Genomic DNA, 144179 nt, shown 5'->3' with positions numbered 1-144179 from the left:
GTTTTTTTTTCTTTAAGAACAAGGAACTACGTTTCTTTGGAAAGCTAGAATGTTAATGAAAAAAAGTTAACATTACGAGTTCCAGACACTGCAATATTGGGAATCTGACTTCAAAACAAACAAAATCTGATAATTCTGGTTGCGGAAGACTGACCAAAGGATCGGTTCTGAAAATTTGCAAGAAGAAGGCAGTAGTAGTGAAGTGGTGAGTTTCGTTGTGATTATTCGTTGCTTAAGTCATGAAAAATTTAACAAATGGAAAATTACACGGCTATGGCTTGAGTGTATAGTCATGAAGTTATAATAATAATAACCCTTGGCCTATCTCCCGACTGCCAATCTCCCTGCCACAGCCCTACCTAGAGGTGTGGAGTTCTTCAACCGGTAATGGGATGACGTGGGGTCAGCAAGTCGAACCCCCTTCCATTATAGGATATTTTTATGAGATACTCACTAGTAGCTCCCCAACTTACTCATGATGGTGGGTTGCCACTGGTCCTATACACAGGCTGAGAACCCAGACACTGAAGCCAGGCTGACTCGAAACCATGCCATCCCGCAGTCAGCGCCTTAGACCACATGGCCACGGAGAAGGACCATTGATTAAGTTACACATACATAATCTTTCAACATCACTAAATTAAAACACATGGGGCGAGTTGTAATGTGGTATTTTTTACGTAGATATTTAGTGAAAAATGCAGGTTCAACCAGGACTTGCAACAGAATCTCTGGCATACCATTTCATTGCTCTAGCACTGAGCTACCGAGCTGGCCTGGTTTTGCCTATGTGGAATCATTTGGCACCGTGGTGGAGTGGTTAGCATAGCATGCAACAAAGCCAGGGGTCCCGGGTTCGAATTGCAGCTAGGACTTGGATGTGTGTGTGTTGTCCGTAAAAAAGAGAAAAAAAAGAATAAAGAGAAAAACTGATATGTACGAATGTTGAGAAAAAGTGCGAATGATGGGGATACCAGCAAATAGGGGTATTCCTTAAAAACAAAGTGTTAGAACAATGGCACGGTATGCTAGAGACCCAGGTTCGAGTCCTGGCCGAGCCTGTATTTTTTGCTGAAAATCTACATAATACATCTCCTGTGTGTGCCTAATTTAATGGAGTGGTATTTTTTGTTGGAAATATGTCTTGGTTTCAGAATGCATTGTCAAGTCAGAGTAATTTTGCAGCAAACTTAACACATTTGTAAAATATCGTGACAAAAAATACTGAAGTATCAATATTGAATTCATTCTCTTGATACGATCCACAAAAATTGATTATGAGATTACATACACAACATGGGGTCTTAGGTTCATTGTAGTGGCACTCGCTACTGTCTTGTATTCAAGGGGTCCTAATCTACACTTGCCCCTGTGCCCCCGCTCCTCCCAAATATCAGATTTTAAACAATTAACTAGCTAATGGTACTTGTGTTAAGCTCCAGGGACTTGAGGAGCAAGATAATGAGTAATATTTATGATTTCGTACATATAACAGTCATTTAGCACAGTAGTCTTGGATGCTATTTTTTATGGGGTAGAAAACTTTTTGATTGTGCCCACCCAAAGTTATGCCCAAATTCAATTCTGATCCACAAAAGATAGGTCCCAAGGTACGCCTGTGCTGGACTACATTTCTGGTGGGGGGGGGGTCAAACCTCAAAACTGTAGGTCCAGTCTGATTAGCTGTGATGATTGAGAAGTGGTCTTGATCTTTTTCTGTCAAGATCTAATTTTAATCGGCAATTTTTCAGAAATTATTAAAAATATGATTTTGTGAAAAATTAAGTGTTGTCTGACCTAAATTCCTATTTACAATTGTTGAGGTACCCCCATGCAACTCCTATAGCAGAGGCAAAGGTGCACATATATATGAAGGTGTGTGTGGTAGGGGAGGGGGGTGAGAGAGAGAGAGGGAGAAACTGATATGTTAGGTGGAGAAAAATCATTATCTTATGCTGTTTCTTGACACTCAGTAACATTTCCCCCCACTGGAAATTTCTTAAATACCACACTGGATATGTGCACAGAGTTAAGAGATTTCTATTTAGAAATCAATTTAGAAACACTGATGCTATGATTTCTAAACATTCAAAATAGACTACTATTTGCAATACATCCGTAATGACTTCTGTTTGGTGCGTAATCTTCTCACATGCATAATAACTTTATGTTTGCAGATAAAATATTTGACTCAAATTAAACAATTAATAGATTTCTGTTTCATGTGTGTGTCCCCATATGTACTCTGAAGTTATCTTTACAGGAAAATCTTGTTAAAAATTCAGTTTCTCTTTGAGATGAAACATTCTCAAATGTCTAATAAACTAATCTTTCCAGACACAACAATTGTTACAAAATGAACAATTGAAAGGCTTCTCTTCAGCATGAATGCACATCCAAAACCTTTGTTGCAAATGAACATTTAAAATATTACTCTTCACTGTCAAGCTTCATGTGAGTATTAAGTGTACATCTCCAGACAAAACATCTTAGCAAATTCAACAATGGAAAAGCTTCTCCTTAGTGTGAATGCTCACATGCGCATTAAGTTTTAGGAGCAAAGCCTTTGGTGTAAATTGAACAATTAAAAGGCTTCTCTTTTGAGTGAACATTCATATGTACACTAAGATTTCTCTTGTGGCGAAAATATTTATTGCAAATTGAACAATTGATAGGCTTCTCTCCATTGTGAACCACTGCATGTGCATTAAAATCGACTTTACGGGCAAAATCTTTGTTGCAAATTGAACAATTGAAAGGGTTCTCTTTTGAGTGAATATTCAAATGTACACTAAGATCCCATTTACGGGAAAAATATTTATTGCAAATTGAACAATTGAAAGGCTTCTCTCCATTGTGAACCACTGCATGTGCATTAAGGTTAACTTTACGAGCAAAATCTTTGTTGCAAATTGAACAATTGAAAGGCTTCTCTTTAGTGTGAACCCTCATATGTTCATTAAGATGAACTTTACGGGCAAAATCTTTGTTGCAAATTGAACAATTGAAAGACTTCTCTTTGGTGTGGACCCTCATATGCTCATTAAGATTAACTTTACGGGCAAAATCTTTGTTGCAAATTGAACAATTGAAAGGCTTCTCTTTTGAGTGAACATTCATATGTACACTAAGATCCCCTTTACGGGCAAAATATTTATTGCAAATTGAACAATTAAAGGCTTCTCTTTAGTGTGAACTCTCATATGTAGACTAAGATGAACTTTACAGGCAAAATATTTATTGAAAATTGAACAATTGAAAGGTTTCTCTCCAGTGTGACCCCTCTAATGCTCATTAAGATGATGTTTACGGGCAAAATCTTTGTTGCAAATTGAACAATTAAAAGGGTTCTCTTTTGAGTGAACATTCATATGTACACTAAGATCTCCTTTACGGGCAAAATATTTATTGCAAATTGAACAATTAAAAGGCCTCTCTCTTGAGTGAACTCTCATATGTAGACTAAGATCTCTTTTAAGGGAAAATATTTATTGCAAATTGAACAATGGAAAGGTTTCTCTCCAGTGTGACCCCTCATATGCTCATTAAGATGATGTTTACGGGCAAAATCTTTGTTGCAAATTGAACAATTAAAAGGCTTCTCTTTTGAGTGAACTCTCATACGTAGACTAAGTTCTCCTTTACGGGCAAAATATTTATTGCAAATTGAACAATTGAAAGGTTTCTCTCCAGTGTGACCCCTCACAAGATAATTAGCTAGATAATGAGTAATTTTTATGATTTCGTACATATAACAGTCATTTGGCACAGTAGTCTTGGATGCTATTTTTTATGGGGTAGAAAACGTTTTGATTGTGCCCACCCAAAGTTATGCCCAAATTCAATTCTGATCCACAAAAGATAGGTCCCAAGGTAGACCTGTGCTGGACTACATTTCTGGTGGGAGGGGGGGGGTGTCAAACCCCTAAACTGCAGGTCCAGTCTGATTAACTGTGATGATTGGAAAGTGGTCTTGATCTTTTTCTGTCAAGATCTAATTTTAATCGGCAATTTTTCAGAAATTATTAAAAATATGATTTTGTGAAAAATTAAGTTTTGTCTGACCTAAATTCCTATTTACAATTGTTGAGGTACCCCCATGCAACCGCTATAGCAGAGGCAAAGTTGCACATATATATGTACGTGTGTGTGGTAGGGGAGGGAGGTGAGAGAGAGGGGGAGAAACTGATATGTTAGGTGGAGTAAAATCATTATCTTATGCTGTTTCTTGACACTCAGTAACATTTCCCCCCACTGGAAATTTCTTAAATACCACACTGGATATGTGCACAGAGTTAAGAGATTTCTATTTAGAAATCAATTTAGAAACACTGATGCTATGATTTCTAAACATTCAAAACAGACTACTATTTGCAATACATCCGTAATGACTTCTGTTTGGTGCGTAATCTTCTCACATGCATAATAACTTTATGTTTGCAGACAAAATATTTGACTCAAATTAAACAATTAATAGATTTCTGTTTCATGCGTGTGTCCCCATATGTACTCTGAAGTTATCTTTACAGGAAAATCTTGTTAAAAATTCAGTTTCTCTTTGAGATGAAACATTCTCAAATGTCTAATAAACTAATCTTTCCAGACACAACAATTGTTACAAAATGAACAATTGAAAGGCTTCTCTTCAGCATGAATGCACATCCAAAACCTTTGTTGCAAATGAACATTTAAAATATTACTCTTCACTGTCAAGCTTCATGTGAGTATTAAGTGTACATCTCCAGACAAAACATCTTAGCAAATTCAACAATGGAAAAGCTTCTCCTTAGTGTGAATGCTCACATGCGCATTAAGTTTTAGGAGCAAAGCCTTTGGTGTAAATTGAACAATTAAAAGGCTTCTCTTTTGAGTGAACATTCATATGTACACTAAGATTTCTCTTGTGGCGAAAATATTTATTGCAAATTGAACAATTGATAGGCTTCTCTCCATTGTGAACCACTGCATGTGCATTAAGATCGACTTTACGGGCAAAATCTTTGTTGCAAATTGAACAATTGAAAGGGTTCTCTCTTGAGTGGATATTCAAATGTACACTAAGATCCCATTTACGGGAAAAATATTTATTGCAAATTGAACAATTGAAAGGCTTCTCTCCATTGTGAACCACTGCATGTGCATTAAGGTTAACTTTACGAGCAAAATCTTTGTTGCAAATTGAACAATTGAAAGGCTTCTCTTTAGTGTGAACTCTCATATGTTCATTAAGATGAACTTTACGGGCAAAATCTTTGTTGCAAATTGAACAATTGAAAGGCTTCTCTTTTAAGTGAACATTTATATGTACACTAAGATCTCTTTTACGGGCAAAATATTTATTGCAAATTGAACAATTGAAAGGTTTCTCTCCAGTGTGACCCCTCACATGCTCATTAAGATGATGTTTACGGGCAAAATCTTTGTTGCAATATGAACAACTAAAAGGTTTCTCTTTTGTATGAACACTCATGAATGTATTATGCTCAGCTTCATCGACAAATGTTTTCTTGGAAACTGAACAATTAAAAAGCATCTGTGGTTCGTGTGTTATCAAACCTCCTTTGTCAGAGAAAGTGTTGTTGGAGATGGGACCTATACATTGCTTTCTCCTATTATCAGTCTTGGAACCATCAACATATGTCTTGCTTGCAAAGGATTTTGGTGAAGGTAAAGCCTCAAAATTTTCTTCTCTCCTGATACATTCTGTAATTTCTTTTGGCTGCCCTTGTTCTCTTAACTTTCCTGCAGACACAGGCAAATGTGGAACTGATCTTGGGACATCTTGTATCTGTTCTTCCACATAGTTCTTGATCAGGTAGCTGAAAAGAATAAAAATACAAATGTAGTTTCACTTTCTGAGTAAATAATGAGAATGACTGACATATGAAAATCAATGAAAAGAAAGGATATTAGACTAGACTGTTTATGGGGACATACTTATGAAAAGGTAAATACATGTATATTATTATGTAGAACTTTCAGGCTCGACCAAGATTCGAACCCAGGTCTCTGGCATTCCATGCCATTGCTGTACCACTCAGCAATGATTTTTCGCTTCCGCTGTTTTACCTGTGTGGAATGGAATGCATTTTTAGCTTAAAGTTCTAGGTAGTACATCTCCTGTGTGTAACTAATTTAATGTATATTATTCATAATATACATAATATTTTTTTTACCATTTAGTGAAAAAATATTCATATTTTTTATGTAATTTTCATTAGGTTGGCCATAAAGCTTTGTGCATATCAATAGTGTGACAATATGTTGTCATTGCCTCGCATATTTACATTAATTCAATCTTCTCTTTCTTCTTCTTTCTGCTGCAGGGTAAATACGAGTTACTACAACCATATCTACTTGTGACCAGAAATGTCCATTTGACGTAGGGCTGCCACTGCAGTGTCAATGTTCATGTAAGAACACTGGCCTTACATGAACTCACACTTGTAAGTCTCTTGCAGGCTGGGGACCCGTCTCTTAAGGCTGAACATTTGCAAGAGTAATTCATTCACAGTAGTTAGAATTGGGGGATGCCTCAAATAATTCAGAAAATGATTTAGGTGTTGTATTCGCCTGACATTTCCAGTTCCACACTATGTCCACTCCAATAAAATATATTAGGCACAAATACATGTTACCGTTCACCCATCCCTTTCCTTATAATGCTTTAACTAACTAACTAACTCCCTATCTTTCTTAAACCCGAAGGTTCATGGCTGCAGCAACACAGGCCTTCCATCTTTCCCTATTTTGAGCAAGTTCTATATACTCTTTTCCATCCCTACCGATTTCCCTTAGGTCCATCTCAACATTGTCCCTCCATCTTCGTCTTGGCCTTCCTACAGGTCTCTTACCATCAGGTTTCCCAACAAGAATCCTGTAAACTCCTCTTTCCTCTCCCATTCGTGCCACATGGCCTGCCCACCTAAGTCTTCTTGATTTAATTATTCTAATAATATCTCGACATGAATACAAATTATGTAGTTCTAAATTATGTAACCTTCTCCACTCACCTGTTTCCTCATCCCTTTTAGGTCCAAATATTTTCCTAAGGATCTTACTTTCAAATACTCTCAATTTATGTTCCTCTTTCAATTTAAGGGACCAAGTTTCACATCCATATAATCCTACAGGCAAAATTACTGTTTTGTATATTTTAACTTTTAGTTTCTTAGATATTAAACGAGAAGACAAAAGTTTATGAAGAGAGAAGTAACATGCATTTCCTGAATTAAGCCTACTTTTTATTTCCTCTTTAATAGAATTTTCATTTGTTAATATTACTCCTAAGTATTTGAATTTGGAAACTGTTTCAAACGAGTTGTTATCAATAATTAGATTTTGATTATTACCTAACACTTGTTTTCGGCCTGTAAGCATATATTTAGTTTTCTCTTCGTTAACTTCCAAACCTATCTCTTTAGCAGTTTTGAAAAATATTTTAGCATTATTCTTAATTGTAATCACATCATCCCCTAGTAAGTCTACATCATCTGCATATGCTAACAACTGAGTCACACCATTTAATTTTAGTCCTTCTTTAGTTTCTTTTACCTTCCTAACAGCATATTCTAAGGCAAAATTAAAGAGCAATGGACATAATGCATCTCCTTGTTTTAACCCATCATGAATTGTAAATTTGTAGACATATTAATACCTACACGAATTTTACTTTCTCTTTCACTGGTGCATATTTTTATCATACTAACAATCTTCTTAGGTATTCCAAACTCTACTAATATATTATATAATTTATCTCTTTTGACCGAATCATATGCTTTTTTGAAATCAATGAATAGCTGATGGACATTTTGATTATATTCCCACTTTTTTTCAAGTGTCTGTCTAATGTGAAAAATTTGATCTGTAGTTGACCTGTTACGTTTAAATCCACATTGATAATCACCTATAATTTCATTAGCATATGGGGTTAGTCTTGTTAAAAGAATGTTAGATAATATTTTGTATGTTGTTGAGAGTAGAGAAATTCCACGGTAATTATTGCAGTTCATTTTATCACCTTTTTTAAACACAGGAACAATTATGGATTCTTTCCACTGTTGAGGGATTTCTTCTTTATTCCATATTAAACAAATTAATTTATGAATTTGACATATTAATGAATTTCCACCATATTTAATTAACTCAGCTGGTATTAAATCAATGCCAGGTGCTTTGTTATTCTTTAGCCTTTTAATAGCATCCTTAACTTCAGTCAAGTTAGGTTCTGGAACTAAAGGTTCTGCTGTGTGGACTTCATTTACTTCTGATTTATCTCCTACATGGACATTTAAAAGGTCATTAAAGTAGTTCTTCCATCTATTTAGAATATCGCTTGGGTCAGCTAGGAAATCACCGTCTTTATCTTTTATCAAGTTTACTTTAGGTTGCCACCCCTTTCTAAACTCATTCACACCTTTATATAGATCTCTGATATTTTTATTTTTGCTGTTTGTTTCAATTTCGTTAATTTTGCTTTTCAAGTAATCTCTTTTTTTACTTCCTAAACGTGCGATTAACTTCTAGCTTTATTCTATTATAATTGTTTAAATTTGTATCATCAGAGTTATTTAACCACCTAAGTCTAGCCTGATTTCTTATTTCTATTAGATTATGACATTCATTATCAAACCATGGCTTACTTTTTCTTGGTTTATGGTATCCTATACTTTCTTTAGCTGCTGATTCTATTGCATTACGTATGTGCTCCCAATTCTTATTTACGTCTGTTTCATTTATATTTTCATCATCATTTAAATCCTGCAAAACATCAAATCTATTTGACAGTTTAATTTGGTAATCTTTCTTAATTCTTTCATCAGTAAACTTTCCTGTATCAAATTTTAGAACTTTTAGATTTTGTTGCTTCTGATTTATCACTGAAAGTTTTTCTCTTAATTTAGCAATTACTAAATAATGGTCACTGGCACAGTCAGCACCTCTATGTGTACGAACGTCAATTATACTAGTATGCCTTCTCTTATCAATGAGAATATGATCTATCTGATTATGAGTTTTACCATCTGGAGAAGACCAGGTATATTTATGGATATCTTTATGTTTAAAAGTGGTACTTTTCACAATTAAATTCTTTGAGGTTGCAAAAGTAATCTGATACCATTATCATTACTTAATTCATGAAGACTTTCTTTACCAATCGTGGGTTTAAATGTCTCTTCTTTGCCAATCTGTGCATTACAGTCACCTAACAGAATTTTCATATCATACTGAGAAAATTTATCCAAGACCTGTTCTAACTCTGTATAAAAATCATCTTTAGTATTATCATCTTTATCTTCCGTTGGTGCATGTATGTTTATTAAAATAATTTTACACCACCTACACTGTAAAACTGCATATGATATCCTATCATTAATAAATTCTACTGTTTTAAGAGCCCAGAAATTCTATTATTTATGAAAAAGCCTGTTCCAAAATTATGATTTTCAGTACCACCATAGAAAAAAGTATAATTTTTAGTTTTACAATTCCCTTCTCCTGGCCACCTAACTTCCTGGACAGCTACTACATCTAATTTATACCTAACTATCTCATTAACTGTACACTGAAATGCCCCAGGCCGGTAAAGGCTGAGAACATTCCAGGTGCCTAAGTTAATATCCTTATTCCTAATGTAGATCTTATCCTTAGTCCTGGGTAAGTGTAACAACGTTTCTCATGAGATTTCAGTCAGTGCTTGGGACCATGGCCACCCACCACCATTAGAAAATTGGGGAGCTATGAATGAGTAGCATAACCCAGTCATGGAGACCTACAACAACGACTGGGGGTTTGTTGTGCTGACCACACAACATTCCGTAACTGGCTGGATGATCGCCCACCTCTGCTGAGGCATGTGGGAGTGAGGCAGGCAGTCATTAGGTATGCCCTGAACCTTACGGGCTGTTACACTACAGGTTGAAAAAAAAAGGCAACTGTATTCACAGCAATTTTTTGTATATAAAAGCCAAAGTAAATAATGTTTGAAGTTATTATCAATTATATTACAATCAAGTAGATTAATATTTCTATTTGGTGTCTGTTGACATTGAGAGTCTCATGTTAATAATAATGGAACCTATTATCTAGTAAGTACAGGTGCTAAGCGATTATTTTGGATATCCATATGGTTGATTTATTTCTGATGCAAAAGTAGTAAAGTGGCCAGCCAGTATCACATAGAACAAAGTATCTTATTGGTAATTGTATTAGCTGCAAATAAGCTACATTTTTGGAAGATTGGCTGTAGAGAAGCTACTTTTAAAGAGTAGCCTCCTAATTACTACTAATATATTTGCTCATTACTGGTGAAAAACCATAGCAAAAATAGTGACAAGATAAAATTAAATGCTGTATACTTGACTGTCAACATGTGAGCAGCAAATGGCCAGAGGGATTCTTTTCTAATAAGTTGTAACATAGGGGTTTTAATTGATTTTATTAGTAGGGATATTTTACATAGTGATTTTTAAAAAAATGCAGGTTAGTTGTGATGGAATCCCAATATTTTATCCTATCCATGTAAACCTAATCCTTGCCATCAATGCAGCTTCGTGGGCAACCGTGAAGCCGATAAACAGACCTAAAGAAGGGGCCAGTGGTTCCTGAAACGTTGTCAATTACTCAATACATACTCACTGAAAGTAAGTAAAAATAAGTTATATTTTATTTTATTTATAGTACATAAAGAGAGTAAGTCACACGTAACCTGAAAAATTAATACGTGTAGGAAGGATCTCCGAAAGTTCTTAGGTCTTGCTAATTTGAGAAGAACATTTTTTTTCTGGATTAGCACAGGATGTAGAGCCCTTAAGTCACCTCCTAAGGAAGGATGTTAAGTGGAGCTGGGGTGAAGAGGAAGAACAGGCATTCCAGAAAATTAAGATTACGTTAGTTACTACTGATGCATTGTCTCAGCCAGACTTTAATTTAAGCTTTTGTCTACAGTGCGACACTTCTGCTAAAGGATTAGGCTGCATATTATTCCAATAACAAGAAGGTGGAGAGAAAACAGTAAATGTTTTCCAATATGCAAGTCGAAAACTGAGGAACAATGAGAGACACTATTCCATCCATAAACTGGAGTGTCTGAGTATCATTTTTGGAGTGGAGAAATTTTCAGTTTATCTAAAAGGCCAGTCACTTTCAACACAGACCACAAGGGACTTGTCTGGTTGAAAAACTCTCAGGATCTTAATAGTAGGTTAACTAGATGGGCTTTGAAACTACAGGCTTACCAATTCCAGATTATTTACGTCAGTGGAAAGGAAAGGATAATGAGATAGCTGACACTCTTTCCCAGTATCCTGTGTCTGATTCGCCAGAAGGAGAGATCAAGAAGACACTTTTTTAAGGTGAACTATATTTGGCAAGAACGGGAAGAGACTGAGGAACTGGAGAAGTGGATTGAAACCCAGAAAGAGGACTTGTTTTGTCAAAGCATCTTGAAGATGTTGGAAGCTTCAGAAGATACCGATACCATCACTCAAGGTAGAACCAGGAATAATTATTGTGTATATTGAGGTTTATTCTTTAGAAGAGTTCAGGGTGAATCTATTATTTGGAAGCTTTGAGTGCCGGCAATATTTGTTCCCCAGATACTTAGGGAAAATCATGATAACCTAGGACACTTTGGCATTACAAAAACCAAAGCTAGAAGGAAATATATATATTTTTGGTCCAAACTATCTGGTAATGTTACTCTGTATATTAAGGATTGTGAGATGTGTGCCAAGACAAAAGAGAATAAGATAGGAATCCTGAAAGAGAAGCTTCACATTTTACCCAAGGGTACTCATGAGATGCTGTCCATTGATATTATAGGCCAACTACCAACTTCCCATGGGTTCTCCTACATTTTTACCGCTGTTGACATTGGCACAAAATTTGTTTCGGCCTACCCTCTGAGGAGAGCTACAGCTCAGGAGATTGTGAACTTATTGGAGAAAACTTATTTTGCTCACTACCCTCCAGTCATCCTCTCAGACTGGGGAACCCAGTTCACTTCGACAACCTGGAGCGAGTATATGAAAAGGAAGGGCATTACTCATGTCTGAACATGTCGTTCGGGAACATGTTTTGCAATCGTGTTTACGAAAATTCCAAAATTCCTCCCCCCACCCCCTTCTCGGAATATGTCAAGTGTTTTGGCTCCTCAGTTGACAGACAATAAATGCTTGGTATTTACGATGCTGTTTTCCTCCAAGCTTCCAACGCTGTGATTTAGCACTGATAAGGCACACATTCTTCTTTGTGCTTGGACCTGGTGATCCAGCTGAAGTGGTGGCGGGTGGGTCAAGGAGAGGGAGGATTGGATGACGTTTGGCGGTGTCAGCTTTCTGTCGCCTCTATGTTAGACATGCAATGAAGCTTGACGATAGCCAGAGGCCAGAAGTGTGAGTCTATCCAGAAGTATAGACAAAACAAACGATTGCAAAGGCTCCCTCCCCTCCTCTGTTAGGAAAGGCCTCGCCATAATCGTTCTGAGCAGTGGCTGTGAAAGACCGTTTTTTGTGCTTTCTCATTGTGTGCTCCCTGGGCTGTGTTGAACTTGTGTTGTGTAATTTTTTTGTGATATGTGCTTCTGATTTTTTTCGTTCGCACTTGCATCTTGTGTAGCTACTGTGAATCTATTTCTTCCTTGTTGACTCGGCTCTTTGTGGAAATATGTCCAGAAAGAAACAATTGTGCATTAGGGAGATCGATGAGTTGTTATATGATAGGGACAATGAATGTGAGAGCATGGGATCAGATGTTGATCAAGATGATGACTTTGATGACGATGTTGATTTGGGGGGGATATCTGATTCTTCTTCGGATGAAAATGACGCTCCTCTCTCAACAGCATCATCATCGACGTCATCAAGTTCGTCAACGATGGTTCAGCAATAATGGTGACTGTTTCGTGTCCGGTGTTTATATGGTATTTAAGTGATTCTAGTGTCATCTGTGAGTTTATATCATGCTTGTGAAGAACAGTAAGTACGAATGAGCACTTATTTATAAAAATAATTACAAATATTTGACTTATATACAACAGTAGATGTATTTTCTAGTTGGTGAATGATAATGTAAACAAACGGGGATGGACTCAGAATTGCCAACTCAATTTGGATTTTGTTGGCTCTAACCGCAGTGTTGCTAGGTCACCAAGTGTGATGAATTACTTTCTAACCGGACACTGACTCAACACCGATAAGATGGGGGTTTGTGGAAAATGTTCCAAAACGGTGGTACGACAAGATATGTTTCAAAAGATTCCGTGTAAGACCTGCAATAATATTTATCACAGCGCCTGTGTGAATTTAAAAGAGGATGACATTAAATTTATTCGCTCTATGGAACAATCATGGATCTGCGATGTATGTGTAAAATCTCGCCGAGGTAGTATTGGTGATGGAACACCCGTGGTTTCTGATGATCATCATCCTATCCATGATGAGATGTATCGTCTTTTGTTAGATATAAAGGAGGAAATAAATGTAATAAGGAGAAGTAATAAAACGGTGGAGGATGAGATTGGGAAATCACTGAACTTAGCTCATGAAAAATTAGACAAGAACGCCAATCTATTAAAGTGTCAAAGTGTTGAATTGAAGAAATGTATGGAGGTAATAGATGATTTAAGAAGCGAGAATGCCAGATTACAGAAGAAAATAGGAACTTTAGAATTACAGTTGGATGAACTGGACCAGTATGGTAGAAGGAACACTTTGGAAATACATGGGGTCCCAACTAGTGAAAACGAAAATGTAGTAAATATTGTTAAGAATGTAGGTCAGGCTTTGGATGTAAAATTTGAAGACAACATGATTGATTGTTGTCATAGATTGAAATCATCAAACCAAAATGTACCTGGTATAATAATTAAATTTGTAAAGAGGGACGTCAGGGATGAAGTTCTTCGCTGACGTAAAGTAAAAAGGACGTTACACTGTAGGGACCTCGGTCTGAATCAGGGGGGGGGGCTGTATATATTAATTGTAATTTAACACCGCTAAGGAGGAGTGTATTCAATGAGGCTAGAAAACTTAAAAATGAAAGAAATTATGCTTTTCTTTGGATTGACTGGGCAGGCAATACAAAACTTAGAAAGGCAGCTAATGACTCTCGGGTACACTTCACAACATCTTATTTGACTGCCCCGAAAGAATTCTAAGTCCCGATATCGTAAACTTAGCAACATTGCACTTCGGCTCCAGGTGAGAGTAGCCAACTTTGAGTAGGTCCTTCCACTAGACGAAAAACGCTGCGGTGAGAGGTTTTCAATTTAACACTTTCCATGAACTTAGAAACTATAAACCGCTATTATAATACACAATCAAACAGAAATAATAAATTGGAAAAAGAACCTTGAGGGATATTTACGATTCTGCATGCTCGACTTGAAATTTGGTGGGTTTGAAACACTGAATAGAGTTTTTCTCCACCTGGAGGAAATTGACATCAAGTTTGTGCAGAAAGAAGCAAATTTGTAAGTAGTTTATGCGACATTTTATTTACAATACCTTGCATAATATCGAACAGTTCTCAAAAACATATATTTTACACGATTTGTCGAGAAAATGTGCTTGAAACACAGGAAGGTGGGAGTCTTCATAAACGTCAACATGTTTTTAAGGGTATAACGTCATTAAGTTAACGTAGAGTAGTTGGTTAGGCGCTGGTATCCATATTTTTCGTCAAGCGTGAAAGGTCGTGGGTTCAAATCACACCCTCTCCTCTTTATTTTTTTTTATTTCTTGTTGTTGAAAAGATACTGTTGATATTAGAATATTTAAAAAAATGAATCCGATGCGCATATTTCCACTTAGAAGTTGGAGATTTACAGGATTTAAAGTTAAAACTTTTCTTTTCAGTTATTGTTCATATGTTGTGTTAACGCACACATCATGATTAATTCACAAATCACATATATGTATTTAGGATGCAAAATGTAATGTTATTTAAGTTATGTATTGTTTGTTCTTCACTCACACCTAAAATATTGATTATTTGATTTCGATATACTAAAAAAAGATATACAGTTATGTTGAATAGTAATGTAGTGCATTACCGTAACGAAGGAGAGCGTTTAATGAGTTCAAATTGCTAAGATTGGTAATTTTATGTCCGTTCCTTCGTAATGACTGTTGTCAATCCCCTCACCACCATCTTACCAAGTGTCTGAAACTAATAGTAAATCGCTTATTAACATAAATAAATTGTTATTGCGACGAAGGCCGATACGATAAGAAACTACTAATAAGTATTTATATGGTGAGTGACAAACAAAAGAAATTCAAAACCTCATAATGATCATTAATTCCTCACTGCTTTGTATCTAAAATGTTTGTCTTCTTTGAACAAAAAGTACGAGTATCAGATGTAACAAACTTTCCGCACTAACTTTGCAATATTCGAAACCACCATTACAGACTTAGCTCTATGTAACTTGATTCTGCCCATTCCACGTGGCATGTGACTTCCTCCTATCATCGAAATAACTTCCTCCAACTATTTATTTTCCTCTCGTGAAATACAGAGACCAATGTTAACTTCTTAGCACGGTGGATAAACTTTACATCCAATGATAAACTCCTGAAAAAATCGCAGCTGCCTAGGTGAAGAATCGAACCTACGACCTCCCTCATGAAAATCAAGCATGCTACCTCTTCTCCAGATAGCTCATGTTAAAATTTGCTACCAGTTTGAAGAAACCAATTCACACATAATGTCATATCTATAATTTCCTCATGGCAATTTTCACGAGGAAACGAATTCAGATAAAATCGAGAAACGCTGTAAGGGAAAAACGATGAACATGTCTATTGGAGTCTTGTCATATTTTGTAAATTGTGTAAAAATTCCGTGTTTTGAACAAGCAATCGTTTAGTTACGAAGTATTTTGTTGTTTGTTTAAAGTAGGAACAGGAGAGCGAAAAGGAGTCATTTGAACCAGACCCCGTTTGACAAGAAACTTCAGCTTTTTTCCAAAGACTGTATGAAAAGAGAGAGGAAAGGGATATTCAATGTATGAAACATAAAATATGTGTGAAATTAAAACAATGGAAAACTTTAAAGATAATACTAACGAACTTCAAACTATGAAAAACATATTTCCGTGGTGGAAAACTCCAAGTCATTTTCAAAATTTGAACTTCATTTTTTTCTGTATTATAAAGTGGAGATATGGCACAATACGATCCCTCAGCAAGAAAATTATAAGTAAGCTATGTCCAACTTTTTCAATTGTCATAATTACTAATTAGGATCCGGAAGTTGATGAAAAATCAACTCTTTTTCTGACCCTTAAAAACAATGCTAAACCAACCTGATATTATGTCCGTTTCCCTTCAGTTAGAGCTGGAAAACACTTTCTATTTTACATTTTTTTTTTGCATTTTTCGGCCTTTTTTGGCTTTTAGTTTATTTGTCAGTATTTTTAACAGTTTTTGTTGCATTTTTACTTATTTTTGAGGTTTATTTTTCTCCTCCCCTGTTGTTTCGTGCATTTTGAATGCATTTACTAGTAAAACTTACATATTTAGATTTCTTGACATTGTCCTTTTATCAAATTCATCATGAATCGAAAATACGTTCAATGGAAAAGCATAATATTATTCTTAACTGAAATGTTTAGCAATGGATTAAAATACTTTGTGTGGAGATCTACTTTGAGGTTCTTTTTCTGGACACTATTATCGCTTTAATCTGTAGTTTTAAAGTAAAATTAGTCACAATATTAAATGCAATTACACTCTGGTATACGCGAAGCAGAACTGTATTTTCGGATGCTGGCCGACTACAGTATCATAGAAGGCCCACTCTGAAAGGAGATGAATTGGTTGATTTGGTGTTTTAAGTTCACTTTATGCCCAGTAAGGCTAATCGGGGCTGGATTCGCCAAGAACGAAGGAAAATATACACTTTGCAGAATCGTTTGGTGTTGTGCAAGGTATCTTTACTAAACATTTCGCATAAAATCATCATAAATTTGCCTTCTTGCATTCAAATGTGACCGCAATTCTTTCCAGGTGGATGAGAACCTGTTCAGTGTTTCACAATGCACATACATTTTCCTATTTTGAAATTCAGAACGAAGAATCTTGAAATATTTTCAACATTCGTATTTCTACTTAACATTTTTTTGTCTACTCATATATTTTATTACTGCTTTAGGGTATCTTCACTTTATGGAATGTGAAAGAATGAAAAAAAAATCACGATCATTTTCATTCAGGAAGAATAAATGTTGCAAAGTTGGCTACTCTTAGTTGGCTCTGAAGCGCTATGCTGCCAAATTTACGAATACCGGACTTTGAAATTTTTCAGGGCGGTCAAATAAGATGTTGCGAAGTGTACATATACTTAAGTCAGTGCATGATGTTCGTGCTCTTGTTTAGAATGGCGAGTCATACAAATTTGTCATTTTATTATCAAAATGTTTGTGGCTTAAATCCTATACTAACGGATATGTATCTGAGTGTGTTAGCGATTAATTATGACATAATTGCCATAACTGAAACTTGGCTTACAGCTAATGTAACGGACTCTGAATTTAGCGATAATAGGTATGTAATTTTTCGTCAGGATAGAATGGATAAAAGGGGTGGAGGTGCTTTAATAGCTGTAAAAAGTAATTATTATGTTAGAAACATAGATGTTAATATTGAAAATGTTGAGATTGTATGCATTAAGATTGGGCTTGAAATTTACTCTTTAATTGTAATTTGTGTATACTTCCCACCAAAGTCAAATATTATAGCTTATCAAACATTTTATGCATTTATAGAAGATATGTTTAATATATGTAGCTGTAAAATTATAGCTAATAATTGGTGACTTTAATATTTCGTCTATTGTTGGGTCGACTCATGATTTGACACAGGGGAATCAAATTGAAATGGAATTGCATAATTTTGTGTCTCTGACTGGTCTTGTTAGCATAAATAATATTAAAAATATCAATAATAGAACGCTTGATCTAGTATTAACGAACATAGATAATTTGCCGGAAGTTCGAATGTGTACGGATCCTCTTGTGAAGATTGATAGACATCATCCACCGTTAGAATTACATGTCAACACTGGTAATGCAAAAAGTAATATTAAAAACAGAACTACTAACATTCTTAATTTTCGGAAGGTGGACTTTTATAATATGTATAAAGACATTAAGGAAGTGAACTGGGATGCATTAGGTAACTTTGATGATCCAGATAAAGCTGTATCGTATTTTTACAAAATATTAAATGAAGTCATCACGAGACGAGCACCTAAAAAGAAACATAAGAAACGGTCTTATCCATGCTGGTTCACTCAAGAAATTATAAATGTGTTAAAGTCAAAGGAAAATTATAGGAAGAAAAAAAAAACATTCAGCTAATAATCTATTAAGATTTAAGGAGCTTCATAAAGAATCAAAGAAGCTGATTAATGCTGCATATAGAGCATATATTAGTAACTCTGAAGAAGCTATTAAAACTAATCCGAAGTGCTTTTGGGATTCTATTAACAATAAGAAGAAAGGGAATACTCGAGTGAATACAATGACATACAAAGCTACGGTTCTTGATTCTTATTAATCTATCGCAGACACGTTTGCTGAATATTTTAGTAGTGTCTATGAAAAAGAGGATACAGAGCAGTTGGATATTGTTAATTTAACCATGGATGTGAGTCACTGTTTAATTGTAATGAAGATCAAGGAGGATGAATGTAAACAGTCTATTCGGAAATTAAAATCAAGCAAGTCTTGTGGGCCAGATGGAATACCCACGTATGTATTTAAAGGTTGTTCTGAGTGGTTATGTTACCCTTTATGTAAAATTTATAATCTGATTTTAAAATTGGGTAAGTTTCCTACTTTATGGAAGATAAGTAAAGTTTGTCCCATATTAAAATCTTGTAACCCTAGTGACATCACAAATTATAGACCGATTTCATTAATATCTGTACCTGCTAAAATATTCGAACAACTACTCTACAATAAAATATTTTTCCATGTTAAACCCTATTTATCTTCTTGCCAACATGGATTTATACCGAGAAGATCTACTGTAACTAATCTCGTTACCTTTACTCAGTATATCGCTGAGGCAGTTAATCAAAATCAAGCAGTAGACGTAATTTACACTGACTTTGCAAAAGCGTTTGGTAAGCTAAATCACCGCATCCTTTTACAAAAATTGGTACAGTTCAGTTTCTCGGATGATTTAGTTGCTTTTTTTCAGTCTTACATATTGAATAAAGAGCAGTATGTTCTTTATAATGCTTGTTCATCGAGTACATATATTAGTCATTCGGGTGTTCCACAGGGATCCAATCTTGGTCCCTTATTGTTCTTATTATATATTAATGACTTACCTTCTGTTGTTAATTACTCAAAGTCTCTCTTATACGCAGATGATTTAAAACTCTACAAGAATATTGTAAAATTTAAGGATCTTACAGAATTACAGTCCGATTTGAGTGAATGCCATCAATGGTGTATAAGAAATAAGCTCTATTTTAATGTTGCTAAATGCTTTTCCATGACATTTACAAGAATTTCATCTCCATTTTTATTTAATTTTACTATTGGTAATGTGGGTCTTCAGAGAGTCAATATAATTAAAGATTTAGGAATAATTCTGGATTCTAAACTCACTTACAATAACCATGTTGATAAACTAGTAGTTAATGGTTTCAAAACTCTGGGATTTATATTTAGAAACACAAAGGAAATGCAGTGTAGTAAAGCCTTAACAGTTGTGTATAATGTTCTGGTGAGGAGTAAATTGGAATATGCTAATGTAATCTGGAGTCCTTACTTCCAATTATATATTGATAAACTCGAACGAATCCAGAATAAATTTTTAAGATATCTGTTCTTTAAAAAATATAAAAAATCGTCTTATGTGTTAAGAATACCTTATAATATGCTACTAACTGAGTTTGAATTTTCCTCTTTGAAAACTAGATCTGATATTGCAAAGCACATTTTATTATATAAAGTTGTTAATGGTCTAACCGAAACAGAAGTAGTTTTACAAAGATTAAACTTCTGTACTAAACCTCAATCATTAAAATTGTGTCAACCGTTTATATGCACTTTTTCCAAAAATTTGGTCCATCAGAATTCTGTGGTCATTAGTATGTGTAGACTACATAATAGTATTGTTAAGGATAAAATTGATGTAGATTTTGCATTCCCTTATGCAAAGTACATACCAGTGAAAAAGGGCTACTATTCAAGACAAAGTTAAGATGTAACGATAAATGGTATTTAATTTTCTTATTTTTATGTTGTGTATTGTATGTATTGAATTGTAGTTAACGTTATGGATTTGTATATTATCTTTTATGTTTATATGTTCGATAATCTGAAAAATATTAAAATGAGAGTTGGGTGTTTATCTCCTTTGTTTAGTGCAGGTTTTAATATGGAGTTTCGTTATACTGTTTGAAGTCTGAAGCTTTAGCTTCATGTATATTGGTACTATAGTATTATTCTAGTTTTATAATTTTTCTTTTGTTGTATTAGTTGTATTATGTTTGTCGGTGGGTATATTGTATTGTATTTTGTATTGTATTTTTTATCTTTTTATTTTCTTTTTTTGTGTTACATAATGTGAGTATTGTTGTAATATCCCATTGTAATTGGAGCATTGCTCTGTTATGGGATTGCTTATAAATAAAATAAACCTGGGGCCCGTGCACCTCTCATGTTCAGGGTCCTTTACCTTTTACTGGCCGGCCCGGACCCCAAGACTTCAGATTTCACACCTGATTCTTCACCTTTTGATTCTTTCTGCCTATTCTGGACGGATGCGCTTCTCGGCGTTCTTCTGGTAGAATCTAACTGATACTACCAGCAGTTTGTCGATAAGAATAATCCATCCAGGGTAGAACACCCCCCCCCCCCATCACCTTTGGAGAATTATTCCTTTTCTTTGCCCTCTGGATATATTTTGGACATAACAAGCACAACTATATTGACTCTTATTGGCAGACAAATTCCTTCCACACATTGGGTCTGGCATCTTATGTCACGCAACAGTTTCCGACACATCCTAGCTTTTCTGTACTTTGCCGACAAATCTTCCCCTCCTCAAGACAACACCGATCGACTTTGGAAACTGCGACAGGTTCTAGAACATCTGAGACAACGTTACTTCGACTTGTATCACCCGACGGAACACGTAGCCATTGACGAGGCTATTGTTCTTTAAAAGGGAAATGTGCTTTTCAAGCAATATATCCCAAAGAAGCACAAGCGATTTGGCATAAAGCTGTACTTGCTTTGTGATGCTTTGGGATATACTGTTGATATGTTAGTTTACCTTGGAAAGGACAGTGCCAGACAGACTCGAACTGTGACAGCCACCCATGCCCTGGTCATGGAACTAAGTAAGAGAGTACAAGGAATTGGTCATAAACTTTTTATGGACAATTACTTTACCTCTCCCGAACTTTTTGATGATCTCGCAACAAAGGGCACCCAATGTTGCAGAACTGTCAATAAGAATCGGCGTTCCATGCCCACTGACTTGAAAACGGGGAAGACCAAACGTGGTGACCTGGACGTGTATACAAAGGGGACCTGACAGCTATACGTTGGAAGGACAAACGTGAAGTCCTTGTGTTGACAAATTTTTACAAACCCACCCCCGCACAAGGAAACTTCACTGACGACCACGGCAACCCTTTGAAGCCCCACATCATACTAGACTACAATAGGAATATGGGTTACGTGGATAAGGCAGACAGAATGGCATGTACATACCTGACTGACAGAAGGATGATAAAGTGGACCAACAAACTGTTTTCCTACCTCCTAAACCAAAGCATCCTCAATGCACACATCCTCCTCAGCCAGGTCTCCCGAACTCGCAGACATCGAGACTTCCGGATAGCTTTGTACGAAGAGCTGGTTCGGCGGGGATCTATGGAGCAGGCTGGTCCATCTAGACCTTTGCTTGTTGATCATCCACCTCCACCTGAGATGGTAAGATTGGAAGTTTCTGCTAGCAAGCATTGGCCTAGAAAGACCAGTAAGCGCATGAGATGCAAAGTGTGCAACGAGAAAAAGTTTACCACCTGTCGTCCTTTCACTGCAAGAAGTGTCTCGTTTATCTGTGCATTGATCCCTGTTTCGAGGAGTATCACACAGTACAATAGATGGTGAGTACCTCTTTATATAACCCTAATTATTTTGCTGTGTTATATATAACTAACTATCCCTCGATCATGTCCCTTTTTGGAATGGTTTGCCAAATATTGTAAACCAACATATTATTTTAGTCATTGCATTGTTCCACATATTGCGACTTATTTCACTTTGTATAGCAGCTAGGAACATGAAACAAGTTTCATTATGTTGCGAAAGGTACATTCTTTGAAAAAAAAAGCAAAAGTTCGTGTTTTCTCCCCAAAGTAGCTGGAGAAGAGGGGGCAAACTCCACATTTTTATTTTTTCATTGAAATTCGGAGGATGCAGACCCCGCCCATAACCCCCCCCCCCCCCCCCCCACGGTTGGGGCAGGCATCCAAATTTTACATGGTTGCATGCCCTGATGTTCTACCTGCAAAACAAAAGTTATCTGAAGTAGACTGGTCCCATAGTGTCCGAGTTAACAATTTTATGAATAATATGCAAATTCAAATTGGATAAAATTTGCTGTTTTCAGTAAAAAAAAACAGAGTTTTACATCTTGCCTTATTATTCAAATTGTATTGCACCCACAAACATGAATCAAGTTTAATTCTGTTGCGGAAGGTCCATTCTTTGAAGAAAGAAAAAAAAAAAAAAAAAGCAAAAGTTCCAGTTTTCTCCCCAAAGTAGCTGGAGAAGAGGGGGCAATGTTTTTTCATTGAAATTCGAGGGATGCAGCCCCCGCCCATAACCTCCCCATGGTTGGGGCATCCAAATTTTACATGGTTGCATGCACTGATGTTCTACCTGCAAAACAAAAGTTATCCGAAGTAGATTGGTCCTATAGTGCCAGAGTTATTACGATTATTCTCCATTATGTATACAAATTCAAATTTCGCGCTCAAAGCCTCGGCGACACTGGGCTTACTTTCGTCACACCGCACGGCATACTAAGGGTTAAATTATATGAAGCTCAAGGGAGAGAAAAGGCCCAACAGAAGTGGAGGAGAGTGAAGAATCAAGGACAAGCTTTGACCCTGAACGAAGGGGATCTGGTCCTAGTGAAAAACCGTAAGCTGAGCTCCAGTCGTCACCAAACCATTTCCAAACTCTACGAGGTGTACGTCGGTCCATTCATTGCTACCCAGATGAGGGACAACTCCACACTTCTCCTGCAGCTGTCTACAAAGGAGACTGTAGATCGTGTTAACTACCAGAACCTAAAAAAGTTCACCTGCTCCCAGGATTGACAGAGGGAAATCCTTGGAGAAACTTCTTGTGATTAGTGTGGAACCTAAGAGTTGTCAGTGAAATATTTATGAACATTAAGATTTGAAAATTTTCACAATTTTCTGTGAAGGAGAAAATTGATCAAATTTTCTCAATGGAAGTGGGGCAATTGTAACGTGTAGCAGTGTCAACATTACAAAATTATATAAACTTAACATTTTTTTTAATGTATCTATACTTCTATATGTTAATGGTTGATTACCTAGTAATGTGGAACACACCTCATATATGAACTATACATTCTGGTGTTAGTTATAAGTTTCAAGAGTTTGTTTCTTTCTACCCGCAAGCTGAGCTGAAAGTTTGTTATCAGTGACAACAATGCAGGAAAGCTATCGCTATTGTATAAAAGCCAGGCAGACACGATCTTATGAAAACTTTGTCACAGGGAAAAGGACGAAAGATTAGGCTGTCTTTCCCACTCTATATCTGTTGTGTTCCTTGGCGGACAATAATTAGACTTATATCATAATAATCCCTGATTCTTTAGCTGCAAAACAGTATTCTCAGAATTTAGCTATATGGACGCAAAAGAAAGTTATGCCCGTGCGAAACAAAACCTGTAAAATTTCTTTTATTTAACATTTTTCACGTTGCATATTTTTGTCTCCTTTGTTAGCATATGTTCAAAATTAAACAATTATAAGTATTCTCCTTGATGTGAAACATAATATGCAAATAATATGTTGAACTTTAAAGTTGGGATTTAAAAGGGTTCTCATTGTGATGACTACTTAAAACTGTGTTTCGACACCAATCTTTCCAAGCATTCACAATAAAATAAATATACAATCATATATAGTGTTTTATTATAAAAATACAGGATATTCCATACAGAGTGCAAAATAAGAAACAAAACATATTTTTAAGGTTCTGCCTGTTCACATGAACCAGTGAAATTATATGGTGATTTCTCAAGAATGGAAATTTTTGAAATATATTACATGTTATAACTTACAGAATTCTTCAACATGCACAAAACAATATATTCATTCTCATTCACTCAGAGTAACTCCAAAACAAACCCAAACTTGTTCACACATTCAGTGTGATTTGAAAGTGTGACCATATAATTTCTTCAGATATCACTGTACATGAATGGAACCATATGGAGTAACTGGAAGACCAATTGCTTCATCCGAGAGATATGTTGCAAACCCAATCCAACATTTTGAATTCAACTTAATTAATAGGGTGCAAGTGAAAGAATTGGGAAATCCATTGAACAATGTCTTTAATCATTTTCAACTTATTCAATGTTAAGGATAAAGACTGCCATTGTTATGTGCATGTTATTCATCAATGTTTGTTCCTTGTTATGCACTGAACCAAGATGCCATTGATCAAAGAGAACATTGACACTAGCTTACATTTTGGTGGACAGAGTGCAAGGAAAGTTGCAGATCTCTTCACGTAGCACAGTGGTGAAACTCGTCTAGAAATTGATGCAAAGGGAAAGTGTGTGTTGTGTGGTCACTATGAAGCAGCAACTATGGTTTTGGCAATGCTGGTATTGTTGATATTTAGAAGCATATCTGGGAAAAAGTCAAAAGACTAAAAATTAAATTCATCAATTTTAAGTTTAAATTAAATTTTACAATATTCATTTTTCTCAGTGAGAGAAACATCTTCATACGAGCTACATCAGTGATTCTAAAATACTATTTTAACATGTATTATATAATCTAATGACATATGATCATGTGTGCATAGGTGGCAATGTCCACAGCTCAGACTAATAAAATCCCTATCCTCAATGTACAGGGGAAAGTACCTGCTAAAACATCTTCCCTCTATTTTGTATCTTGAATAAAGAGCACGCATAAGATATGGTTTGCTCTGTTACAAATCAAGGATCGGTATTATCTTTCAACTACTGGTGACATGTTTGAAAGCATGGTTGAGATCCCTGCTGGATATAGACGTTCCTCCTGATGTGCAGACAATTCATTCTGATAATGCAGTGAGATGTGCACAGAGTCAAGAGATTTCAATTTAGAAATCCATTTAGAAGCACTGATGGTATGATTTCTAAACATTCAATACTGATCATTGTTTGCAATACTTCCTTAATGTCTTTCGTTTGGTGTGTAATCTCCTCACATGCATAATAACTTTATGTTTGCAGACCAAACAATTGATTCGAATTACACAATTAATAGATTTCTGTTTCATGTGTGTGTCCGCATATGTACTGTGAAGTTATCTTCACAGGAAAATCTTGTCACAAATTTAGTTTTTCTTTGAGATGAAACATTCTCATATGTATATTAAACTTATCTTACCCGCCAAAACATTTGTTACAAATTGAACAATTGAAAGGCTTCTCATTAGTGTGAACCCTCATATGCTCATTAAGATAAACTTTACGGGCAAAATCTTTGTTGCAAATTGAACAATTGAAAGGCTTCTTGTTAGTGTGAACCCTCATATGTTCATTAAGATGAACTTTACGGGCAAAATTTTTGTTGCAAATTGTACAATTGAAAGGCTTCTCTTTAGTGTGAACACTCATATGCTCATTAAGACGAACTTTACGGGCAAAATCTTTGTTGCAAATTGAACAATTGAAAGGCTTCTCTTTTGAGTGAACATTCATATGTACACTAAGATTTCCTTTATGGGCAAAACATTTATTGCAAATTGAACAATTGAAATTCTTATCTCCATTGTGAACCGTTGCATGCGCATTAAGATGACCTTCACGGGTCACTCATATTACGGGCAACATATTCATTGCAAATTGAACAAATAAAAGGATTCTCTTTTGAGTGAATCTTCATATGTACTCTAAGATCTCCTTTACGGGCAAAATCTTTGTTGCAAATTCAACAATTGAAAGGCTTCTTTTTAGTGTGGACCCTGATATGCTCATTAAGATGAAAATTACGGGAAAAACCTTTGTTGCAAATTGAACAATTGAAAGGCTTCTCATTAGTGTGAACCCTCATATGCTCATTAAGATAAACTTTACGGGCAAAATCTTTGTTGCAAATTGAACAATTGAAAGGCTTCTCTTTAGTGTGAACACTCATATGCTCATAAAGATAAACTTTACGGGCAAAATCTTTGTTGCAAATTGAACAATTGAAAGACTTCTCGTTAGTGTGAACCCTCATATGTTCATTAAGATGAACTTTACGGACAAAATGTTTGTTGCAAATTGTACAATTGAAAGGCTTCTCTTTAGTGTGAACACTCATATGCTCATTAAGATAAACTTTACGGGCAAAATCTTTGTTGCAAATTGAACAATTGAAAGGCTTCTTTTTTGAGTGAACATTCATATGTACACTAAGATCCCCTTTTCGAGCAAAATATTTATTGCAAATTGAGCATTTGAAAGGCTTCTCTCCATTGTGAACCACTGCATGTGCATTAAGATTAACTTTACGGGCAAAATCTTTGTTGCAAATTGAACAATTGAAAGGCTTCTCTTTAGAGTGAACATTCATATGTGCACTAAGATTTCCTTTACGGGCAAAATATTTATTGCAAATTGAACAATTGAAATTCTTATCTCCATTGTGAACCGTTGCATGCGCATTAAGATGAACTTCACGAGCAAAATATTTATTGCAAATTGAACAAATAAAAGCCTTCTCTTTTGAGTGAACCTTCATATGTACCCTAAGATCTCCTTTACGGGCAAAATCTTTTTTGCAAATTGAACAATTGAAAGGCTTCTCTTTAGTGTGAACCCTCATATGCTCATCACGATAAACTTTACGGACAAAACCTTTGTTGCAAATTGAACAATTGAAAGGCTTCTCTTTTGAGTGAACATTCATATGTACACTAAGATCTCCTTTACGGGCAAAATATTTACTGCAAATTGAACAATTGAAAGGTTTCTCTCCAGTGTGAACCCACATATGCTCATTAAGATGATGTTTACGGGCAAAATCTTTGTTGCAATATGAACAACTAAAAGGTTTCTCTTTCGTATGAACACTCATGAATGTATTATCATCGACAAAAGTGTTCTTCGAAACTGAACAATTAAAAAGCATCTGTGGTTCATGTGTTATGAAACCTCCTTTGTCAGAGAAAATGTTGTTGGAGATGGGACCTATACATTGCTTTCTCCTATTATCAGTCTTGGAACCATCAACATATGTCTTGCTTGCAAAGGATTTTGGTGAAGGTAAAGCCTCAAAATTTTCTTCTCTCCTGATACATTCTGTAATTTCTTTTGGCTGCCCTTGTTCTCTTAACTTTCCTGCAGACACAGGCAAATGTGGAACTGATCTTGGGACATCTTGTATCTGTTCTTCCACATAGTTCTTGATCAGGTAGCTGAAAAGAAGAAAAATACAAATGTAGTTCCACTTTCTGAGTAAATAATGAGAATGACTGACATATGAAAATCAATGGAAAGAAAGGATATTAGATTAGACTGTTTATGGGGACATACTTATGAAAAGGTAAATACATGTATATTATTATGTAGAACTTTCAGTGAAAATTGCAGGCTCGACCAGGATTCGAACCCAGGTCTCTGGCATTCCATGCCATTGCTGTACCACTGAGCAATGATTTTTCGCTTCTGCTGTTTTACCTGTGTGGAATCCAGTCGAGCCTGCATTTTTAGCTTAAAGTTCTAGGTAGTACATCTCCTGTGTATGCCTAATTTAATGTACAGGGTGGCTCAAAAAGTCACTTAACAACCTCGGTACAAGGCCACTGCAGCGCGCAACATGGAAATGGTGATGATCAATCGTTATCAGGCCAAGGGGGAACCACATTGAAGTCACCCGTGCGGTAGGTGGCCATCTTGATGTCCGCCATCCTGAATTCAACTTCAGAATTTTAAATGGAAAGGGGGTGATATGAATATATCAAATCAGGCTAGAATTTCACGAGAAATGCAATGGTGAAGGTTTTTTCAATGTATCTTTAACCAGTAAAAAGTTATGACTGAATTCTTGTACCAATTTGTTCCTTTTCGAGGTGTTAGAAAAATGCATTAAAATATGTTTAGCATATTGGTAATGCATCGAGATCAAAGTGATGTCTAGGGAGAGAAGTTCGCATGCCATTGCCCAAGATTTTAATTGGATACATCCATGAAGAGCTGCACATTATGAATGGTTGTCGCGAACAATTTACAGTGTGACGCTTCCATTGAATTAAAAGTCCTTCACAGTGACAAGGCTAATGTTTATGTTCATAAGGAAGTTTATAAACAGAACATGCGACCTTGTTATCTCATAACTAACTTTGGACAGAAACTGCTTCACAACGTTCCCATAGTGTTCTGGTGTTCCTCCCTATTGAAAAAAACTCTGTAAAAAGTACCTTCTTCCATAAGCAAGGATGAAAAAACATGTTTATTTAACAAATTCAAGTAGCCCTAAGCATTTGAGGTTCAGTTTATGGAAAATTGACTAACCAATCGTGTTCCACACAGCACGCCACACCATTAACTTACCAGCACTAATCACTCAGCTTTGATCTGTCGAAAATGGGTTATCAGATAAAAAGCATTGAATATTCTGTTTATGAACTTCCTTATGAACATAAACATTAGCCTTGTCACTGTGAAGGACTTTTAATTCAATGGAAGCGTCACACTGGTAATTGTTCGCGACAACCATTCATAATGTGCAGCTCTTCATGGATGCATCCAATTAAAATCTTGTGCAATGGCATGCAAACTTATCTCCCTAGATGGCACTTTGATCTCGATGCATTACCGATGCGCTAAACAAATTTTAAGGCATTTTTCTAACACCTCGAAAAGGAGCAAATTGGTACAACAATTCAGTCCTAACTTCTTACTGGTTAAAGATACATAAAAAAACCTTCACCATTGCGTTTCACGTGAAATTCTAGCCTGATTTGATATATCATATCACCCCCTTCTCACTTAAAATTCTGAAGTTGAATTCAAGATGGCGGACATCAAGATGGCCGCCGACCACACGGGTGGCGTCAATGTGGTTCTCTCTTGGCCTGGCAACGATTGATCATCACCATTTTCACATTGCGTGCTGCAGTGGCCTTGTACAGAGAGTGTTAAGTGACTTTTTGAGCCACCCTGTATATTATTCATAATATACATAATATTTTTTTACCGCTTAGTGAAAAAATATTCATATTTTTTATGTAATTTTCAATAGGTTGGCCATAAAGCTTTGTGCATATCAATAGTGTGACAATATGTTGTCATTGCCTCGCATATTTACATTAATTCAATCTTCTTTCTGCTGCAGGTTAAATACAAGTTACTACTTGTGACCAAATATGTCCATTTGACTTACGGCTGCCACTGCAGTGTCAAAGTTCAAAGTCAACATGAAGCCTCACATGCTCTCAGCCTCTGAACTCCATCTAGGTCTCGTCCTCTCTCTCAGTGCTCAAGGTAGACCACTGGCCTTACATGAACTCACACTTGTAACTCTCTTGCAGGTTGGGGACCCATCTCTTAAGGCTGAACATTTGCAAGAGTAATTCATTCACAGTAGTTAGAATTGGGGGATGCCTCAAATAATTCAGAAAATGATTTAGGTGTTGTATTCGCCTGACATTTTCAGCTATACACTATGTCCACTCCAATAAAATATATTAGGCACAAATACATGTTACCGTTCACCCCTCCCTTTCCTTACAATGCTTTGGAGATTGAAATTCCTTGTTAACATGAATGCCATATAAGTTACAAAATTGCTTCTATAAACATTCTCTACATATTTAGAGATAAAATTAAGGGCAAAATTATTTTATTATTCCTATACATAAAAAAGGAAGTACCCTCGATTGCTCAAACTATAGAGCAATATGCTTAGCGCCAGTGGCCCAGAAACTACATTCACACATTATAGAAAAAAAGATTAAGGCAACAAGTGGAAGATAAATTGAAAGAAGAGCGAGTAGGTTTCAGGCCTCATCGTCAAACTCAAAATCTAATCTTCTCCCTGAGGAACGCAATAGAGAAGATACTAAGCAGAGGAGGGGAAATATTTACAGCTTTTATTGACTTAAAGTCTGCCTTCGACAGAGTACCAAGAGGACAAATATGGAAGGCCCTTCATCAGTTCCAAGTAACGTCAAAACTGACTAGAATAATTCAAAGTATATATAAGAACGTTAAAGGAACGGTTAGAATAAATGGACAATCCTCCAAGGAATTTAACATGGGAAAAGGTGTAAAACAAGGTGATGGACTTAGTCCTCTTCTTTTCATATTATTCATGGATCAAATTATAAAGCAATGCAAAAGAAGAACAAGAAAATGTAAAATTGGAAATTATAAGATGAAACCGGTATGGGTACAAACATTAGTATACACTGATGATATTGTTCTCCTAGCAAAAGATAGCAACAGCCTACAAAATGCTGTCCTAGAGTGGGGCCGAGCATTCAAAGAACGAAAGATGGAAATCAATGTTAGCAAGACGAAAGTCATGCACTTCACTAAACAAGAACCAGCAAGGATGCGCATTCATTGGAATAATAAGACCTTAGAACAAGTAGAACAGTTTGAATATTTAGGAACCATACTAACTGCGGACGGGAAAATGGACTCTGAAATTAATCACAGAATTCAGAAAGCAAATAATCTGTACTATAATATCAGTAACACCATTATAGGTAAAAAGGAGATTAGTAAAGAAACAAAAATGAAAATATATAAAACAGTCTATCTCCCCACGCTATTATATGGATTAGAAAGCTGGATAATACAAACTAAATTGGAGAGCAGACTTACTGCTACTGAAATGAAATTCTTAAGAAAAAGACACTTAGGAGAGATATGATACGAAACACAACAATAAGAAGAGAATGCCTGAATCAGGAACCTCTGATTGAAATCATCGAGAAGAGGGAATTAGGCTGGCTGGGACATCTTATTAGGATGGAGGAAGAGCGTAAACCGAAACAAATATTTGAGGCCCGACCAGAAGGAAAGAGAGGAAGGGGACGACCCAGGTTGAACTGGAACCAGTACATTTATGGACAGGCACAGAAGAGAGGGAAGACACCGGACGAAGTGAAAAGACTGGCACAGGATAGAACTTCTTTTAAGAAGTGGCTGAAAGGACCCGACGCCTAAGTGGGCATAAGGGAGAAGAAGAAGAATTATTTTTAAAAATTCGCCAATTGGAAAATGGAGCTTCACATATTTCAGGGTTTCAGAGTTTTCAACATGCCTGTACATCCTCGTTTATTTCGGCTTCCACCTCCACGAGTTCAAAATTCTGGATAAAGTATTCTGATATTTAAAATATTAGTGCAACATATCCTTTTTTTTAAAAAAGTTCTCAGTTTAGTGAAATGATTATCAATCCATAAGTATCACACATTTTTCTGGGCAATCTTAAAAATGGCCATCTCCATAAGCTTCAGGATATTCTTTTGTTATTACCTACTAGCAAATGCATTTGTCCTGCACTGTGGTCGTGTGGTCTAAGACATCAGGCTTTGGGCTCAGGGTTTGGAAAGCATGGTGGTTTAAGTTTCCTGGGTAAGTGTAACCACTTTTTTAATGAGATTTCAGTCAGTGCATGGGACCATGGCCACCCACCACCATGAGAAAATTGGGGAGCTATGAATGAGTAGCATAACCCATTCATGGAGACCTACAACAAGGACTGGGGGCTTGTTGTGCTGACCACACAACATTCTGTAACTCGTTGGATGATCGCCCACCTCTACTGAGGCATGTGGGAGTGAGGCAGGCAGTCATTAAGTATGCCCTGACTCTTACGGGCTGTTTCACCACAGGTTGAGAAAAAAGGCAACTGTATTCACACCAATTTTTTGTATATAAAAGTCAAAGTAAATAATCTTTGAAGTTACTATCAATTGTATTACAATCAAGTAGATTAATATTTCTATTTGGTGTCTGTTGTCATTGAGTCTCTCATGTTAATAATAATGGAACCTATTATCTAGTAAATACAAGTGCTAAGCGATTATTTTGGATATCCATATGGTTGGTTTATTTCTGATGCAAAAGTAGTAAAGCGGCCAGCCAGTATCACATAGAACAAAGTGTCTTATTGGTAAATGTAGATGTAGCTGCAAATAAGCTACATTTTTGGAAGATTAACTGTAGAGAAGCTACTTTTAAAGAGTAGCCTCCTAATTACTACTAATACATTTGCTCAATACTAGTGCAGAACCATAGCAAAAATAGTGACAGGATAAAATTAAATGCTGTCTACTCTAAGTTTTATATTAATTACATACCAATAAATTTTATAAAAAATCATAAAAATGAAAAGTGTGCTGTATTTGATGAAAGGATATACCTAGATTTATAGCCCAGTGTAGGTGCGAGAACATAGAGCTTTAGCTCTGACAGTCAAAATTAGACAGGCCAGACTCCAGACTTATTACTAAACATTAATGCTTAAACTAAAATCCCTTGTAATCTTGCCACCTTTTGGTGAGGGGATACTCAACTTTGGACTAGGAAAAAGTAAAGGAGTCACTTGGTGGGGTTTATTGCCTGTGTTCTGTATATATTGTTTTTAATATGCTAAACAGTAACAAATGGTAAAAATTGCTCAGGCAACGCAGAGAAAGAAATGATGACAAATATAAACTGTGAAATTTTATTCAAACCACAATTTTATGTTAATAAGTCTTCATTGATTAAGTCAAGAAAAAAAAAAAGATTCAGAAAACAACAAAGTATTTAGAATGCTTCAAACAGACAAGTACGGATCATCTTCCAGAAGAAACTCCACTAAAACAAATGTTCCCTTTTGGTTCATGCCCTCAATCAAATAACTAGTGTGTCCATGAAATCACTCTCCTTTGTAGACAGGCTGTCAGTCAGTGACTGTGAAAACATGATGAACTTTTGAACACTCTATTGCAATGTCAAAAACACAACTCATCCCTCCTCGCCTTCCATTGCAAAAGCTCCTTTCTTCTTTGAAAAGGAAACACACTGCATTTCCTTGCATACAAGAACAGAATGCTTTACCTTTGCAAAACTCATGTTTAGGCTACAAAATTAAAGAACACCAGAAATACATTAAAGAAAGTAGCATGCATTTAATACAGAACTCCTCCATTCACAATATAGGTAGAATTAAATTACCATTCATTAATACTAATGATTTGCCTCAAAGCTCAAGTAGTGATAAGAACATTTATCTATGAACAATATCTGAGTAAAAGAAAATTCCAAAAGGTAAAGTGGCCACGGTGGCTCAGTCGGTAACGTGTCTGACTACCATGTTAAAGGTCCCGGGTTTGATCCCTGGCCGGTTCAAATCCGGGAACTTTTCTAATGATGGAAGCGGCCCCGGTGCCCACCCAGCGTCGAATAACATGGGTACCTGGGGGAAACCCTGGGGGGTAAAGGCAGTCAGGGGCGTGATCCTGATCACATCACCCCCACTCACGACAGGATCAAGAAAGTGTGGGGTGTTACCCCCACACCCCCTATACGCCTTCATGGCGTGGTGCTATACACAGGGGAGCACTTTACTTTTTTTTTTACAGTGCAGATGGGTATTGGTAAAAAATCTCCTGGTATAGTTATGGATACAAAAGAGACAAAGTGGAACACTACTACATTGATAAAGTATAATTAAAAAGAAAACAAATATGTATTTCAGTATTTATAAATATTCTGAATGAGTATAATTGTTACTGTGCTATAGTATCAAGATAAACAAGAGGCGTTTTGGGGTCAGTAAGGTTGTTAAAGCAGTCTCAAGTTTTTCCTAATTATGATATTCAATAAATCAGAGGTTCAAGTACAATATTCATTCATTTTGTTAAAACATCTATACAGAAACTACACATGAATACTACAGGAAGATAAAATTGGTCATTTTGGTATCATACTGTCCTCTCTTCTTGTAACAGGTCACACTTTTTCACTTGAATTGTCCTGTGTTAATGAATTCTCATATGTGTATTAAGTTTCTTCATGGGTAAAATCTATGCTTAAAATTAAACATTGCACATATAAACAATCTCATATGCACATAATACAATCCTCACAAAAATTTCCAATATTATTATATTAGAAACAAGTTTGGAATATTGTTATATCCGGAAATAGATGATAGGCACAGTGGTATATGTTGGTGAAAACACAAGAAGTGTAACGTGTAGCAGTGTCCATATTACAAAATTATATAAACTTAACATTTTTTTATGTATCTATACTTCTATATGTTAATGGTTGATTACCTAGTAATGTGGAACACACCTCGTATATAAACTATACATCCTGGTGTTAGTTATAAGTTTCAAGAGTTTGTTTCTTTCTGCCCGCAAGCTGAGCTGGAAGTTTGTTATCGGTGACAACAATGCAGGAAAGCTATCGCTATTGTGTTAAAGCCAGGCAGATACGATCTGATGAAAACTTTGTCACAGGGAAAAGGACGAAAGATTAGGCTGTCTTTCCCACTCTATATCTGTTGTGTTCCTTGGCGGACAATAATTAGACTTATATCATAATAATCCCTGATTCCTTAGCTGCAAGACAGTATTTTCAGAATTTAGCTTTGTGGACGTAAAAGAAAGCTATGCCCGCGCGAAACAAAACCTGTAAAATTTCTTTAATTTAACATTTTTCAAGTTGCATTTTTTTTTCTTTGTTAGAATATCGCATGGCCGTTGCGGGGAGAGAGGAGAGTTGAAAGAAGCCATACTCCCTGGTCAAATTAAATACTGAATATAACATTTAAAATTCCATTGTATGTTTATTAATCACAAAAGGGTAAAAGTAATAATTTATACATGTAATTAATTATGTTTCTCATTGATACTTTGTTGACTTGCATTTTATTGTGATATAATATTTGCGTAAAGATAAAAGTTTGTAAATCCATCATGGCACCGAGAAATCAGATATAAGCAGCAGAGCTATTCGAACCTCTGATAAATAGGATCTTGGTCAAGATCTATAAGTGGATTGAGAACCTTTGACCCAGGATTACGATGGACCTTCCATCTAGAACTGAAGTAGCCAGATTACCCAAACCTTGGGACGAGGAATTTCAAGCCCCAAAGGGATACTGAGTGTGAAGCTGAGGCTCAATAGCCATCAACCAAGTAACCGCCAGGGGCGGACCTTACAAGTGGCACCACAATGTTTTGGGCTCGAAGTATATATCCGGTGGTTATTCTGAAATTATGAAACATTGAGATGGTAACAAGGAAGTCTAAATGCAATTCATTGCCGACTATTGTAGAGGAACACGGATTATTGCACTTTGATTGTTACTCCGATCGAGATGAAGAAAAGAGGGCATTTTAGTGCATTTCCTGCAGCCAGTGGAAAAATTTTGTTTCTGAATTTGAGGCTGAATCCATCAAAGGGCAAAATTTAGATGCCGTTCGGTGTAAAGGTTGCCAGGGCGATGAAGATGAGAATAAAGAACCTGCTACTGAACTTCCTCTGTGGTTGACAGTTTGGTTCAAAATGGAAGAAAAGAGAAGGAAAAAAGAGAAAGCAGAAGAAGAAAGAAAGTGATGAGAAGAGAAAGCAGAAGAAGAAAGAAAGTGACAAGAAGAGAAAGAAGAAGAAAGAAAGCAACAAGAAGAGAAAGCAGAAGAAGAAAGAAAGCAACAAGAAGAGAAAGCAGAAGAAGAAAGAAAGCAACAAGAAGAAAGCAAACGTCAAATCGAAAAGACTACAGAGGTGAAAGCTCGGAAGGCGGAAGAGAAAGCTAGGAAAATTGCTTAAGAGAACAGGTGGCAACAGTTGTGGAGTATTTTAAGAGAAGCGAAAGCAGAAGAAGAAAGAAATCGATAGAAGAGAAAACAGGATAAGAAAGAAAGTGACAAGAAGAGAAAGCAGAAGAAAGAAAGCGACAAGAAGAGAAAGAAGAAGAAGAGAGACAGCGACATGCTAATAGAGCAGAAAATGAAGAACGTTGGAAATGGCTGCATGAAACTCTAAGCAAGGAGCAGTCCTAAAATAATGAGAAGTGGAAGGTACTCCACACAACGCTTAGAGCTGAACGGGAGCGTGAAATGGAAGGAATTACTCGTTCCATGGACACTCTGGGGGTGAGTGTAACCGAGATTAAGGAACAGATGACGGCTTATCTAGGTAAAAATGAGGAAGTAAGTTCTAAGGTTGCTGAGTTCTTTGAGAGGTTAGAGCATTTTGGTAAAGAACTACGTCAAGGAGAGAGTAAGGTTTCCTATTTTTGAGCAGAGATAAATACTAGTATTTCCAGCTTTCATGAAGAAGTAACCAACAATATAACCAGCGTTCGTGAAGAAGTTAGAAGGGAACAAAAGAATAAACTAGATAACATTGAAAAGAATAACACTTGTGTGGTCATCGAGTTACGTCAGCTGAAATTAAATGTGGAATATAACATAAGCTCCCTGAAAGACAAACTTCAAGTACTCATTGTAGATCCATCTCAACAACAAACCACTGTTAAGTCACCTTATGGCTTTGATAATCATCAGTCAGCTGGAGAGACGTCAGATAACGTCGAGTGTGAGAGTGCACGTGGACCTCAGAGTAAGAGAAAGATCTCAAGGAAGGATAATATTAGGCCCACAGTGAAAGATCCAAATGTTCGTGGTTGGGAAGAAAGAATTAATCATAGTAAAGTTGTGACCTCCATTGGTAACTCTGATGCTGGTAGGTTTAGAAAAATGCCTACGAGAGAAAAAAATCGGAAGAGACCATCTTGTGATTCCTCCTCCAAGGACGAAAGACCCAGAAGGAACTCAACTCTATCTTCAGATTCGGAATTGGATGAAAGAATTGAAGGATGATATGTAAAATTACCTCGAATATCTGACTTAAATCAACTCTCTAAGTTCAGTGGTAACATTGAAGCTCAAAGTGCACAGAAGTACTTGAAGGAACTAAATGTTAACTTTGAGCTTATGCAATTCCAGAGAAATATCGTCTCCAGTTACTATCCAGATTGTTTACCGGACAAGACGAGCATTGGTTCCAGGGCCATTACGAAGAGTTTAGGGACTACAATGAGTTTTGTACAAAGTTTACTGCTACATTTTCTTCAGAGGAAGCAAAACAAAGACAACTGGACCTCTTAAGAAATAGAAAGTACCTTAAAGGCTCGAATAAAACCATGGAAGAGTATGAGTGGGGAATCTATGCTGGATTTAAGAATCTTTCTCCTGTACTCATAGAAAGTGAAGTCTTGAATTTGATAATTGGACAGATGTCTTATAAAATCAGACAACTTTGCCTTGTTAACTCCCCGAAGACAATGGAAGAGTTAGCCGCATTCCTGAAAAGATATGAAGTGAATGAGGAGGCTGAAAGCTGGAGAGCAGATTACTTCGAGATATGAAGCTGGGAACAGTAATAATGGAAAGTTTAGAAACCAGCAACCAATGCAGAGAAATACAGCAGTAAGACAAGTCATCCAAGAAAACCATGGACCTGTGGTAAGAAACTTTAACAACAACGTCCGTAACCACGAGGAACCAAGGACCGGTAATAATGGTTACCATCAAATTATGGAATTTAGAGGAAGGACGTGGTATAGAAGTCAGCCTAAAAGACCAGAACATGATCTGATTCCAAACCGAGAGCACCAGAAGGAGGTTACGTCGAGAGAAGAAGAAACTCAGCACCTCCTCCTCGAAGAAGAGCCTATGATTCTCCTAACCGGCACCCTAACTTCAGGGTCTCAGACATATGAGCCAGAGTTCCCGAGGACCTTTTATGATGTATGTGGTCATAGGAGTTTTTCTTTTCTTTCCTATGTAATCATTCGGTCCAACATGTTCATTCATGTTTACAATGAGTAAATGTTATTTTAACTGCCACGCCACACTCGTTATAGATATTTGTGGGCTATTCAGATCAATGTTTGTACACCTGGTGACAGCAGTGTACAGGACGGATGAATCAGTTAATCCTTTGAACAGTTCACAAACAATACGTGTTCTCAGCCGACCTGGTGTTTGCATACAGAACAATGACTGTTTTCTCTTTAATTTATGTAAATGATTTATCATGAAAGCAATGAAATGGTCTAATAATCTGTTTTGTGAAGAAGACACAACTTAAATTGGGTTATGGATGCAACTGTGCAAGAAAGATTGAACCTCATCAAGGAACCGAAGAACGGATTCGTTTTCTGATGAGCACGTAAAAAGAGCGATTCAGGGACTGGTTCGAGAGGAAGGAAACATGAAGGTCGATTGAGTTTTTCGCTGATCATCCCAACACACAAAGGATTGCAATGGAATTTGATTGGATCCAATGAAACACAAAGGACTGCGTAACATGTGCCAAGAATTTATGCGTGCAATATATAGTGTGGACAGATAATTGAGATTTTATTTGGCTATTATGAGCTTCGTTATGAGGTAGCCGGATGGTCGTAAGTACAGTATCTTTACTTATCTAAGTGTCATCGGAAGTCTGGAGGATATTTCGTGGTAAGGCGGAATCTATTTGCATCTAATTATAAAAGCTAGCTTTCGTGTGCATCGAATTCTGGCCATTTTTATTGAAAGATAAACTCTTGATAATACAAGTCACCTACAAACTGCCTGTTTTAGGGATGTTTACATTGTAATTTCACAAGTGAACACCAGTAATTCGTCGAATAGATTCTTACAGGGGATGACGTCACGTCATGTTAGCGTGAACAGCTGAGTTCTATAAATAACTGCACTGTTTGTTTATCGGGGTCAACAGATACAAAATGCTACCTGGATAATGTGGCATGTAACTTTGTCGTTAATAATTGAGTATAGAAAGAATGCTTGATCAGCTGGATTTATCTTTGTCTGTGTTCAGCAAAATAAATATATATCAATTGTACTTCGTTGCGTTAACATTTCACCACAAAGAAATCCCAGTGTTAAATATATTGCTATGTATGTATTAATGACAGTGTTCCTTTTCAGAGGCGGAAGGTACAATTTGCACTAGTCGCTCTGGGATGATAAATGTCAATTAATTCATAAATAATTGTTAAGTCATTATTGCAGTAAAGGGATTGAGTAATGTTCCCTTGATTTGGGTTTTATATTGTTAAATCCGTATGTCCACAGACATTCTCAGGCATTAATACTTAGGAATCCAGGTTTCAAACATGTCAGCTTTTGTTGTTTTCATGCATGTGATTCGGTGAATGAAGGGTAATTGACATCTTGAAAAGAATTCACGTTCATCTCAGTCATAATAAGAAATAATTGATAATCAGCTTACTGGCTATCCAGTTTTCGTACAGGGTGTGCTGATGAATAGTTGTAAAGTGTTTAACAGTTGAAATTAACAATTGAAGTGAAACATTTACTTTTAGTGGGAATAATAATATAAATTTATCTAATAAACCAGGTTGAATTTTGGTCCCTATGTTTGATCTGCCTGGTCTTAGATGGTTATTGTAGTTCTAACGTCATAGCTACCAGCACTACCAATCAGTTAGGTGACTCCGAAAATCAGCGAATAATTGGATGCGGTTTCAGCGTTTAAATTAAATTGGTATTGTTTGTGAATGTACTTGCTCCAATTTAATATACCCATCTTACGAGGCAAAACACTTAGTCTTTAGGGATTCCTGTCATATACAGGGCTTCCCCTGGAGTTGTGGATTTAATTTGGAGTTCACAGCACCCACCGAGCGTTACACTTTGAACAACAACAAGCGATTGATCAGACTCGTCAGTTCTATTGGAGTGCTCCAGTAGTTCCCATTAACCAAGGTTTAAATGGGAAACTTGCTTAAGTTCCATTCCGCTTGGGCAAGGAAGTAGTAAGGAACGATTAGTATCCAATGACGAAACTTTTAACAGGGCTTCGAAATCCATTACAGTTACTCCTTGACTAAAATAGAAGAGAAAGCTGTGGAAGAAGGGATCAAGAGGTCTTTTGAATTAACTACTTTCCATAGTACACCTAAAGTTAAAGCTCAGACATTGCAGACATTGCTGTTGTTTGCTTATTAGATACTGGAAGCGAGGCTTCGTTGTTAAATTTCGACATTTGGATGGAACTACTTGAGAAGTACAAGGGAATGAAACTACAGAAGGATCCACAAATTCGAATAGTTGAAGTAACTGATTCGAATCGAATAAGGATTTGTGGAAGGAGGAATATTAGCATCAAACTTAGAGACCAGGAGTTGAACACTGAAGTATTTGTGATAAAGAAGTTAGGTGTTGATGTTTTACTGGGCATGTTGTTTCTAAAGAACTATGGAGCCAATATCTGTTTGCTGGAGAACGAGTTGACATAACAAAGCACCTGCACTCCGCTCACTGTTAATATAGATTACGACGGAGGCAAGGAAGCGAGAGTAAACGTCGGTGTGTTGGATAAGTGGAGTGCCAGTGAAGATAAAATTATGGAAAAGGTTGAAGAAAGTCAATTCTTGTCCAAGAGTGAACAGGATAGTTTGATCCATTTGCTTATGAAATATCACCATGTATTTTCAGAAAGACCTGGACGTGCTAAAGACGTTCAGTGTGAGATATGGTTGAAGGATTTAGAACCAGTGTTTAGGAAGCCTTATCCTTTAGAAAAGGAGCTAAATCTATGGAAGGGATGGGGAGTCATTCAACCTTCGAATTCTGCCTATTTGAATCCTTTAATTGTAGTGGATAAACCTCAAGAACAAATACGCCCATGTATTGATTTTCGCCAGCTCAACAACAAAATGATAGTTCCAAGGAGTTCCGGGGAACCCATCCATGAGTCTTTGCAATGTTTTAGAGGATCCAGATACTTTTCCAGCTTGGATCTCGCGTCCAGTTATCTTCAGGTAAAAATACACCCTGATCATAGAAAATACACCGCTTTTTCTTATCGAGGCCACTTATATGAATTTACTCGGATGCCTTTTGGACTTTCAAATGTGGTTAGCACTTTTGTCTCAGTCATGCACAAATATTTTGGTCCAGAAAGTGAGGAGTATCTGACTGTGTATCTGGATGATTTACTTGTTCACTCCAAGATGCTTCTAGAGCATTTACAATTGGTCATAGAATGATTGAGAGAATGTGGAATGACCATTAAATTAAGGAAATGTGAATCTCAAAAAAGAGATTTGCTTTTTAGGACACATAATATCAGTGAAGGACAATAAAACCTAACCCCGCTGGTAATGAAGCCATTTTGAGATTTCCTCGACCTACCTGTAGGAATAAATAAAATAAAATAAAACTTATTTTTACTTACGTTCAGTGAGTATGTGCTGAGTAATTGACAACGTTTCAGGGACCACTGTCCCCTTCTTCAGGTCAATTATCGGCTTCACGGCTGCCTACAAAGCTTCGTCGATGGCAAGGATTAGGTTTACATGGATAGGATAAAATATTGGGATTCCATCACAACTGACCTGTATTTTTAAAAAAAATTACTATGTAAAATTTCACAGTCAACATGTGAGCGGCAAATGGCCGGAGGGATTCTTTTTTAATAAGTTGTAACAGACGGGTTTTAATTGATTTTAATAGTAGGGAAATTTTACATAGTGATTTTTTTAAAAAAGAACAGGTCAGTTGTGATGAAATCCCAATATTTTATCCTATCCATGTAAACCTAATCCTTGCCATCAATGAAGCTTCGTGGGCAACCGTGAAGCTGATAAACTGACCTGAAGAAGGGGACAGTGGTCCCTGAAACGTTCTCAATTACTCAACACATTACCGACTGAAAGTAAGTAAAAATAAGTTATATTTTATTTTATTTATAGTACATAGAGAGTAAGTCACACATAACCTGAAAAATGAATACCTGTAGGAAGGATTTCCGAAAGTTCTTAGGTCTTGCTAATTGGAGACGAAAATTTTACCAGGGATTAGCACAGGATGTAGAGCCCTTAAGTCACCTCCTAAGGAAGGATGTTAAGTGGAGCTGGGGTGAAGAGGAAGAACAGGCGTTCCTGAAAATTAAGATTACGTTAGTTACTACTGATGCATTGTCTCAGCCAGACTTTAATTTAAGCTTTTGTCTACAGTGCGACACTTCTGCTAAAGGATCAGGATGCATACAAGGACGTATCAAAAAGTTTCGAGACTAGTTCTGTAACATGCCAACAGATGGCAGCGCAAGGCTGCACGCACAGGCACAGGGAGCACCAACCTTCATAAGTCAATGTGCCAAGAGACATCATCCTGTGTACATCGTGAGCTGTGCAGCTGGTGCTCTTCTGACCACGTGCGTTACCACGTCTGCGTCTCTTCAGCTGCAGACACACTGAAAGGTGGGCGGCCAATTGTTTGTAGCACAGTGGTGAAACTCGTTCAGAAATTGATGCAAAGGGAAAGTGTGTGTTGTGTGGTCACTACGAAGAAGCAACCATGGTTTTGGCAATGCTTGTGAAAAGAGTTCTGTAGGAATGATGATATTGTTGATATTTAGAAGCACATCTGGGAAAAAGTCAAAAGACTAAAATTAAATTCATCAATTTTAAGTTTAAATTAAATGTTACAATATTATTTTTTCTCACTGAGAGAAACATCTTCTTACGAGCTACATCAGTGGTTTTTAAATACCATTTTAACATGTATTATGTAATCTAATGAAATATGATCATGTGTGCATAGGTGGCAATGTGCACGGCTCAGGTCAATAAAATACCTATCCACAATGTACAGGGGAAAGTGCCTGATAAGACAGCTTCCCTCTGTTTTGTATATTGGATAAAGAGTACGCATAACAAATGGTTTGCTCAAGTATCGGTATTATCTTTCAACTACTGGTGACATGTTTGAAAGCATGGTTGAGATCCCTGCTGGAAATAGAGACGTTCCTCCTGATATGCAGACAATTCATTCTGATAGTGCAGTGAGATGTGCACAGAGAGAAGAGATTTCAATTTAGAAATTCATTTAGAAGCATTGATGGTATGATTTCTAAACATTCAATACAGATCATTGTTTGCAATACTTCCTTAATGTCTTCTGTTTGGTGTGTAATCTCCTCACATGCATAATAACTTTATGTTTGTAGACAAAATATTTGATTCAAATTACACAATTAATAGATTTCTGTTTCATGTGTGTGTCCCCATATGTACTCTGAAGTTATCTTCACAGAAAAATATTGTCATAAATTCAGTTTCTGTTTGAGATGAAACATCCTCATATGTATCTTAAACTTATATTTCCAGTCAAAACATTTGTTACAAATTGAACAATTGAAAGGCTACTCTTTAGTTTGAGCACTCATATGCTCATTAAGATGAAAATTACGGGAAAAACCTTTGTTGCAAATTGAACATTTGAAAGGCTTCTCATTAGTGTGAACCCTCATATGCTCATTAAGATAAACTTTACGGGCAAAATCTTTGTTGCAAATTAAACAATTGAAAGGCTTCTCTTTGGTGTGGACCCTCATATGCTCATTAAGATGAACTTTACGTGCAAAATCTTTGTTGTAATTGAACAATTGAAAGGCTTCTCTTTTGAGTGAACATTCATATGTACAGTAAGATCCCCTTTACGGGCAAAATATTTATTGCAAATTGAATAATTTAAAGGTTTCTCTCCAGTGTGACCCCTCACATGCTTATTAAGATAAACTTTACGGGCAAAATCTTTGTTGCAAATTGAACAATTGAAAAGCTTCTCATTAGTGTGAACCTTCATATGCTCATTAAGATAAACTTTATGGGCAAAATCTTTGTTGCAAATTGAACAATTGAAAGGCTACTCTTTTGAGTGAACATTCATATGTACACTAAGATCCCCTTTACGGGCAAAATATTTATTGCAAATTGAACAATTGAAAGGCTTCTCTCCATTGTGAACCACTGCATGTGCATTAAGAGTAACTTTACGGGCAAAATCTTTGTTGCAAATTGAACAATTGAAAGGCTTCTCTTTTGAGTGAACATTCATATGTACACTAAGATCCCCTTTACGGGCAAAATATTTATTGCAAATTGAATAATTTAAAGGTTTCTCTCCAGTGTGACCCCTCACATGCTTATTAAGTTAAACTTTACGGGCAAAATCTTTGTTGCAAATTGAACAATTGAAAAGCTTCTCATTAGTGTGAACCCTCATATGCTCATTAAGATAAACTTTATGGGCAAAATCTTTGTTGCAAATTGAACAGTTGAAAGGCTACTCTTTTGAGTGAACATTCATATGTACACTAAGATCCCCTTTACGGGCAAAATATTTATTGCAAATTGAACAATTTAAAGGTTTCTCTCCAGTGTGACCCCTCACATGCTTATTAAGTTAAACTTTACGGGCAAAATCTTTGTTGCAAATTGAACAATTGAAAAGCTTCTCATTAGTGTGAACCCTCATATGCTCATTAAGATAAACTTTATGGGCAAAATCTTTGTTGCAAATTGAACAGTTGAAAGGCTACTCTTTTGAGTGAACATTCATATGTACACTAAGATCCCCTTTACGGGCAAAATATTTATTGCAAATTGAACAATTTAAAGGTTTCTCTCCAGTGTGACCCCTCACATGCTTATTAAGTTAAACTTTACGGGCAAAATCTTTGTTGCAAATTGAACAATTGAAAAGCTTCTCATTAGTGTGAACCCTCATATGCTCATTAAGATAAACTTTATGGGCAAAATCTTTGTTGCAAATTGAACAGTTGAAAGGCTACTCTTTTGAGTGAACATTCATATGTACACTAAGATCCCCTTTACGGGCAAAATATTTATTGCAAATTGAACAATTTAAAGGTTTCTCTCCAGTGTGACCCCTCACATGCTTATTAAGTTAAACTTTACGGGCAAAATCTTTGTTGCAAATTGAACAATTGAAAAGCTTCTCATTAGTGTGAACCCTCATATGCTCATTAAGATAAACTTTATGGGCAAAATCTTTGTTGCAAATTGAACAATTGAAAGGCTTCTCTTTTGAGTGAACATTCATATGTACACTAAGATCCCCTTTACGGGCAAAATATTTATTGCAAATTGAACAATTGAAATGCTTCTCTTTTGAGTGAACATTCATATGTACACTAAGATCCACTTTTCGGGCAAAATATTTATTGCAAATTGAACAATTGAAAGGTTTCTCTCCAGTGTGACCCCTGACATGATGATTAAGATGATGTTTAAGGGCAAAATCTTTGTTGCAAATTGAACAATTGAAAGGCTTCTCTTTAGTGTTGACCCTCATATGCTTATTCAGATAAACTTTACGGGCAAAATCTTTGTTGCAAATTGAACAAATGAAAGGCTTCTCTCCAGTGTGACCCCTCACATGATTATTAAGATGAACTTTACGGGCAAAACCTTTGTTGCAAATTGAACAATTGAAATGCTTCTCTTTAGTGTGTACCCTCACATGCTCATTATGATTAGCTTTACGGGCAAAATCCTTGTTGCAAATTGAACAACTAAAAGGTTTCTCTTTTGTGTGAACACTCATAAATGTATTATGCTCAGCTTCATGGACCAAAGATTTCTTGGAAACTGAACAATTAAAAAGCATCTGTGGTTCATGGGTTATCAAGTCTCCTTTGTCAGAGAAAGTATGTTTGGAGATGAGACCTATACATTGCTTTCTCCTGTTATTATCCTTGGAACCATCAACATATGCCTTGCTTGCAAAGGTTTTTGGTGAAGGTTCAGCCTCAAAATTTTCTTCTCTACTGATACATTCTGTATTTTTTTTTGGCTGCTGTTGTTCACTTAACTTTCCTGCAGACACTGGCAAATGTGGAACTGACCTTGGGATATCTTGTACAGTGTCTCTCAAAAGTTTTAGGACAACGACATTTTATACTAGGCAACCCAATTTACACAAGGCGTTGGTTGGTTGCGTGTAGAGTTATGCTCAATTTCAGGGTTGCCACATGCACAATAGATATTTATACTACCTTCGTTTTCTTTGTTACAAACAAGTATTGTTTGCACATTACATGTAGGAGGAGAGTTGCATCTACATTTCACATTGGTCAGCTCCTTTACTTACTTTCAGGAGCGAAAGCTTGTAGGGTAGTGCTTACCGTTCAGGACTGTCAATTTGATGGTCGTAGGTTCAAATCCTTCCGGTGGCAGAAAATTTCCTAAGTTTTAGACCTATCCCATTGTGTTCATTGTCCACGACGTGTGAAACGGAATGATTCAATTTGGAATTAACGATGGGGGGAGGGGAAATATTAAATTACAAAATCTCCATTTCAACGAACCGAGAAGTGGACAAAAATTGGATAATTCTTATAAATATTCAAATTACATTCATGTTTTTAGTGGTATAATCGCAGGTAAAATCAAAGATCTTACACGGAAGATTATACCTTTCTCTGAACTAAGCCAAAATGCATTTCGAACTGATCTAATACATTCTCCAATACATTTCAAAATGTTATTGAATGTTTCATGTCGATAATTTGACCAATGCATCAATTCTTGATGCTGAGACGATATTTTCTGCAACTACCTCTTCTCTTCAGTCCCTTCTGTTCTTCTCTTCTCCTTCTCCTCTCTCCTCCTTCTGCTCGATCTGCTTTTATCTCATATCGCCTTCCCTACTTTTCTCGCATCTTATCTCCATCCCACTCATCTCCACTCCTTCTATCTCCTCTCCTGTCTTAGATTTCCGACTCCACTGCACTCTTCTCCTCTTCTTTTCGTTCTTCTCTTTTTCTCTCCTTTACTTTACTCTCCACTCCCCTCCTCTCGTCTCCTCTTCTCTCTTCTTTGCTCCATTTCCCTCATCTCTCCTAGAATCTTTTTCCATTCTCCTCACTACATCTCCTCTCCTCGTTTATCCTCTCTTTCTTCTCTCCTCTACTTTTCCTCTTCTCCTTTCGCTTTCTCTTTCTCCTCTCCTTTGTCACCTTTCATTTTCTCTCACCTTTTTTCCTTTCTGTTGACTCATCAGCGATGAAATACTAAGAAACCTTTTTTTTTTTCTTTCAGAAAGAATTTTGTCACTTGCGATATAATAGTGATATTTTTCATAATTTTATACAATATTACTTGTTTTTATTCCTTTCGCGTATTTTATAAATATCTATTGTGCATGTGGCAACCCTGAAATTAAGCCTAACTCTACACGCAACCCACCAACGCCTTGTGTAAATTGGGTTGCCTAGTATAAAATGTCGTTGTCCTAAAACTTTTGAGAGACACTGTAACTGTTCTTCCACATAGTTGTTGGTCAGGTAGCTGAAAAAATATATGATACAAATGTAGTTTCACTTTCTGAGTAAATAATGAGAATGATCGACATGTGCAAATCAATGAAAAGAAAGGAGAGTAGAATAGACTGTTGGTGGGGACGTACTCATGAAAAGGTAAATACCTGTATATTATTCCTTCAAGAATGAATACATAAGAGTTTTTTTTACCATTTTGTCTAAAAAAATCTCATTTTTGCTGTAATTTTCATTATGTTGGCCATAAAGCATTTTGCATATCAATAGTGAGACAATATGTTGTCTTTCCCTCTCACATTTACATTCACTAATTCTTCTTTCTTCTTCTTTCCGTTGCAGGGTAAACAAGAGTTACTACATTCATATTTACTTGTGACCAGAGATGGCCATTTGATTAAGGGCTGCCACTGCACAGTATCAAAGCTCAAGGTAAACCTCCACCCTTACATGGCTTCAGCCTCTGAACTCCATTTAGGCCTCATCTTCAATCTCAATGCTCAAGGTTGACCTATGGTCGTACATAACCTCACACTCATATGTCTCTTGCAGGCAGGGGGCTGAACATTTCTAAGGGTAATTCATTCACAGTAGTCGGAATGGGAGGATGCCTCAAATAATTCTGAAAATGATTTGGGTGTTGTATTCGCCTGACATTTTCAAATACACATTATGTCCACTCCAATAAAATATATTAGGCACAAATACATGTTACGATTCACCCTTCTCTTTCTTTACAATGCTTTCATTATTGTAATTCCTTGTAAACATGAATGCCATATTAATTACAAATTGCATCTATAAATATTCTCTACATATTTACAGGTAAAATTAGAAAAAGTCGTTGTAAAAGGTCAAAATTATTTTTAAAAATTCGACAATTGGAAAATGGAGCTTCACATATTTCAGGATTTCTGAGTTTTCAACATGCCTGTACGTGCTCGTTTATTTTGATCCCCACCTCCCAGAGTTCAAAATTCTGAATAAAGTATACTGATATTTAAAATATTAGTGTGACATATTTTCTAAAAAAAAGTTCTCAGTTTAGTAAAATGATTATCAGTCCATATGCAAGACATGTTTTTTTCTGGGCAATCTTGAAAATGGCCATCTCCATAAGCTTCAGGATACTCTTTTGTTTTTACCTACTAGCAAATGCATTTGTCCAGCACTGTGGTCATGGATTTGGGCTCAGGGTTTGGAAAGCATGGTGGTTCACATTTTCTCACACCACCATGAGAAAATTGGGTAGCTCAGTGGTAGAGCAATGGTACGGTATGCCAGAGACCCGGATTCGAGTTCTGGTTCAGCCTACATTTTTTGCTGAAAATTTCTACGTAGTACATCTCCTGTGTCTGCCTAATCTACAATTATTAACATCTCTATGCTGGGAGGAACCAGGCAACTTCGAAGTCTACTGTGTTTCAAAGGCAACAGATCCTGTTGCAGTAGCACTGACAGAGACGATTCCACGCAGGTAAAACAGCGATAACAAAAAATCAGGCGAGACCAGGCTGGTTCGGTAGCTCAGTGGTTAGAGCAATGGCACAGTATGCCAGAGACCTGGGTTCGATTCCTGGTCGAGCCTCCATTTTTCGCTGAAAATTTCTGCGTAGTACATCTCCTGGGTGTGCATAATCTATAAAGTACATTAATATTTCTATTTAGTGTCTGTTGCCATTGTGAGTCTCATGTTAATAATAAAGAAACCTTTAATCTAGTAACTACAAGTGCTAAGCGATTATTTTGTATATCCATGTGGTTGTAAAGCGGCCAGTATCAAATAGAACAAAGCATCTTTTGGGGAAATGTAGATGTAGCTGTAATCAAAGCTACATTTTTGGAAGATTAGCTGTAGCTGTAGAGAAGCTACTTTTAAAGTGTAGCCTCCTGATTACTTCTAATATATTTGCTCAATACTGGTGCAGTACCAAAGCAAATATAGTGACAGGATAAAATTAAATACTGTCTACTCTAAGTTTTTTATTAATTAGATACAAAAATTTTATAAAAATTTATAAAAAAGAAATGTGCTGTATTTGATGAAAGGATGAACCTAGATTTATAGTCCAGTGTAGGTGCGAGACCATGGAGCTCTAGCTCCGACAGTCAAAATTGGACAGGCCAGACTACAGACTTATTACTGAATGTTGAAACAAAAAAGCCTTGGAATCTTGCCACCTTTTGGTGTGGGGATACTCAACTTTGGGCTAGGAAAAATTAAAGGAGTCACTTGGTGGGTTTTATTGCATGTGTTCTGTATAAATTGTTATTAATATGCTGAACAGTAATATATGGTAAATTGCTCAGGCAAAGCAGAGAAAGAAATGATGACAAATATAAACTGTGAAATTTTTATCAAACCACAATTTTCTGTTAATAAGTCCTCATTGCTTAAGTCAAGAAACAAAAGATTCAGAAAACAACATAATCTTTAGTATGTTGTAAACATCCCGGTTCTCCCCAGCAGTGGATCGACCCCGGGTCTCTCGCATAGTAGTCAGATGCTCTAACGACTGAGCTCCATTATTACTCGCTCGACAAATGCCGATGGTGCGCACTTAGCTTGGTAATTCAAAACATATCTTGTGCGACAAATACGAAGATGTGGCTCTCGTGTGACGGTAGATACGCACTCGATCTCCTGTTAGAACCCTGCCACTTTGCCACGTAAGCCGTGCGAACTATTAGACGATTGAGTAAAAAAGCCTTGATGCAGCACTCTAAACCACGGTTTTGGAAGTGTCTGTGAAAAAACTAATAAAGATCACTTGACACTTGGCACAATAAGGTGACTCCAGATAAATCTCCATGTGTCTATCACAATGCAAATGGCATATCATAAACTGCCAATGATACATGATATGAGTAAGGATGATCCAGAACACAGTCAACTTATTTTGGGTGGGGAGGACAATCCCCGCAACACATAGTACTGGATCAACATTAGACTAAATTAGAAAGGATTCAAGGTGTACCAAAAGTCATAGTGTGATGCAGAATATGGCATACACAGATAATCAGTCAAGATAATTTTAAATAGTAACTTGCTGATGCCAGATATGTCTTCATGTTGAACGTGCCAACAAAGTTAAAGCTTGTGCGAGACTTAGCACCATTATGCTGGGGTTGGCATTGCTGGTAAACAGTGTTCATGTGCCAAAGACACAAATTGTCCAAAAGCAGGGGAAGCTCCTTGTTCCACTGATGTCAGAAAAGAAGAGGAAAATGCTAGAGTGCATTCTTTAGCGAGGCAATTTTGGCATTGGTGGCATTTTAACAAATAATGTAGTTCAAGACCACATATGACAAAGACAAATAAGGAAATTATCAGATGTTAGATATAACAATACTATTAGATATAATAATATTAATGTGTTAAACATTTGCATAAGTGGTGTAAGGGTAAATTTAGTGAAAACAAATAAATTGAACATTTCTAAAAAAAAATTCTAGGAAGCTGTTTTGAAAAAAAATAGGAGGTATGGGGTTGGAAGTTTGGGGATAAATCGCTGACCACGCGTGTCCAAAAATCCAGAAATCAGTACAACAGGCAAAATGATAGGCAAGAGTCTTATCCAAAATTTTCCATCTGATGAGGTAAAAGTTCAAATTTAGGGGGAGGGGTATAATGGTAAATTTAGAGCCAAAATGACCATAAATTAGCCTCCGTAAAAAAAATTAAGGAATGTGTGGATAAATCACTCATGCTGGGCTTACAATGTTGGAAAGGTGGTGCTTCACAATTGGACTTAATGATATGTTAAAAAGTCTAATTTTACTGCACTACATTAGAGCAACCAATGAACATGGACACTATTTGAAAACAAGGAACAAGTATCTACATCAGCTCATTATATTTTATAAACATCCCATTGAAAAAATTGTGTGCATGAACATTTATAATGTCACAAGAAAATTTCCCAAGCATCAGTGTGTGAAACCAAGAATACAAACTTAAAATTATGATTTGTATCTTTCACGACATAAATTGCCTACAAAGTTCTATAGCAATGCTGATTCTGTTGATATTTATAGGCACACTTGAGGAAAAAGTCAAGACGAAATTTAAGATCATCAATTCTAAATTCAAATTAAATTATATAATATTAATTTATCTCGGTGCATCAGTACAGGAAGGAGTTCTTTGTGGTGAGAGAAATATCGTTTCCAAGAGCTACATCAGCGGTTTTCAAAAAACCATTTTAACATGCTGTATTATGTAAGCAGCTCTATGAATCTTGTGTCACATAAGAACTACGACCATGTGCACATAGGAGACAGTGCATGCAGCTCAGGGCCATAATATCCTTGACCACAACAGCTAATATGTACAGGTGAGAGTGCATGATGTGGCAGCATCATTGTTTTTTTTTGGTATCTTGGTTAAAGAATGGGCACAAGAAATGGTTTGCAATGTTAAAAATCAAACATGGCTTCTATCATTCAACTACTGGTGACCTCTTTGAAAGTACAGGTAAGATTACTGCTGGATAATAAAGACATTCCTCCAGATGTGTAGACATCAACAATCGATTTTGATAAAACAGATGTTTAGATCCTAAAGCAAGTGAGATGTGTTGAGGGTCAAAAGATCTCTATTTAGAAATCTACTTAGGAACACAAATGGTATGATTTCTAAAATTCCAAGAAATCACTGTTTGGCAAATCACTACTTCACACATCCATACAGACTTAATGACTTCTGTTTGATGTGTAATCTCCTCATGTGCATAATAATTTATATTTACAGACAAAATATTTTATGCAAATTGAACCATTAAAAAGTTTATTTTTTGTGTGTGTCCTCATATGCCCACTGAAGATACCTTTACAGGAAATTCTTTGTCACAAATTCAACATTTAAGATGTTTCTCTTTGATGGGAAACTTCCTCATATGGGGTGTAAGGGTGATCTTCAACATAGTGCACACAACTGTCAACCTCACTTCCACGTAGTACACCCGGGACTGCCTTTTCCAGACGAACGAGGCTCTGGCGACTTGCCCTATTATGTGTGTTGTCCTTGTGTGTGCTGAGTGCCTTTTACAGCCTCAGCTTTTATCCGGTCAGAATATTTTAATATTTTAGTTCTGGTAAGGGGCTGGACCCCGTATAAAGTGACGGGTGCAAAATAGCCTAAGAGCTGATGCACCCAAAATTTTAAATTCAAATTCAAAACTTCCTCATATGTCTATTCAAGTTATGTTTCCAGCCAAACATTTTCTGCAAATTGTACAATTGAAAGCATCTCTTTATTGTAAATGCATATATGCAAATTAGGAGTCCTTTATTGCAAAACCTTTGTTGCAAATTGAAGACTTCAAAAATTTCTCTTGACTGTGTAGCTTCATATTATATTGAGTATATATCTCCAGACAAAACATTTGTTGCGAATTGAACAATGGAAAGGCTTCTACTTGGTGTGAATGCTCGAATGCACATTAAGTCGAGCCTTACGAGCAAAACTTTTGTTGCAAACTATACAATTAAAAGGCTTCTCCTTGGTGTGAACACTCATATGCTCAATAAGATTACATTTACGGGCAAAATCTTTGTTACAAATTGAACAATTAAAAGGCCTTTCTTGACTGTGAATTATCATGTGTGTATTAAGGATATATTTCCGGGCAAACTTTTTGTTGCATATTAAACAATTAAAAGGCTTCTCCTTGGTGTGAACTCTCATATGCACAGTGACATCTATTTTACGGATAAACTCTTTGTTGCAAATTGAACAACTGAATGGTTTCTCTTTGGCGTGACTCCTCATATGTACTCTAAGATCTCCTTTACGCGAAAAACCTTTGTTGCAAATTGAACATTTGAAAGGTTTTCCTTTTATGTGAACAGTCATAAGTATATTACGATCAGATTCATGGTCAAAAATTTTCTTGGAAACTGAACAATTAGAAAGCATCTTTGGTGCATGGGATATCAAATCTCTTTTGTCAAAGAAAGTGGTGTTGGAGATAGGACTAATATATTGCTTTCTCCTGTTATTGGTCTTGGCATGGTCAATATGTGCCTTCCTTGCAAGGGTTTCTGGTGAATATTCAGCCTCAAATGTTTCATCTCTAATGATACATTCTACAATTTCCTTTGGCTGCTCTTGTTCTTTTAACTTTCCTGCAGACACTGGCAAATGTGGAACTGACATTGGGACATCTTGGTACATCTTCGATCCTTGCGTATAGTCCTTGTTCAGGTAGCTGAAAAAAAATATGAGATACAAATGTAGATTTACTTTCGGAGTAAGTAAGGAGAATGACTAATACTTTGAAATCAAGGAAAGGAAAGGAAAGTAGAATTGACTGTTAATGGAGACGTATGCATGAAAATGTTAATATATTATTCGTTCAGTAATGAATATTAACACTTTTTTTTAATACCACTTAGGCCAAATATATTAGGGCCAGTCAATAAATATCCATATTGTTGCTGTAATTTTCATTAGGTTAGCCATAATGCTTTGTGCATGTGCATGTCAATAGTGTGACAATTTGACATTCATTATTCATTTCCTTTTCTTGCTGTTGCACGGTAAACAAGAGTTATGTTAATATCTACAAGTGACCAGAGATGTCCATTTAACTTAGCCTGGCACTGGCACTGCCCAAGTTCAGCCTCTGGCCGCATGTTGTGTAAGCCTCTGAGATCAAGGTCAGCTTCTTGCTTCACATGACCTATGCCTCAGACTCAGAGCTCAAGGTCGATCTCTGGTCATACATGACCTCACACTCATAAGTAGAGACCGGATGTTAGGCAAATTGCCTATTCTTTCCTGTTAGAGATATGATGAAAACGAATGTTGCGAAGGCCAGGGGGGAGGGATTAGCTTCATTTAAAGGCAATTTAATTTTGCCTATTTCATACGATATTGCCTATATTATTTCATAAATGCCAGATATTGCCTATTTTAGGCATTTTCTTTAAAATTGGGACATGACTGACCTCTATTCATACAATTTCCTGTTCCCAGGATTAGTTTCCGATGCTTCCAAGAAATTTAAAAATAACAATTAGCGAGTTATTGCAGCTAATAAGGACTTGGACAAATTAAGGGCAATACAATAAGTTCTGAGAGGTGAAAATATACAAACTGAGTTAGATCCACATGTTCTCGCGTGCTTTAAGTATGCTGCGGTAACATCTGTGGAGATTGAAAGATCTTTTTCAATTCTAAAAAATGTGTTGTCCTAATGAAGAACTACTTTAATGACCTTTTAAATGTCCATGTAGGAGATAAATCAGAAGAATGAAGTACACACAGCAGAACCTTTAGTTCCAGAACCTAACTTGACTGAAGTTAAAGATGCTATTAAAAGGCTAAAGAATAACAAAGCACCTGGCATTGATTTAATACCAGCTGAGTTAATTAAATATGGTGGAAATTCATTAATATGTCAAATTCATAAATTAATTTGTTTAATATGGAATAAAGAAGAAATCCCTCAACAGTGGAAAGAATCCATAATTGTCCCTGTGTTTAAAAAAGGTGATAAAATGAACTGCAATAATTACCGTGGAATTTCTCTACTCTCAACAACATATAAAATATTATCTAACATTCTTTTAACAAGACTAACCCCATATGCTAATGAAATTATAGGTGATTATCAATGTGGATTTAAACGTAACAGATCAACTACAGATCAAATTTTTCACATCAGACAGACACTTGAAAAAAAGTGGGAATATAATCAAAATGTCCATCAACTATTCATTGATTTCAAAAAAGCATATGATTCGGTCAAAAGAGATAAATTATATAATATATTAGTAGAGTTTGGAATACCTAAGAAGCTTGTTAGTATGATAAAAATATGCACCAGTGAAACAGAAAGTAAAATTCGTGTGGGTATTAATATGTCTGACAAATTTACAATTCATGATGGGTTAAAACAAGGAGATGCATTATCTCCATTGCTCTTTAATTTTGCCTTAGAATATGCTGTTAGGAAGGTAAAAGAAACTAAAGAAGGACTAAAATTAAATGGTGTGACTCAGTTGTTAGCATATGCAGATGATGTAGACTTACTGGGGGATGATATGAATACAATTAAGAATAATGCAAAAATATTTTTCAAAACTGCTAGAGAGATAGGTTTGGAAGTTAACAAAGAGAAAACTAAATATATGCTTACAGGCCGAAACCAAGTGTTAGGTAATAATCAAAATCTAATTATTGATAACAACTCGTTTGAACCAGTTTCCAAATTCAAATACTTAGGAGTAATATTAAGAAATGAATATTATATTAAAGAGGAAATAAAAAGTAGGCTTAATTCAGGAAATGCATGTTACTTCTCTCTTCATAAACTTTTGTCTTTTCGTTTAATATCTAAGAAACTAAAAGTTAAAATATACAAAACAGTAATTTTGCCTGTAGTATTATATGGATTTGAAACTTGGTCCCTTACATTGAAAGAGGAACATAAATTGAGAGTATTTGAGAATAAAATCCTTAGGAAAATCTTTGGACCTAAAAGGGATGAGGAGACAGGTGAGTGGAGAAGGTTACATAATTTAGAACTACATAATTTGTATTAATGTCCAGATATTATTAGAATAATTAAATCAAGAAGACTTAGGTGGGCAGGCCATGTGGCACGAATGGGAGAGGAAAGAGGAGTATACAGGATTCTTGTTGGGAAACCTGATGGTAAGAGACCTGTAGGAAGGCCAAGACGAAGATGGAGGGACAACGTTGAGATGGACCTAAGGGAAATCGGTAGGGATGGAAAAGAGTATATAGATCTTGCTCAAGATAGGGAAAGATGGAAGGCCTGTGTTGCTGCAGCCATGAACCTTCGGGTTTAAGAAGGCTAGAGAGTTAGTTAGTTAGTTAGTGTTGTCCGATTGCAGACATAACTTGTTGATCACCTGAAAAAATATCTTGTTGTGATGTGCAACCACAATTAGTGCTTCTTATTCAGAGACTGCCAAACCGTACAGTAAAAGCTTGAAATGCATTTAAACAGTTTCTTAGTTCAAACTGCGGTGTGGAATATATAGTGTAAATTTTTTAACTGGAAAAAAACCCTGTGTACAGTGATAAAGTGTATATTTAAATAATTTGCTTACTGGTTGGAAGTAGCCAACAATTTCTTTTGTCAGACTATTGTGTGTAGCCATTATATAATGGAAAATTTTGGGCTGACGTGACTCCTGTTTGCAGTGATTTAATAAGTACAATATTGGACTCATGTCGCTAATGATGAGCTTCTGGTTTATTTTAAGCAACTATAAATAAATGTACAGGTATGTTTCTATATTATTTAAACACCTATTTCTTTTTGTATGTCTATCTTCATTATTTTGAGTTAAATTTCATTGCCTTTTTATTGCCTATTTGTATTTTAATGCCTATTTTGAAAATTATAAGTGCTTATTTGCCTGCCTATTTTATATGTTTTTAGTGCCTAAACATCCGGTCTCTACTCATAAGTCTCTTGTAGGCTGAACATTTGTGTGAGAAATTCATTCACAGGAGTCCGAATAGGGAAATGCCTCAAATAATTCCAGAAATGATTCAGGTGTCGTATTTGCATAATACTTTCAGCTACACACTATGTCCGCTCCAATAAAATTTATTAGGCACAAATACATAAGACTGTAATTCCTTGTAAGCATGAATGCTATCGAAATTACAAAATGCTTTTGTAAATATTCTCAAGATATTTACATGTAAAATTACAGAAAGTCGTTCTAAATGGTAACATCGAAGGACAACATTTTTAAAAAAAACATTCGACAATTGGAAAATGGAGCTCCACATTTCAGGGTTTGTGAGTTTTAAATATGCCTATAAGTGATCACTGTAAAGAGCTTCTTAATTTTTGCTTACCACTCTCCACCTGATTAAAGTATACTGATATTTAAAATGTAAGCATGACACTTTTTTCTTATAAAATTCATATTTAATGAAATTGATTTTTCAATCCACAAATAACACATATGTTTCCTTCCAAACTTACAAATGGCCATCTCCATAAACTTCAGGATACTCACTTGATTTTACTTCCTAGCAAAAATATTGATCCCACACATGACTACCTTGTGTAAGGCATCAGGATTTGGGTTCAGGCTATGGGACGTATGCTGGTTCAAGTATCCTGGCGGAAGTGTAACAACCTTCATCATGAGATTTCAACTTGTCCATGGGACCGGTGGCCACCGACAATTGTGAGAATATTTGGAAGCTAGGAATGAGTAGCATAACCCAGTCATGGAGACCTACAACAATGACTCGTTGTGTACTCAACACATCATCCTGTAACTGGTTGAATGATGGCCCTCCTATGCTGAGGGATGTGGAGTGAGGCCAGCAGTGAATAGGTAGGCCCTGGGCTTCACAGGCTGTTGCACTATGGGTTCAAATTAAAAGCAAGTGTATTCACTGCAATTGATTGACAATTTTTTACATAAAACTATGAGTAGCCATTTTTGAAGATTTTGTCAAAGATTTTGTCAATGTACATGAAAATTTGTATTTGGTGTCTGTTGCCATTACACAAACAATGTGTTTGGTTAGGTTTTTTGGTAACCATAAACAATCAAACAAAAAAAAAAATGGTAGAATTTATTAAATTCGGTATTTTTTTACCAACATATTTAGTAACTTTAAACACATGTTTGGCTCTGGTTAACCATCATTTATTTATCGGCATTTCAAAAACTAGTAAAAAACAAGTCACAGATGGTAACACTGCTATCAAAGTATATCAAATGATGAGTTTCGAGCTAATAATTACAGAACCTGTTTACTAGTAAGTATGACTGTTAAGTGAGTCTTTCAAATATCAATATTGTTGGTTAATTTTTTATGCAAAAGTAGCAAAGTAGGGAGTATCACACAGGATGAAGATTCTCTTAGTTAAATGAAGACGTAGCTGTAACAAAGCTACATTTTTCGGAAGAGTAACTGTAGCTGAAGCGAAGCTACTTCTAAAGTGTAGCCTTCTGATTACTGTTAATATACATGCTAAATACTAGTGCAGTAAGAAAGCATCAGCAGTGAAAGGATAACATTACATGCTGCCTACTCTAATTTTTTTATTACATACAAATTAATTATATAGAACTTCACTTAAAAATATGTGCTGTATTTGTTAAAAGAATGAATGTAGTTTCATAGACCAATGAAGATCTAGCGAAGATGTGACCATGGAACTTAGCTCTGAGAGTGAAAATTGGACAAGCCATTCTCCAGACTCATTACTGAATTTGAATGCTCAAATTACAAAGCCTGGGCATCTTGCTACCTTTTGGTGTGGGAATACTCATCTTTGGGCTAGGAAGAAGTACGAGTTGCTAGGTGGGGTTTATTGCCTCAGTATTCTGTAAAAATTGTTCTTAATATGCTGAACAGTGACTCATTGGAAATTGCTCAGTAAAAGCAGGGAAAGAGATGATGACAAATATGAATTGCGAACCTTTTATCAAATGACAATTTTATGTTAATCAGTTAATATTGCTTGATTCAAGAAACAAAAGATTCAGAAAATGACAAAACATTTAGAATGCTTCAAACAGACAAGTAAGGACCACCATCAAACATGAGTCTGTAATCACATATTGCCAATTCTGAAGTGTTCTACACATTTTAGAAGAAACTCCACTGGAACAAGTGTTCCCTTTTAATTCAAGGTCTCACCAAAGAAGAAGAGTGCCCATGTACTCATCACTCTCCTTGGTTGACAGGCCATGAAGCTGTGACTGTGAAAACATGCTGCACTCTTGAACACACTATTGCAAAGTCCAAAACAAAACTTATCCCCCGACCCCCCCCCCCTTTCCATTCCAACAGCATTTTTCTGCTCTGAACAGGAAACTCACTGCATTTATCTGCATACAAGAACAGATTACCTTACTTTTGCAAAACTTATGTTTAGGCTACAGAATTGAAGAACAGAAGTGATGTTCAGAAAATACATTAAAAGAAAAGAAAGCATCTAATTTAGAATCACTGTTTCCCAATACAGCCAGAATGAAATTACTATTCATTAATACTAGTGATACATTTCGAAGTTCATGTAGCAATAAAAAACATTTACCTCTAAGCAATATCTTTCTTAAAGTAAATTCCGAAAGGTAAAAATATGTACCAGATGAGCAATGGAAAAAATTTGGTGTTATAGATCTGGGTACAAAAGAAATAAATTGGAATGCTACTACATCAATATAGTATAGTTGCAACAGAAAACATATATTTCGGTCAGGGTGGATAAAAATCATTTTTTTATTTTTAAAAGATAATTTTTGTTGATTCTTTAAAATTTAAATTGGACTTTGATGATTTTTTTTTTGCAAAACATGCTCAAAATTGATGGTATTATTTTTGGCACCATACATATAGATATGTTTCTTTTAGAAAAGCCTTTCTAGTAAATGGCCCTGTAAAATATTTAAACAAATTGATTAAAGCAAATGAAATATCCGTCAACATACATTTTTCTGTTTCGGATACTGTACCTACTCTGGGAATGCTTGTTGAGTCTGTTAGTGAAACTAATAATAATGTCTGTAACTTTTCTTCCAGTGAAAATATAATATTCTGGATGTACTCTATAATTGTAACTTAAAATATTACCTTAAATATTTTTAATCTTTGCAGTTGAATTTTGGAGATCTTTTTAATGATAGTTTGAAAAATATCAGTTACCATGTTTATTTACAGTTTAATGATAATGAATAACACTATCTATTGTATAACATGTGTATATTTTTCTACACAAAATGTTTACTATTTTTGCCTATAAAAATTATTGAATTTTAAATCATGAAAAATATGTGCTTACATTTCCTTTCGTATGAGCTTTACACAGTCAGTACAGATTTCCTTTATTTTCCTATCTTAGATTCTAATAAACACTTAAATGCTTACAAGATTAATGTACTTTCACGAAAAGAGATTCTGATATTTACAAAATCCGTATGTACATTATTCTTTAAATTATTTATTTAAAGTGATTTAAATCAGTGATTGTTTTTTTTTAAAAAAAAAAAACAAGATTGTTGGAACTCAGTCCTAATTATGATATTCAGTAAATCTGAGGTTCAATTGCAATATTCATTCATTTCGTTAAAACATTTTTACAGAAACTACACATGAATGATACAGGAATATAAAATTGTCCATTTTGGTATCATTCTGTTCTTTCATCTTGTGTTCAGGTCATATCTTTCCATTTTAATTGTCTCTTGTTATGAATTCTCATATGTATATTAAGTTTCTTGATGAGTAAAATCTATGTTCAAAATTAAACAATTAAAAGGCTTCACTTTGATGTGAAACCTCAAATGCACAGAATATATGGAACTTTTAATGTGGGCATTTAAAGGATTTTCCTTGTGATGAATGCTTAGATGTGCGCTTCAACACTATTCTTTTGAAGTATTCATAATAAAATAAATAATACACTTATATACAGGGTGACCTGAAATTAGATGTATTCCCTGAAAGGGGTTAAAGTAGAGGCTTTGCGACTTCTACATTTGGAGCCACAAGAAAGACTTAGTTTACAAGACAACAGTAAACTCGCAAGAAGAGCTCAGGGAGAGGATCTTATCAGCTGGTCAACACATCAAGGACACCATCACATCACGAGTTAAGAGAACAAATGTCACTAAAAACCTGCGTGCCTGCATTCCCAATGGAGGTGCCCACTTTGAGCAAGATGTATAATGTTCTTTAATTGTTTTGTTCATTGATTCCATTCACATGAAGATGAATGAAGTATTATTTCTTGTACACGATGCTTTGTCTCGTACCATTATTGTTATTAATGTGTTGCCAAGTAAACTAAGAGTGCATTTTTTTATCATCTCTTGTAAGTTTAGACCCACCCGTTACTTACATGTGATTGTTATTTGGGACAAACTTTTTTTTTTTCAACAAACCACTTATTTGTTAGCTATCAGAAAATGCTGAAATATGTGCCATACAATGACCGGTTTTTTCTCAATTCGTATTTTTATGTGAAAATTGTAATTTAAAAAAAAAAACAATAGAAATTTGATTATCTCGAAAACTACTAATTTTCGTATGGGGTATCATATGGTCAAATTTATTGCAAATTGCCTCTACTTTAACCTCTTTCAGGGAATACATCTAATTACAGGTTACCCTGTATATTATTTTATTATAAAAAGCCAGGCTATTGCATACAGAGTGCAAAATAAAAGCAAGGTTTTGCCAGTTCACATTAACCAGTGAAATTAAATGCTGATTTCTCAAGAATGGAAATGTATGAAATATATTGTACTTTGTTACCTACAGAATTCTTCAACATGTATAAACCAACATATTCTGACATACAAAAAGTAACTCCACAAAAACCCAATTTTGAACATAAAATACCTAGTGATTCGAAAGTGTGGAAACACCCATATCATTTCTACAGACAACATGGACCCATGAGCAATATCTATGAGACAAATTACTTCATTCCTGATGCATGTTACACAACCAATCCAACATTTTGAATTTAACTTAAACCTTTCAAATGGGAATAGGGGCAAGTGACATCAAAATCATGTGAAATTTTCTGCCAAATAGAATGGTGAAATACATTTTGCAATATCTTGAATCATTTTCAAGTTATTCAATATCAAGGATAAAGATTCCCATTGTTACAATTATGCTTTTCATCAATGTCTGTTTCTTGTTATGAAGTGAAACACGATGCTACTGATCAAAGAAGAGCATATTGACTCTAGCTTACACTGTGATGGACATAGTGCATGGAAAATTACAACTTGAAAGCAACTTGAAAGTGATGCTACCTTTGCATCAATAATTCTGTTCAAAGATGAAGCCAACTTCTTTTGGATGGGGAGGACAATCCCCACAACACATGGTATTGGATCAACATTGGACTAAATTAGAGAGGATTCAAGGTGCAGCAAAAGTTATAATTTAATGCGGAATATGGCATACACCACAGATAATCAATCAAGATTTTGTCAATGGCAATTTGCTGATGCCAGATATGTCCTCATGCTGAACAAACCAACAAAGGTAAAGCTTGTGTGAGATCTGGCACCATTATGCTGGGGTTGGCATTGCTGGCAAACAGTGTTCACGTGCCAGTGATACAAACTGCCCGCAAGCAGGGGTAGCTCCTTGCTTCACTGTTGTCAGAAAACAGGAGGAAAATGCTAGAGTGCATTCTTTAGCGAAGCGATATTGACATTGGTGGCATTGTAACAATGTAGTTCAAGACCACACATGACAAAAACCAATTAATAAATTATCAGACTGGGGATAGCAACCCCCTTCCCTTCCTCACTTAAAGAACTATACGATACAATGAAAATTCTTGCCCAAAGAGTAGAAGATGGCTGACTCTCTGTCAGAACTGCAGCACCTGGGTGAGAATGGAGGTTTGAGCCTAAAATAATAGGATATCAAGTCTGTCCATTCTTTTTGGTTTGAGCCAGTGCTGTTCCCTGGAGGATCTTTTCCAGAAACACAATTTTGAAACCGAAAATACAAAAAGGGAAAAAGATGTAACATCTACAAATGAGCAAGAAACAAGAAAATTAGATGTACTAATTATTGTTAGATACACTAATACTATTAGATATAATAATATTAATGTGCTAAAGATTTGCACATGGGGTGTAAGAGTAAATTTAGTGCAAAAATAAGAATAAATTGTACTTTGTAAAAAAAAAATCTAGGGAAGTGTTCTGAAGAAAAATTGGAGGGGGGAGGGGTTGGAGATGTGGGGGTAAATCACTGACCATACCTGCCGAAAAATCCAGAAATTCAAGGCTACAAGCATATGCTATCTCTATTTGAACCTTACGTATGCTTCTCATAATCTACACGCATACACACGCAATATAAAGGGTTTGTTTATGTAAGAATATAAAGGGTTTGTGTGATTCCAATGTATCCAAAAATTCTACTTCAATTCAATTAAATGGTATATATATGTATTAAAAATATTTAATTTCAGGTGCAGATTTTACACTGGCATTTCACATACTCAGACGCAAAATACATTTAAAAACACAAGTCACAAATGCTACAGGATGTACTAATCTGCGAAAAATTGCTATTGTACAAGAATTTGAAACTCAAATTTACCTAATCAACTTCAAGATATCTTGCAATAATCTGCCATCTGTCAGATAGATTGTTCTGAAAAGTAATTAAATAACTAAGTTAACGGATTGAGAGAATTTTGTTTTATTTTCCATACATCTTTCTCTTCCTTCTTCGATAAAAATAAAAGCTAAACTGTGAAAAATTTGCCTCAGGGCATTTATAAATATGTGTAAATTCAATGGGATTTCGATTAATAAAAGTCGCAACTTTTCACTCTACGAAGAAAAATTCATGCATAATTCCCGGAGCAAATAATCCAATTCCTGGAATTCAAGGAATTCCCGGTGAGTAGCCGGCCTGAATCAATACAATACGGAATAGCCTTCAAAATGCGCTTATCCAAAATTTTCCATCTGATGGGGTATAAGATCGAATTTAGGGGGAGGGGTATAATGGTAAATTATGATACTCTAGTGGATGTTTGGATAAATCACTGATGCTAGGGTTACACTGTAAGAAAGGTTGTGTTCTGCCACTAATCGTAATATTTTGTTAAAAAGTCTAATTTACTGCACTACATTAGAGCACATTATAAATATGGACACTATTTGAAAACAAGGAACAAGTACCTATATCAGGATCTCTGAATTCTCTCAACATTAAAAACTATGTATCAATAACTCACTGACAAAATTGAGTGCATAACAGTTTATAATATCACAAGAAAATTTTCCAAGTATCAGAATCTGATATCAAATATACCAACTTAATTTAATGATTTGCATCTCTTAGAACATAAATTGTCTACAAAGTTCTGTAGCAATGCTGATTTTGTTGACATTTACATGTTGATCTGAGAAAAAAGTAAAAAAAAAAAAAACGGAAACTAAAATTATCAATTTTAAGTTCAAATCAAATCAGCAGAGGAAGGACTACGGCTTGAGTTCTTCTGGTGAGAGAATTATCTTTTGAAGGAGCTACCTCAGTGGTTTTCAAACATAATATTAATATGTTGATTATGTAAGCTGCTGCAGGAATCTTGTATCACATACGAACTACAACCATGTGTACATGGGAGAGAGTATGTGAAACTTAGCGCAACGATATGCCAGACCACAATGGTCAAAATGTAAAGGAGAGAGTGTCTACTGTGGTACCTTCCTTCTCTGCTTGGTATCATGACTGATGGATAGGCATGACAAATGGTTTGCTATGTTAAAAAAGAAAACATCATGACTTTTATCTTTCCACTACTGGTGACCTGTTTGAAAGCAAAGGTGAGATCAATGCTGGATAATAAAGACATTCGTCCAGATGTGCAGACATCAACAACTGATTTTGATAATACAGATGTTGAGATCTTAGAGCAAGTGAGATATGCACAGACTGAAGAGATTTCTATTTAGAAATTTATTTAGAAACACTGCTCGTATGATTTATAAAAATTCAAGAGATCACAGTTTGACAAATCACTACATCCTGTGTTCACATAGAATTAATGAATTCTGTTTGGTAATCTCCTCACGTGCATAATGAATTTATGTTTACAGACAAAATTTTTGATGCAAATTGGAACAATTGAAAGGCTTCTCTTTAGTGTGAATACACACATGTGCATTAAGTTGATAATTATGGACAAAAGCTTTCTTGCAAATTGAACATTTAAAATGCTTCTCTTTTGAGTGAACACTCACATGTGTACTAAGATCTCCTTGACAGGCAAAATATTTGTTGCAAATTGAACAACTGATTGGCGAAAGGCTTTTCTTTGGTGTGAATGAACAAATGCACTTTAAGACCTTCTCTATGAGCTAAACCTTTGTTGCAAATTCAACAATTAAAGGATTTCTCTTGGCTGTGAATTATCATATGCATATTAAGAGCATATTTCCAGAAAAAATCTTTGTTGAAAATTGAACAATTAAAAGGTTTCTCCTTTGTGTGTGCCATCATATGTCTAGAAAGATATTCTTTATGGGTAAAATCTTTGTTGCAAATTGAATAATCAAATGGTTTCTCTTTGTTGTGAGCACTCATAATTATATTACGCTCAGCTTCATGGACACATCTTTTTTTGGAAACTGAACAATTAAAAAGCATCTGTGGTTCAAGAGTTATCAAATCTCCTTTGTCAGAGAGAGTGTTGTTGGAGATGGGACCCATACAGTGCTTTCTCCTATTATTAGCCTTGGAACCTTCAAGATATGTCTTGCTTGCAAGGGTTTTTGGTGAAGGTTCAGCCACAAAATTTTCTTCTCTACTGATACATTCTGTAATTTATTTTGGCTGCTCTTGTTCTCTTAACTTTTGTGCAACACTGCCAAATGTGGAACTGACCTTGGGACATTTTGAATCTGTTCTTCCATACACATCTTGTTTAAGTAGCTGAAAAAAAAATATAAGATACAAATGTAGATTCACTTTCTGAGTAAATTATGGGAATGAATTATCATTGAAAGGAAAGAATAGTAGTATAATTGACTGTTAATGGGGACATACTCATGTAAATGTAAATATATTATTCATTCAACAATGAATATCAATACTCTTTTTAGAACTTAGACCAAATATGTTACGCACAGTTAATAAATATCCACATTTTTGCTGGGATTTTCATTAGGTTGGCCATAATGCTTTGTGCATGTGCATGTGCATGACAATTTTTTGTCATTTCCTCATATATTTGACATTCATTATTCATTATCTAATACTCCTGTTGCAGGGTAAACAAGTTACGCACATTCATATCTACTAGTGAAAAGAGATGTCCATTTGACTTAGGCCTGCCACTTCCAAGTGTCAAAATTCAAGTTCAGACTCTGGCCTCATGATGCCTAAGCCTCCGAGTTCAAGGTTATCCTCACCTGGCCAAAGCCTCTGGACTCCAGCTTGGCCTCGTCCTCACTCTCGGAGCTGAGGTCGACCTCTGGTCTTACATGGACTCACACTTGTAATCTCTTGCAGGCTGGGAACCAGTCTCTGGAGGCTGAACATTTGTAAGAGTAATTCATTCACAGGGAAAGAATGATTTATATGTTGTATTCACCTGACATTTTGAGCTACACACTATGCCCACTTCAATAAAATTTTTAGGCACAAATACATGTTTCCGTTCACCCCCCTCTTTTACAAAGATTGTAATTTCTTGTAAACATGAATGCCATAGATATTATAAAATGCTTTTATCGATATTCTTGACATATTTAAATGTAAAATTAGAAAAAAAATGTCATTCTAAAAGCTAACATCATGAACAAGATTATTTAGTAACATTTGACAATTGGAAAATGAAGCTAAACATTTCAGGGTTTCTTAGTTTTCAATATGTGTGTGTGTGCTCACTGTAAAGTGCTCCTTAATTTTTGCTCCCCACCTTCCTGAGTTCACAATCTGCATAAAGTATACTCATTTTTTAAAAAAAATCAGTTGAGTGAATTGATTTTCAATCCACGAGTAACATATATTTTATTGGGCAAACTTATAAATGGCCATCTCCATTAATTTCAGGATACTCTTCCGTTTTTACTTACTGCACCTTGACCACGTGGTCTAAGGCATCAGGCTTTGGGTATGGGCTATGGGACACACACAGGTTCAAGTCTCCTGGAGTGAAGTGGAACTACTATTCTCATAAGATTTCAACTAATGCATGGGACCATGGCCTCTCACAATTGTGAGAGAATTGGGAAGCTACGAACGAGTAGCATGCAAAAAAAAATGATGACTGTGGGTTCATCTTGCTGACCACACATCAAACCGTAACTGGTTGGATGATCGCCCACCTCTGCTGACCAATGAGGGAGCAAGGCCAGCAGGCAGCAGGTATGCCCTGGCCATCCCGGCTGTTGCACATGGGTTGAAAAAAAAAAGCTACTGCCATTTTTGTATTTAAAGCTAAATATAGCTAACTAACTAACTAACTCTCTAGCCTTCTTAAACACGAAGGTTCATGGCTGCAGCAACACAGGCCTTCCATCTTTCCCTATCTTGAGCAAGATCTATATATTCTTTTCCATCCCTACCGATTTCCTTTAGGTCCATCTCAACGTTGTCCCTCCATCTTCGTCTTGGCCTTCCTACAGGTCTCTTACCATCAGGTTTCCCAACAAGAATCCTGTAAACTCCTCTTTCCTCTCCCATTCGTGCCACATGGCCTGCCCACCTAAGTCTTCTTGATTTAATTATTCTAATAATATCTGGACATGAATACAAATTATGTAGTTCTAAATTATGTAACCTTCTCCACTCACCTGTCTCCTCATCCCTTTTAGGTCCAAAGATTTTCCTAAGGATCTTATTTTCAAATACTCTCAATTTATGTTCCTCTTTCAATGTAAGGGACCAAGTTTCAAATCCATATAATACTACAGGCAAAATTACTGTTTTGTATATTTTAACTTTTAGTTTCTTAGATATTAAACGAGAAGAGAGAAGTAACATGCATTTCCTGAATTAAGCCTACTTTTTATTTCCTCTTTAATATAATTTTCATTTGTTAATATTACTCCTAAGTATTTGAATTTGGAAACTGGTTCAAACGAGTTGTTATCAATAATTAGATTTTGATTATTACCTAACACTTGGTTTCGGCCTGTAAGCATATATTTAGTTTTCTCTTTGTTAACTTCCAAACCTATCTCTTTAGCAGTTTTGAAAAATATTTTAGCATTATTCTTAATTGTATTCACATCATCCCCCAGTAAGTCTACATCATCTGCATATGCTAACAACTGAGTCACACCATTTAATTTTAGTCCTTCTTTAGTTTCTTTTACCTTCCTAACAGCATATTCTAAGGCAAAATTAAAGAGCAATGGAGATAATGCATCTCCTTGTTTTAACCCATCATGAATTGTAAATTTGTCAGACATATTAATACCCACACGAATTTTACTTTCTGTTTCACTGGTGCATATTTTTATCATACTAACAAGCTTCTTAGGTATTCCAAACTCTACTAATATATTATATAGTTTATCTCTTTTGACCGAATCATATGCTTTTTTGAAATCAATGAATAGCTGATGGACATTTTGATTATATTCCCACTTTTTTTCAAGTGTCTGTCTGATGTGAAAAATTTGATCTGTAGTTGATCTGTTACGTTTAAATCCACATTGATAACCACCTATAATTTCATTAGCATATGGGGTTAGTCTTGTTAAAAGAATGTTAGATAATATTTTATATGTTCTTGAGAGTAGAGAAATTCCACGGTAATTATTGCAGTTCATTTTATCACCTTTTTTAAACACAGGAACAATTATGGATTCTTTCCACTGTTGAGGGATTTCTTCTTTATTCCATATTAAACAAATTAATTTATGAATTTGACATATTAACGAATTTCCACCATATTTAATTAACTCAGCTGGTATTAAATCAATGCCAGGTGCTTTGTTATTCTTTAGCCTTTTAATAGCATCTTTAACTTCTGTCAAGTTAGGTTCTGGAACTAAAGGTTCTGCTGTGTGTACTTCATTTACTTCTGATTTATCTCCTACATGGACATTTAAAAGCTCATTAAAGTAGTTCTTCCATCTATTTAGAATATCACTTGGGTCAGCTACAAAATCACCGTCTTTATCTTTTATCAAGTTTACTTTAGGCTGCCACCCCTTTCTAAACTCATTTACACCTTTATATAAATCTCTGATATTTTTATTTTTGCTGTTTGTTTCAATTTCATTAATTTTGGATTTCAAGTAATCTCTTTTTTTACTTCTAAATGTGCGGTTAACTTCTCGCTTTATTCTATTATAATTGTTTAGATTTGTATCATCAGAGTTATTTAACCACCTAAGTCTAGCTTGATTTCTTATTTCTATTAGATTATGACATTCATTATCAAACCATGGCTTACTTTTTCTCGGTTTATGGTATCCTATACTTTCTTTAGCTGCTGATTCTATTGCATTACGTATGTGCTCCCAATTCTTATTTACGTCTGTTTCATTTATATTTTCATCATCATTTAAATCCTGCAAAACATCAAATCTATTTGACAGTTTAATTTGGTAATCTTTCTTAATTCTTTCATCAGTAAACTTTCCTGTATCAAATTTTAGAACTTTTAGATTTTGTTGCTAAATATAGCCAAAAGTAAATCATTTTTGGAAGATTTTCTTAGCGTAAATTAAAATTTCTATTTGGTGACTATTTGTCCTAACACCACACCCCTTATAGGTCTTCATGGTGTGGTGCAAAGCACAGAGTGACTGTTGCCATTATACAAAAAACTGATTTTCTCTAATTAACATGTTTGGTTAGGTTGTTTGATTTAAAAAAAAAATGATAGCATATATTAAATGTGGAAATATTTACCAATCAAGATATTTAATAACTTTAAACACATGTGTAAGATTACTAAAATGTTTTGGCTCTGGTTAACAATCATTTATTTGTCGGCCATCTGAAAAACTAGCAAACAAATCTCAAATGGTAACACTTCTAAAAAAGTATACCAAATGATTGTAATGATAACGGAATTTATTATTTACTAAGTACAACTACTAAGCGATTCTCTCGAACATCCACGTGGTTGGTTTATTATTTTTTATCCAAAAGTAGTGAAGCAGCAAGTATCATACAGGACAAAGCTTCTTCCATTTGGTAAATGTGGATGTTTACAAATGGGAAATGTGTTTGATATGACAAACAAAGGAAGTCAAACAAACATGTTTCTCCTTCTGACGTCATTCGTGTGTTGCATTAAAGATGTTTCCCCTTTTGACTGTTCATTTGTGCATTGTAACAAACTTGTCTCCCCTTTTGACTGAACCAATTTACAGTCAAAAGGGGAAACCATGTTTGTTAGGACACATGAATCATCAGATGGGAGTTATGTTTGTTACAACACACGTATCAACTTCTGAGATGTTTGTCTCATGTGTAAACTTCAAGTTACAATTACTTGAGAACTACTTGACGTATTACAAAGTAACAAATGCCATTCTTAACAATTTTTTTCACTATTTTCAATTGCACTAAAAATAATAGGGTGTTTTCATTTTTTAAAAAAACATAAGTATCTAGGTATGTGTTGAAAATTGTATTTCCTTACGTAGTTGAACGTATTGTGTCCACTAATTTCATGAGTATCTCTCATACCTTACATCTGCGAAAGCAGTTGTTCGATATTTATTGTTGTTCACGAAATATTTCCGGTGGCAATTTTAGGTGATTCACCCTGTATATAGATCGATATAGTAGAGTTGCAACAGAAAACATGTATTTCGGTATTTATAAATACGTATTATGAACAAGTATAACTGTTAGTTGAATTGAGTTGATGTTTTAAGTCCACTTTATGCACTGTAAGGCTAATCGGTACTGGACCTACAGTTTAAAGTGGGATCTGAACCACATTGAACCCCGGGACCCCTTGATTACTAGGCGGTGAGGCTAATAACCGTTAGTGTTGAACTATCAGGATCATTGAGGGTGGGGGGGGGGGGAGGCAGTAAGATTGTTGGAAGTAGTCTCAACTCTGCCCTAATTATGATATTCAATATATCTGATACAAGTAAAATATTCATTCATTTTTTTAAAACATTTTTACAGAAACTACACATGAATGTTATGGGAAGGTAAAAATTGATCATTTTGGTAAAATCCTGTTCTTTCTTGTTGTATTCAGGTAACATTTTTCAATTTGAATTATTTCTTGCTATGAAGTTTCACATGTATATTAAATTTCTTCATGGGTGAAATCTATATTCACAATTAAACAATTAAAACGCTTCTCTGATGTGAAACCTCAAATGCACATAATATATGGAACTTTTAATGTGGGCATTTAAAAGGATTGTCATTGTGATCGGGAATCGCGACTGAAATCGAGAAAAAAAACTGATTCCGGCGTACTTTCAGTCTTCCTGCAGCTGAACTAAAACTGCAAAGGCAAGTTTGAGTCTTGTGTAAGTGAGCACGTAGTTTTGGTTCAATTTCAGTTCAGACTGGATTTGCATTCGCACAATTTCAGTTTCGGTACCCCGAACTGGTTTACTGCGAAGCACTATTAACATTTCATTTAAATAAAATTTTTGAGAAGAAGATTCAGTTCGGGAGTACCAAAATGTTTAAGTTCAGGTTATAGTTTCAGTCTTCATGTAATTAAACACAGCATATTTAGTTAACGTTTGATCGGTGTGGAATCGGATGTGAACCAGTTCAAGAAATTGGTTTGCCTGCATGTTGAGGTTGACGGTTTTCCTACCCTCCCACAAGATCTCTGTCTTGTTTCATGATCTGTTGCTTGTGGGTTACTGATGTTAGTGCTACAGACTAGCAGATTGGTGTTGTGCTGCTTGCAAGAGGGAAGGTGGAGAAAACTGCAGTGGAATATCTGGGAATTGCAAGCATGGCTGTGTGGCAATGTGTATTAAACCTCGTCATGATCTCTCATGTGCACAGGGAAATCGTCGCATTTTCAATCAGATCCAGTGTTGCCAATTGTATTCAAATTATGATATACTTACTCTGGCTAGGCTGTTCATTTTTAAACTTACGAGTGCTTTGTCATAACAAGAACCATTTTAAAAGATGTGTTATCTTACATAGATATATTAGTATTGTGTGTGCAAGCTGTGACATATGAGAATTCAAAGATTTGAAAAAAGAAAACAATGGAGAAATCATTTCGAACCACTCTCGGTTAATATTAATGACAAGCTGTCTAGAATTATTGCAAACAATATACAAGTACATAAACTCCTTATCCTTAGTTCCATGTATCAAAAACGTTGGAAATCATGGAAGGCTTATAATAGAAATAATTAAACGAAGGAAATAATTTTCATTTAAACCTCTTCAAGAGAATAGAGAAGCACAGATAAAAAAAGTGTGTAAAAAAATCAAGTATTTCGTTTCTGCGTGTAATTGTAATTAACATTGATCAATTGTCCATTAATCAAAGTATAAGTTTCAATTTTGCTTTTCTTGTTCATGTTTGAGTTTTTATTTTAAAGTCCACTTTATGCACAGCTAGGCTAATCGGGACTGGCCCTACAGTGTTAAGTGGAATCCAAACCACTGTGCCTTGACCGGGTATCAAACCTGTGACCCCTTGATTACAAGGGAGCGACCTTAACACTTTGCTATCGGGGAGGCTATATTCTTGCAGCACGGATATTTCGGCTTTCTACTTTTCAAATAAGTTAGTCATAACCACCATACCATTTTACTCTCTTAATATTTCACAATTTGGTTACATTTCTGATAGATAAGCAGTACGCAGTTTCCAGTTTCCTGATTTCAGAAAGTTAAACATACAGTAACACTGTCTGTTTTCCAAATTTTCTTAAAACCACTTTATCATAGGTAAGCAGCATATAGATTTTCTGGTTTATGCTTTAAAAATGTTACATATGGCAACCCGGCATTTCTGTATTTTTAGCTTCACTTTTCATTGCTTTTGTCTCCATTGTGGAGTGAATATCACAGCGTGCTACAATGTCAGGAGTCCCTGGTTTGAATCCTGGCCTAGGCATGGATGTTCTTTGTAAGTGTTCCTTCATCATCTCATTATGCAACCTCATTGTCACGATTAGCCAAAAGTGGCAGAAAAGTGATGCAAGATAACAACAATCAATGAATCAAATCAATAAATTGTTTCTTCAATTGCATAAATAACCATTAAATACTGATTTTACTTCATAGCCATAAAAGTATAAAAATAACATTATGTATCATTTAAAATTTTCAAAATCGGCTGTATTCAAAGTAGGACATAAGCCATACCACTTTTCAAATGTATACCATCAAAAAGAAAAACAAAATATGGCAGCCCTGCATTTTTGGTGTTTCAAAACATCCCCATTTAGTTATATACACCGGGTGAGTTTTTTAGCTTAACACAACGAAATATCTCGAAAAGTACGCATCTCATCAAAAAAAAGTTCTGAATGAAATTTGTTCCTCTCGAAGGGGCTTATCCAATAATGCCAAACTCAACCACCACCCCACCTCCTGGGGGTGGGGCAAGGGGCAACTTTAAAATCTCAAATGGGAACCCCCATTTTTTATTGCAGATTCGGATTTTCCAGACAAAAATACGTAGTTGTCTGAAACATTTTTTTGGATATGTGATAGATGGCGCTGTAATCGCAAAAAGTAAGATTTTGTGCAATTCTCGAGAAATACACTGTCATCTTCGTCAGGCTTCGTGGCAGATTATGCCGTGTCTGTTAGACCAGGAAACAAGGTGTAATGGTTTGTAAGATAAAACATGTGGTCCTGAAACATGTTCGGCAATCTGTTAAAAACGAGGTTAACCAATTATAAAACTGTAAAACGAAGAAAGGGAATGTAGAGGTAAAGATGTTAAACAAAATGGAAGAAGATAAAAACAAATAGGCTTTAATGTAACGAAAGAAATGACACGAGCGTTCATGATGATAGAGGAGTTCCAAGGCAGAGGGATGACGTAATAATTCAGAAGTAGCGGGGAAAAGGAGGGGGGAGGGAGAAAGCAAGTGGGCGGGGCCAGTACCAGCCATCGGCAGCACATCAGCAGCTGTGAAGATGACTAACTTGACGATCCATTCCGCGGAAGTGAGATTGTTAATTTTCACATGGTAAAAGGTTTTTACAGAGCTTTGAAATCTTCAACGTTTTACAGTTTTATAAGTGGTTAACAACGTTTTGAACAGATTGCCGAGCATGTCTAAAGACCATTTGACCTTGTTTCCTAGTCAAACAGACACGGCATAATCTGCCACGAAGCCTGAAGAAGAGGACGGAAGTAGTGTTTTTCTTCCTTGACTCCATTAGTGGTTATAATGCAGGCTATAACGGTGTAAGAGAAAATTGAAATGGTGTACATTTATGGAGAAAGTGGCAGGAATATCAATGATGCTGTGATTCTTTATGCTCAACGTTTTCCAGACCGGGTGCGATCGCACGCTTCTTTTCACAGAGTTGTCGAACAGTTCTCCACCGAGGGAACTGTACAACCAAAAAAAAAAGGAATCGCCGAAGAACAATTGCTGGAGAAAATAATGAAATTGCGGTATTAGCTGCAATGGCTCATAACCCCCACGTTAGTACTCGACAAATAAGTCGTGAATCGGGATTTTCGCAGACTACTGTGTGCCAAATACTGAAGTGTAGAAAATATCATCCGTTTCATGTTTCGTTGCATCAAGAACTTCATGGTGATGATTTTCAGAACCGAGTGACATTCTGTCAATGGGCACTTCAGCAAATACAAGGAGACCCCAATTTCTTTACTCGAGTTTTGTTCTCTGACGAGTCGACTTTTACAAACCACGGTACGATTAATTGACACAACATGCATTATTGGAGTGTCGAAAACCTGCACTGATTATGCCAAGTTGAACATCAGCGCCCTTGGAATGTAAATGTTTGGTGTGGAATAATTGGCGATTTTATCGATGGGAACTTAAATGGTGAGAAATATCGAAACTTCTTGCAGAACGAACTTCCAGTATTGCTTGCAGACCTTCCCTTAGACGTGCGACAAACAATGTGGTTTCAACATGATGGTTGTCCAGCACATTATTCCGTTGCAGCACAGGAAGTATTAGATCGCGTGTACAACCGTCGGTGGATCGGAAGAGGTGGTCCAGTGTCTTGGCCTGCAAGATCGTCAGATCTTACTTCGCCTGAGTTTTGTTTGTGGGGCTACGTGAAGAGTGAAGTTTATCATGAACTGCCAACAACGCGTGAGAACATGATTGAGCGAATGCATGTCGAAAGATTACACCGGGCACGCTTCTCAGTTGTGTCCAATCATTCCAAAAGCAGATAAATCAGTGTATCGAAGTGGGTGGTGACATTTTCGAGCACTTATTGTGTAAAATGATTATTACAAACAAGCACCCAGATGGTGAGAGGCAAGGAGACTCACCTAAAACAAGCACCCCGATGGTGAGAGGCGAGGGGACTCACCCAAAGAGAAGCATCCCGATGGTGAGAGGTGAGGGGACTCACCTACAACGAGCACCTCGATGGTGAGAGGTGAGGTGACTCACCAACAACAAGTACCTCGATGGTGAGAGGCGAAGGGACTCACCTACAACAAGCACCCCGATTGTGAGAGGCGACGGGACTCACCTTACAATAGCACCCCGATGGGAACAAAATACTGCTACGCCAACGTCATTGTTCCTGGGTTATGCTAAATGCAGTTTCTTATAAAAATTCAACATGTCTCACGTCATTTTGCGATTAAAAGTGCATTTTTTACCATTTCCGCAATATTTCATTTTTGCGATTACAGTGCCATCTATAACAAATCCAAAAAAAAAGTTTCAGACAAAACCTACATATTTTTGTCTGGAGAGTTTTCTCTGGAGAATCCGAATCTGCAATAAAAAATGGGGGTTCCCATTTGAGACTTTCAAGTTGCCCCTCACCCCACCCCCAGGAGGTGGGGAGGGGGTGGAGTTTGGCATCATTGGATGAGCCCCTTCGAGACGAACAAATTTTATTCAGAACTTTTTTTTGACCAGATGCATACTTTTCGAGATATTTCGTTGTGTCAAGCTAAAAAACTCACCCGGTATAGTAGCATTAATATCCAACATACAGATTTTCAACTTGTTTTAAAAAAATAAGGTTAGATATGACAACCCAGCATGTCCAATTATTAAAAACTTTCCTATTTGCCTGTATTCACGGTAGCATAAATAACCAACATTCTGATCTTCAATTTTCTGCCTTCAAAAATTGAAAAGTTAAAAATGGCAACTGGCATTTCTAATTACTTTACACTCTCCCCTTTAACTATATTCAAAGTAGTACATATAACCAGCATATTGATTTTCAAGTTTCTATCTTGAAAATAAAATAAATTAAAATAAAAAATAGATATGGCAACCATGGCACCAGCGAGTGTTTCAAATTAAACGGCTTGGTCTTTTGTCCTCTGTACACATTGAATCACTTTTCCACTGCACACCTCACAGCTTTCTGGCATGCCAAAGGTTGAACCAATTCTGTGCAGTAGTTTGGCCAATATCAGTCGCTCAAACCATTATTTCGGACCGATATGTCAAACTGTTTTCCCCGAAACTGGTTTCTGAAGTGGTGCGATCCAGAATGCGAACCATGAAGAGATTTGAGTTTCGGTTTGTGTGGGCCACAGTAGAAATTGCCAGCGTCAATTACAGTTCGAGTCTGAATTACCTATCTGATTTCAGTCTGCAGCGTCGAACCAGAACTGATAAAGCGGGGAGAAATTCAGTCTGACCCGAACCATAACTTGAACTGAAATGATTTTCAGTTGCGATCCCTGATTGTGATGAATACCTAGATGAGCGTTTCAACACCAATCTTCTGAAGTATTCATAATATAATAAATAATGCAGTCATATAAAGTGTTTTATTATAAAAAGACAGGATATTACATACAGAGTGCAAAATAAAAAAATAAAAAACAACATATTTTTAAGGTTCTGCAAGGTCACATTAACCAGCAATATTAAATGTGGATTTCTCTAGAATGGAAATGTTTGAAATATATTATATTTTATAACTTACAATCCAATATATTGTGATTCACTCAGAATAACTCTACAACAAAACCAAACTTTATCAAAAATTCATGTTGAGTCAAAAGTGTGGAACCACCTATATAATTTCTACCGATATCACTGAATATAAATGAAACCATATGGAGTATCTAGGAGACCAATTGCTTCATTCGTGATGCATGTTACACACACAATCCAGCATCTTGAATTGAACTTAGGAAATGAGACATCCCATGTGAAATTTTCTGCCAAATAGAATACTGAAATCCATATCACAATATCTTGTCATTTTTAATTTATTCCATATTAAGGATAAAGACTAACATTGTTACTTGCATGCTATTCATCAATGTTTGTTTCTTGTTATGCAGTGAAAAGAAATGTCATTGATCATAGAAGAGCACATCGACACAAGCTTACATTGTGGTGGACAAGTGCAATGAAAGTTACAGACTTCAACCGCAGACACCTTGAGAGGTGGCTGGCCAATTGTTCATAGCACAGTCGTGAAACTCATCCATAAATTGATGCAAAGAGAAAGTATGTGTGGTCACTATGAAGCAGCAAACCACGGTTTTGCAAACGTTTTGTGAAAAAACTAACGATGATCACTTGACGTTTGGCACAATAAGGTGGCCCCAGATGTCTATCACAATGGAAATAGCACCATAATAAACTGTAAATGCTACATGATAATGAGTGAGGATGATCCAGAACACAATCTTCAGTATTGCAATTGGGTACAGAAGCAACTCGAAAGTGACCCGACCTTTGCATCAACAATTTTGTTCAGTGATGAAGCCTACATCTTTTAAATTGGGAGGACAATCCGCACAATACATGGTATTGGATCAACATCAATCAACATTGGACTAAATTAGACAGGATTCAAGTTGCACCAAAAGTGAGTGTGATGCGGAATACAGCATACATGGATAATCGATCAAGATTTTGTCAATGGTAATTATCTGATGCAAGATATGTTGTCAAGCTGAACATACAAAGTTAAAGCTTGGGCAAAATTTAGAACCATTATGCTGGGGTTGGCTGGTAAACAGTGTTTTTGTGTCAGTGACAGAAACTGCCCACAAGCAGGGGAAGCTCCTTGTTCCACTGATGTCAGAAAACAAGCGGAAAATGCTAGAGGTGCATTCTTTAGCAAGGCGATCTTGGCATTGGTGGCATTGTAACAAATAATGTAGTTCAAGACCAGACATGACAAAGAATAATAAGAAAATTATCAGATCAGGGATAGCAAATCCCTTCCCTTCCTCATTTCAAGAACCAGTGGCGCAGGAACGGGGGGGGGGGGGGGACAGGGGTACATTGTACCCCCTAAATTTTTGAAGGGGGTACTGTCCCCCCCTAAATCTGTAAATCGAGTTGTACCCCCTGTATCCCCCCCCCCTTGGTAATTGGACAGAAGACGCAAGGTGCTACTGTTAAAAGAACCTATTTTCAGTTCACCCAATAAAAAAGTGTATATTGTTTATAACTTATAAACATTATCTTCCTTACCACAGAAATTCAAACCAATCTAAACTTATTCTACTATTGAGAGACCACAAGAAAAAAACCTTGGACGAAAAGTCCCTGTGCAGCTTTCCCTTCTTCCGTTCAACTCGGGCCATAAGGAAGCATGGTCCACTCTCCTCCTCCCCTCCTCGCGGGAGTATGGTGCACAGGAGTCGCGGGTGTGCTCAGCTTGTTTTGCTTGAAGTTCTATTATACAAGGGTCATTCAAGGTTGACTGGGACTTTTATTTCTGCAGAGGACATAGGTAGCAGAAGAAACACCAAACTATGTCAGTTTTTCAAAGTATTCTCCGTGCGCGCCGAGGCACCGTTGCCATCGTTCTGGCAGCTCCCGAATTCCTTTGGCGTAGAAAGAACTTGGTTGTTGTCGTAGCACTGGAGGACATCGCTCCGCAGTGATTCGTCTGTCGTGAATTTCTTCCCTCCCAGATGGTCTTTAAGGGGTGCAAACAAATGATAATCACTGGGGGCTAAATCCGGACTGTAGGGGGGATGGGGCAGAACTTCCCAGGGCATGTCGGCCAGAGTTGTTGTTGTCACATTGGCCGTGTGAGGGCGGGCATTGTCATGGAGAAGAATGACATTTCCAGACAACATCCCAGATCTTTTCTTGCGAATGGACTTTCGTACAGCACCACTCAACAATGTGGAGTAATACTGGGCATTAATCGTGCTCCCTTTGTGCAGAAAATCCACATGGATAACGCCCTTCATGTCCCAGAAGACACTTGCCATGATCTTTCCAGCGGACGGCTGCGTTTTGCTTTTCTTGGGGGGCGGGGAACCTTTATGCCGCCACTCCATGTTGCGTATTTTGGTCTCTGGGGTTGAATTGTGCAACCATGTTTCATCATACGTTATGATGGATTGCAACAATTCATCACCTTCTGCTCGAAACCGATTCAGAAGCTGTTCACAGACCGTCCTGCGTGTCCACTTCTGATCGAATGTCAGCTGGCGGGGAACCCACCTTGCACATATTTTGCGGAAGCGTAAGTGGTCGTGAATGATTGTCTCAACACTCCCGACACTGATATTCACCTCGGCAGCAATATCCCGCACTGTTACTCGCCGGTTCTCAAGAATCATTTGCTCAACACGTGCGATATTCACTGGTGTGACTGCAGTCGGGCGAATGTGTCCATGCGCTTCATTTGTCACCAGCTCCCGTCCTTCGCGAAACTGTTCACACCATTCGTACACTCTTGTCCGCGACATCGTTTGTTTACCATACTGTGCTTGCAATCGTCTGAAAATCTCAGCTGGTTTCACTTTCTCCTTCACGAGAAATTTGATTACACACCGCTGCTCCACAGCCACAGACACACTGCTTGCCGCCATGTTCGCTGCAACTGCTGCGCATGCGCGAAATACGTCATGCCGGGCGCTAGTTACTCGCGAAGGAATACATTACGTCACCCGCACGTTTCATCATGATCCGGCTATTCATCGATTTTTTACGTACGAAAATCCCGGTCAACCTTGAACGACCCTTGTACATTGTGGTTGCTACTAGTTAGTTCATTGACCTAAGTTCTTGGAAACCTCTTTAAGGAGATGAAAATTGTTTAAAATGTGTTTGGAACGATGGAATCAGATTTGCTCTCAGAAAGTCATGCTGCAGACGAATGATCCTTTGCGTAAGGGGGGGGGGGGGGAGGGTTCACTTTTCTAAAGAAATGGTCGCGTCGATTCAAAGGATATATGACTGATCCCATTTTTTTTTGAAAATTTAAAATGGAATTTTCCAAAACGAAATACTTACACGATCGAGACCTGATACTACAGACCAACTTTGGGGGGGTTACAATGTACTGATGTACCTCACCCATATTTTTCATAACTTTGTAAGGGGGTGTTCGGAAAACTATACTTAAACCTATATATTAAGATATTTTGAAAATAGAGTCCCGATTAGCCTATCTGAGCACAAAGTGAATCTAGAATAAGTTTTAATGACTTCCAAGCGGAAACTGAAACAAAAATTAACACAAACAAGAACGAGAAGGACCTCGCCACACAGGAGACGAGATGAGGCTGTGACAATTTTCGACTCATTTCATCGCGATATCATTCCTAGGTGAAATGAAATTTTTCCTAGACATTTAAACAAGGTGCAATTTGCGATATTATCAGAGGGGCGGAATTATTTTTACCTATGTATTAGAATGCAACACAAACACAATGCCATTTTAAGTTAAACCCTAAAGTCAATCTGTAAGAAAATTACATTAGTCAGATGAATGTACGAGATAAATGAAACTCACTGCAGGTTCTATTGGTAGATTTTGGATTGGATTCGCAAGGTCTTTGAGTGAGATGAGAATGTTTGATATTGATTTATTTGGTTTATTTTACTTCGCATTTCTGCCACTTTTGGCTAATCGCAAAGATGAGGATGGGCGATGATATCATGAAATTACATGCCCAACGTCAAAGTGCCCTATGCCAACCCCTCCACCACGGAGGCCGCCGAGGTGGGAAAAGTTTACCTTTTCACATAAACGAGAAATTGACATGTCACCCTAAAACACACGCATGTATCTGCATTTAATACTACTACATACGAAAGGAAACCTTGGGCAGTTCTTCATATTGTCCACTAAAGATTGAAACGAAAAAAAAACAAAACATTTTGAGCGTATGCCTTTACTTGCTTCCTCTGACATCTGAAGTATTTCGGTTTTGTGTATGTAATGATAGTACTTTCAGTGCTTGAAGAGTGTCATCAGGTACAGCTAATTATATAACAAATAAATGCTTTGTCACAAATATTTCAAAGTTAGACTTGTTTACGAATTGATCGGGAACTATCTCAACATTGGATGTGGTACACATCTGCCATAAATTGATTAAAGATATTTTTATGCGTAGCTATGGGAATTTAAAATTAGAATGAACTGAACTGAACTGAAGTGGAACTCTATAAGTATGATATATTCATAATGTGGTTTCTATAGGCAGTGGGTGGGAGATGATTATTCCTGGTTGGGGTGGCTCAAGATCCTCCTCACCCCCTTTAATCTCAACCTGCATTAAAATGAATAGATGTATCTTTGTTCGAAATTTTCACATTTCGAACTCCTGATTTTCCGTTCCGTTAAATTGAAATAAGGCCAGAAAGAAGTCCAGAGCTATATATGTTTCAGAATTGTTATCTGGTTTTAAAATCTGTTTTAAAAAAAAAAATTCTAAGAAAAACAAAGAAAAAATAGTTATGCAAATTTTGCATTAAATAACAGGACATTCGTGTGTGGTGTTCTAAAATAGAATATTTCCCATGCCTTCACATTATACCTAACTATCAAGGACGTATTTAGGAGGGGGTCCGGATACTCCCCCAAAAGACGTACCAAGAAATAAAAGTAAATAATCAAAATATAATTGTTTAGCATTTGTTATATAATCGATGGTTATTTCCGCTGAACTTATTGGAAGGCAGGGAATTGGGCTCATACGGCTTTGAAGGGTTCCAAAATATTTATGCACACAACTAATGATAATATCCATAAAATATTACTCAGAAACTTTACTTTTCGTTAATTGGATCTAACTCCTTGTTTTTATTCAATAAATATTCAATTATTTTTCTATTTGACATTAAATTCCTTGCCAGGGCAGTTGTTTTTATGCAAATCTTGGTGTTCTTAACTACACGTAAGCTAGATAATGAATATATGCTGTTATATCTATTGTTTTACTATCTTTTACCTATTCATGTAAAAACAACAATATAATATTAATAACTTACATATTTAATTAATATTTTAATTTAATTAAATATAATTATTATAATTATATTTATTATTATTATTATTATTATTATTATTATAGCAAAACTTGGTTGGACCCCCGAAATGTATTTCTAGGTGCACTAGTATTTGTGTTTATATATATATGGTAGGCTGAATTTTGTACCCCCCAAATGAAAAACGTTCCTGCGCCACTGTCAAGAACTGTACATACACAGTCAAAATTCTTACCCAAAGACTAGCAGATGACTTTCTGTTTGACAGAACTGCAGCATCTGGTTGGGAATGGAAGTTTGAGTAAAAAAGAATAGATTTCAAGTCCATCCACTCTTTTTGGTTTGAATCAGTGGAAGATCTTTTCCAGAAACAGGGAATTTTGAAGACGAAAAATTACAAAAAGGGGAAAAAGATGAAATATCTAAAAATGAGTGAGAAACAGGAAAATCTACTTATTATTGTTAAATACAGTATAATGATTCGGGCTAGGATTTTCATGACAGCATATTTTTATTTTTGGTAAGGATGATGTCCTCCCCAATTATATGGGAGGGCATACTTAGGCATATTTGGCCTTTTTCTATGTGATAAGACTATATTTTGATAAATGTTTTCAAGAAATATACAGCCATTTTTTGAAGCGTATTCGTTCTTACTCCCAGTTCACTCAAGTTGTTGATTTTTTTTTACAATTATATGTCCCACTTTATTTCTTGAAAAATGGTGAAAACCAGTCTGTAGGAGATATTTGATTAAGTAACTTTGTTTGTAAAGAATTACTATGAGCTGGCAACTGTAACCAGGCATAGTCTGTTCTTTTTTCTACTGCAAGATGCTGTGACATACGTACATATGTAATGTTGGGCAAGTACTGCCAAATCTGTTTTTCGTTCTTCATGCATGTATAGCTTTCTTCTTGTAACTATTTTGTTCTACTGTTTGAAATTTTCATTAGTTCATTAATAAATAATTCAATAATGGTTATGGTCCCAGGCGCCTGATAAGAACTGTACGGAAGAAGTGAAGATAGACTTGTAAAGTACTTGTAACGATTCAAGATTTCGGGCGATAAGTCTACTACCATATGCAAATTAAATGGAACTAATTATGCATCATGGAGCTACCAAATAAGATTGTGTTAATGGAAAACGATCTATGGACAATCGTGGATCCAGAAGGAAGTCCTAATGTGGAAAATGATGCAGAGGAAGAACGCAAGTTACAAACGTGACAAGGTAAGGCATTGGCAAAATTGCACTTGCGATTTGTGATGAACAGAAGTTCATGCACATAAGACACTTGTGTACTGCGAAAGAAGTGTGGGAAGAACTACAAAGGTTGTATGCACCACTTGATAGCAAGTTCTGAACCGTGCAATGGGAAGAAAGTTACACTCACAAAGGTTGCATGACTGTGAAAATGTAGAAATTTATTTGGGAAAAATAAATGAAACTGTGACAGAACTGTGCAGTGTTGGTGATAAAATTGAAGATGGAGATTTGGCTATGACAATTTTGTGTGGTTTGTCTGACGACTGGGATAGAGTGGTCTCAGCCCTGTGTAATCTACCCAAAGGTGAATTTACATGTGCAATGGTGAAGAGATGTCTGATTGTGGAAGCTGCCAGACGACAGGAAAATGTAGTTAAAAGAAAATCCGCTATGTTCGTGAAGAAAAAGACAGTAACACCTTTTCTTAAAACTAAGAAACAGATCACCTCCCCAACACCAGCATGTGATAATTTATTATAAATGCTTATTTACATAGTGAACTGAAGGAGACTATATATATGAAACAACCAGAAGGCTGTGTAAAAAGGGGACAAGAAAGACTGTAGACTGTATTGCAGACTGAAAAAGTCTATATATGGCTTCAAGATGTTGGACTGAATTTTTGAATGAGAGACTGACAAAGAAAGAGTTTATTAGAAACAAAGTTGACCCTTTAGTTTACAGTTTAGACTCAAAACAGGGAAGATTGATACTAATAGTATATGTTGATGATATATTAGCCATATCACAAAATGAAGCAGCAAGACAGTGGTTGAAGACATGTTTGGAATTGTGTTTCAAAGTGAAATACATATATGGGATTAGCTTCACATTTGCTACGGGTTAAATTCAATTATCTAGATACTGCTGGGATAACATTATCACAGGAAGATTATGTTGATCATCTGGTGAAAAGATTTGACTTACAAGATGCCACGGATGCCCATACACCAATGGAAAGTCGACCTGAATTTTAGGACGAAGGTGGACAAGAAATTGATGTCTCTTATTGAGAACTTATTGGTGGACTATTATATTTATCTGCAAGGACCAGACCAGATATAGTATTTGCCATTGGGAAACTAGCATACTATTGTTACAAATTTAATAGAAAATGTTGGAAGGCAGCAAAAAAAATTATTCGATATGTGAAGACTACCAAATATTATGGCATTACATATCAACCTGTAGGAAAACAAAAGTTGGCATACTGCGATGCTGACTGGGTGAACTGTGAAGAGGATCGCAAGAGCATTACTGGTTACTTAGTCATTCTTTGAAATGCTCCCATTATTTGGAAAAGCATGAAGCAAGCTGCAATTACATTAAGTAATATGGAAGCTGAATATGTAGCATTAGCATCTTGTGCACATGAAATTACTTGGATGAAACAAATGGTGAATTTACTTAAATTAGAAGATGCAGATGTGGAACCAACAGTGATTAAAAGTGGCAGTCAAGCAGGTATTGCACGCACTAAGAACACTGTGAATAAGTCAAGAACCAAGCACATTGCAGTAAAACATCACTTCATAAGAAAGGAAGTAATGGAAGAAATTGTGAAAGTGCATTTTATATCAAGTGAAAATAATCCAGCAGACTTATTTACCAAATCACTATGTTGTAATCTGCATGAGAAATATTGTAAAACTATTATTCATAATGCTGTTTAAAAGGAAATGGTGCGAAATGATATTAGATGTTTGTAAGATATCATTTTGAGGGGGGGGGGGATTGTAGGAGATATTTGTTTTAGTAAGTTTGTTTGTAAAGATTTACTACGAGCTGGCAACTGTGACTCGGCAAGTGTTTTCTTTTTCTACTGCAAGATGCTGTAACATATGTACATAAGTATATGTTGAGCAAATACTGCCAAATCTGTTTTTCATTCTTCATGCATGTATAGCTTTCTTCTTGTACCTATTTTGTTCTACTCTTTGAAATTTTCGTTACTTCGTTAATAAATAATTCAAGACAGTCTCCTTTTCTAATGGAATGAAATCAGAAAATGGGCTTTGGCCCAAAATATCTGAGCAAATATTAACTTATTGTTCCTCATTGTACATTGCAACTCAGGGCTCATAAAGTGACCTAATATATAGTATGTGAAAATATCTCAGAATATGTTAAATATTGATGTTTGAAACAGTTCAGTTGTAAGGGCATATTTTTCATATTACAGTGCATATTTATGAGGATCATTCGGAAAGTAACTTCCGTTTGGGTATAAAAGAAACACCAGGAAATTGTGAGAGTTTTTATTATATACAGGGAGGTTATTTCAGTCCTTTACCGTCAGTGTGTCGGCCGCCCCTTCATGCAACAGGTCCCGGCAAATTGACTTACAGGAAGTCCATAACAGAAACCGCTTGTTTTGTAATGTTTCCACTTTTCACAATTACAATTGAAATAAACATGTACCTTGTCGCAAGGATGCTGGAAAAGGAGTCCTCCCAAATACAAATATTTCTGACATCTAATCTTAGATTAGACATCGCTACTTTATGGTCAGTTGACAGAAAGGGAAGACAGCATCCTGGCACATAAAGCAAACCGAAAGCATAAGATGATATTTAAAAGTAATAATAACGATGATCACTAACCTCCTGTGTTATAAGAGATGTTGAAAATGACCTCCTTCAACAGCAATACAACATGTTTCTTAGGTTCGAGAGATCCTGTCTCTCGTAATTGCCTGACCACTTTTTTGCAAGAATTCGTTTTCACATAATTATCGTACATAAAAACTCTTTGTTCAAGACTATATTTGTTTAGCGGCATAACTAATGAATGAATAACAATTAACACACAATAAAGCACTAGCACTGAATAGCACACCTAATCAATAACAGTATAAAAAACACACGTACTGATAAACGAAAACAGAAGTGAGCATGAGGGTACGGTACACTCACTACGTCTGGTAGTCGACAGTGTTGCTAACCATTTTTCGGCAATGTCCTTACAACTGACCAAATGTCCCTAAGCCAAGTAAAGCGACTAAAAAAAACACCTCATGAGCATGCAAAACAGAAGATAAAATATACACATTTACTTATCAAAATCTTTCTGCTCGGTGCTTCCACAATTGATGAAGGAGCAAATTTACAATACAGGACCCCTCCCCGTTTTGTGTACTCACTCATTGAGACCTCCTAATCACGAATTTGAAGTTAAATTTTGGGGATCACTTGTAGAAATTGCAAAATAAGTTAAATTGAGTGGTCCGCGATCGGCACGATTGCTCATTATTTACTGGAAGATTTTGTGCTTCCAATACTTAAAAAACGAAATATACATTCCTGATATTACTACAACCCCAAATTTTAACTATGTTTGCCTATCCTAACCTAACCTAACTTTACCTGAATGGTTCGTGGGGCTATCCGTCAATGATTTGTGGGGCTACCCATGCATGGTTTTTCGACCCCAAATTTTAACTATGTTTGCCTTGCCTAACCTAACTTTACCTAACCTTACCGAGAATGGTCAGTGGGGTTATCTGTGAATGGTTTTGCGCTAATTGTGATTACAAACTGATAAAAAAATCTTATTTTTGTAGCACTTTAACTGCAAACATTCTCATTGAAGACGCCATTTTCATATCCTGCAATTTTACGATTGATGCACTGTTGCGAAACTTACCTGTAATCAAATCAGTCCATACTCCACATGTTCTTCTACATCGTGATGGTCGATGTCACATGTAAGCACCTTCTTTGGGCAATATACTGAAATCCATAAGTTTATTAATTAGCCCACGGCCATCCTCCTCCACACTCCACCTAACAATCTGTACAACATTAACAACATTTTTACTGTTCTCTTCCGTCATTCTTACACGATCCATGCTCTCCAAGTATGAAATCAACAGTGTGGCAATGCTGTAGACAGCGTAACTAATTGCGAACGTTGTCAATTGTTCATATCAACAAATATGGCTACCATACTTGTATACTGAGAATCATTGCGAGAATTGAAAAGCTTATTTTACAACTTCTACACGTTAACAAACATTTTTTTCACCTCACCCCAACATGTTAACTTGAGATAAATCATCACAACTAATTATTTCGTGAGTATATGACGTAGCATAGAAATTACAGAAGGGTCCAGTATTGTAAATTCTTGCCTTAATGAATAATAGGGGTGTGTGGGACAGACTTATTTGGGTCAGGATGGAATCGGGAATTTTTTTTAAATCCCGACATTTGGGACGAAAAAATTTGCAATTTCCCGACAAACTGGAAATATTCGAAATTTCCCGAAGCTCTGGTAATCTCAAATTCTACACATCATTTTCACTTTTTGTTTTTGCATTTCTAGAATAAAAACGTTGAGAATGAACGACTTTTTAAAGTGACCATTCGGTATTTCCCGACTGCTTGGGATCCCGAAAAGTCAGGAAGTCATTTCCCGAAGTCAGGATCGGGATGGGAAATTTTTTCCTGATCCCGGTCCTGACTTTTCGGGATCCCGCACACCCCTAATGAATAACATTGAATCGTTTACTGTTGATTATGTTATTTGAAGTCATACATGCTGCTGCTGTGAAGAGATAGATGTTGGTTGGTGATGCTGTATTTCCTTCAGTCTTGAACAATTCTGGTCTCATTTTATTTTTATTTTTTTGTTTTTGTATCACTTAACATTGAAAATATTCTTTCCGTTTCCACGTTAGAATGTGGCAATGTTAGCACTATTTTCGCGAGAGTGGAAATGTTTTCAAAAAAGAACTTGCCTTGAAAGTTCTTGGTAACCGATAACATGTTCCAAAATTCTGATGGAGATTTGTTAGTTAGTTCTTTTCTCTTCTCCTCGCTAAAGTATCCAGATAAACTAATCCATTAATTCCAAACCGAACACGAAGAAAGTGCAACTGACTGGCGAGTAAGCTTTGCACAATAAAATGTTCTTTTCCAAGATTGAAAAAAGTCCATACCTTTTCCCTTATTTGGTAAAATCTGTCCCTACGTGGGCGAAATATAGTGAAAAGTCCCTATGCGTAGGGACATGTCCCTACGGTTGGCATCACTGCCGACAGGTGACGCATTCGTCCAGTATGAAGCACCCTCTCGTGGCTGACAACTCCCCCGACCCCGATAAGCTACCGCCGCTCATGTGACAACTGAGGATAAAGTAACGATGTCTAATCTAAACTAAAATTATCAATTTTAAGTTCAAATCAAATCACCAGAGGAAGGAGTACGGCTTGAGTTCTTTCTGGTGAGAGAAATATATTTTGCAGGAGCTACATCAGTGGTTTACAAACATGGTATTAACATGTTGTATTATGTTATCTGCTGCAGGAATCTTGTGTCGCATAAGAACCATGACCAGGTGTACATAGGAGAAAGTATGTGCAGCTCAGGCCCACAATATCCCAGACTACAATGGTCAATATGTACAGGTGAGAGTGCCTGCTGTGGCAGCTTACTTCTCTGCTTGGTATCTTGGCTAGCAGGCTCTTATCTTTCAACTACTGGTGATCTGTTTGAAAGCATGGATGAGATCCCTGCTGAATTATAAAGACAATCCTAATGATGTGCTGATATCAACAATTGATGTTGAGATCCTAAAGCAAGTGAGATGAGCACTGACTCAACAGATTTCGATTTTCAAATCTATTTAGAAACACTGATTCTAAAAATTCAAGAGATCATTGTGTGGCAAATCACTACTTGATGAGTTCACATACAATTAATGACTTCTGTTTGGTGTGTAATCTCCTCACGTGCATAATGAATTTTTGTTTACAGACAAAATATTTGATGCAAATTGAACAATTGAAAAGCATCTCTTTTGTGTGAATAATCATGTGTACTGAGTGGCCACGAACTAATGGGGCTGGCTCCTTTTGATCATCAATTACATATAAGGAGAACATATTTATAATATTGGCAACTATTTACTCTCTGAAGATAGTAACTTAGACATCACAATGACAAGTTACAATGACATCTGTTTTCCACATAATTATCAGTATGAGCTCCATTTAAATCAATCCAAGTTTGGAGACTAAATTGGCTTTCCTTCTATCTGTTTGTTAAGGTCTGAAACAATTTCAGTTGCATCAAATAACTTGTTCATTCTTGAGATAGTGTCACTCTTCACATTCCTGCAGACTTGTTGCTGAACTTCAGCTACACGTCATTGGTAATGGAAAAACCCACAAACACATTTCACATGCTGCTCAAAACTTGGGTGATTTGCTGCCATTGTAAACAATGTTCACATCTTCCCCTACGTCCGTTAGATTATACATATGTGTAAAGATAGATAAAAAGGAGGCACAAGTGGTTCAGATCCCACTTTAAACTGTAGGTCCAGTCCCGATTAGCATTACTGTGCATAAAGTGAACTTAAAACAACAAATCAATCAATCAATGCAAAAGTTACATAGTGACAAAAGGTCTCCCCTTAATTTGTGGCCAGCCTGTACACTGAAGTTACCTTTACAGGAAAATCCTTGCCACAAATTCAACGTTTAAGATGTTCCTCTTTGGTATGAAACCCCTTCATATGGCTATTAAAGTTATCTTCCAAGCCAAAACCTTTGCTGCAAATTTAACAATTGAAAGGCTTCTCTTTAGTGTGAATGCACATATGCACATTAAGTTGATCATTACAGGCAAAAACGTTGTTGCAAATTGAACAATTCCCGGTGGAGGCGCAAAGTGGTTCGGATTCCACTTTAAACTGTAGGTCCAGTCCCGATTAGCCTTATTGTGCATAAAGTGTACTTAGAGCACCAAATCAATAAATCAATCAATCAACTTAAGTGTACACCTCCAGACAAAACTTGTATTGCAAATTAAAGAATGGAAAGGCTTCTACTTAGTGTGAACACTCAAATGTGCATCAAGACGACACTTACGGACAAAACCCTTGTTGCAAATTGAACATTTAAAACGCTTCTCTATTGAGTGAACATTCATATGTGTACTAAGATCTCCTTTACGGGCAAAACCTTTGTTGCAAATTGAACAATTGAAAGGCTTCTCTTTAGTATGAATCAACATATGTGCTTTGAGACCTTCTTTACGAGCAAAACCTTTGTTGCAAATAGTACAATTAAAGGATTTCTCTTGACTGTGAACCTTCATATGCATGTAAAGTGTATATTTCCAGATAAAACTTTTGTTGCAAATTGAACAATTGAAACACTTCTTTTTAGTATGACCCCTTATATGCTCATTAAAATGACATTTATGAACAAAATCTTTGTTGCAAATTGAACAATTAAAAGGTTTTTCTTGACTGTGAAGCATCATATGTATATTAAGAACATTTTTCCGGACAAAGTTTTTGTTGCAAATTAAACAATTAAAAGGCTTCTCATTGGTGTGACCCCTCACATGTACATTAAGATCTCCTTTACGGGCAAAATCCTTGTTGCAAATTAAACAATTAAAAGGCTTCTCCTTGGTGTGAACTCTCATATGCACACTGAGATCTACTTCCCGGACAAAATTTTTGTTGCAAATAGAACATTTAAAAGGCTTTTCTTTGGTGTGAACACTCATAATTGTATTACGATCAGCTTCATGTACAAAAGTTTTCTTGGAAACTGACCAATTAAAAAGGATCTCTGGTTCATGACTTATCAATTCTCCTTGGTCAGAGAAAGTTTTGTTGGAGATGGGACCAATACATTGCTTTCTCCTGTAATTAGGCTTGGAACCATCAACATATGCCTTGCTTGTAAGTGTTTCTGATAAAGGTTCAGCCTGAAATTCTCCTTCTCTACTGATACATTCTGTAATTTCTTTTGGCTGCTCTTGTTCATTTAAGTTTCCTTCAGACACTGGCAAATGTGTGACTGATCTTGGGACATCTTGGTTCTGTTCTTCCATGTAGCTCTTATTCAGGTAGCTGAAAAAAAAAATATGAGATTCAAATGTAGAATCACTTTCTGAGTAAATTATGGGAATGACTTATCATTGAAAAGAAAGAATTGTAGATTTGACTCTTAATGGTGACATACTCATGAAAATGTAAATATATTATTCATTCAACAATGAATATCAATACTCTTTCTACAACTTAGACCAAATATATTAGGGACAGTTAATAAATATCCACATTTTTGCTGTCATTTTCATTAGGTTGTCCATAATGCTTTGTTCATATGCATGTCAATAGTGTGACAATTTGTTGTCATTCACTCCTATATTTGATATTCATTCTTCTTTTTTTCTTCTTCTTGCTGTTGCAGGGTAAACAAGAGTTACACACATACATTCATATTTACATGTGACCAGAGATGTCCATTTGACTTAGGCCTGCCACTGCGCACTGTTAAAGCTCTAGGTCCTCACATGGCCTCAGCATCTCAGTACAAGGTCGACCTCTGGTCTTACACTCGTAATTGACTTGCAGGCTGAGGACCAGACGCTGAACATTTGTATGAGTAATTCATTCACAGGAGTCAGAATTGAGGATGCCTAAAATAATCCACACAATGATTTAGGTGCAGGGTGGCTACAAACAAGCAGAAATGAAATTCCCTGACTTTTCCAGGTTTTCCAGGACAAAATTTACATTTTTCCCTGACAATTACAAACTAAACTACATCGACGTATGGTTTTGCTAAGTACCAATATTGTCTTCTATTAAATTGACTTCATTTCTCTATTCTCTATGATTTGAATTCAAACTGCAAAATAGTGAATTTGGAAAATTATTACAATTCACAAGCTAAGGAAGGATTACGGAATTTTGTCATACGCAGAAAGTTTAAAATAAAATACTTGATTATTTTTAAAGTTACGACTAAATGAGATAAGAGTGAAGAGTGAATTATTAAGAAATACAATTTGTAATTTATCAGTCTCCTTGTACATTCTCGGTATTATATGTTGATATTTCCAATGAGGTATGGAACCCTCTTCTTGCAAAAACTATGAGTGCGGACTCATTTTTCGATGCATAAAGCTACTTCTCTCTTCTCTGTAACGCAAACAACTCTTGCATATAAGTGAAACAACTGAATCGAACAAAAGAAAGTGTCATATTTCCTTACATTATCGATGGGATTTCTGCTTCAGTACAGTATAACCAAGTGAAGTGCTGTGAAACTGACAACATGCAGTTATAGCATTAATACTGACGAAAAGGGTATGTAAGTATTAGAAATTTAACGCATGGAATTTATAGAATTGCATTGTATAGGTACCTGATTTACTTAAACCAACACATTAAAACAGGAAAACACTAATAATAAAAGCTTCTGAAAGTTCATATACGAGGGGCATCCTGAAAAAGCTCCAATGGTGCCTGTATGCAGCACTAGTGGCCGGAGAACGACACACACAAATGCAGGCAGGAAGAAGTGGCATGTAGCTGTAATCTGGTACAGTTGCAATGCAGCCGTTTTAGGACAGTTCTAGGTTAAAGATTGCAGCTCTCATAAAGTCTCCCACCGACTGCGATGTAGCCTACATTGCACGCTCAGAATTTGGCACAGAGCCACCAGCAATCGTGAGTTGTGCAGACTGGACGTCGTGAGTAATAGTACGGTCAGACGATGGTGCAGACAATTCACGGAAGGCCAATCGAATGTGCACAACCCCATACAGCTGAGTACACACAGGCCCTTTGCATCACTTAAGGTGAGAGATCTTAGACCACTCCCTGTACAGCCCTGGCCTTGAATGTACTGACTTTCATCTCATTGTTTAACTGAAGAGGTTTCAGGCAGGGCAAGGATTTGACAGCTACATTGTGGTAGACATAGTTCCAGTCTTTGCTGTCAGACACATATACCATGGGCATACAAAATTTAGTGCCATGCTACGACACATGCCAGAACAACGGTGGTGATTATGCCGAAAATTAGGTTAGGACTCACTGTTACTAATGCAATAAATTAGAACTGATATTCTAGTTTTATTTATGCCTAATCGGTAGGGTCCTTGATATTTTAATTTTTTTTTCAAATTGGTGTATTTTCTTATTTTTTTATTTTTTAATATATGGTGTTATTTTTCCCAAAATTCAAATTTTCATTTTAGATTTTTGGTTTTGATAGAAGTGGAAAAAATCGAGGGAAATACATGATTTACATGTGGCTGTCGGAATTATTCCATGGATAACAAGCATTATAGTTTACTCTTGAATAAAATGTTGGAAAACTTGCATGTTCTATGTACACAAACATGGCCTAGAAAAGACAAGGATGTTAGATTTCATGGAATTTTTCGTTGTTTTAGGACATTTCTTTAAAAAAAAATCGCTAAAAACGCCAACAATTTGCATTTTTTGCCAAATTCACATTATTTCGATATTTCGAACGGGCGAAAAATGTGTCCAGACATCACTGCACATTCCTAAACATAATTTCACAGCAATTATTTTTCACGGTTTTGGCTTGCGATAAATTGGAAATTACTTTCTTGCCACCCCTCGTATAAATCAGTAGATGGTGTTACCCTGCCCCCATGTCAGGGCAACAGTGTTTCTTTTCTTATTGTGATATTTATTAATATGTTAATTAATTGGGTAATCAAGTGTATAAACATATATATGTCTGATTAGTGTAAATCAATTTATTATGCATTTTTAGGTTCGTATTATTCCATGTATAAATACCATGTAGCTCTCTGTTCTTTCTTCGTATTTCGAACGTTCGAGGAAAAGGCGGTCAGTTTAGCTGTTATAGATTAAGAATTTTGAAAGAAGGGCCGTTGGCAACAGACGCCAACAAAACGTATATAAACTCCCAGATGAGAGTGGGGGAGGTCGGCTGTTGGAACTGAGACTTGGAAGGGAGAGGCTGTTTTTGCTTCGGTTAGCTAGGACCGGAGGACAGGTCTCCCAAAACGGATGCTGTAAGAGATTGGATTGCCGGGCAAGCTAGTGCCTTGGTGTCCAATTTACAGGTAAAAAGGTAGTTTGTACTGGATGTTATTTTGAAGTAATTACGGTGCGCCGGGCAGCCTAGTGCCTTGTCACCGTGGAGGTTGAGAAATGTACACGTCGGGCGACCTCGCACCTGTTAAGACGTTTCTTGGAGTAACGCGAGTCTACCTTGTGACAAGTGTACTCCAGATGTAATTCATGAAATGTAAAGCATCCAGGTACAAACAATAGAGATTTCAACATAAAAATTAGAGTTTTGGCCCAATAATTAGAGAAATGAACGTTCGGATACGACTTGTATATACTTCAAATTTTTAACGTTAATTAAACTACAGAAAATATCCAAAACTTCCGTTTTTAATTTCACAGATGCTGGCCAAGGTAATTTATCCCCCTGATCATAAAGGTTTCGCAAAGGTTATCCGTTGTCTCTTGTAGTTAATTATATAATTATGTTGACTTGTAGCAACCCACGTGCATTGTCGTACAAAGAAAGATACCCCTAGACAAATCTGAGCCGAGTACGAAGTGCACCGAACCTCGAGTGCAGAGGTAAAGTGTGGGGGACCAGGCTAGTAACAATGGAAAGTGAAAATTTAGCAGGGCTGGCAAAGAAAAGTCAATTCCTGAAGGAAGTGATTTGCTGTTATGAATGAATGATTCGAGTAAATATGATATTAAAATATTTACGTATTTATTATTAATATTTTATTTCATAATATTGGACATTAACTTCATTCAGTGAGAGATTTAAGACCATCTCTCACGACATTAAACAGACAGGAGAGAGAGTGCGTTCATTTCATTGCAATACTAGTGTTGCAGTAAATTTACGGTTGGGAGATGCACTTGCCAATTTTTATAACGTTCACCAATGCAGTTGTTTTTTTGTACTTTATCGTGATAGTATTCAATATATATCCCGTTTGGTTGGATTCTTCTTGATATCTAAGAATATTGCAATGTCATTGTAAACGTATGTTAACTTGTGCGAAACCAGTAATGCGTCAGGATGATGAAAGAAAACCTTCGTAAGCACTGCTACATTCAATAAGGTGAAGTGAGCCAGAAAAGTAATAAAATTCCAGCAGCCTATTTGCAGTCTAAAGCTCTTCTTGTTTATACATGCGATTTTTGTTGGATGTTGCAGTCCATGCAATTTCTGTCGCATCTTGTAGTGAGATACTTTGTCGGGTGGCAATATTTGACAAAAATCGTATGTATCAATGGAACATATTTGTTTCCATGTTCCTTCAGTTTGCCCAACAAAATTCCTTACTACGACAACTATTGGACGGTGCCACCAGCTCTTATCCCCTCCATCTGTTGACAAGTCCCCTTACTACTCCCATACGGACAAGAAAAAATGATAATTCAATGCATTTTCCACGTAATATTTAGAGGCTTAACCTTTACTCCTCTGATGATACCAACCATGGTATCATCAGAGTAAGGTCGTACTGGCCCGATGATACCATATGGTATCATGGTGCTGATTACGAATTGAATGTGCTTTTTGGACCTTCATACTCTTACGTTTGGGTGGAAACTCTGACACAGGTCTGGAGCAAACCTGGGAAATTCATATTGATGACCAACCTCCCCCCTCTCCGCAACATATCCATGCCACACTTCCAAACAGAGTTTCACATTTTGGCTCATTATTCAACTTGTATGGCACCCAGGAACATGAAACATGTTTCAATCTCTTTGGAAACGTCCATTCTTTGAAGAGAATACTAAGGTTTGCGCCTTCTCCCCAAATAGCGGGAGAAGAGGAGATAAACTCCAGATTTTTATGTTCTTTTTTTTTTCATTGAAATTCGGTGGTCGCGCCCCCAAACCCCCATTTCTCGGTTCGGTGTTCTGAATTGTACACGGTTGCATGCTATGATGTTCTAGCTGCAAACCAAAACTTATCCGAAGTACATTGCTCCCATAGTACCAGAGTTATAACAATTTTTGTCCAAACATGCAAATTACCTATGTTTCGTATTTTTTTTTTTAAAAAAAAAAATCAGATTTTGGCATATTATTCAACTTGTAAGGCACCAAAGAACATGAAACATGCCTCAATCTCTTTGGAAACGTCCATTCTTTGAAGAGAATACTAAGGTTTGCGCCTTCTCCCCAAAATAGCGGGAGAAGAGGGGGTAAAATCCAGATTTATGTTTTTCTTCCTTGAAATTCGGTAGTCGCTCCCCCCAAACCCCCTTTCCTCGGTTCGGCGTTCTGAATTGTACACGGTTGCATGCTCTGATGTTTTAGCTGCAAAACAAAACTTATCCGAAGTAGATTGCTCCCATAGTGCCCAAGTTATAACAATTTTCCTCCAAAAATGCATATTACCTATTTTTCATAAAAAAACAGTTTCACATTTTGGCTTATTATTCAACCTGTATGGCACCCAAGAACATGAAACATGTTTCATTCTCTTGAGAAATGTCAATTCTTTGAAAAGAATGTAGCAAACTCCAGATTTTTCTTTTTTCCATTGAAATTCGGGGGTCACCCCCCCCCCCCCCCAAACCGCCCTTCCTCGGTTCGGCATTCTGAATTGTACACGGTTGCATGTTATGATGTTTTATCTGCAAAATAAAAAAATATCCGAAGTAGATTGCTCCCTTAGTGCCCGAGTTATAACAATTTTCCTACAAAAATGCAAATTACCTATTTTTCGTAAAAAAAAAAATATCACATTTTGGCTTATTATTCAACTTGTATGGTACCCAAGAACATAAAACATGTTTCATTCTCTTGAGAAATGTCCATTCTTTGAAAAGAATACTAAAGTTCGCGCCTTCTCCCCAAAATAGCAGGAGAAGAGGGGGCAAACTCCAGATTTTTGTTTTTTTTTCATCGAAATTCAGGGGACGTGCCCCCCAAGCCCCCTTCCTCGATCCGGTGTTCTAAATTGTACACCGTTGCATGTGCTGATGTTTTAGCTGCAAAACAAAAGTTATCCGAAGTAGATTGCTCCCATAGTGCCCGAGTTATAACAATTTTCGTCAAAAGAGTGTTCGAAGTCAATGAAGACGAAATTCCCTGACATTTCCCTGACTTTTTTGACACCTCAAATTCCCTGACTTTTCCCGGTTTTCCAGGTTTTCCAGGTCTGTCGCCACCCTGTAGGTGTTGTATTAACCTGATATTTTCAGCAACACACTATGTCCACTACAGTAAAATTTATTAGGCCCAAATACATGTTACTTTACAATGCTTTCAAGATTGTAATTTCTTGTAAACATGAATGCCATACAAATTACAAAATACTATTATCAACTTTCTCTACATATTTACATGCAATATTAGAAAAAATGCATTCTAAAAGTAAACATCAAAACACAAAATTATTTAAAAACGCTTGACAATTGGAAATTGCAGCTCCACATTTCAAGGTTTCTGAGTTTTCAATATGCCTGTATGTGCTCACTGTAAAGTGCTTCTTAAGTTTTGCCCCCCACCTCCCTGAGTTCGAAATTCTGCATGAAGTGCTGATATTCAAAATATCAGTGCTTCACTTTATATATATATATATATATATATATATATATATATATATATATATATATATATTATATATATATAGATATAGATATAGATATAGATATAGATATATATATATATAGTGATGAAGAGTTGGAGAATGCACAGTGACCACCTCGCTTAATGAAATGGCGACAAAAGAGTATAACATGGGAATTCTGAAGCTCGTGCCCAGATACGACAAATGTTTACATGTAGGAGATGATTATGTAGAGAAGTGAACAGGTATGTAACAGAATTGTTTTTTTCCAATAAATATTGTGTTTTTCATTTTGTATAACCAAACTGTCTTTATTTTCTGGATGACCCTCGTGCATTGGTTGTAAATCATACATTATGGGAAGTAAAATGTCTAGCGAACGGGACAAATTTCATAAATTTTAATCAGCATTCCAAAAGGCTATAAAAAAAGGAAATAATAAGGGCCACGTTTTTAAGAAGTCCTATTGCAAAATTACTACCTCGATATACTTTTTGCTTCAAATTCCACCACGATCAATAAACAGAAATAATGCCGAAATCCTGGGGTTTAGTGTTAGTGTTGTTGGTGGTGACATAGTCGAACCCCATGGGTGCCAGTGACTGTGGTGATCTTAAATTCAACTCTTCGGTGAGCCAGGTGGCAACGTAGGAACAAATTGCGAGGAAGTGTGTATTTTATCTTCTGCACCAGAAGATATATTAGTTCTGCTTCTGCTTCTAGATCCAGGTGAGTGACCATCAGTTTTAAACAATGGCTGCAAACACAAAGGATATTATTTTTCTAGAGTTTATTGTGCAGAAACAAGGTCTCAATCAGCAAAAATCATTAAGACAAGTTGTTTGCCTTCATGTCACCTTCCTCCACAGGGTGTCAAATTTTAGATTTCATTGGTGGTAAATGGGGATACTACAAACACGTGCATGGGTAAAACGATAGATAATAATTATGTAATACTAATAACCATGTTTGCTTTAGCATAGAATTTTACAAGAAAGGGATGATGTCGATATTCACTTTTCAAGGGCCTCGCTGATATAGTTTGCTCAGGGCCTCACGTTCCCTAATGGTGGCCCTGACTATCAATGTCGTCCAACAACTGGCAGATGTTTGGAAACACGTTCAAGCAGCAGCAGGAGATTACATTAAAGGATTGTAAATTATTCCAGTTATGTATCTTCTGTCATGTCTCTTTCTCATACATGTTGCCACTACAAGAAAAATGACCTTCGTATATTGATTGATTGATTTGCCTAATTTTACTTTGCATTTTCTGCCACTTTTGGCTGATTTGAGAAGATGGGGATGAGTGATGATATGATGAAATTGATGAATGGAGTCTCACAAACATTCACGCCCAGTTGAGGATTCTAACCCGGGACCCCTGGCTTTATAGCGAGATGTGCTAACCACTCTGCCACAGGGGGCAACTCATTTAAAGTATATCAAATGATGAGTTTCATGATAATAATAACGGAACCTATTATCTACAACCTTAGTGACAATGAAGTTCGATCAGTCACAAATATAGGAGTGCGTTGTGAAAGAAGGAGAACACATGCATATGCTGAACATATTTTATTCAGCAGGCTACATGGAACAAAGGAAAACATAAATTTCCGCTACAACACAGCAATGTATGGTGTCCACACAAAATAAAACATTTTCACTGACTCACCTTTGTCCACACGATAAATTGCCTCCAGTTTTTTTTTTTTTTTTTTTTTTTTTTTTTTTTGCATTGTCACAACAACTTGCTTTCTCTTTTTCGCCATAATCACTGGCGAGCTCCAAAAAAGATTCACTCACTGAACAGAACGCCACGCAACTACATACAGTATAACACTCACTAACAGTACGATTTCAGGCACACCAAACTGAATTACAAATCTCAACTGGCAGGTGTCTCTCATCGTTGAAAGTACAACACAGTATGTGTGCTAAAAATAGGCAGGGATGGAGGAGTGGGCGAGTACAGCCAATGCATCGTAACAATGCACTTACTCTTTGAAAACTAACTGTTAGACCAAAACAAAGACAAAAGTGCTTTGTCGGTGCTCCCACGTAAAACACAGTCACGCATGAGTAACGGTTTTCTATAGCGATTCGGTTAACCTGGAAATTCGGTTAAACGAACTGTATTATATTCCATTTTTCTTATTTTCTCCTTGGGTTTGTAACTTTTCATAATTCTTTGTCCTTTTTAAAATGGTATATTTATATCCACAAAATAAATTTTCTTTCTGTAACATTTCATAGGGGCCAATTTGATTCCTGTAAAATTTTGTTTATACTTGCTGCAATATCAGTGTTACGTTGCGGTTCCTGTATCATCCTGTCTTGAGTATATTCCCACTTGTCATAATTCATACATGTTGTCATATACAATATAGTAGCGTTATTGGATCGGGAAGGACATCTCCGAACATGCCACATGAAGTAGCAGTTTCTCGTGATGAAATGCAGTGTTTTCCGAAGTGTTCAGTTGTAATTAAAATTTATAAACCACCTAACCACTTTGATTATAATACATAATGCACAGAAAATAATAGAAAATAAAATTTTGGAATTCTTAAATGCACTTCTTAAGAGGGGTTAAAATGACGCCTTTTCACTGTTCTAGGGGTATCAGAACCTTTGCAGTTCTACTGTTAAACTTTCAGGATCTGTAGGAAATAGTAAGACAGTAGTTTCAAATCTGCCCTAATTATCATATTCAGTAAATCTGAGGTTCAAGTGGCATAATCCATATCAATTCTGGCAGGCAAAAAAAAAAAAAATCTTGCTTTCATCGTCTCAGATGATATTGAATTAAACATATGTTAAAATTCAGGACAAAGTAAGAAACCTGTATTTTTTTGTCTTGTCCATGAAAATTCCTGGCCCGAGATACAGGCTGCCAAAGATGGTGGCTCAGGGAGTCATTTCTCAAGTGCGATTTTTGTCAAAATATTAAAATGCTCTATCTCTGGAACAGTTCAAGATATTTTGTTGCCCTTTTTTTATTTGAAAGAGGATAATTTTCTGATTAAAATGATAACCTCCGTTTGGAAATATGTGTCCAAGTTCTCTTGCTGTAGCATTCTGATTTTTTTTGTTTGAAAAATCAATTTTTTTTATTTTAGTTTTAGTTTTTTAAATGTCAATCTCAAAAATTTTGATTTTTTTACTGTCGATCAGTACCATACAGTACTACATTCCATGAAAAGGAGAACTTCCACTTTTGAGTTTAACAGGTTTTATAAACAACTGAAAATTTTGCCATACATTAAACCAGTTTCCATTACCACATTCTCACATATTGGTCTCATGAAATCAAAATCTATTCTGTTTCCAGATTTAAAACGAAGTAGGTGTGGCCAATAAGTTACCGAAATTTGTATTAATGCGCACGGTGCCCAGTTTCTATTCGCCATCACTTGCCCCTCCCTCTCAGCGCACGTGGTAGCTTCAGTGTCAGTATTTTCCACAAGGTTTCGAGACTAGAGTGACTTTTAAAAATGTGCAAATATTAGTTTTAAAATGAACACTGTTGTAAATACGAGAGATGAAGAAAATATAATAAAATAGAGGTAAAAACTTACCAACGATGTCAGTTCTCGTCAGTGGTAATATATCATGTAAGAAGAATTCACACAGCTGTCCGTTGTAGCGGAGTGGTTATCACTGTGCGCTACGATGCCAGGAGTCTCGACTTTGAATCTTGGCATGGGCATGGATGTTCTTTGCGAGTGTTATTTCATCAATTTCACCATACCATCACTCATCCTCGCGATTAACCAAGTGTGGCAGAAATGCGAAGTAAAATAAACCAAATGAATCATGCAATAATTTAACCAGCGTAGACAAACTCATATCCATGAAAAAAAAAACATCCACTTTCCTGCTAACGGCAGCAAGTCCAAAATCGGCTAAAATGTGCCATCCGCGTTTTTGTTCGGCTGAATTTCCTTGCAGACCGCATAAATGCTTGTTTTTAAGACACCTGTTCAGAAGTTAACGATTCAACACAATACTCTGGATCCACCGCAATTTTGGTATCGCCACTTGTTCAAAGTTTCAAATGTAGATGTTTTGTAACACTTGCTGTTGAAGCCACATCAACATTCAATGATATTTACAACCTATAAACACTACGCAAAATCTCGAGAACCACCACACGGCAAGGAAGAGGAGGGCAGGTTTTGCAGGGTCGAGGGGAGGAAAGCTATAAATAGCCGTGTGCTTGAGGGTAACAGTGTTTCGGAAGATTCTTGACCACGAGAAGTAGTGTCTCCAACTATGTTATTTTTTCCCTTACGAATTAGATACAAGAAATGTGAAGATCTTATTACGTACACCCGTGTTGGAAGATTAATAAAACTTTGTAGTTGCGAAATTGGCTATATAGCAATTAGATACGATAACATCTTTGGAATATTACCGAATTGTAACGATGTTTCTATAAAGGTCGGGTAGCAACACTGAATGGCACAGTTTGCCCATCTGTAACGCCAAAAGCTTGTGTCCCCGCCCTCTACAAATTCCTTCTTGGAAGCAGTTGCTAGTGTATGCATCTGGCATTTTTCTTTGACAAGCTGGGGGAATTCAGGTTCCTGAAATTTGAGCATGTTTTATGTGGGAAGTAAAGGAAAGGAAGCGTAGGTGGATCATTTAATAAATGCTAAAGTAACATTCCGTACGATTTTAAGCATCACTGTTTATATTTGCACCAAGCACTTTGGATTTTCTCAAAGGTTTCCCTACAATATTTTGCAGTGTGTTGATTTTACCATTCTAGATAAAATGCATGAAGTTGAAAGTAGTGTGTGCGTGTTTGTGGTATATACATCAACACGTGTGTAATCTAGAGATTCCCATGTCAGTCACTGTCAGTCTAAATCATGTTTTCTGATTCTGTCTAGTCCGGTGTTTCAAGATTATAGACTTTACTTAATATTGCGAATTTGCAACACTGCACAACACAGAGTGACGGACAAGTAGCGGGAATTTCATTAATTTGAATGAGTGAATGTCACCGTAGGTGCTTTACTAAAGAATGATTATGAATTCACAAGCAAGGATAAGGCTAGTAAATGCTTTGAACAGCATACAATGCTTTATTACTCTAGTTTCAAGACGGCATTGAATGGACTATCTATCAGGGTGCAAAAGGTCTGCGGAGGGACTACTGCCAGAATCCACCAATAGGGCTGCACTGGCTTTCTCTGGAACACGTGCTTTTGTTTACATCCACTTCGTAGTGGAAAAAAATGGACTATAGTCTTATTTGACATGACATTTTAATTCTTCATAAATATAAGTAACAGACACAGCTTTCAAAACATATTAAAGCTTCCAAAATATATGTGCAAGTTCCAAAACATATTACAGGTTCCAAAGCATACCACTTCTGTGCACTCTGCTTAGAACTGAAATTATCAATTCAATAAACTAAAAATTTGTTCAACTGCATCAGTATCTTCCTTTGATATTGAGTGATGCCTTCCTGTTGAACCAATAGGAACTGGGGCACCCACAATCTTTAAAACTTCGCAAATTGGAAGTGAGCACTGGTGGTGGTGTTGCTGTCTTGCAGCTGGAAATCTATATCCAGCAGTCTGTCCATGTGGTAGCATAAAGTTCACGACGATTTCATTTAACTCACAACTGATATCTATAACCTCTGCAATCCACCAGTCACAGTCATACACACAGGCCACAAACATCCCTCTTTGTACGTTGTGAATCTGAATATTCTCCTGCCATTTCTGAGATCTTGGTTGGCAAATGAAATTTCTTCTTTCTTGCTCTTAAAAGTTCATGCAATAAAGGTTCGCCCATCACCCATGAGTCCAGACATGTGTCTTCTGAATTCCTTTCACAGGGATAGTTTGGTTGGGCCATTCTTCTATTTTCTGCTGGTGGAATTCTTCAACTTCCTCTTTGGGCAACAGGATGTGTATGACTTCACCACTCTTGTAAAATCCTCGGCATTCTGAATTGCAGCTGTACTTGGGCTGGAAAGAATATGTTTTGTAGTGTGGTGCTTCAGCAGGCCCCTACACCATCGCAAGGTACCTTTCCATGACCAGTAGCACTGTACACCCACTCCATTGGCACAAGCAACTTAGTCGGTAATGATTTTTGAAGTGACTAGGGGCACCATCAGAAATAATGATGATCTTTTCTGCCTGTGATTGCAGCTGTTGTTGAATTTTGTGTATTGCCAACAATGCATGTGCTGAGTCATGTCCCCTGTCATCACTTATAACTGCAACACTTATGGTCTTGTTTTGAAAATATGAGACTCCTGTAAAAATTTAAACTTGGTCATTACTCCAGTGATAACCTTGTACTTCTTGTGGCATAATCAGGGACCAGTTCTCTGCAAAATCACAGTGAAGCACTAAACATAGTTATTCAGCCTCTACACGTCCCTTCACTTCTGCAATGTGTTGTTGTCGCGATTTCTTCAGATGTTGGTGTGTTACTGCTTTCACTGACCATTTCCCAAGTTTGTCAATGAAGGTATCAATGGCAACAGTTTTCTTAATGAGTATATTTTCCTCCCATGTTGCATATGTAAATTCCGAAGTGTCATCTACAATGTTTTCCAGACCAAGTGTCTGTAAGGCAAGTCATCCCTTTCCAGGGCAGTCACCACATTCCTGAAACAAACAGGTCTCTCACTCTACATAACAGACTACTAACAACTTCACACATCCAAAAAATATGTCAAGCCTTCAAGTAAGTTCTTCAAAGTTACCACGCAAAGTTCAAAACTGGCAAAATACACACACAAAGAGCCATCTAATCTCTAGGTGGGTGTGGAACCACCCACTTAGGTCGTAGTGCATAAAATTTTGATCTTCCAGTGTGGAATACTGAATGTTCCTTCTTATATATGGTGAAAGTTTCTTTAATACTGAGGGTCATGTATCTTTTCACTTTCACCATTTTTTCTGCAACTGTTAGTGATAGTGTCTTTTTTGTTGGCGCTCTGGCGAGAACAGTCCTATTTATCTTCCAGATAAAATGACTGTGCAATTTGAACATGTGCTTCATTCACAGGATGACCATAATAGGGATTCGGTTTTCCAAACACTCTTTTTGCAGACCTCACATTTCTTGTTTTGTCCACCATGTATTTTGTTGCAGATGGAATGTGATGCAAAATTTGTACCTTAGAAAGGGACACTGGGATAATTGTTAGAACTTGCACCTTTTCATTGGAGGATTCACACGATTCAACAGCTGAATTGATGTTTGATATACATTCTCGGCAAGTTACACAAGCTTCATTTTCTTCTGCAGATGGAATAGTTTGGTCAGTTTTGTTTTGGTGTACTCACCCACAGCTTCAGTAATTTCTCTGCGCTTTCTTGATTCATACAGCTTACGACTTGACTTCCCTGACCATGGTTTCTTAACAGGACTAACACCAACCTCTATAGCTGACTGATTCAGGGAATCTAATTATTCTTCTGCAGTTACAAATTCACATCATCCATACAATGGGAGTCTTCTTCTTGTTCAGTTAGTGTCATTGTTGATATTCTGTCAAAGCATCTAGAACTGGAAACATCTTGATTTTGAAACAAGAGTCTTGAAATGAGCACTCTTATTCCCAACCTGAAGAAAGTCTGTTTTTTTTGCTAGTCTTACATATCACTCTTTTATGGATATGCAAATAGTCAGCACACTTCACTCTCCTGTGGCCCCAGTCAGAAGACATTTGAAACTCGGTCCTTTCTACAAAACACCCTACACTTCAATCAACAGAATCCTCACAAAAGATTACAGGTACTGTTGGACCACAAATTTGGTGATCTGCTCTCTTTGTTTGCCTGTTGACAACTGAACTGTGAATTCATGTGTCCTCCCTTTTATATGCTAGGCCAAACACACAGAATTATCTGGATGGTTCTACAAGGTTCTGTTACATTCTGGAATAATCTGGATGGTTCCAGAATGTTCTAGAAGGTTCTATTACATTCTGGAATTATCTGGAAGCTTTCTTATTGTTCCAGAAGACCTTTAATGATTTGGAAGGTTCTATGTAAAGAAAATCCAGAAGAATAAAAACATTTCACCAGTTCCAACTTTGTTTAATTTATCATTTTTATTCCATCACATTGAGCACATTGGTCCGAGAGTGGATTTTTTTTAAAAAAAAAAACATTATGTAAAATTCCAGAACCAAAGTGGCATGTTCTCCTTTTCAGATATACAACTCCTGTAAAATTCTCCGAATTTTTGAGATTGGTGTTTTTGAGACAAAAAGTTTTAAAAAACTGCAATAAAGAAATAACAAAGCACCTGGCATTGATTTAATACCAGCTGAGTTAATTAAATATGGTGGAAATTCGTTAATATGTCAAATTCATAAATTAATTTGTTTAATATGGAATAAAGAAGAAATCCCTCAACAGTGGAAAGAATCCATAATTGTTCCTGTGTTTAAAAAAGGTGATAAAATGAACTGCAATAATTACCGTGGAATTTCTCTACTCTCAACAACATATAAAATATTATCTAACATTCTTTTAACAAGACTAACCCCATATGCTAATGAAATTATAGGTGATTATCAATGTGGATTTAAACGCAACAGATCAACTACAGATCAAATTTTTCACATCAGACAGACACTTGAAAAAAAGTGGGAATATAATCAAAATGTCCATCAACTATTCATTGATTTCAAAAAAGCATATGATTCGGTCAAAAGGGATAAATTATATAATATATTAGTAGAGTTTGGAATACCTAAGAAGCTTGTTAGTATGATAAAAATATGCACCAGTGAAACAGAAAGTAAAATTCGTGTGGGTATTAATATGTCTGACAAATTTTCAATTCATGATGGGTTAAAACAAGGAGATGCATTATCTCCATTGCTCTTTAATTTTGCCTTAGAATATGCTGTTAGGAAGGTAAAAGAAACTAAAGAAGGACTAAAATTAAATGGTGTGACTCAGTTGTTAGCATATGCAGATGATGTAGACTTACTGGGGGATGATATGAATACAATTAAGAATAATGCAAAAATATTTTTCAAAACTGCTAAACAGATAGGTTTGGAAGTTATCAAAGAGAAAACTAAATATATGCTTACAGGCCGAAACCAAATGTTAGGTAATAATCAAAATCTAATTATTGATAACAACTCGTTTGAACCAGTTTCCAAATTCAAATACTTAGGAGTAATATTAACAAATGAAAATTATATTAAAGAGGAAATAAAAAGTAGGCTTAATTCAGGAAATGCATGTTACTTCTCTCTTCATAAACTTTTGTCTTCTCGTTTAATATCTAAGAAATTAAAAGTTAAAATATACAAAACAGTAATTTTGCCTGTAGTATTATATGGGTGTGAAACTTGGTCCCTTACATTGAAAGAGGAACATAAATTGAGAGTATTTGAAAATAGGATCCTTAGGAAAATATTTGGACCTAAAAGGGATGAGGAGACAGGTGAGTGGAGAAGGTTACATAATTTAGAACTACATAATTTGTATTCATGTCCAGACATTATTAGAATAATTAAATCAAGAAGACTTAGGTGGGCAGGCCATGTGGCACGAATGGGAGAGGAAAGAGGAGTTTACAGGATTCTTGTTGGGAAACCTGATGGTAAGAGACCAGTAGGAAGGCCAAGACGAAGATGGAGGGACAACGTTGAGATGGACCTAAGGGAAATCGGTAGGGATGGAAAAGAGTATATAGATCTTGCACAAGATAGGGACAGATGGAAGGCCTGTGTTGCTGCAGCCATGAACCTTCGGGTTTAAGAAGGCTAGAGAGTTAGTTAGTTAGTTAGCAATAAAGAAATTAGCCACAGAAGTTAAAACATGAACATTGTTTATAAAACCTGTTACACTCAAAAGTGGAAGTTCAAGAGAACTTGGACACATATTTCTAAAGGGAGGTTATCATTTTAATCAGAAAATTATTCTCTTTCAAATAAAAAAAACAGCAACAAAATATCTTGAACCATTCCAGAGATAGAGTATTTTAATATATTGCCAAAAATCGTACATGAGAAATGATGCCCAAGGCACCATCTTTGGCAGCCTGTATCTCAGGCCAGGAATTTTCTTGGACTAAACAAAAAAATATGGGTTTCTTACTTTGTCCTGAATTTTAACATATGTTTAATTCAATAACATCTGAGATTATGAAGATAACCCCCCCTGCCTGAATTGATATGGACTATGCCAAGTACAAATACTAATTCACTTTGTTAAAGCTTCTTTACAGAAACTACACATGAATGCTTTATGAAAATCAAATTGAAAATTTTCGTAACATGCTGTCCTATCTTCTTGTATTCAGGTCAAATATAGTCTATTTTAAAAGTCAATATTCATGAATTGCCATATGTATATTAAGTTTCTTCATGGTAAAATTTGTTTCAAATAGAGCACTTCAAAATGTTTCCCTTTGTTGTGAAACCTCATATATTCACATAATATGTGGAACTTCTTAATGCGAATATTTAAAAGGGTTCTCATTGTGATGAATGCTTAGATGTGCATTTCAACACCAAATTTCTGATGTATACATAATGAAATATATAATACAGTCATTGGAGTGTTCTTATTACAAAAAAGACAAGATATTACATAGAGATTGCAAAATAACAAAAAAAAAAATGACATACTTTTAAGGCTCTACCAGGGTCACATTATAACAAAATAACACATGGTAAGTCAGCCCATGAGGAAAGGGCCTACCTGACTCCCACATGCATCAGCAGAGATGGGAGATCATCCAACCAGTTACAGGGTGATGTGTGGTCAGCACATTGAACACTCAGTCATCGTTGTAGGTTTTTTATGACTGGGTTACGTTACTCATTCGTAGCTCAACAATTTCCTCACGATGGTGGTTGGCCACTAGTCACATACACTGGCCAAAATCTCAGGAGAGAAGTTGTTTTGCTTCCCCCACGAGACTCGAACCAATGCACATCCTGTAGCCTGAGATCAAAGCGTGATGGCTTAGGCAAGACAGACCTGCTGTGGGACCAGTATACATTAACTAGTTGAAATTAAATGCTGATTTCTCAAGAATGGAAATTATTCAAATATATTATTATATTTTGTTACATATAGAATTCTTCAACCTGTATAAACCAATATATTCTGTTACGGTACACAAAACTCTACAACAAGCCTCAACTTGAACGGCAAATACAGATATCACTGTACATGAATAGAACCATATGCAGTGTCCACAGGGGACTAATTCTTTCATCCCAACACATGGTACCACACGCCATCTTGAATTCAACTAAAATTTTTCAAATGGAAATAGGGGCAAGAAACATATCAAAATCATATGAAATGTTCTGCTGAACTGCATGGTGAAATCCATTTTACAATATGTTAAATCAATTTTAGTTATTTCATGTTAAGGATAAAGACTGCCATTGTTAATCATATGATATTCATCAATGTTTTGTTCCTTGATATGCAGAGATGACATTGATCAAAGAAGAGTACATTGACACTGGCTTCCATTGTGGTAGACGGGGTGCAAGGAGAGTTGCAGATGACTTTCAACTGCAGACAGCCTGAGAGATGGCCAATTATTCATAGTGCAGTGGTGAAACTAGTACAGAAACTAATGCAAAGAGAAAGTGTGTGTGTGATAAAACACAACGTGGTCGCTCCAAAATAAGGAAGCAGCAACCACAGTCTAGGCATGGCTCGTGAAAAGACCAACGAACAGTACTTGATGTTTGGCACAAGAAGTTGCTACTAGAGTTCGAAGTGGTTGAAAAAAAAAAACAAAAAACAATGAAAATACACATTGATTCAAAAAGAATATACATATTACAAACCAGTATGCTGTTGAAACTACTCATCGGATTACAGTCTAGTGCTTCTGAACGGAAGGTAACATCACGTAGTTTTGTTCAATTGCCGAGTGCAGCACTTGTGCTCTCACAATCCCGAGTCGAAATGGCAATGCAGCAGCAAAAGGCATTCTGTGTTGTCGAGTTCGGTAAGTGCAACTCTGCGATTACAGTGCAAAGACCTTTCCGCTTGCGTTACCAAGTGAATGCTCCAAGTGAGTGGAACATTCGCAGGTGGTATAGACAATTCATAAACATTGGTTGCATACAGTGGCGGCAATTAGGGGGGTGAGGGGTGGCAGTTGCCCCCCCCCACACTTTTCAGCACTTTTGCCCCACACTATGCTAAAACTTATCTACAAAGGGAAATATACTGTCTTTTCCACCCCCCCTCCAAGTTTTGGCACCTTGCTCCCCCGGTTTTGGAACTCAATCACCACCACTGGTTGCATATGTAAAGGAAAGAGCACTGGGAGGCCACATGTGTCAGAAGAAAGTGTCGCGAGAATCCAAGCGTCTTTTCAACGAAGCCCTTCCAAATTAACATGTTGTGCAAGTCAGGAGTTGCAACTGCATCAGAGAATTGTGTGGAGAGTATTGCAGCATCGTTTGGTGTTGAAGCCATACAAGATACAGTTTTTACAAGCGCTGAAGCATGAGGACAAGGGAAAAACAGTGGAATTTCCTGGCAAGATACTGGAAGCTATTTAAGAGGATAACAGTTTCACGGGAAGACTTCTGTCTAGTGACGAGGCTATTTTGCACCTTAGTGGTAAGGTTAATAAACAGAATGTAAGAATTTGGGGCCTACAAAATCCACATGTGTACATTGAACATGAAAGAGATTCAACAAAAATCAATGTCTTTTGTGCAATATCCCGTTCATCTGTGTATGGTCTGTCCTTCTTCAATGAACAAACAGTCAATGGTGAGAACTATCTTACTATGTTACAAAATTGGTTGTTTCCAAGACTGCATGAAGAAGGTTTTTGACAACATACTTCTCCAACAAAACCCTCACTGGCATCGTCAAGTGAGCACTTTTCCAAGACTTTGATTTGGTCGTCAGGCAGTTAACAACTTCACACTTTTCAGCTGGCCTCCAAGGTCACTGGAGTCGACTCCATTTGACTTCTTTCTCTGGGGGTACATTAAGGAAACCGTTTATGTACCACCACTACCAAATGACCTGGACGAGCTGAAAAATCGAATCAGTTCTGTATTTGCTTCAGTCACAAAAGATATGCTTTCCCGAGTTTGGGAAGAATTTGATTACCGCTGTGATATTGTTCGTGCCACTCGTGGAGAACATATTGAACATCTGTAGATAAAACTTGTAGTGTTTGTGAGTCTATGTACAGTCCCCCTACTGTAAAATACACTCATTTCGAAATATAAAATACAATTTACAATATGAAATTCGTAGCTAGACATAAACAGTGTTTCCAAGAAAGCTGGCTTTTTTGAATGGGTGTTTTTTTCCGAGTGTTATCTTCATATTTCGGTAGGCATATTAAATATATATATATATATATAAATATAAACATATTCACATAACTAGAGTAGTTTTGTATGCATTTTTAATAGAACCTAATAGTATGATATGATTTACAATGTTTGAATTTGTTACACGAACATGTTCATGAAGCAAAAAAGAAAATTCTGCTCTACCTTTTGAAAATCTAGTATAAAATCTCTTTACATTAAAATTTGTGTTCACTAAAATATATATTTGCATTCTGGCTTTCCAGTACATTGTGTATAATTTGGTTAAGTGGCCGCTAAACCTGGTCACGGAGCAACTCGTGATGTATTCTGGCTGCTTCTTGCAGTGATTCTCGACCTTTGTGAGACCACAGCCCAGTAAACTTAGGTTCATTCTTTTAAGCTGCATACCGCTGTGTATGTAATTCTGGCCTTGCATCCTCTGGGGATTTTCCCTGGAGGATAGAGACTTTGACCTCTCATTGAGAGGTGAGAACAAAGAATGTGAAGAACAGTATAAAACATCCCGCATGGTAAAACTCGCTCTCAGTTGTTAATAAGAATTTGTCAAGTAAAGTGGGTACGGAATCGTGAAAGTTTGAGGCGGCATATAACTTAAGGTGCGAGATGCCTTAGTAAGTTGCACCTCGAACCAAGGACTTACATGGATCTACAACATGCTCGGGTCTAGGTAAGTGTGGAGAGAAATTCACCCTGACATACTTCTTTCTTCTCCTTGACAGAATAGGCAAATTAACTTACAAAATGGAAACCTCTCGCATTACATAATTTGCTACATCCCTTGTGACTCTACGATCCCCAAGCTTATTAGACTGATTCACACTTCATGGTGGAGATAAGGGCCTTTAAACAGCTCTCCAACACTTCTTGGTGGAGATGCGGAATTTAGTGTAGCTTTTGTAATCTACCGTACATGCTACTAAAATTTTTACGTCCCTCCTTATACAACTTTGTACTGTTTTAATTAACAAGAACCCCCCCAGCACCACTTCAAAGGGGAGATGCTTTGGGCTTACTTGTAATTTTGTACACTCCAATGCAAAATTGCCTGACATTCTAAAAAAAGTTCTCGCAGCGGTAAGAATACTTTTTCTTGTTAATTAACCTCACCAATCGAATTTTTTTTACACTACGTTCTAAACTCAAAGAACAATTGCAAAATGCTAAGAGTAAATATTTGAATTCATTTAGTGATTTTTCTCATGACTTAAATGTCTACTTTTTGTCCAATTACTACCCCGCCCTTGTTCTTCTCTCTTGTAAGAACAATGCATGAATAGCTCACAATTAGATTTACATGATGACCTAGACCAATCCCTAAATCAAATCCTTGAACTAGCCTCCGCTTTTACAGAGCCTCACCCAACCCCCCAATCCCCTTAATATTTTTACCCCTTGTAACTCATTCACGAGCAGAACTAGATGCATATCCCCACATTCTACAAGAACTTTAACTCCTAAAAGATCCCGTAAAACACTCACCCCTGTCACCAGTACTCCAGAAGTAAGACATACTAAACCCACCCCCATAATGGCGACTAACATTCCGCAAGCCCTTTACCCCTTCTCCATTTAGTAGACAAAATTCGAGTGAAGTAGATAACTTTTTTGCTAAACTTACGAGTATAGCGTCAGCCTTAAACTGAAATGAAGAAAAGAAAAAGAAAGTGTTACCCCTATTTTTGTCTGACATTGCGTTGACTTTCTTCTAAGACATACGGACTAGACGAAACTTCAACAAACTGACCTATGACCAGATCAAAACTGAAATAAGTAACTTATTCAAGGGTGCTTATATGCCAGGTCAGCTGGTTCAAATGCTGCTTGAATGTAAACAAACGCTGATTGAACAGACCCATGCTTATGTTATAGCCAAGAAGCAACTTGTTCTCCAACAGTTCCCACAATCGACAGAAGAGCAGATCATGTCATACATAATTGCAGGGTTAAGATCAAAATACATTGCATGCCTACCCAATAAAACATTTGCGAAAACTGAGGAACTTATCGCCCACCTTCAAAACTTTGACATACAAGAATTCCTTATTCAGAAATGAAGGACGGAAAAACACAATGGATTAGAGCGAGCATTAACTCACGCCAAATATCTGCAGAGTTTGTACTCTACATCTCTTTCAACTTTTCCCAGCATTCCGCAAAAAATGCACATGCTGTCAGCATTCCCAGGTTTTACTTCAGCCGCAGCTACATCCTGTCTCCAACGACCAATTTCCAGCAAATCCCCCTGCTCTCCTGCCCCCTGCTCAGGTTCTCCCCGCATACATGCAAAGCTATACAGAAATAGCCCCTCCTGCCCCCTCCCCCTCTTCCTCCTCACCAGCAGAGCATAACCGTTCCAACGCAAAAGTCACAGATAAGGAGAAATCTACTCAAGATCCTATCATTGAAAAAATGGATTATACTATGTTAATGCACAGGTAAAAGATGAAAAAGTAAACCCTCCTGTCGATGTGGGATCACAAATATCTCTGATTCCACTGGATTTAATTCCCCACAATGTAAAATCTTACACTGTAAATTCTAACATTTAAGGGGTCACTGGTTCGAACCTGAACATTTCTAAAATTGTAGTCATTCCTCTTTTTATAGGCAAAAACAAGTATTCACAATTCTTCCAGGCTATTGAATCCACCAATTTAGCCCCCATTCTTGGAAACGACTTTTTAAACACAAAAGTGTGATATTTGACTGAACAACACTCTTACGTTACATCATGTTAGTCACATTCCAAAATGGAATATCTCAAGAACGAGCCAAAAAATACACCCTGTGTCAAAACAAATTTTAGATCAGATAGAAGATAATAAAGTGTTTACATGCCAAGCTACAATCAAAGAAACTGTTCAGCTTCAGCCACATACTCGAATGCATATCTGCTTGATGTTACCCTTAACGCTCCCTCCTCTGCAACAACCCAAAAATTTACTTTTTACACCATTTCAAAAAATCGTGAGTAAATATGACATTAGAATCCCAAATGCTACAATCAATCCTAACTCCACAATGATTCAAGTAATTAACCCAAATGAAACTGTAGTAATGTTAGAACAACACACTCCCATTGTTGACGTTTCACCTTGTGAAATTTTAACTGACCTAACTTCAGTTTGGGATAAAACAGGTAACACCGTTACCCACTCATATACTTGTCATGAAAATAGTGTAGTAGATCAAAAACTCAGTGAAAATCAACAGAAATTTGACCCCTCTTTATTCCAAATTAATCCTGACCTTCCACCAGAAGAAAAGGAAAAAAATTCTTAGGCTCGTACACACGTACGCAGATGACAAACTTACAAAAACCAACATTTTGAAGTATGATATTAAACTTAAGACAAAACATCCAATTTTTGCCCATAGCTATCCCATTCCAATCCATTTACAGGACCCAATGAAAAAAGAAATTAACAAACTTTTAGAACAAGGGATAATTAGCCACTGTAAGGGTAGTCATTATCGTCACCCAGTACTTTCAGTAAAAAAATCAGATGGCTCTTTTAGAGTCGTCTCTGACATGAGACAAATTAATGTATATATTCTTCCTTTAAATCTACAATCTCCTGATATTTCAACTATACTGTCAAAATTGGCTGGGATGAAATACTACACTGTAATAGATCTCAAAAGTGCTTTTTTACAAATAGAATTAACTGAAAGGTCCAAGGACATTACGGCCTTTCTATCAATAATCTAGGATCCTATTGTTATAATCGACTACCTCAAGGAATGAGCATATCTAGCCAAGTAATGAACAAAGAGTCAGAACTCAAATTACAAGGCATTGACAGTTCAGAGCTATCCGTATATACAGATGACGTCTTGCTATATTTGGATCGACTCGATAGAATGATTCATTTAAATAAAGTTCTTTTTCAAAAGCTTAGAAAAGCTAATCTCAAATTGGCCCCCCAAAAATGTAAGTTTGCTTTCACTGAAATACCTGTTTTGGGACACACAGTTTCAAAGAAAGACTAGAATTTCAGAACATATTTTAAAAGCCATTGTAGATTTCTCCTCTCTCCCCCCCCCCCCCCCCCAGCAAGAAAAAGCTCAGTTCTTTTCTTGGGCTTGTGAATTTTATAAGATGCCATATCAAAAACTTTGGAGGTCCCTCAGCATGTTTATTTCAGCTCCTACATGAAAATGAAAACTTCGTTTGGACTAATGAACATCAACAGTGTTTTGATACAATGAAAAACATGATCACGTCTGCCCCTATTCTCAGGGCTTTCGACCCGAAATGACCCTCATTTGTATATGTGGGTGCAAGTGCAGAAGGCCTAGGCGGATGTTTAATGCTGCCCGATGATGAAGGAAACCTTCATCCATGTGCATTCTGCTCCCGCCTGCTAACCACGACAGAAAAGAAAGCAGACATTTTTACACTTGAAGTTGCAAAGTCCACATCCCATGCAGTGCTCCAATGCTGAAAACTGCCATTTTAAACCCATCAATACAAAATACATACAAATATTTTCATGTAACTGAAATTATCAAATTAAATGGAAATCAAATTATCACATTTCACCATATGACCTACCTTGGAATGCAATAAAGTAAGTTCATCAAACTCCCTGATAGATGACAAGGGTGCATGCATCATTTTACCATTCTTGATGTTCCTAGGCCTTAGGCCACAGTGCAGGTTAGTAGTGGGTAGTGTGCTGCAGCAAGGGATATTTGCTCGAGTGTCTAATATTTCGTAAAGATAATGCTGGACAGCATACGTAATTGACAGGTGCGAAAAATACTCAAACAGGCAAAATGAGCGAATACATTCAAAGCCCAGTAGCACACATACAACCATAATTTACATGTTGTAGTGGGCCCTCAAATATGAATCATCAAGTGAAAGACACAGTGAAATTGAAACTTAAGTGAACATAGTCATTATCTCCATGTTAAAATGTAATTTAGTTTATCTTATCAATACATAGCCATATATGAAAATGAAATAGTTGATTATGGGCTGAAACTACCAGGGTGGATTTTTACACATATATTTCTACGATTATTGTCTAATTGTGGTAAAAGACATCAACTTTGACATTTCCAGCTTCAGATTTCGAAATGCAACATATTTTAAATATGTGAATTTTTAGGTTTGGTGGGACCTGGCGAGATTCGACAGAGGCGAGTTTTTCCCTTTGGAGAGTTCTGAAGATTATTCGCTAGATTGAATCGAGTTTTACTGATTTTAATTGAAGGACTTGTGTAGAAAGACTAAGAAGTGTTTATTACAATTTAAAATGTTCAATATCCCTTTGGATTGTATAAGAGATGTTTTTTAACTGTCTTGTTCATTTATCATAATGGATCAAAAGGGAATTGTTGAGGAAGGACATAGTACGATATGCAATAATACTATAATCAGTGATATCAGTATTGAGGATATAATATCATCTGATTCAAAACATGACGAACAAGATGGAAATGATACTATGGACATTTCATACAAAGTACACATTACCAATCATGAAGAAAAAATATATCAATATGACATAGATGCAAATGAACCTTATTTAGTGATAATAGAAAGTAGAAACCAACAGTTAGGGAATTTGCATCCTGTTATAGTTGGGTATATGTTAATGGATAATAATGTGAAAGTAAAGTATGTAGATCAAAATGGATGAAATAGAGTTTGAGCATTATTCAACATGTCACAAGAAGCTAATAATTTTGTGAAAAATAAAGTGTTATTAGACAAGGAGTAAATGCCAGAATTCCTAAATCTTTAGTGAAGAAGGAAAGCCTTGTGTTTGAAATACCTAGAGTTTGAAATGCAGTATTTGAAAACAGTGCTAGTGACTAAGATGGAAAGAATGAACAAGAAAATATGGTGGAATGATGGGTCATTTAAGCTTGAACCTACTCAAGTCTTATGTGTGACTTTTAAGGGGACAGTTTTAAAACAATACATAGCAGTTGGAAAACAAATAGTTGAGGTAGTGCCACGTGTGAATCCAGTGTTACACTGTAATAGATGTTTCAGATTTGCCCACACAGATCAACAGTGCAAGGGGAAAAAATTGTGTTATAAATGTGGCCAAGATTATCACGAAGGAAACTGCAAAATGAGTGAAGCATGTATAAATTGTAAAGGAGATCATAACGCTTGCAACAAAATGTGCCCTAAATAACAGGATGAAAAGCAAATTCAAATTATTATGGCCAAGAAAAACATCTCATATTATGAAGCAAAAGGTATGGTGACGGGAAATAACTGAAGAAATATATCATGTGAACATAAAAATAAATAAATTTGGGAATCAATTTCAACACGAAACTGTTTGAAGAAATGGATTGGAATTCCCTCCCATCAAAAAGAGTTATGTGAATGAGCAGAATGCACGAACAAGTGATAGTTGCAAGGAGGTGAAAGAGAGTTATTGTGCGAGTTCTGTAACTCAAATGGCGGAACACAAGAAAATATCAAAGGAGAATAATGGTCAAAAAATAAGAGTACAATACAGCAAAGCTGTTACATCACCTCCAAAGATGATTATGAAAATGGCTACAAGACGTATTGTACAATTTCCATTGGAAAACAAAAAGGATGTGAATGTAGATTCTTCATCCTCATCAGACACAGAAAAAGAACAGACAAAATACAAATATCCCGTACATTTGAGAGAATTCCCTTTTAGTAAGCAAGAACAAAATATGGATAACATAAATGGCAGAAGATATTCAGATCGTAAATCAGCTTTTTGTAGACAAAAGGAAATATACCAGTCATTGTTGGACCTTTTCCCAGACATGATTGAATCAGTTCGTGATTTAAATGATTCCAGAAAGAAACAGATATTAATTTCAATGCAACAAATTATAGGAAAGATAATTGCAATATTATCAGAAAACTAAACTTGTAAAAGAGGATATGTCTTTTATAGTGCAATGGAATATAAATTCATTTACAGCTAGAAGATTAGAAGTATTACAAATTATAGATGAGCATCATTCAGGTATATTGAGTTTGTCCGAATTTCGTGGTAGACAGCATCAATATTATCAAATACCTCATTACGAGTTAATATCTAATTTACATACTAAATATACAAGAGGTGTACGTTTATATATACATGAAAGGATACAATTTAATAGAGTAACATTACCAGAATCATTAGCGTTGACAAAATTATTTAATAATTAATAGCAGTGAAAATTAAGATGAACACATTAGAGTGTACAATAGTTTCAATTTATATTCCATCGAGTTATAAATCTCAACATATTAAAGTAACACACTTTAATGAATTATTATGTTATGACCAAGACAGTGTCATTATTACAGATGATATGAATGCTCATCATGAAGCATGGGGTTGTAATTATAGAGATGCATTAGGATGTAGTATTTTGGACTGGGTTAGTGATCGATCATTAGATTTCATGAACGATGGGTCAGCTACTCATTATCCGTGGAATGGTAAATCACCAACAGCCATAGATTTAACTATTGTGTCAAATAATATAATAAATAAATTGTTTTGGGAAGTAGATCTTGTGAACAGGGGTAATGATCATTTGCCAATTTTCATTACACTGTTAAATGATGCACACTCAGTACCTAAAATATATTCTTTAGCAATTAGAAGATGGCTTGTTAAAAACATCGATTGGGAACTATATTCTGTAATTTTGGACACTTTTATCTCAATGGAAGATATTAAACAGGAACAAGATATAACGTGTCAACGTTATTTACAATTATTAACGTATGCAATGGATATTGTAGCTAAATGGAAGAAAATTAATAATAAAAACAACTTTCCTACTATAAGTTGTTGGAATGATGAGTGTCAAGATGCAAAAGAAGAAACAATAAAATTGTCTGAAAAATTTGCTGAACAACCTTTGCCAAATAATTGGATAAATTTAAAACAAGTAATAGCTAAAGCAAAACGTATCTTGAATAATGCAAAAACGCAAGCATGGGAAGAATTCTGTGAATCATTATCACCATCTGTTAAAGCAAACACAATTTGGAAAAAAATAAATTATCTTAGGAAACGACACAAAACTAGAGATTCACCTATAACAACAATTTGACAAGAACATTTTGGAAAAAAGTTTACACCTTGTCATGTAAGAAATAAGAAACTCAAGATTATAAATAATATAAGTTCCAGTGATGAATTTTATTCAAAAATAACTTTGCAAGAATTAAGAGAAATCCTAAATAATATAAAATCAACTGCCCCAGGATACGATGGAATAACGTATGAAATGATACGACATCAATCTGACAATGCATTAGAAGTACTTGTAAATATTTATAATACAGTAAAAACTACTTATCCCGGAACCTCTATAAGAAGGAAACCTGTAAATAAGGAAAAAAAAGTCCCAGAACAGACCGATTTTATACCTGAAAATGACCTGCTTAAGGTGGAAATCTCCTTAACGCGGAAACGGAACACCATTTAAAGACCAACGAGATGTTTTTATACTCAGTAAGATGGAAATTTCTTCCTTTATTTTTTTCGCTCGCAAGAAAACAATGCAATACTGTAGGTGGAACATGCCTCTGTTGCCACTCGCTTATCGGTAACGTTGTCGATATGAAAGAATGTGCTACAATACTCATAGCTGTTATGATTCAGTTTCTTTCTTTTATCTCTTACCCTCTTTCTCCACCTTTCTTTGCCTATTTCTCCTCTGGTTTTCATCATCTTTCTATTTTTCTTGTTATCTCTCTTCGTTTCTTTCTTTTTCTTCACTTTTATCTCAATTTCTCTTCACCTCTCTTATTCCATCTTTCAATCTTTCTCTTTCCCTCTATGCACATCACGCTATGACGGCAGGGGTCCCGAGTTCGAATCCTGGAATGGGCATGGATGTTTGTGAGTGTCCATTTTACTTCAATTTTTGTGCCACTTTTGGCTAATTTGGGAAGATGGGGATGAGGGATGATATGATGAAATTGATGAATGTATCACATTTTTATTCATGTACGTACATGCATTAGTTCTCTACATTATAAGTAATGCAAAATGTAAATCTGTATTTCCATTATTTCCTGCAGCGCTCTATACTGTATTTAAAACCAACCCTGTATAAGAAGGAAAAATGTTAAGATGGAAAATTTTGCTCGGAACCATCATGTTCCAGGTTAGACAGGTTTTACTCTAATATTCTGAGTAGTGGAAATGTACCACAAAAGTGGAAAACACATGTGATACTACCTATACTTAAACCAAATAAAGATCCAAATGAAGCTGAATCATTACGATCTATTACGTTGAGAAGACATTTGAAAGATTATTATTAAAAATATTAGAGTGGTATTTTGAGAAAGAACAATATATTATACTTATCAGTTCAGTTTTAGGATAAACAAGGGTTGTATTGATGCATTAGCAACATCAACATTACATGTTCAAAATGCAATGTATAAGAAACAATATACATTTGCTCACATTATAGATATACAAGATGCATATGATAGCGTTGATCCTCATATATTAATTGATATGTTAAATCAGACAAACACTCCGAAAATAATGAAGATAATATGGAACTTGATGATAAATAGGAAAATAATGTTTTGCTTTCAGGACACACTTAGTGGGCCCAGTACCACTTCACAAGGATTGCCGCAGGAAAGCCCACTGAGTCCATTATTATTTAAGGAATATTTCAATTTCATAATTCTACAATAAGAATAATTCAGTATGCAGATGATTTGTGTATATTAGGATCATTTTCTAATCAATATCAAGGTATTCAGAAACTAGAAAATAATTTTTATGATGTGAAATGTTGGTTGGAGGGAATGAACTTTATCATATTACAGAACAAGTCAGCAGCTGTATGTTTTAGTAACAAAAGTGAACATAAATTTCCAAATACGTTGACACAAATTGCTGGTATTCCATTTCAAAATAAAATAAAATATTTAGGAATTAATTTTGATAGAAAATTGACGTGGTTGGATCATATAAGGTATTTACAAGCTAAAGGTGAAAAAAATTTCAATATGCTAAACATTTTAGCAAATACTAATTGGGGTGTTCACCCAAGAATAATGTTATTTCAAAAAAAACTTTTTTAGGCCTAAACTAGAATATGGATGCAGCATATATGGAAATGCTACAGAAAGAATTCTATGCAAGATAGATAGTTTAGAAAGAAAAGTCTTCAGGAGATCACTGGGACTCATGAATTCAGCTCCCAATGTAGGAGTTTATTTAGAATCCATAGAGAAACCTTTTAAGTATAGATGCAAATGGATTACAAATAAATTTGTTTTGAAGTGCTGGGAAACACAAGAACATCCAGTAAATAAACTTATGTAAGACCAATGGATTTTATATCAAGAGAATAAAATAAAGGGACAATATTCAACTTTCCTACAATGTAAAATAGAATTTCAAGATTTATATTCATTAACAAGTTATACAAATGTTCAATCGTATTTACAAAATTGGGAGAATTATAGATTCATATACACAGTTGTATCAAAAAATAAAGAAGAAGTAGGATGTGCTTTTATTGACTCTTCTAATCGAAATATTACATATTGTGCATTGATGTACATTATATTGCTGCAGCCATGAACCTTTAGGTTTAAGAAGGCTAGAGAGTTAGTTAGTTAGTATTGATGTACATTAATAATATTCCAGAAAAAAATATACTAATATTAACAGATGCTAAGTGTTTTATATAGTGTGCAATCTTCATATAAAAAGTTATATAAGGCATCAGCATTGGTGCTTTAGATAATAAGATTATATGATAAGTTAACTACAGAGGGAAGGACAAGTCATTTTGCATATATACTAGCACATTCAAGGTTTCATTATAATGAAGTGGCAGATAAAAATGCTAAAGAAGCAAGAATAATGGATCACAGAACAAATATATTATTATCATGTACAGATATGTTACCAAGAGTTAAAAACAAAATTCAACAAGATTGGGAGACAAGGGTCAAACAAAAATTTACATATATGGGTCATTCATATAAATATGTACTAAATTTAAACAATAAGACTCCGTGGTTTTATATAATTAATATAACCAGAAAGTTTTTAGTTTTAATACTAAGATTGAGATCAGGTCACATACGTTTAAATCACCATTTATATAAAATTAATTTAGTTTAATTCACCTATGTGAAAGTGCAATCTAGACCAGGAAGATGCTAATCATGTTATATTTCAATGTTCACTTTATACCACTCAAAGGGAGATCTTATTAAAGAATTTAATAAAAAAAGGAATACCTCTCCCAACTTCTTTATCCACTTTAATATCGTCACCAGATGTAACAATTGTATCTATCATTTTTAGATTTTTTCATGATATTAATATAGACATATGAGAATTGTAAATATTCAAAACGTGTAACTTCATATAATCACCAGATATAACAATTGTATTTACTATCAATTTTAGATTTTGCATGATATTGATGTTGCATATGATGTGTATATGAAAACTGTATATATTCAAAATTTGTAATTTGATGTAACACTATCATGCTACATGCATGACTAATTTTTAGGACACTTGGTGTAGAGCTGGTATAACAGCTAAAACCAATCAAGTATGAATGAACATATGTCTCATTGATTGATATTTGATTCTATACATTCTCAAGCATCAAATGACTATGAGGGAGGGAAAGTGGTCCTAAGTAGTACTTTAGTAGTGGGTAACTTGAAACCTACAAGGTGGGTGGTGGAGTAACCGAAGTGTCAGTCCTGAAGAACTTGCTGTTCTCAAGAAGAACTTGCTGTTCTCCTTTCATTTGATAGTCCTTAACTTGGGTGCTTAAATTTCAGCAATGAAAGGATGTTGAGATCAGAGTCAATGAATTTAGCAGAACTCCATCTCTTATACAGCATAACACTAATTTCACTTATTTTACTAATTGCATAGAAAACATGATGAAGACAATTGAATTGCATCCTTTGTAAATACTTTGTGTACAACAAGGCAAATGTACTAGGGTTGGCACACTATTTTGAGCCAATACCCCTATTGCTCTCACAAACTGCTGCTGATATTGAGACATACTTGGTAATTCAGTAATTAAAAGATGTTGAAAAAAATTATTTGATTGACTGAGTTGTTGTTTTAAGTCCACTTTGTGCACTGTAAAGCTAATCGGGACTGGAGCTACAGTTTAAAGTGGGATCTGAACCACTATGTGTCTCCACCGGGTATCAAACTCAGGACCCCTTGATTACAAGGTGACGACACTACCACTGAACCATCAGGGAGGCCCTCAAAATAGTTATTAAATGTAGTAATAAAAGTACAGCTATACCATTTCAGTCTACTTCTTCCATATCTAAAATATGAAATATGATACTAAAGTTTTCACACTCGTATATTTCAGTCAAAAAGAAAATATATCTGTGTACTTTGTATCCTATGATAAAATCTAGAAAAATATTCATGATCTGTTTGCAAACATACATGATCCACTGTTTGGGGTAGTGTTATCAATACTGATGATTGCTTGATGACTTGCCACCCATCAACCCAGATAACCCTGCACTGCGGCCATACCTGGAAATCCTATTCTCTTTTCAAGCTACACACATCAAACAAGAAACAAAAAAACATAAGAAACCTCAAATGTCAGACTGTAAATGAACATGACAGACAGTAATAATTTAGGTCAGCTTTTATACATCAAAAAGCTCTACCACCTTAGGAATGGTAGACTGACATTACAGTGTAAAAATCTCACAAAATTTTGTCTTCCTGGTTTATGGTTTATGATGAAAGGATTATTATCCTTTCATCAAAAACTTCTCAGTAATGCTTGCTGAGCCTGGAGTGGCATAATTTGAACAAGAAACTCTGTGAAAGAGGGAGAAGGGGTTGAGATTTGATGGAAAATCTATGAACAATCAAGAAGAATATCAACCTGGGATAATTGTGAAACGTATTTTCACAATTGACACATATTATTTTGCTAATGACGGACGGGGTGCAAATATTCACGAATTTTATTTAATTTTGTTGTAGTAAATTTCATGCTGTCTTCAATGGCAGTCAGCATTGGTCTGGATGGATTCAAGCCAGATTTTAACATATGGATTCTTTCATATAGATCGACCACAAGGAAAAAAACCTTGAGACGAAAAGTCCTCGCGCAGCTTTCCCTTCTTCCCTCCACCTCGGGCCATAAGGAAGCATGGTCCACTCTCCCCCTCCTCTACTCGTGGGAGTACCGCCCACAGGAGTCGCGGGTCTGCGCAGGTTGTTTTGCTCGTGGTTCCACTATAGTAACCTAGCTCAAACAAAACTCCCCAAAAACCAAATTAAGAAGTGGGGCTAGTCAGAAAAAGTTGTAAATTATTGCTTTAAATATTTGTGACATCAACAATAATTGTAAACAGTTTAAGGGAAAGAGTTGCAGTTTTGCAATGGGTGTGCACGTATTTCGAATGAGCACTACTACTACTACTAAAAAAAACACTGCATATGAGAGAGTATGAATTTCTCCCAATGTTGCAAGTGGAAGAGTTTCATTATTAAGCTAGTCACAATATTTGAAAAATATGAAGACTAACAATTTTCAGAATCCCATGTATTTCTCATGGAGAATCAACTTCATGTTACGGCTAATCAAATGCAAGTTTCGACTTTTCTGCCTGTCAATTAGATCTTCAATCTGTCCTCCTTCATTAACATCTTTTTCTATGCCATCAAAGTTTATTATTCCCAAGAGAACAAATAAAATAATGCTCCCACAAGTGCAATGCTTTTCTCCTTGCCTTCTAAGGGAATCCTGGCAGTGTTGCCAAAGCTCATGCACATAAAACAGCTAAATTCCACCCTAAATGGAGATAAAACTGACTTTCAAGAAGCTAGGTTTACAAAGGTTCCTCCTGGTGTAATTTTAGGCGTCAAAGGGGTGGGAGGTGCTGCTATTACCATTAACTTTAAAGTGATGACAATTTATTCTTAGTTTTCACAGTCTAGATTCGGTGACACCACACATCAACAATCCACCGACGGTCTTATGAAATCAAAAATAAAGGATTATGTCATCTTCACATCAGCCACGGCACTATAAAAAAGTAGCTGGAGAGGTAGGAAGGGGTGGGGTGATGCAGCCAATATAATAATATCACGTCACATGCAAAATGTATACTAATGGCAAAAGTTGGTCTATGTGGGCCGGAGCCAGTGATGGCATCATAGTGGGGCACGGTGATGGGTGCCCCAGTTCACAGCCTCACGAAAACTGTTCCTCATGCTCTTAAGAAAAGTTGGAGGGATGGGGGACTTAGTTGAGCTTACCACTCCAAATAATTAATGCAATGCAAGTCACAATGGATTTTATCAGACATTTTTTTCTCAATAGTCACTTACACAAAATATGCCACTGTTGGTTGTGGTATACTGACTTCCCTCTGAAATCATTCTAAAAATGGTTCTATAAGAAAAAAACTATGTACATAAAGGGTGTCTCAAAAATACGGGCTTTTTTGAAAATGTTAGTTTGCAACACTGAAATACATGTGGTGCCACATAACGCACACAACGTGAAGTAAGTACCATGCCATTCAGTTATCATGGAGAAGTGAGGCGGTGTGCAGCATGGATATAGTCGTCACGTTCATTGGTTCCCCAGCATGATAAATTTCAAACTTTCATGTTAATAATTGGGTCTGAAAAAGCAAAGTGAAGTAAAGCATGTAAATCCACAAAAAAATTCCATCAAATAGCAGAAGAAAATTTTAAAGGACTAGCTATAAATTTCAAACTAGAGTTGAAATTGAAAATGAAAAAAATAGTTGTTATATTTATCTACAGCACTCAGTTGTTATATTTATCTACAGCGCTCACGCACCAAATTTCATCCAAATCTGAGATGGTGGGGTGGATACCTGGATGGGCCCAAGTTCCTTTTGTTTTATTGTGATTTCATCATGCTACGAATGCAATTTTAACATAGTTGGATTTTGATTTACTTCTGTTAACACATAATGTGAAGTTTTAGAGTTTTAGCGATTACCTAAGATGTTCAATATATGCTTTCGTAGTTAGGTTAGACAGTCCAGGTTTCGTTCTCTTAGTATTAAAATAAAGTCCCTAAATGAATTCTACTAAGGATCTGATTTACTTCTACATTAGTCTACGATACGATACTTACAGTCGCTTGTTAATGGAAAATACATTGTTCACGGGAAGCATAAAATCTTGAGTAAGGTAATTTTTAAGTTGTTTCTTTCAACATAAATAACTTTTTTCGAAATCCAAACAGTGCTCATTACTTTAAGGAAGGGACAAATTTCGTGTGACAATTATTGCCAAAATTCTACGATATAATTAGTTTTCCTTCTAGAGAATTTGAAAAAAAAACATAAAACAATTGGAACCATTACCCCCGCATGATCTTGCATGGAATAACTCACTAACACTGCAGCATTGGTGACAATATTCAATAAATGAATTGCATTGTAACTTGTAAGTAATAAGGTCTAATTTTGAACTTTAGTACTGGCATGTTCACTTTCAATCCTTGTACTAAAATTTCCTTCACCTACCTTTCTCCAGAATCTGTCCCTTGGCTTTCCACCTCTTCCGTGATCACCACATTCTTTTTCCTGTCTTCATCATCACTTAATACTAATGCATCATTGTCACTATCTTCAGCTGGCACTTTTCCCACAAATTGTTCACAATCATACGGATAAAATCCTTCACTTTCAGAAACATTTTGTCCACTAGGAGCTTCCTCACTTGTGCCTTCAAAATGCATCAAATCTTCATCACTCTCACTTTCAACTTTACCAACTAAAGTTTCTTCAATGTACTGACTGGATAAATTGCTGTCAACAGAGATGTCAACATCAGGAGGCTCCTTGATTGATTCAATTTCAGCCTTAACACACGACTCATCTGGAAGCCACACATTCTCCAGAGATGTTTGTTCACAAACTAAGGGATCAGCACTTTCTGTTTCAGACTTTATTGTCACTTCTGGAGGAGGGAAACCCGTATCAGATACTGGAGCAGGCACAGTTTCTTCACTACCGCGAGACGAGGATGCAGAATGCTTCTGAAATACAATCATAAGGTACATACATTTTATGATATTGCCTTTGCATATATAAAACAACACTTTCCTCTTCCTACAGAAATTACTATCCTAATTGTGCAGCTTAGAAGCCACCAGCAAAGCAAGGCTGCTTCAGTGTTCCCAGGCACCCCTCAACAGTGAATGATAACCACATTTACCCTCCATGACGTAAGATTGCATCTGCACTGTCTATATGCTAGCATTTACTTATTACGAAGGCTTTCAGTCAGTATCAGTAATATATTTTTCTACGCCAGATGCTACAATGAATGCACACACTGATGTAGAAGTTGATATTTTGTCTGCTAGAGTATACCGTGGTGCAGCACAATGCACTCTGGGAACCCATTCTCTATAGCAATTATGGGACTGAGTTAGAAGGGTTCATGGGGGGTTTTATAGAAAGAATAGTTGATTCCCAGGGTGAGCGATCTAAGGTGGGAATTTTCAGGCAATGTCCCAGCCCCAGGGTTCACACAACCTCTAATCAAAGAGGTTCTGGTGAAGCTGGGGAATGGGAGAGGCACTGGCTAGAGCCTCATGCTTATCACATCACCTTGACTATGACTGCATCCGAATCAGCAGCAGATGTTGCCTAGAGCACCGTTCCACCCTCGGAATCCACCTAACGCCGTTGTCTGAATTGTTAGAATAGATGGAGTTGGAGGGGAAAGGTGGAAGGAGCATCACGTGCACACTTCAACTCGCTGTGGCCATGCGCTTGGCAGCCATATTGCAACTTTCACTTTGCAGAGGCAGAGGCAGAGTTTACTGAATAGAAAATGTAATAAAACTCAGTGCTACTTTGATATTTTATCGATAACTTTGTATGTAGAAAAATTTTGAATGAAGAAATCAAATGCCACATTTTTAATATGAGTAGTTAATAGGTGGAAATCATTGTGATGTTTGTTTGGCATCTGCCTTCTGCTTTCGTAGAATGTGCCTGAGCTTCGAGCTTACACCTGGCAGAAAAATTGACAACCATACTGCAAGGGGACATGTAGATTTGGACAACTTCGACGGCACACGAAAGAAATGGGACTGCCAATTTGGACATGGCCTATGACAGATTAAATTATCTGGGACCTACCTCTGCAACTTCAATATATGCATTCATGGCACAGTGCAGGACAAAAGGGATAGCTTTACTTTTTAATGTAACAAAAAAACAGAGAGCATCTTAAAAACGTGATTAACAAAATGCCCCCCATTTGCCACTGGTAGTAATCTATGAATCATGGAATCAGATAATGACTTTATTCCTGCCTTTACACATGACATGTAAAATTTCTTCAGATTGACATTTGGTGGCAGCACTATGCTGACTGTAGCCTTTTTGTGCACTTTAACCTTTCAGCGAGCGCGTTCATAATCGTGTCACCAGCGGGCACGTGACGCATTTTTTACGTCATTTAGTATCATTCATTATGAGCAAGGATTTTTATAATATAAACGTAAATATTTTTGGGTCTACATTCATTGATATCATATCTGAGGTTAATATAAATGAAACATATTGAAATACAAGTTAGAATGCTGAAAAAAGAAGATAAAACAGTACGTAACTTATTACATATTTATAGCGCACCACGCTTTTCATCAGCAGGCGCGTGTCGTACTTTTTACGACAGATATTCATGCTGAAAACCTAAATGTTACAAGTCTATGTACAAACACTTTACATTCCAAGTTCAAGAGGGACCGAGTCGAGTAAAAATTCTCTACGTCATATGAAAAATTATGGGCAGTCTATGGCAATATCCTGTGTACACACTCCCGCCTCCCCCTTCCCTCAACTCACACACACACACACACACACACCAACACACACACACACAAACAAACACACACACACACACACTATATCTCGTATAAACTAAGTAAAATAAACCAAATAATAAGAACTTACTTTCACATTTACGGATATGTCCGTCCCCTCAAAACATCCTGGGAACGAGCCTAGCTACCAAAGTCAAGTCGCGATTAGCCTTTCTGTGCATAAAGCGGACTCAAAAACAAAATCAATCAATCTATTCTATTCGAGAAACTTGAAGGATACGCTGAATTTCGCTAACGTCTTCGTTTTGTCAACTCATTTTCAAAAATGACCTGACTAAATAATTACAGAACAGGAGCAGGCGCGCAGCGCAAACTTTACGACACGGTGTTCTGATCTGAAATAAACAACAATTGACAGAGTATAACATATGGATTAGTAACAATGACTGCTAATATGCAACACAAAATACCTCTTTGAGGAATACATAAAAAGCATAGGTCGACGAATTCAAAGGAAACACAAGAAAATTAAAGAAAATTACTATTGGCGTAAATTTTGCGCAGGCGCGCCCGCTCGAAGGTTAAACAATGTTCAGATGAAAATAACTAATTCTGTTCATCAACATTCAAATTGTATGTGGAAGAAATGGTATAAAATGTCACAGAGGACTTGTTAAAGCACTTCCATATCCAACAGTGGTTTGCTATACTAATTTGCCACCACTGTAAAAGTTCTGACAAGCACCTAGCAACATGTAGGTGGTGCATCTCATTGCCTACTCTACATTCTCCTTTGTCACTGTGAACAGTGGGTATTACAGTAGCTTTATGGATATGTCCAGTGATATGTCAGAAATGACAAAAACTTCTTGGTAGACATCAGATTGTGCTGCACCATAGTGCAAGGAGCCATGGTACAAAGTTAGTTGCCACACTGCTTGAGTAATGAGGTTTGGAAGTGCTAGAAGATCCACTACAGTGATGTCAATGACATAGTGTACATCATAGGCTGGTACCTCAGTAATATATATATAGAAAAATTAGGGATGAGTCGATATGAAATTTACCAATACCGATAACCAATGTTCGACTGATCCCATATAAAATTTTAAATGATCCTTGAATCATCTAAATGCTTCATTCACCTCCTTAGACTGCAATGCAAAAGAAGCTGCATATTTAGAGATTTACTTTCAACAAAAGTAGGGCATGGAGATTGTATGTCTATATCCCATAAAAATTATAAGAAAATGGCAGAATATTGCAATACATTATTAGATATTTACAGATACATTGGATGTGGTAAAATTATCGGTGATTTTATCGATAAACCGATATGCATGTATTAGGCCGATACCAATAGTGTATCGATTAATCTGTTCCATCCCTAGAAAAAAACGATTCTGCTGACAGCATGAGATTATTGCCAGAAGTTTTGGCAAAATGTGGTATATTTGGCTAAAGACTATGCAGTAATTTCATCCTCCACAATAATATAAGTAGTCAGTTATGAGCATGTATTCACTTTTTTTTAAATGATCCTCACCTATTTCGCAACAGACAACTTTCTCCAACACTGTGCAGAAATCCCAAGAAAAATGGCTAGTCAAAATTACATTTATAGGTTCAAAAATATCAATTTAATACTTGATTGATCAATTTGATTTATTTCACTTCACTTTTCTGCCACTGTTGGCTAATTACGAAGATGGGGATGAGTGATGATATGATGGCATTGATGCCCATGCCTAGGATAGGATTCGAACCCGGGACACCTGGCATCGTAGTACGATGTGCTAACCACTCTGCCATGGGGCAGGCTATTCATATAATAGATGTATTAATGGGATAAGAAAGAGCATGGGCTGGTCGACACACTGATTGGTTAATAGTTTTTTTGTTCATTGTGCCTGTGCTGTATCTGAACTTTTCATGGTGCTTCAAGTCAGAAAATGCATAACAGTTATTGTATTTACAGTGTAACTTAGAATAAACATTCCTCGGGGGACAGTAGTACAGAACTCAAAAGGTGGGAAAAAATAAAAATAAGAACTTGAAATTAGGGTTCTGCTGTATGCTATCTGATCTACATTCTGACACACTGGGAGTGCATAATTATTAGTCACACACAGGAGATGTACTACGTAGAATTTTCAGCGCTGAAAATTCTACGTAGTACATCTCCTAGGTGTGCATAATCTTAACGGATTTACATCTCTACGCTGGGAGGAACCAGGCAACGTCGACAGTGTTTCAAAGGCAACAGATCCCGTTGCAGTAGCACTTGCAGAGACGATTCCAAACAGGTAAAACAACAACGGCGAAAATCTGGGCAAAGTCAGGCTGGCTCGGTAGCTCAGTGGTAGAGCAATGGCATGGTACGCAAAAGACCTGGGTTCATGTCCTGGTTGAGCCGGCATTCTTTGCTGAAAATTTTATGTAATAGTGGGAGTGGTTCATAAAAAGAAAGTTCAGTGTTTAGATCTTTTAACACAAGACTGCTTTGTTCTTCTCCAACTTAGCCTTTTATCCTCATTTTACAGTTCCTGGTGAAGACACTTGTTAGAAGATTGAACACTGAATATGTCATTTTTATTATCCATTCAAGGCATGACTTTTATTACTATTTTATTATGATGAGTGCAGTGACATAGACATATTAGGTAAAATATTTATGCACGTCGTGCAATTTGAGTAACTTCATTGAATTTTAAATGGTATTTTTAAATATTTAGTTCAGGTTATTTACATATATATTTCATTCTGACTGTATTTTGCAATAGTTTACAATGAGGCCCATGTTGCGTACAAAAATGAATGAATGAAATATTTATTTTACTTCATCTTTCTGCCACTTTTGGTTAATTGCAAAGATGAGGATGAATGGTGATACAATGAAGTGGATGAAGAACAATCACAATCACACATGGATGACACAACACCATTCCTACAGAGGATTATACTGGCTACAGGTTCAAGTGCTAGAGCCCCGTTAGTCAGCAACAATGCAGACCAGAGTCTGCTATGCATAAGTGAGGTTGCAATTTGGATCTCTTTGGAAAGGATCACCCCTTACATCTCCCCCCAAAAAAAATTGCTATTAAACACATTGAGAAGAATAGAGTATAGAGTACTAAAAAACAATTTTATACACAAGAGCCCAGAAACCCACATACCACTTTCACTATGGGTCTTCATGAAAGAATTCATGATTCCATTCTTAGTAATAGCAGGTGTACAAATTTTAATTTTTAAAAATGCATCTATTACCACACCATGAACAACTAAAATTTCACTTGTCTTTTACACATGCCACCATTTGTTCAAGTATAAAATTATCTTTACCTTAACACTAGACTTCCTCTTGCACCTCGTTTCTGCACATGACAGGTATTCCTTGAGAAGGTCTTCCGATTCATGACACATGTTGTGGAAATCCTGGAAATCTTCTAGCTTGTCTACACACGAATAGCACACAAACTTTGGCAAACTGTCATCCTCTGTAACCTGAGAATGGGAGAAAATTGAATTTATAAGTATGATTGGGACAGGAGTATTTACAAGCTGTGTAGGTAATAAAATTTTTGAGCTTATAATAGTCAAAATGATTAATGTTTTTAGTCAAATCATGCCAGAAATGGACTTTTAACAGAAATAATACAAACAATCATCCAAGAAACAAAAAAGAAAAAATGTGCGAAATATCTTTTAGATAAAACGTTTGCATTGATTGATGCAGTATACTTGAACAAAGCTTACAATTTCGAAATGTGGTAGCACTTTAATTATCAGTCACATCTTTATGTGGGGAAAAGAGTTTCACCTATGACAAGCAACTGCTACAATAAATTCTTGCATGTATAAAACATTACAAGGGAGAATTGAGTACATTTTATTGAAATGTTGTGAAAGTAGAATAAAGTTAATTGTGGTGTAATTAAACCAAAACACTTTTTAAACGATTCATTCATTTCTCAAAATATAATGTGCAAATGTTCTTCATGTTCTGTTTTCTTTCCAATACCATGCTATGAGACAGTATTCCCTTCCTCCCTCCAGTCAGAGCACTGATTGAACGTTATGAGTTGCTTGTCTATGTAGGATAAATGTTATTTGTGGTTAGGAGCTCTATACCAATATAAGTCATGCACTCTCATAATCATATTTTCAAACTTTTTTTTTTGTACTACAGTTTTGAACCTTGTGCATGAAACTTACACAATCATTATAAAATTACTTGCACTATAATTTGACAATACAAAAAAAAGTAAAGTGGTCCCCTGTGCATAGCACCACGCCATGAAGGCGTATAGGGGGTGTGGGGGTAACGCCCCACTTTCTTGATCCAGTCGTGAGTGGAGGTGATGTGATCAGCATCATGCCCCTGACCGCCTTTACCCCCCAGGGTTTCCCCCAGGTACCCATGTTATTCGACGCTGGGTGTGCACCGGGGCCGCTTCCATCGTTAGAAAAGTTCCCGGATTTGAACCGGCCGGGGATCGAACCCGGGACCTTTAGCATGGTAGTCAGACGCTTTACCGACTGAGCCACCGCGGCCACAATTTGACAATACAATTATTAAAATATAATGCACAATTTAGGAGGAGCATAAGCAGGGTGGATGAGCAAACAAGGACAAGGAATCTATTTAGTAATCATAACAACATGTTCATGCAGCTAAAAAAACTTGATAGACTACAATGGTATTATATGTGAGTGATATCGGAAAATGTGTTCCAAGATGGTTGTTACTCGCTACTCATTACAAGGAACAGGCTCTGGGTATATGCCTAATATGACGTGTCGTGGATGCGTGGTGAAATTCAGGTACGTTTTCCGTATCCTGGAAACGGGTTTCTTCAAATTTAAAAGTTTGGAGCTCATTTAGGGGCAGGTGACTCCCGCCAATTTCTAACATGCCTTTAACAGGGACTCTATAGGAAAAGCCGGAGCGGAGCAAGGGCGGGGCCGCGATAGTGAGCGGTAGGTCAATTACTCCAGGGGCGGAGCCCGGAATCGGTGGGAAATTTGGACTCAAAAATTTGAAACAAAAATAATTTTTTAGTTTAAATTTCCCACCAATTCCGAGACAGATAGCCCCAAAAATCATTCACGGATAGCAACACGAAACATTACAATTTTCTTCGTAAAACAATGCGAAAAAGTTTAAAAAAAATAGATTAGATGAGATTTGTTCACGGGTATTTCTTAGGTTCTGAAGGTTGAAACACTGCATAAAGAATGAAAATCGACAAAACACAAGCACGACGCGCGATTATGTAGGAAGATGTACGTGCCATATAGTCTCAGGCAAGCGAAAAGACTACGAGAAAGAACTACTCGTAATGTGAAAAATTGCAATTACTTTCATCAAAAAAAACGTGAAAACACCTTAAAGAATGTTCCTCGAAGCAGATAGGTAAGTACAAATGTCAAAAATTGACAAAACGAAGAAATTATAGGTGTCCGGGGAATAGTAGATTTTTACTGAAAAAAGATATTTTTAGTCACTTTCAGTTGGGTACATATTAATAATATGGGGGTACTCGTTCATATTTTGCATACTCAATAATTTAGGACACTTAATGACGATTGTGCAGTTAAAATTTGTCGCTCAAGTGCTACGAAACTGACATTTTTGACAGTGCCTGGTCGGAATTAGCATTCAACCCCTAGAACGATGTACGGGTAGCTCCACGATCCATGCATGGTAAGGTTAGGAAAACATATTTAAAATTTGGGGTAACATTATAGTATAAGGGAAACGGATTTCTTCAAATTTACAGGAGAAAGTACTTAAGGAAATCATTTTCTGTAGCGTTGTGGAAGTTCGTGAATCTAGTTTTGATCCATTTTAATGCGAAAACATGTCGTTTTCTGCGAAAATCTCTGTCCGACATGCTGTTTCTGCTGCCACCATTTGCTTTCTTCACGAGAGTACAATGTCCTGTGTGTTAAGATGACGCAACCCCATAGTCAGTGTTTCAGCCTCGCTGTGTTTTCACTAGAACATGACGTGTCAAGTATTTTTAATTTTTTTTTATTATGTTAACTATTCTTGCCTAACCTAACTTAACCTAACCTTACGGAAAATGGTTTTTGGGGCTAACGTCAATGGTGTGTGGGGCTAACGTCAATGGCTTGTGAGGCTAACGTCAATGGTTTGCGAAGTATTAGCATAATTTCAAATCCGGGCACGAAAGTAGGTATTTTCCGGTGAACTGCATAAATCGACAAAACACTTGCACAACGCGCCCTGAACCAGTATGCTGTCACCCGCCATAATGTGTTACAGAATCGAAATAACAAGAAACAGTAAGTACTCCTAAATGTAAGAAATAGACATTATCTTAGTTAGAAATGCATTATTTCACCTTAGGAAATGTTCGGCATTCCAAAATAGTACGTTAGCAATGTAAAAAATATGATTTATAGGTGTTTCCCTTATAATAGTACCAAATTGGTTTGGGGTCGTAGTAATATCAGTAATATATATTTCGTCCTTAAAGTATTCAAAACGCAAAATCTTGCAATAAATAGTGAGCAAACGTGTATTGCCGGTTGCGATCACGGACCCTCTTCTTTTTGCAAATTCAACACGTGAGCGCCAAATTTTAACTTCAGGTTTGTGATTAGGAGCCCTAAATTAGCGAGTATGCAAAATATGAACGAAATTGGACAAGGGTCCGGTATTGTAAAATCGCTCTATAATTTCAATTTTTCACATTACAAGTATTTATTGTTCTTCCTTTTCTCGCTTCCGTAAGAAACAATATAGCGGGCACAGCTTGACGCATCGTGGATCATCAGTGGGTATGCAGTGTTTCCAACCTTCTTAACTGAAAATGCCCCACAAACCATTCACGGTAAGGTTAGGTTAGGTTCAGTTAGGTTAGGCAAACATAATTAAAATTTGGGGACCTACCCAAAAAATGGCCCACAAACCATTCGCGCATAGCCCCAGAAACCATTCACGTTAAGGTTAGGTCTGGTTCAGGCAAACATAGTTAAAATTTGGAGTTGTAGCTATTTAGTTTTTTCATCTCCTTCCAAAAAAAAAAAAAAAAAGGTGTGGTTGGAAAAAATGACAGCGGGATTACGTCATCAAACATACACAACATCCGGTTTACATAGAGGAAGCAAGTAAAAGCAACGGCAATTGCTCTTCAAAAATACATGAATTCCTGGTCTAATAGATTCAACGATGAAAGAAAATACCTCCACGACCTTTCAAAATGCTATAGAAACTCATTTCCGTTCGTTTCGGTAAAATTTTAGTATCCGCAAAACGTATTTCTTCAATTTTAAAGGAGAAATTACTTACCAAACTGACTTTCCGTACACTTTTGAAAGGTCGTGGAACTGTTTTTTCCCATTGCTTAATTTATTTTACCGGTAAATCATGATTTTTGAAGATTAATGTCGGTACTACTTTACTATACCGGAGACACCTATCAATGATTTATTTCGCAATTTTTTACATTGCTAACGTACTATTCTGCATTGCGGAACATTTCTTTAGGTGAAATAATGAATTTCTAACGAAAATAATGTCTCTTTCTTACAATAACGAGTACTTACTGCTGTTCCTTTTTACCCACAAACCTTCCACGGGCAGTCCCAAAAACCATTGACGTTAGTTCAAAAATTCACGATAGCCCCACGAACCATCACGGGGATGCCTACTAAGTTAGGTTAGGTTCCATTAGCACTCCTTTCGTTCAACCTAGCATATACGGACAATACGAGAGTGTATTGTGCTCTCGTGCAGAAAGCAAATGGCGGCAGCAGCAATAGCACGTTGGAAATAGATTTTCGTAGAAAACCACATGCTTTCGCATTAAAATGGATCAAACATTCCCGAACATCAAACGCTACAGAAAATGATTTGCGTAAGTACTTTCTCCTGTAAATTGGAAGAAATCCGTCTCCGGTATAGTAAAGTGTTACCTTAATGTCTCTCCGATGCACGAAAGATGTGTAACCCCCCAGTCAGTGTTTCCAACCACGCCCTTTTTTTTTTTACATTACAATTTTGAGGATGACAATTTTAACTGTTTGCCTAACCTAACCGAACCTAACCTTGCCGTGCATAGTTCGTTAGGCTATTTATGAATGGTTCGTGGGGCTATCCGTGCATGGTTCGTGGGGTTTTCAAACCCGGAAAAAAATACAAAATCAGTCAGGGTACTTTTATCGTATGAGGGAAACACCTATGAATCATATATTTCGGACTTCTTTACATTGCTAACGTGTTATTTTCGAATATGGAACATTTCCTAAAGTGAAATAATGCATATCAATGTCTATTTCTTAGATTTACGAGTACTTACTGTTACTTGTTGTTTCGAATCTGTAACACATTATGGCTGTGATAGCGTACTGGTTTAGGGGGCGTTCTGAGAGTGTTTTGTCGATTTATGCAGTGTTGCAACCTTGTTCACCGGAAAATATCTACTTTCGTGCCTGGATTTGAAATTATGTTAATACGTCGCAAACCATTGACATTAGTCTCACAAACCATTGACGTTAGCCCCAAAAACCATTTCCGTAAGGTTAGGTTAGGCAAGCATAGTTTTAAAAAAAAAATACTCGACATGTCATGTTCTAGTGAAAACACGGCGAGGCTGAAACACTGGCTACGGGGTTGCATCATCTTAACACACGGAACATTGCACTCTCGTGCAGAAAGCAAATGGCGCGAGCAGAAATAGCATGTTGGACAGAGATTTTCGCAGAAAACAACACGCATTCACATTAAAATGGATCAAATCTACATTCAGGAACTTCCACAACGCTAAAGAAAATTATTTCCGTAAGTACTTTCTCATGTAAATTTGAAGGAATCCGTTTCCCTCATACGATAATGTTACCAAAATCAGTAACACGAAAGTAGGTATTTTTCGGTGAAGAAGGTTGGAAACACTTCACACACAGTGATCATGGACAACCCTAGTCAAGATTTGCCCGCCATATTGTGTGTAACGTAACCAACCAGAAAATAAACGAACAATAATTACTTGATATGTGGAAAATTGAAATTATTGTCGTGAAAAAAACTAAATCCCACGTTCAAGAATCCTTAGCAATGCAGAATACGTAAGCACCAATAAGAAGAAAATGAAGGAATTTCAGACGTTTGGCGGATACTTAAGTTTTACCCAAATAATAAAATATACTCACAATGAGGGATAGACAATTTAATATCTTCCCTTGAATATCTCGTCGTTGTCCGTCATCTAGGCAGAAGTTTAATTTCGAACTAGCGTTCGTCAAGCAAAGCCGACATAAATTATGGTAATCCTCTCCGATTTCTGTGTGCTGATAAAAATTTCTATTCAGTAACTTAGGTCCCATCATTTCAAACTTTCACAAAATTACCATATTTTCAGTGAAAAATACAAAACAAGGATTGCCTCATAGGAAGTTTGTACCATAAATAAGATCATACGTCCAATTAATCCATGGTTTCTTTGTACTTTGTTGACATCGGTTAGTAGCCTGTGATCCGTACATTCACTATTTCAATGCTCCATTCAGTACCTTCGGATTATCAGCGCTGAAGCTTCAGTTGACGTCATCGCGTATTCCACCACTTAACGTTCGAATTTTCATCACAAATTGTTTCAAAATGGAGGCTACAGTTGTTCTTTTCTCTGCAGTTTCGGCTGTTGCTTCGGTTTTTATGGAAACACCGTTGTTGAATAAATTTAAAAGAACAACTAAGGCTCTGTCCGAAAGGTACAAAGTAAAGACTTGAAGTATGGTCTTGACCGAAGTGACGTCACCTAGTACAGTTCGAAAGCGCCAAGAATAGCAGGGCGATTCACGAAAACGACTACAAAATCGAGTCCACAACGATGTAGTAGTTTTTAGTAGTAAAATATGTAGTAAAGTGCGATTCACGAAACCGTCTACTAAGAATCGACTATAGTACGCAAGTGCAGAGCTCGCAGTGCAGATGGTTGGTGACTAGGTCACGTGTTTTCCGCACTCGTTGTTCATTTGTTTAAAACCACGGAGGTAGAAAGCCAGCGACACAGGTAGATATATGTTATGGGCCAGCAAGTTGTTGGTTATAGTTCTTCTAATGTGTGGAAATCTATAGACGGTGTTAAAGGCGGAGCTATTGTGGAACATGCTCACTCCTCTGGCTCCCCTGGAACATCCGGTTACGCTTACGATGCTATGCACGATAATATGAAACGGCAAAGTGGAGATTCTTTCACAAGGAAATAGCGTGTCAGCTGTGTAGCATATGGTTGCACAGTTCGATCGAGAACAAATTTATTGAGTCAAGTATTATTATTATTATTATTATTTATTTGTTCAGCACAGGATACATTTCCCAATTATGTCGAACATAATACACTGTGAATAAATAACAAGATAGAAGAGAAAAAAAAAAGAATACATGAAAGTATGAACGTCTATGTACACAATATTTACATCAATTTATGAACTTATTGTTGTCATTATGTTTTTCTTCAGCACACTACGTGAGTCTGTGAACATATCAAAGTCTACAGTTTTTAATAGCTCATTCACCGTGTCCTGCATGCGCACTGCAGGTGAAAACCTATGCGTGTTCACCCTTGACCTCTCCGTGTAGAATAATTTTCGGTTTCTTGCACTGTGTCGGCCTACATTAAAGTTTATACTTTCTAACAGTGCAGAACACTCACAGCCGTGATTAATCAGTTTCTGTAAAAAAAATGACATCACTGACGACTCTTCTGTTGAACAAAGTTTCCAGACCGAAATGCTTGCATAGAGATGTATAGTTCTTTTTGTGATATTCAATGTTCACCTTGAAGCACAGCCATTTCACAAACTGCCTTTGGACGCTCTCCACTTCCTCTTGCCATGTTTTGTACTGTGGATTCCATATGGGACTGCAGTATTCCAGTACTGGACGAACGAGTGCGACGTATATTTTTACAACCGTAGGCACAGAGAAATTAAACAGAAAATTTCTTCTAATGAAACCAACTAGCTTTATACACCTTTTCACTAAGGCTTGATAATGGGTGTTGAACGACAGGTCAGATGTGAAGTGGACACCGAGGTCAACGACAACTGTCGTACGCCTCACCGTCGAGCTGCCAATTTTATACTCGTGTGTAATGGTTGTTTTCTTGTTGGTGAATGACATTACGTTGCACTTATTCACATTTATGATCATTCCCGTCTGCTTACACCAGTTTGCGAAGGAGTTTAGGCCTTCCTGCAGCGTATGACAGTCATTCAATGAGCTGATTGGATAGTACAATTTCATATCGTCTGCGTACATTAGAATATTGACTTTTTGCAGGTGGCTCAAAATATCGTTGACGAACAGAAGGAAAAGGTACGGACCTAAATTGGATCCCTGGGGGACTCCCGACGAAACTCTTCTCTCAGCCGAGGCGAACCCGTTTAGTACAACTGCTTGCGTGCGATCACAAAGATAGCTTGCTAGTAATTTGTGCAAGTTACCAGAGATTCCAACACTAAGTAGTTTCCGGAGAAGGATGGAATGGTTTATTCTGTCGAATGCTTTGCTGAGGTCTGTGTAGATTACATCCAACTGTCCTTTGTTGTTTATACAGTCCGCTATGCTTTGTGTTATCACTGCTAAGTTCGTGGTTGTGGATCTGCCCTGCACGAAACCATGCTGCTGAGGGGCTATGACGGTTCTTAGATTCCATCTGAGGTGATCGAAAATGAGTGATTCGAATACTTTGGAGAATATTGGCAGAAGGGAGATTGGACGGTAATTGCTAATATTATGTTTGTCTCCTGATTTAAAAACTGGGGTCACGAGAGCTTTTTTCCATTGGCGGGGGAAGAAACCTGTTTCCAGGATTTTATTGTAGAGGATTACTAACGGAGGAGTGAGTTCATTTGCACAAGCAGAGATGAAGTGTGAGGGAAGAAGATCTGAACCTGTGGATTTGCCTTTTTGTACGCCCTTAAGCTTTGATGTAATTTCCCCACTTGTCAGTGTGAGCTGCGGTATCGCGAGCAGGTTGTTAGTTTCCAGTGAGTTATCTAGCAGCTGGCGTTGCTCGGCAGAATAGAAGCTAGAAAAATATTCAGAGAAGAGTTCACATGAGGATTCTGGATGTGTTGATGATTTTTCCTCGTAGTAAAGATGGGATGGTATTCTACTCGTGCGGGATTTGCTTTTAAGGAAGTTCCACATCATTTTCGGGTTACTGTCAATTTGTTCATCCATGCTGGTTAAATATTCCGTATATTTTGATTTTTGCATCTTTTTAAAGTTTGATCTGTGTGCGGAAAATTCAACATAGTCACTCTGTAGTCGTGATTGCTTCCATCTTCTATGCGCACGTTCTTTTGCTTTTAAGAGACATATTAATTGCCCATCAAACCAGGCCGGATATTTCCTTCGCTTATTACCAGCTAATGGGACAGTGTCATCAAATGATGAGAATAACAGTTCATAGAAGGTTTCGCACATTTCGTCAACGTCGTCTGTCAGCTGCATAATGTCCCACGGCACACGTTCAAGTAGGCTCTTGATCTCAGAAATACTCGCTTTATGCCAAGCATACGAGTGACCACTTTTAATGTTAGCCGCCTTGGTGACACGAGATATGGCAACACTGCATTGTACCGCTACGTGGTCAGAAGGAACTGCGGATTCCTCCAGCGATACGTTCGGGTGGGTTTCCATTGAATTCACAAAGATAAGGTCTAGAAACCGGTCGTTGCGGGTGGGGAAGGGGTTGACTTGAGATAAGCCTGCTTCGGATACTAAATTTAGAAAGTCCCGATTTATTCCTGAGTCTTTAATACACTCTGGATGTAACTTGTTTTCATTACTTCTTTGCCACATTATTGTTGTGAAGTTGAAATCACCGACCAGCACTAATATGTCATTTTCACTCATCTGCGATTGTATGAGGAGAAGAGAATGTTGAAGCTTATCCAGATCGTTGGGAGAGGGGGGAGGGGGAATGTAGACATTTCCTAGATAAAGTTTCCTACTTACGTTCAAGGGGATTTCCACCCAAACTATTTCCATGTCGGTCTCGGCAGAGGTCAGTCTTCTCGCTCCTATGTCCGTCGTAACAGCAGTCAGGACGCCACCACAATGATCCGCACATTCCGGGTACACTTCGTGGGTTTCCGAAGGACGTAGAGACACGAAACCTCCGGATACAAGCAGAACGAAAAAAGGATTGCTATCCGGAAAGGATTTGTACGACATTTTGTTACAAGCATGTTGATCGCTTATCTGCGTATTCTGTTGTGGTGAAAAGAACGGCTCTTAGTAAAGTTTCAAACCGAAGCGACACGCGACAGCAGTGGTTCACACCAAAGTGACAAGCGACACAGGCCAATTTAGTTTTTAAATAAGCATTTACCGCGCATGGGAAATCAAGTCTGAGGCGACACAATACACGCCATTGGCGATCATGAGCGACACGTGCAGCTTGTCGCATCCCTTCGGTTTGATACATTTCGTTGATCACTGAGAATTCTCTTTCAAGTAGCACGGAGATTACACAACGAAGCGACAAGCAACGGTCCCTTATTCTAAAGGAAGCAATCCACATTGCATACGAGTTCAACAGACTGAGGCTAAACGATGCATAGTACTGAGAAAACAGACCAGTCCAAGCGACAGCTGCATTTTCTCGTGGTGAATTGGTTCGAAAGGAAGCTTTCAGACTGAAGCGATACGTGTCTCTTGGAAACCAACATTAAAAAATAAACAACACCTTTCCAATTTAAAGTGCCAAGATAAATTGCAGGTGTCGCTTCTCGCTTTCATGTCGCTCGGACTGGGCCGTTTTATCAATACTGTGCATTGTGTTGCCCCGGCCTGTTATTTGCGCAAGCGTGGTGAATGGTTTGCTTTAGATCGAATGCTACTGTGCGAAATCTCGTTATCGCTTGTCGCTTCAGTCTGAAAACTCCCTTGTTGTTTGAAGTAAATTTGTGCAAGTGAAAGTGGCATGCCACATCATGGTTCTCCCTAAATCCCTCAGGCGGAAAGGCGAAGTTGAAAGCACACCTATTTACTAACATTTGCATGCGTCATTACTTCTGCAGATTTGTTGGCAAAGATTCACTTGAGCATACTTTATAATATAATAATATCACTAGTTTTATAGAGTTCTCTTTCCCTCACTTTTCCATTTACAAAATAATTGAATCTTATCTAAACTTTCGTACGTTTTGAGTCAGGCCCGTAGCCAGAAATTCTTAGTAAGGGGGGACAAGTCAATCCTAGAGGGGGCAAATTTGTAATATATTGTGTTGCATTGGCAGATATAGCAAGGTACAGAGGGTCACTTGCCCCCCTCCTCCAAAAGTGATAAGTAACAGGAAAGGAGTGATATCTTGAAACTCCAACGAAGAAGAAATGGTCTAGCAACATCAAATAACAATATTTCGATAATGACCTATCGCACTACCAAAGAATATAAAAATAAAGTTTAACATAAATATGCTAATCGGGACTGTATCTACTTTATATTAGGTCAGTCAAAAAGTAAATGCAATGTTTTTCTTTTCTTCCGTAGGTTGGCTGTACAGCTTTCTGCTCTCGCAAGCCGATAGATAGTATCGTTGTCTTCGCCTGTGGCAGGTTACAGCGTCACCACTTCAGTTCGCTCTGCAGTGTTGCCAAGTAAACATGACTGCGCCACTGTCCGTGTGCACCACAGAAGAACAGCGTTCTGTAATCCGTTTTTTGTGGTCTGAAGGTGTACCAGGAGCTGAAATCCACAGAAGACTTTCAGCACAATACGGTGACAATGTTTTACCGCTGCGAAGTGTTTACCAGTGGATTGAAAAGTTCAAAAGCGGTCGAACAAGTGTGAAGGACGAGGAAAGAGCAGGTCGTCCAGTCACATCCACTACTGATGACAACATTGAGCAAGTCCGTGAGCTGGTTCTGAATAATCGACGAGTGACTGTTGATGAAGTGGCAAACCATATGCACGTTAATCATGGTTCTGCATATAAAATTATCCATAACAGGCTCAACTTTCATAAAGTCTGT

The 144179-nt window shown here is 36.6% G+C and overlaps 1 protein-coding gene across 3 annotated transcripts; it reads right to left on the bottom strand.

Moving 5' to 3' along the window:
• Positions 1–24231: 24231 nt before the first annotated feature.
• On the bottom strand, positions 24232–138626 carry LOC145999680 (uncharacterized). 3 transcript variants are annotated; one of them, XM_083136884.1, is made up of 4 exons: positions 138341–138626; positions 132503–132664; positions 126840–127354; positions 24232–27706 (listed from the first exon to the last, which is right to left on the bottom strand). In XM_083136884.1, the coding sequence occupies exons 1-4, from the start codon at positions 138515–138517 to the stop codon at positions 26236–26238; spliced, it is 2325 nt and encodes a 774-aa protein (XP_082993010.1). In that variant the 5' UTR covers positions 138518–138626; the 3' UTR covers positions 24232–26235. The 3 variants fall into 3 exon arrangements, with proteins under 3 accessions (XP_082993010.1, XP_082993013.1, XP_082993011.1); XM_083136887.1 differs by lacking the exon at positions 24232–27706 and adding an exon at positions 52752–53647; XM_083136885.1 differs by lacking the exon at positions 24232–27706 and adding an exon at positions 89978–91427.
• Between the last annotated feature and the right edge of the window lie 5553 nt (positions 138627–144179).

This window comes from Lepisma saccharinum, chromosome 15 (genome assembly GCF_977018435.1).
Source record: "Lepisma saccharinum chromosome 15, izLepSacc3.1, whole genome shotgun sequence".
NCBI lineage: Eukaryota > Metazoa > Arthropoda > Insecta > Zygentoma > Lepismatidae > Lepisma > Lepisma saccharinum.
The sequence above is the reverse complement of the archived record's forward strand: the minus strand, read 5'-3'. Positions and strand labels throughout refer to the sequence as shown.

Excerpts from the sequence above, each read along its gene's own strand:
- LOC145999680 (XM_083136884.1), bottom strand. The coding sequence starts at position 138,517 with ATGATGGGACCTAAGTTACTGAATAGAAATTTTTATCAGCACACAGAA. Across the intron at positions 132,665-138,340 it reads TAAATTGTCTATCCCTCATT|GTTACAGAGGATGACAGTTT; the intron begins GTGAGTATATTT and ends TCCCATTCTCAG. Across the intron at positions 127,355-132,502 it reads AGAGGAAGTCTAGTGTTAAG|AAGCATTCTGCATCCTCGTC; the intron begins GTAAAGATAATT and ends ATTGTATTTCAG.